Below are 144,179 nucleotides of genomic sequence, written 5' to 3' on the forward strand. Positions count from 1 at the left end.
AGGTAATAAAGTCACTCCTAAAGTCATTCCATTGCAAAATGGAATTCTGATTATCAAACAGAATTCATTTCCCCTGCATGTCAAATGGTTTTGGATAGTTTAGATCTCTGAACATCCAAGTGGCATTCTGGATTTCTGTCAAACTAGTTCTTAACTGGCTTTATTTTTATTTTAAATACCATTCATATGTAATGATATTTTAATGTTTATTTCTAGGTTTTAAATTTTATTGCATTGCTTTTTCTGTAAGCAGCTTTGAGTCTCTTTCGTAGAGAGAAAAGCAGGGTATAAATAAACATAAACATTGTAATAAATCCGTCGAATATTAGCAATTATCGCATGAAACTTAAAAAGATTCATTATCCTGCTTACCTGAAGAGGCAGTGACTGCTTTCTGTTGTCATGGTTTTTTTTAAGCAAAGCAACATATACCAGTAACTCAGGAACATTGATATGGTTTATTGTAAAGGCTAATGAATACACAATATTCAAAACCCATAGATACTTCAGACCAACCAAGTAATATATATTCCTCCTTGTTTGAGAAATATGTCTTGTGCACAAGCAACGTATTTTAAAAAGGAGATGTTAATAACTATGCAATCTTAGTTATGGCAACTAAAACAGCTAGCAATGCTGTACGAATTAGCTCCCAATAATAAGCTTTCTTTCTTTGCATTATTTACTTTGCAATATTTATAAAAAGCTGTTTATGGCCTAAAATGATACACAACGGTTAAGATTTGTATACTTTCACAAATCTAATGACGTGATATTTGAATCATAGTCATTGTAAATTTTAATCTTGATCATGGGAACATCCTCACCAAACTTCCAATCTGCATTTTAAACTACCCAGAAGTTAAGTGATGCGATACTTAAAAGGGATGGGGGGTTTTTGTGTGTAAAACCAAAGTAAAACTGAATTATATGCAATCTGTTTTCACACACAGTGAGTCACCTCTTTCGTTTACTATGAATTTGGCTTACTATGAGTGCCTCAGTTTGGGGCCACAAACCTGAGTTTGCAAACATAACTTTCATAATTCTGACTCCATTTGTGAGGCACAAAGTGTAGGCATCTGAAGAGGAAACAGCGTCAAGTGTGCGTGACAGAGAGAAAAGGCAACTCCATGAATGCCATGTTTTTATTGAAAACATGTTGGCAAACCTTGAAATTCTCTGTATGAACTTGGGTTTTAGTTATACTCAGCTGCTGAAATGGAAAGAATACAAATCTGCAAAATGAAAATAAATATCTGACCAAAAATATTGAATATCCTTTTAATCTCACATGCAACTTGAACCCAGAACTACTATCTTCTGCACTTTGCAATATGAAAGGGGGAGGGGGGGAATCTGAATTAAGTATCTTCCACCTTGTTAAATTATTTACATCCTTATTTTTAGTCTATAAAACTAACACATTGCTGTTGAACTATGTTTTGCTCACTTTCCCATGCTTGCTCACTTGTTCACATACATTTAAGGTTTAATAGTTATCTCTTGAGAACCAATGCCCTGCTTTAAAAAGTATTTGGGGGGGGGGGGGGAGAGATGAATTGTGGGAAAATATGCTTTGCATGCACACTTGACATGTATTCACAGGGATTACAGCCTGTAAGTAAATCCATAGAAAATTTTAAATCTGGTTCATATTCATTTAATCATTTTTCAGAGCTTAATTATGGACTTGATTCATCAGGTCAATTTGGAGTATGTAAGGGAACAACACATTGCTTTTGTTTTCTAATGCTAACAAGCTCAAGCTAATAAGCTAATTCTGTTTTTCACTTTGGGAATTATTGTGAGTCTGCAGTAATAAAAATCTATAAAGAAATTCTAGGTTGTTCTCTGTTTGAATGTCCTTTGGATAATGAAATCTCTGTTATTTTGCTTTGGATAGTTGTGTGTGTTTTCACTGACTGAGGGCCTAGAGATTAGGCATATTTTAGCTGCTGAGACATTCGCAACAGTCAAGTGAAGATTTTCATCATACCCTATTATTTTCATCATTTCACTATGAAATGTACTACAAGATACACTCCATTAATGTTTGACTAACATTACATCTTTCATAATAATGTAGTAAGTGCACTTGTAACAGCACTTTGGTTTATACTATTATATAGTAGAAGCCAAGATCAATGCACCATTCCTTTGACATAGTAAGACAGCACTTTTATGACAACTGTTTCCAATTATTAATAGAAGTTATATCTAGGGTACACTTTGATTTCCACTCAGGAAAAAAATCTTTATTTTATAGGCCACTTAAAAGGCATCAGATATAATTGCCACAATGACCACAGTTAAATAAAAGGTTTTGCTACAAAGACATTGGTGAATATTTTGCTTTATTTTACGGAAAAGGTTCTATTTTAGATTTTGGTCTAGTTTTATATAGTAAAACACTAAGCTAATGGTAGAAACCCTTTTCTGTTCAAGTGCTAAATTTGCTCTCACTAGGGTAAGAAACCGAAACAAATCCGAATGAATTATCATAATTATTACTTTAACTGGAAGTAAGTCCAGAAAAAAAGACAGGCAGTACTTCTGCACTTTGCAAAGGCTGGAATATCATCCTCTTTTATGAGGCAATGCAATCATGAAGGAGTGGAATATATAACAAAAACAAGGCTGCCAGTAACTGTAGATGTTAAAAGATGAATTATAGCATTATGTCTGCAGTTCTTTGTATGATGTCTATGGCTGTTTGTTCTAGGGTACTCCATCTCTTTCAGCCAGCAGCTGATGCCTCTTCTTCATCTTTGCAGCCAAGCACTGTGTAATGCCCAGTGCCCCCCCTTTCAAAAAGCGTACAAAATTGTCTCCAACCAGTGGACCTAATGCAAAAAGGTTAGGTTCCTTTGTGCACTCATAAGTATATGGGTCAATTTCAATGGGATTACCTTTGCAAGTAATCGGTTCATTTGCTTTATGGCCTATGCCATGGCCTTGGTCCTTTAGGAAGCATAAGTTAGGATCTGAACCTATTAATACTACAGCTACAGAAAACCTTAAGATCTTCTTCAATCCAGAGGCACTCTGAAGGACACACTTCATATCTGGCTGAAATGAAAGTACTCGATGTTCAGGAAAACTGGTATAGGCGGAGTGCAAATTATAGTCTGTAGTAACTGTCTGAGTACACATCATATGATATACCTTATGGTACTCTGGGTAAGTCTTTTTAGGCAACTGCTTGAAAATTAAACTTGGGTCAGTGACCCTCCTACGGAATACGTGTACTACAGGGATGCTGTTATTATAAGCACACAGAACTGCATCGGCTGCTGAAAGTCCACCGCCAATTATTAAAACGGGGTCAGTTTTACCACGTAATATTCCTTTGTTGATGGTCGCTGCAAACTCGGATATTGAATGGAGCACAACGGGGGAGTCTTCTCCTTCAATCTTGAGCCGCCCAGGAGCATCAAAGGTCCCAGTGGCAAGAGCCACGTTCTCAGCAAACAAGCAGAATGGCACATGAGAGCCATCTGCTGCCCTCTGATACCCTCTGACTTCCCAGTTTCTTTTGACGGGTGTAGTCTGCCCACCTTGCTCTTCCAGCAGCAAATGTTGTGGCAAAGCATCTTTGGTCACTTGGCTTTCATCTTCTGGATCCTGTTCCCGGTAGAGTCTTGATACAGATGTTATGTAGGTGTTCTCTCTAAAGTTCTTTTGTAGGCCCATGACTTTAACATAGTGCTTGTAATAGCTGGCAATTTCTTCGGGCAGAACTCTGTCACACTTTATATTTCTGAAAGAAGATCAGATATCTGGTTATTATACTCAAAATAGAAACACTTCCCTAAGATCTAATGTGACTGTACTATCACTTGCAAACTGGAAGGGCAAAGTTTTTGAATTTGGAAGAAAAGGCTTTCAACATTTCTTAATTTCTTGAAATGTTTCCACTGTTCATACTGGGTTAGAAGCAACACCCCAAATTTGCAAGTGCTAAGTCTCCCCAAAAATAGTACTCCAGCTGATATTTTTGTAACAGGGATAATCTACTACCAAATGTAGTTGCTGGATACTGTTTTATACATTAGACAGCAACTTTCAAGGCATGAAGGGGACAGGGAGGGAAAGCATAGGCAATTTCAAAAGGCAGTGACACTATTTTATAAACTTTCAATGTATAAATGTGTCCACTCACCCCTCCCATAATTTAATTTACAAAAGGTATTTATCATCACCCCTCACAATGAACGTTAATGTTTGGCATCATTTGGGATGGGGATGAAGCAGGCTGCAACTTGAGAATGCCACCCCCTCTCCCTAGTCCTGTTTTAGCAATCCAAAACAGAGTTGGTTAATAATTCTAATGAGAGTGACTTTGCTTAGCCAGGATTAAAACACAAATCTTAAAACCACTGTCAACACCCTAAAGAGCAATTCAATCCCATTACCAACAGGGCTATCTAATAGGAACAATAAAGCAAGATAATATTCCTTGCTTAAAGCAATTATGGCCAAGGGCTTTCTTTTTAAAATGAATAAACAAAGGCAGCATATAGAATGTCCTGAAATAAAACAAAGCAACTAAATTTGTTGACTTGTGGTTCATTCTGAAATCATGAATGAATATTGTGGTAAAGTTTCCCCTTGACATTAAGTCTAGTCAATTCCAACTCTGGGGGTGGTGCTCATCTCCATTTCTAAGCCAAAGAGCCGGCGTTATTCGTATACACCTCCAAGGTCATATGGCCGGCATGACTGCATGGACTGCCATTACCTTCCCGCTGGAGCGGTACCTATTAATTTACTCCCATTTCAATGTTTTCAAACTGCTAGGTTGGCAGAAGCTGAGGCTTACGATGGGAGCTCACCCTGCTCCACAGATTCGAACTGCCGACCTTTCGGTCAGCAAGTTCCGCAGCTCGGCGGTTTAATCCACTGCACCACCATGGCCCCCGATTATTGTGGAGACACAAATATTTACCTAGTTCAACACCACTGTCTATTCAAAGCTATCCTCATAATTTCCAAATTAAAAGTTTCCATTTCGTTTAGAAATACATATTTCAATATGTATGCAATGGTGAAATTGAGCACCAACGACATGCTATTGTTAGTGCATAATGATATAGGTTCCCCTTTTTGGGTAGAAATACAAAACTGACATGTTGTTTACAATATTCACTCATTGCACTTTATCCAGTTCATTTTATCCCCTCGACTTGGGTGTCAAATCCATGTTTTTATTATGATTATTTTATATTTTTACGATGTTTAGAGTGTTAACTTAATTTCTGTGTCTGTATTTTGATGTTATTTTATTTTGGTTTGTGGTTTTATCCGGGCTTGGTCCCATGTAAGCTGCCCCGAGTCCCTTTGGGGAGATGGAGGCGGGGTATAAAAATAAAGTATTATTATTATTATTATTCATAAATCTAAAAAATGATCACAAAGAGGCCACCAGATATTGATGATTTCAACGAATAGGGCTCATTATTAACAAAATTTGAGGATGTTTTTAAGAATGACAAGTGAACTGGTATCGGTACATTTTCAAGTAACTGTTCCTGTAAAGCTCTCTTAAGAACAATGCTTCTTATGATAAAAGCAATTGTACTACCATCTGTACAAACACAAAATAGCAAAATAATGCTGTTCTGTGCAACTGAAATTTACAGAGAAAACATACTACGTACAATGATTTAAATTAGGACATTTCCTATATAGAATTTCCAAATAGGAACTTCTAGTATTTCATAAAAGAGAATAAACATGTAAGTGGACAACAGATAAACCGAAAAATGTACATCCTTCTGAGAAGCTTACAGGAATTAAGTTACTAGAAAAGATTTAGAAGTAGTAATCTTTAAAAAGGGATAAAGAACTCATAGTACTCTCCTTGTAAATGTAAACATTTCTGTTTTGCTTACATTTGACCAGAGAATGTATCCAAAACCTGAACATCAGATTTTGCTATCTTTCATAAATTAATTTTTAGAAGCAAAGTCACTAAAATGTAAACAGATCACTAAATTCTCCAAAACACTACTTGAGGAAAGGTAAGATTTTAAAAAATTAGGGAATGCTATGGGAAGAAGCTGATGGCTATTCCTCTTGTGCTCTCCTTCCTCCTTCAGCATTTTGACTTGCCAGACTTGAAAAAAAGCCAATTTGATCTAATTTATGAGCTTAAAAAAAATAATTTCTCAATTTAAGCAAGCTATGTCACTATGATGGCCAACTGTGTGTTGGTTTTCTACATTTGAGGGTTTTTTTTTTGCAAAATTGATTATTCATGGATTTGATTAATATCTAGTAATTTCTACATCCTCCAATGTGATTTTATGATCAACTTCCATCATAGAATTGCTCTGGATAACACATTCTAGACATTTATAGATTCTCCTTAGAGATTCTATGGTCAATTTCTATCATACCCCAGCCACCTTTGGTTTCTGAACCTAATTCAGAAATGAACTTTGACCAGGATGAAGCTTATTCTGAATTTGTGCCTAGTCCGCAGAGCTCCTTTCAGTTACAGCTGCCGGCTGTTGATAGTTCAGATATTTCCTTAATTGGGAGAGATACTGGAAATGGCTGAACCAGATGTCCAGAGTTCCCCAGAGAACGCGCCCTTCAACCGAAGGGAGTTTCTGCAGAGATCAGAAAAACGAGGGCTTTGAAGGAGTAACCGCTTGGCATCTTGAGGGGATTGTGGATAAGAAGATTCCCTTGGGAACCTTTGGGGAGTTTGGCTTCCCTTTGTTGGGATCTGATCTACGTTCCATAAAAGTGTCTTGCACTGCAAACACTTCGTGGTGTCAACGTAGCAAATACCTAAGAACAGTTCACCGACTCTAGCTCATGGTTTTTACCCAGCCAAGTTTCCTGTTCCTGGCGGCCAAGCTGAGCCGTGACTCCCGAGTAGACCCGGAGTAAATCCTCTTTCTTGCCTTGTTCCTGAATCAAGTTTGATCTCGTTCCTGCCTTGATATCCACGACCTCCTAGTGACTTTGGACTTTGTTATTCAGCCTTGTTTCCTTGTTGTTCCCCGCTCAAACTTTCCAACAGTTTGAGCGTGTTTCGGTTTTTGGACTTTGGACAATTATATTGGACATTTCTCTTGATCTTTTTGGACTTATTCATACCTTTTCATAAAGGACTATTTCCCACTCATCCTTTCCACTTATGCATTCCTGAATTTATATTTGTTTTAATAAAGATATTATATGATTATTGGTCTCTGTCTAGTTTCCAGTGCTCACGCTACCTTGGGGTGCAACAATTTCCACCAGAATTTCCACCATGACTATAGAGTTGTGATGAAAAACAAAGAGATTCCTAGAGAGGTGTTCCCTCAGGTAATATATAGTGGATTGTTTCATTCGGTCTTTCCACTTTTGCAGGGGTCTCAAATCCCTAACCCAAGCTAATATGAAGGATTGACTGCCGTTCAGCAAAATACAAACACTGAAACTTTTTTACTTTTCTGATCACTGAGAAAACAAATTATAGTAGAGTCTCTCTTATCCAAGATAAACGGGCTGGCAGAACATTGGATAAGCAAAAATCTTGGATAATCAGGAGGGATTAAGAAAAAAGCTTGTTAAACATAAAATTACATTATGATTTTACAAATTAAGCACCAAAACATCATGTTTTACAAGAAATTGACAGAAAAAGCAGTTCAATACACAGCAATGTTATGTAGTAATTACTGTATTTACAAATTTAGCACCAAAACATTGCAACATTTACTACAAAAACAATGACTACTAAAAGGCAGACTGCCTTGGATAATACAGAACCTTGGATAAGTGAAGCTTGGATAAGTGAGACTCTACTCTACTTCCTAAGCATATAAAGTAGAAGGTAGCCTGTGAAAGCCCATGCTATAATAAATATGTTGATCTGAGTTCCTTTCTGTTTTTGATACCCCCCCCCCCCCCCCGGGCACAGCCCCGGAAATCGTAGTATGAAATTATCTTCACCTTCGCTTATTAGACGCCCAATCTTTAAATGTGTATCCAGGTAATTCCATCCAGTCTCCAAAGCTGATGGTCAGCATAGAACCTTCCATTGACTGTAGAAAATTTTAAAAAAAGGATCATATGCATTCTAGAATTTGCCAAAGTAATATCATTTAACTTAGTAATAAAAATCTGAAGATTAATTTCAAAAGTACAAACTGAATACAAAAGATATCATACATTATGTGTTACATTTTCTCCCTGGCATGTAATGTCTGGACACAGTTTTCCAGTGTCTATGCAATATGCCAGCTTTTTCAAAATTGGATTTCAGACTTCCATTTTTGGTAAATGCTCTGTGCTATATCTCCTTTATTTTAACAAGTATTTTTATGCCTGTTCAGTCCCTCTTTCCTCCTGGTCCTCTATCTAGCTGCCATTTTTAAAGAAGTATCATGATGATGAAGGAAGTCTTTTGTTATCAGCTTGCAGCATTGTAATCAATACCCTTAAAGCTTGAGCTAAGAGAGAATGGGGTTCTTCTTAGACCAATCCTACTGTAGCTTGATGCACCTCCCTACAACAAGCAAAGGCAAAAGCATCTGCCTCCAGAATCCTTTACTGAGCAGATTTGAGCAGTGAAACAGAGAGAAAAGGGGAGACCAGGTTGCCTTTTTGGGAAAGCAAGCCCTGCCTATTAAAAAAGAATGGACCTGTGTGTCTGGTCACCCAAACAGAAATAATTTAAAAGATGGAAGCTGGTGAAAGCAAAAGTCATCCCTAAGTGCATTTTGGAAAAATCCTTCAGATGTTCTCAAGATTCAAAATGTTTTTGTTTACTTTACGGAGATTGCCCAATACGGACATTTCACTTCACATATGACTATTGCTCATATTGAATGAAGTTTGCTAAAACATGTTGAACTATTATTTTCCTGTAGTGACGTTGGAACCTATCCCTATTCTACCTTATTTCTGCCTCTAGTAACAAAATTTATTTTAAAGAACGAATGCCCAGGAACACATTTACTTCGTTAACTGAGGTATCCTTGTATTTTCCTACAGGAATCATAAGCAATCAGGAGCTCTGTATGGTGTATAGCAAGAATTACTGTGAATTAATTCAGGGCACACTGACCTCTCCTAATCTGGTAGTCTTTCACCCCTTGCCAGGCTGCTGAATGTCATTGTGATGGGTAAAAACACCTAATATTTATTTTTCAAACAAGGCATGGCGGGAGTGAATGCCCAGTTTTCAAGCTGATTAGCTTTCTCAGACGACTTGTGGAAGTGCTAATCAGCTTGCAATTAGGATGTACATTCCTAGCATGCTTTGTTTAAATGACAAATCCTAAAGGTAAGGATGCTGAAATTCATTGGCGGGGCATGAAGAGGCATGAAATCAGGCAGGATGTACATGTAGTTCTTTTGTTGCCCCCCAGCAAAAGATACATGCCATACAGAGCTCTAGATATGTATAGCCAATTAGCCACAGTGATAGATAAATCAACAGTCTTTAATAAAAAAAATTGATTCTAAATAGTAGGAATTAAATTTTTTCTCACATGCCAAGCCCCACCAGGCGGCCCTTTGCCAAGCACTATATGAGGGATATAGTGATGTGGTTCAAGTTTCCAGTGAAGAACAGATGGATAGTTAAACCCGAAGTCAGCATCAGGATGAAGCAGTGTGTCAAAGAGAACTGCAACGGGATTTGAAGAGCGTCCTTCTAGGCCTTCAGCGAAATACTCCAAATCCTAATTGGAAAATGCAGTTTTAAATAATCATGCCACCTATCTGCAGAATATGAACTGATGCAGAGCAAAACCTTTGCTTTATTCTGCTCATCAGTTTCTTCTGCTCCAAGACATATATATCTCACAAGTTCTCTGATTCACTTGTGTCCGTGTACTGCTTTCTGCATGTTTTAATACAATGACTGATTCATATCTTAGTTTTACTTCACATTCTTAATCTTGACTGGAAAGCTTTCTAAGAATGTAAGCTCTTTCTGCTCCTCAGCTTTGATGGTATTAATACAGATTTACCAGATGACGTCTCCAAATATCACTGATTGTTAACCATTTTACCTCCTGGGTGTCCTAATCCCGACAAGCACAAAACAACTTCATTAACAGTAGCCTTTTCTTCACTGGCTTCAAGTTTCTTAGATATATTTAATGGAAACAAGAATGAAGTGATGTTGCATGACTAATGAAAACAATACACTGAACAAAAATCCTTTAAACATAGTAATAAATAAAAGTATTCGAACTATGATATTAATCAAATGTGATTTCTATATTAATTATCAAGTTTGGTGAAATAAATACCAGGAAGATTTGTGGGTGGGTACTAGAGACAGTGCCAGACTAGACCACTTTGTTATAATGAATAATGCATATCATCAAAAATAACTGGTCGACTCCATTCCAGAATCTACGTCATACATAATGCAAATACAGTATGTGGAAAGCAGACTGTTTTTGTTCCACTAAGGCTGTCATAGGAATATGAATACATTTATTCTTTCTAGAATGAAACTGTAATTCATTTTACTCTCAAGTATTGACCTCAAACAGATATCTTTAAATAGATATTTTCATAACTTTAGGGACCAAATGCTTTGACTTTACTGAATGTTAGGAATATTGTAAAGACTTAAGACATGACTAGCAGGACTTACCTGATCAACAAGAGAGAGATGACTGGCTTCTTTTAATTTATTGTGCAAAATAAGATTTGGATGTTCTGCTTCAGGAGATAAATATGGTCTATATCCAGAGAGCATGTAAGAAAGGCAAATTCCTGAAGGTCCATTACCTGTTTGTTTTTTAATGGAAAGAAATAAATCATGAAAACTAACAAACTCCTACAATGACATCAAGAAAGAATGCTTTGTCTTTCAGCAGAATGATGCAAACTTAATGAATGAAATATACTTGGGGAAATAATACAATTTGGGGGGGAGGGAACACATACAATCAAGGTAATACAAAGACATGGGAAGACCTCTTAAAGGCTACATACCTCCTCACTGAAACAAGACATTTCTGTTTAATGATCTTAAGAAGCTGAATCTCTCAATTAGAGATATTTTTCTAGTTTCTAAATATGGAGCATTAGAAATTTGTATCCACCATCTGTTTCTCCTTTGCAAATTAGTCTCCCAAGTCACTTTTCCTAGTCTCACAAAGAAGCCTGAGTTGTCAGGGAATAGAAAAATGGCCAAGGAGTCAAAGACTTCTCCTCCTAAGATCTTTCTAAAACATATTGTGATAAAAGGGCTATTTGTAAGTGGTTTTTATATTGTGAGTAAAATGGACTATTAAATAAATAAATAAGCTTCAGATAAAACATGCACTTATCCATTTTATCACTTGCTGTGACCCAGATCACCTCAGTATTTATTCTCTACTTGTCAATTAAAACTATTTATTGTACAAGAGGCTGATTTGGAGGTTACACAATAAGTAAACATATGTCTAGAATCCCTCTAGGAACAGACTTGGGAGCAAAGGGTTAGATGAAATATTGGATAAGGAATTATATTTATTTTAAAATTGATTATAACATGTTTTAAAAGCAATTAAATAAGCTACTGTATTAAAGCATCAATATGTAAAACAATTTAAAGCCATTTAAAAACATGAAAACAACAAATAGACATTGCATTGAAGGGCATTTTGGTTGGCTGAACCGACATTATGAAAAGTCCTTACTAGAAAAGCTATTGACCACTAATAACCAATATAATCAAATGGATGTGTTGGTATCTTAATGTATTCATGATTAGGGTGGTATATTGATGACTTGGCTAGATCTAATCTTCTTTAGAATATCAGTTCTTCTATTACATGGAATAAACTAATACTGTTCCAAGTATTTTTTTTTCCAATGTGGCAACTGTCAGTCCCAATGAGAGTGGATCCACAAATGGAAATTCCATAAGCAGATTTACTAGTTTCTCACTGATTAGGTGAGTTTATTCTAGTTGAGACTGACAACTGGGGTTAAGCCAAAATCTAATCTACAGTGCACCAGGATATTCTAATCCTAGTATATCAGTACAACAGGATAATGAGTTAACAAAGGAATCAAAATGTAGTAAGCAAACTAACATAAAGGCAAGGTTGTCAAATGAATACTACTACATTGTACTGATCTTAATCTTGTGAGAACAACTTACCTATTACAACCATTGGCAGAGTCAGTGGTGGGTCCACGGGTAGAGTAGTTTCTTCTAACAAGGGCATTGTTTTAACATTTGTCCCAAGGTTGTCACCAAAATACTGCACTAATGAATTCAAAAAGTGCCCTTCAGGTTCAGAGCTACAGTAGTTTCTAATAAAGAAAAACAAATTACTTCAGCATTGTTGTGTGTGTGTGTGTGTGTGTGTGTGTGTGTGTGTGTGTGTGTGTATCCTTAATAAAATTAAGTGGATGTTAAATGATTGCCTTTATATGAAATAGGAAAAAAGAAAAAAAATCACTATTAAGTAAAAAGAACATACTAATTAGTTCATGCAAGCCTGCAAATCCACCATGGCTTTCCCTGAATAGATACAGCTATTTAATTGCCCCATAATATAAAAATAGCTTCTTTGGTCCATGGTAGTCTAGAAAACCATAGAGGACACATTTTCAGTCCAAGAAAGTTTTCTATTGTAATAAATTGCCTGAAATTATGTCACGATTAATGGTGCAAGTCGAGTGACCCTTGTCTGAAAATCTAAAATACACCTGAAACTTTTTGCGTCCAGCTACTCGTTTCTGTCTTTAGGGAAAGGGAGTAGTCATACACCCATCATCCACTGATGAGGAGACCTTATGGTAATGAGGAAGGGGGGACTCTGCTTATACAAAGGCCTTGTTAAAAAAGCAAACATCCCAGATGTTTCCATGCTTGCCTTCTGCCTGGCCAAAAGTGGTATGAGGTGAGGTGGATACCCTGAAAATACTTGTGAAGGTGAGAATGGAGTGACTTTATTTGCTTATTTGCCGACAAAAAACCATTTGATCCCAAACATTTCAAATAAGGGAACCTAACCTGTACATGTACCAGATTAAATGTTTAAAATGTAATACAGTATTATGGATCCTAGGATAGCAAGGTAGGCAAGATCCTTGATCTTAAATTTCCCCTCTTGGAGCCTATGGAAAGATCTTTGGCCCTTAGCCTTCCACAGACTCAGGGGAGAAAAAGAAAGGATATACTATTTTTCCTTTACCTTTGTCCTGCTGGCAAGAACCCAGCAAATTGTTCAATATGTCAGGATCTCCAATATTTTGATAAAACAGAATTTTTCTAATTTTTAAAGATATATTTCCTTTTCCTTTTTTGTGAATGGGAGTATTCATTTTGTTTCCAGAAAAGTTTTGGAGCCAATACAGGACATGACAATGGTGAGCAAGCTGCAGAAGTAAATTGTTAAAATCTGCCAACCTTCTTTCACCAGTGGAGGGCTCCACTACAATGAGAGCCCCACCATGAAAGCCCATTTACTGAGAAACGATAAATTCACTTCCCAGGAACAATGGAAAAATATTTTCAAAGGAGGAAGTATGAATTGGTTTCAAAAATATCTAGGAATTAATCTCTTAAAAGTATGACTTATTGCATCATCTAAAGTATCGTTTTTCAGGAACTTCTACAGTCCATGAATCTGACTGCTATGGATGCTGGTTGTGTAGTCAATCAATCCCCTAACACATTTTAAGTAGACATCTTGAAACTAGGACTTGCCTCTTAGTGTCAGCACATCAACCTCAAGCATTGTCCTTTCCTGGATAATAACTTAAACAACTGTCCTAAAATGAAGAAGCTTGCTTCCTTGACAGTCAAATTCACCCAGATGTTATTCATGCATGAAATATGCTTATCTGAAGCTAGACATAGATCCAATTTAGAGCAAACAATGGGCTGCATGGATATAAATACTGCCACAGATACATTCATGGTAAAAAAAGAAAAGAAAAGAAACCATGAATAATTTTACAATGCAATTGCTTCTGTACCTTCTATCAACTATTTGGGTCATGAGTGATTTCAGAAAATATGCTAATTCACTTCATTACAAAATACTTTCCAGTAAAGCTTCACAGGTCTGACTTTCTTTTCTTTTAGATACAACAAGATCAGATAGATTTGTGTATGTGTAAGGTTGTTGGCTTTAGCTATAGAGGAAGATGGCAAGAGCAGCTGTTCTCTACCAAACCAGGGATGCTTTTCTTATTGTTTATTTCTTACTTACATACTATTTAATTATTTTTAGAGAGGGAAGTACAACCATTTCTAGAAATTGTGCAGATTTATTATGGCGAATCTGAAACGGCTATTGCATATGTGAAAGTGACTTTATGACATCCACTACCATTTATCAAAATACTTTTTGGCAACTATACATACAAGTTGATTTTGAAATTATTAGGATTTTGTGGCACATAAAAGTATTGACATTTGTCAGAAAGCTTGGTCTGGACAACGGTAAAATAACCTATGTTATTATATTCCTTAAGAATCCTTGTTGAGTAATCTTTCCCTGAAAGTTTCTGCTCCTATCCCTTTTCACAATAAATAAGAGAAACACATGTTTTTTTCATTACCATTACAATACAATAGTCTCGCTTATTCAACATAAACGGGCCAGCAGAATGTTGAATAAGTAAAAATGTTGGATAATAAGGATGGATTAAAGAAAAGCCTATTAAACGTCAAATTACAGTATGATTTTACAAATTAAGAACCAAAACATCATGTTTTACATCAAGTCTGCCACTTGTTTGGGAGTGTGGCTGCACTTGTATTGTTGTTGGGGGTGTTGGCCTGCTGTGTTTTGCTGCCTAGAGAAACAGCTGTGGATCCGGGCGGGAGGCAGACTGAATTGGATAATATAGAACGTTGGATAAGTGAAGACTGAATAAGTGAGGATTGGATAAGTGAGACTCTACTGTATATATTTATATGTATATGAAGAAATTGGAATAAAGTAGATATGCAACATATAACATTATACATATACATAATAATAATAATAATAAAAACTTTATTTATACCCCGCCACCATCTCCCCGTGGGGACTCGGGGCGGCTCACAATGTTACAAAAGTAACAGCGCAAATACATTAACAATATACACAGTTTAAAACACAAGAAGATGATAAAACAGAAGTTAAAACAAAGGTTTATACAACAGTAATACTATCAAACAACCACCAATGCAATTCAGTCAACTTCAAAGGTAGGGGGGGGAACTATAGCACCAATATAAGATAAAATCATTAGATTAAAATACCCCAATGAAAGGAACCTAATAACATTCAGAATAGAATTATAATGAGGCTGGTCATCCAATAGCTGTTTCTCCAAAGGCCAGCCCAAACATCCAAGTTTTCAATTGTTTCTTAAAGGATGGTAGGGAGGGCGCCAACCTAATCTCCATAGGGAAGGAGTTCCAGAGCCGGGGGGCCACAGCCGGGAAGGCCCTCTCTCATGTCCCCAACAAACGTAACTGTGAGGAAGGCGGAAGCGAGAGGAGGGCCTCCCCGGAAGATCTCAGAAAGCGCGTAGGTTCATAGGGGATGACACGGTCACGAAGATAGGCAGGTCCTGAACCGTTTAGAGCTGTTTCAAATATTTATGTTTTAATCTGTTGTTTTAACTTTGTATTGTATGTTTTTATTATGTTGTAACCGCCTTGGGCTTGTGCTCAGAGAAAGCCGGGATATACATTCCTCAAATAAACAGGGCAAGGTGATGCAGGAGAGGCTGTCAGTAGTTTTGGAGTGATGTGTGTTTGGAGCACCTGATAATGCAGCGGCCCTGAAAGTCTTTGCTTCAGTATTCAATTACTTTGCTGCCTCAGTATTTTATCAGCCGTTCTGTATTTTAAGTGATTCGCTACATCTTAAAATACAGACTTGAATGAAGATATTTGGAAAGCATCTCTGCCCCCCCTCCACACAGCTGAATAAAATCCCACATTATCTGTTTTGAACTGGAATATATGGCAGTGTGGACTCATATATTCCAGTTCAAAGCATTGATGTATTTTATGAAATTTTATTCTGTGGTTTTAATTGCTTTTAATTTTATTTTGTTTTATACCTTGTATACTTGTTAGGCTTGGTTCCCATGTAAGCCATCCCGAGTCCCTTCAGGGAGATGGAGGCAGGTTATTAAAAAAAGTTATTAAAGCAAATATTGTGGGTTATTCTGCCTTGATATGCTGGGTTATATGGCTGTGTGGAAGCCCCCCCCCCCCTCTCTCTTTATCGCTAGGCCATTCAGAAAACACTATACTGCAGCCCCTTCTAAGGGCTGTTCCACACAGCCATATAACTCAGCATATCAAGGCAGACTAACCCACAATATCTGCTTTGAACTGGGTTGTCTGAGTCTACACTGCCATATATGCCAGTTCAAGTCAGAAAATGGGGGATTTTAATCAGCGGTGTAGAAAGGCCCTCAGAGGAGATGTGCGCAAGCCACACTTCCTTTCATCCATCCCAGGGCCCTTCCACATAGCTATAAGACCCAGAATATCAAGGCAGGAAATCCCACAATATCTGCTTTGAACTGGAATATATGGCAGTGTGGACTCAGATAACCCAGTTCAAAGCAGATATTGTGGGTTATCCTGGCTTGATATCCTGTGTTATACGGCTGTGTGGATGGGCCCCAATCACCCAACACAGAAGACACTGTCATGCTTTCATGCCCTATTCTGCTCAAAAATTTTCCGCCCGCCCACGCAGGTCCCGCGCTCACCCTTCAAGGGTCTTCCCAACAACTCACGTTCTTGCTGTCCTCGCCCGCCCGCATTCCTTTCCCTCAACATCTCTCTGAGATGAAGGAGCCGGAAGGGGAAAGGAGGGAGAAAGGCTGGCGCTGTTCTTTAGATACATCTATATGACATGTATAAGGACAGAGCCAGGAACCCATTGTTTCTCCCTCTCAGTCACACACACGCAGAGACACGGCCCTCCTCACCTGAAGTGGCTGCCAAGGGAGCACCGGCAGCACCAAACCGTCATGAGGGGGCTGAGGAAGAACGGCAGCGGCTCCTCAGCAGGCGGCGGCCGGCGAGGGATGGAGGAGAGGATGCTGCTGGGAGCCTGCTTCCGCCGCCGCCGCCGCCTTCCCTTTCGCCGCTTCGCACGCGGCGCGAGGCCAGGAGGGAGGAGCCGACGCCGACGCCGCTTGGCAGCCGGCGAAGGGAGGGGGACGGGGTGGAGGGAGGGAGCGGGCTCGCGCTCGGCGGGACGGCGGGCCTCACGCGCCGCCGCCGCCGCGGTCATTGCCCTCAGCGCCGAAGGGAGGGGGCGGGGGAGGAGGAGGAGGGCGGAGGGAGGCGGGGCGCGCGCCCAACGGTCGCCGGCTGGATGGAGGGGCGCCGGCTGACGCCAGCGGAAGACCCCAGGTGACAGACAAAATGGGTTCTGTCAGTCTGTTCTAACTCAGTGGCACCGCTGAGCTGCTGAACTTGCTGACCGAAAGGTTGGCGGTTCGAATCCAGGAAGCGGGGTGAGCTCCCGCTGTTAGCCCCAGCTTCTGCCAACCTAGCAGTTCGAAAACATGTTTCCCCTTGACATTAAGTCTAGTCGAGTCCAACTGGGTGGTGGTGCTCATCTCAGTTTCTAAGCCAAGGAGTTGGTGTTGTCCGTAGACACCTCTAAGGTCATGTAGCCGGCCGGCATGACTGCATGGAGCGCCATTACCTTCCCGCTGGAGTGATAATAACAACAACAACTAATAATAATAACAACACTGGGTGCCGTGCCAAAAGATCTCAGCCGACATTTGGAAACAATAGGCATTGACAAAATTACTATCTGTCAACTTCAAAAGGCCACCCTACTGGGATCTGCGCGCATCATCCGAAACTACATCACACAGTCCTAGACACATGGGAAGTGTTCGACTTGTGATTTTGTGAAATGAAATCCAGCATATCTATCTTGTTTGCTGTGTCATACAATAAAATAATAATACAGTAGAGTCTCACTTATCCAACATAAACAGGCCGGCAGAACGTTGGATAAGCGAATATGTTGGATAGTAAGGAGATTAAGGAGAAGCCTATTAAACATCAAATTAGGTTATGATTTTACAAATTAAGCACCAAAACATCATGCTTAACAACAAATTTGGCAGAAAAAGTAGTTCAATATGCAGTAATGCTACGTAGTAATTACTGTATTTAACGATTTAGGACCAAAATATCACGATGTATTGAAAACTTTGACTACAGAAATGCGTTGGATAATCCAGAACATTGGATAAGAGAATGGTGGATAAGTGTGACTCTATACAGATAATCCCCAGGTTACAGACAAGATAAGTTTGTTTTTCAGTTGAACTTTTATGAACGTTGGAACACTATATAGATCTTATTAGATAATAATAATAAATCTTTATATGCCGTTTTTCCCCACAATAGGGACCCAAAATGTCTTCCAACATGTTAAAATATAGTACTAAGTCAAACAACAGTCAAGATATAAAAATAAAACACTATAACAGTCGAGGAAAACAAACAATTAACAAATATACATTATATAGATATTAGATGGATGGATAGATACATACATATATATACAGGCAGTCCCTAGGTTACAGACAAGATAGGCTCTGTTGGTTTGTTCTTAAGCTGAATTTGTATGTAAGTACAAATGAACAGCTCCATTTTAAAGTATAACTCCAGCTATATATGTATATGTGTGTGTGCACGCGTGCGCACTTTGAATAGCATAGGGAAGGACTAACACCCCTGTGGTGTTTGTTTATATATATTTGGCAATATATATTTGATATGTTGTTGTTTATTCGTTCAGTCACTTCCAACTCTTTGTGACCTCGTGGAAAAGCCCATGCTAGAGCTCTCTGTCAGACAAATTTGGATTTTGGAGTCGGCTTTCTGTATCCATGGATTTAGCCCTTCACAATTTGAAAATATTCCAAGATAACCAAATTTGCTTTTCCAGATAAGAGATGCTCAACCTGTATTGAAATCGTTCCTGCTGGGATTCATACTTGCTGTGTTCTCGTTCCCTTTGTAATGTATTTGCCCTTTTTCTTTGGATGCTGAAATTTTCTTTCTAAATAATAATAATAATAATAAACAGAAGTTTCAAATTACTGCAATGCTAGAAATCTGAACCCGAAAGGAAGATTTTCTTAAAAGGCTGAAATCCTCCAAGAAGTATAAAGTACTTTAGTATAAAACTTTGTGTGCCACCAACATGAAATATTTGGAAAGCTCTGCCAAAGCAATGCCTTTATTTTGCCACTCCAGCAGCACCGCAAGGAAAGTCCTTTTAAGACAGAAAAAGAACATGCTAAAATAAATCCACCACAAAGATTTTTCTAGATTATTTCCTCATATCACTTTTTATCTCCTGCCCAATACTGAATCAAACACTTCAGAGATAAACCTTCAAATAAAGTTTTCTTTGAAATCTTTATTCAAAAGTCTATCTTGTTCAAGTTTGAATTAGAGATAACCGGGAAGAAGAGCAGAAACCTTGAAAGTTGCCAGCTATCTTAACACTTGAATACAAGACCTGCCAGGCACACCTTATTTATTATTATTTATTTATTTGCGACATTTATATACCGCCCTTCTCACCCCGAAGGGGACTCAGGGCGGTTTACAAGTATATAAACATACAATATATTATATTATACAACTATATCGCAATATTATTAGTAATATTGCATGTAATATAAATATACAATTATAATAGTGAATTATAATTATTACATTGTATTACATCATAATATTATTATTAATATTACATGTATATACAATGTATTATAATATTAGTATAGTATAATATTATTATATATCATTATGTCATTAAATTGATACAGGAGACATGGTGGAAAGATGTCTTCCCGGCCCCGCCTTCTTCATTCTGCTCCAGATATAAAACTAGCATAGCATGTTATTGCGGATAGGGGCCTCTAGCTCATGTAAAAAGACAAGATGGAACTGTCTTCATGGCTCCCTCTTAGCTCTGGCACCCGAGCGTCAGTTGGAGATGGTGGGAGGGGCCTCAGCTGATGTAAAAAGACAAGATGTCACCTTGTCACCATATTGTGTACTTGGGTGAGATGTATTGCAATTCTGTTTAATCTTTAAATACCAATTCTGATTTTACATTTATTTATTTATTTATGGCATTTCTACCTAGCCTTTCTCAACCCCGGAGGGGACCCAAGGTGACTTTACACACGCAACTATTTGATGCCTTAAAGCTGTACAATTAAACAATTTAAAATAGAATTATAAAATACATTAAAACATTTAAACAATTCATCTGTACATATGCATTATCAAATGCAATTTAATATAAATTGGTGTCCTCTTGGGGGGGGGACTAGTTTAAATAGTTACAGCAGTTTGCTATCCAGCTGTATTTATTAATCACTGCCAGTGTTTTGTGTGGGCTTTATTTCCCAATACAGGTGGAAGGTTTTGTTCCATATGGTTTTAGTTTGTGACAGTTTCCATATTGTTTGTTCCAGCATAACCCAGGAAAGAGCCCTGTGGCTTCTTAAAACATATAAATGTATTTGGTTGGATGTCAAAGAAGATATTGATTATAAGTTTTAAACATGCTTCTTTTCGGTACAGTATTCTCTTTGGACTAAACCATAACATTCAGATCTGTGAAAGATGAACAGATGATTTATATGCCATGTATATGAGAGGTGATAAGGATTAAATAGTTTTCTTTTGAAGCATACACACCTTCAATTAAAATTCTTTTTAAATTCATTTTTATTGAGAAATAAAATTATTTGAAAAAACAAAGACAATAAAAACCCTAGATTTTCATGATACATAACACTAAAGCTACCACAGCTAACAAAAATAAATATAAAACAAGCACACTAACATAAGGCATAACTATATACACAACTTCTAAAAATATTCTACAAATCCGCTCTCATTGGTTTTTACTCCATATCCTGCTCTTTTTAGGTAACACTGTATAACCACACTTCTGCTTTTAATAACATTGAAATTTGCCCTTACCGTTGCTGTGAAAAAATGATAAATAAGTCCCAACCTGCAATGAAAATTCAACTTTATCATCTCCCATTGCTGCTCTCTGAAAGTGGACCGTGTTCATAGTGCTACAACTGCCCTTCCCTCTGGGTCTCCTTATATGTTGTCTTCCTGGTACCCTGCTTCATATTTATAACTAAATGTTGCAACAATTAAAATAAAAGAAAGGCATATTCGAAATTGACTAATGTGTATTTAGAAATTATTTTTTGTGTGTTCTTTGGTGCTTAAGATGGATTTTCACTCCTACCGGTCAAGGACTCTGTGAAGCTCCCCCACCATTTCTTTGCCAACAGTGGAAAAAACTCAGGAGGATTAAAGTAGAAGGCTTCAGAATTCACTCAAGGTAGGAGAGCTGTAGAATAATAAAGCCTTGTTTGATTTAGCACCCCCTAAATCCCAATGGTGTGGGAGGAATCATAAGTGAGATGGTGCAGCTTCTGCCCAGAGTACAGCATAATTCAGCACTGTTATAAATAACAGATGAATGCATACATGTAGATTATTAAATCTACAGGGAACAACAAAATGAGGTAGGCAATTAATATCTTATAATAGAAGTGGTCAATTTTCTTGTGTTGGGGGACATATTGCCCTCTGAGGAACTTAATGGGATTATACCCTCCCACCACAAAAAAATGTTATATCACCTGTACAAAATATCCCAGTAATTTTAGTGGAAATATGCATCTTGTTTTCTAGGATGCACCTCATTTTCCATGAAAATGCACTCCCCAAAGCCCCCTATGATCCTAATTCTTTCAGATCTGATCTTAGTGGTCACTGTATTAAGGATGCATGTAACAGCACTTCTGCTTTAGAGGATGGAAACAGGATTTGAGATTATTTTAACAGAATAGAGAACTGGACCAAAATTATGCAAGATAAATTACCACGGATATAAACATAAAAGTTCTGTTTTTAGTTAGGAGAAATAAGTTGTGCAAATAAAGGATGGGTTACACACAACTTGACAGCAGTGCACGTATACAGGAACTCTAGTAAACCACAAGCTAGACGAGTAAAGAGTATAATGTCATCACTTAAAAGCAGGGCTGGTTCTACCATTAGACAGAGTGAAACCAATGTATCAGGTAGTAGATTTAGGGTATCATGAAAGCATGCTGTTTTTGAAATAATTAATTTTTGTGATTGTATATTTCCCATCTGAAAAGATGAAAAGTATTTGTGGTATCTTCTGGATCATGCGCAAAAGAACTTTCTGGCACATGTGCCAAAAGTGCTCTGCATATTTGCTCCAATGAATTTGGGGGAACCATTTGCTGCCCCTACTTCAGGCAGCCAAGTATCAGGAGGATCAGCCCAGTCTCTATCATTTAAAAATAATACCATTGTTCTGTTTTGATAAGACATTTTGTTAGGAATACTCTATCCAATTCTAAGGAAGGATATTGACAAACTAGGAGATGTCCAAGAGAACAACCATGAAGACGAGGGGCCTGGAGACTGGTTGCTGAAACATATCTTAGTAAACCTAGTTTACTTCAATGTTGTAATGAAATGCCTAGTTATAAAGTAGATTTTAAATATGTTTGTTGATGTTGGGACTTGACCTACCTTATAGGGCTGGTGTGTGAGCAGCCATTTTGTGGTTCTTATGGAGCAGAAGCACCAGGAGAGGAGCTATTTTGCATAGGAGCGACCTGATTGGTCATATGCAAATGAGTGGGTGCCAAGATTTGAAAGATGAGAGAACCAAGGATGACAGTTAAAGAAAAAAAGGAAAAACCAACTGAACATTCTATGGGAGTTGAAGTCAGTTAGTAAGTGAGAGAGTTAGCTGGAGGGTCAGGATAATTTGTTAGTCAGTAAGTAAGAGTCAGGGAGGACGTAAATGAAAGATAGTTGGAGAAGTAATCAGAAGAATAAGTTAAAGATAATCGAAAATCTGTTTTTACGTAGTAATATCGCATTCCTTTTTATGAAAAAGAAAAAGATTGAAGGAGAGCTGTATGGAAACGTTTCTTAACTACTAAGCATTTATACCTTTGTAACCATTATGCTTTTGCCACAAGAATGCTATAAATAAACTAAGTTTATTTATTATTTATTTACAGTATTTATATTCCACCCTTCTCACCCCGAAGAGGACTCAGGGCAGATCACATTATATACATATAGGCCAAACATTCAATGCCCATATACACATAGAACCGAGACAGAGACAGGTGCAGAGGCAATTTAACCTTCTCCTGAGGGGATGGCACTTCCTCATTCCAACGTCGTAAATTAGTTAAATTTGCCTCCCCATTTTATAAGTGGTACCTTATTTCCTACTTGATAGATGCAACTATCTTTCGGGTTGCTAGGTCAGCAACGAGCAGGGGCTTTTTTATTTTTTAATTGATGGGTGCTCACCCCACCACGGGCTGGCCTCGAACTCATGACCTCATGGTCAGTGATTTATTGCAGCAGGCTGCTCACCAGCCTGAGCCACAGCCCGGCCCCTCTGTTACTGTTTCTCTTTAAATAAAAACTCTTTCTCAGTATCCTGAATATAATTCAAGAAGTCACAAAAGGTGGAAGAAGGATTAAACAGTCATTTATTTCTTTGGTGGTATATTTGCGTAGGTGGATAGCCTGACCTCTTCCTGACTGTTTTATATTTTTGATAAGATAAATAAGTAAAGGGACTCTTATACTACGCAGCAAATTGGAAGTACGTCATATATTTAAATGTTGGTAGCGGAGGGATAACCAACAAAAGACTCCCTTGCCTGAAGGTCTCTGCAGTCATCACTAAGGAGCGGGTCTGCGTCCCAAATGTGCTCTGCATGGAACTGAATTTAAAACATTACAAAAACTTGACTTGATCCAGAATGAATCAACAAGAACTAATATATTATAGAAGCCTATTACCATTTGCATTGACTGACAGTTCGTTTTCAGGAACATTGCCCTTAATAACTTTAGTGACTTAAATCCAGGATACCTACCTCTTCCATTGTCTTTGTTCACTGCCCAAGATATGGCAGAGACACCTATCTGTATCATCTACAGTTTCTTTCATGACAAGTGTAGTTGCCACTGGATAGAGGGAGGGGGGGGGTATGCAAATTGTAGAGTACTTTATTAGTTAGTGATGACCGTTCACTTCCAGTTGTTTTTAACCTGATTATATTTGACTCATGCTGTTGTTTTATTGTTAGCTTGCTCAAGAAAAAGAATTTCAGATTATATTTGTTGACATAAGCAGGCATAATGTTGAACAATAACCAGGGATGACAAAGACTCAATCTGACCATATTAAAACTTGTTATGATATGCCATATTAAAGATATTGAGATTATTTTTCCAAAATGTGTCTGTGATAATTAAATAAGTCTCATTTTTCACATTTCAGAGCAGAAGCAACCAGTACACCTGACTTCCTTCTTGGCATTATCTGTTATTCCAAAAACAAAGTGTGCAGATTATACTGACTATCATAATAGGGCAGCAGGCTGAATCACTATAGCATGGTGAGAACTATAACTCATTTTATTTAAAAAATAAAGAATGATGTAATTAAATGGGATGGAATTAAAACTAATATTTAGAAAGCTATATTCCAGATTATAAAATGTAAAAAGTCATGGGAATATCAGAGCTTCCTGGTGAGAAATATTTCCATTCTACTACTCTCTGGGTACAGTTTATCCTTTTTTTCTAAAAAAATCTCCCAGTGTTTGATTTCCTGGCACATGTGCCAGAGGATTATTAGTTTCAATGTCTGATTGTTCCATTTCTAATGGTGTGAACGGAATGACAACATTTTAGTTTGCCATGCAAGTTCCTATCAGATATGCTGTGATCAGTAAATTCCTCTGGGTTTGTTCATCTTTATATCATGCTGAATATAACAGACAAAGGAGGAGTACTTGGTCATAAGATTTGGATAACATTTTAAATATATGAAGTATTTTGAAAGGGTTCCACTGTAAGCCTTTGATTTACTACTACTACTACTTTTACCTCAGGGCCACTAAACATTACAATATTCATTACAGGTGGGATGAGTCCTATAATTGGAATGTAACAATGGAGGGGTATAACCTATTTCAGAGAAAAAGACCAAACAGGAGAAGGGATGGAGTAGCATTACGTGTCAAAAATATTTACACCTGCAAAGAAATGCAAGACTTCAATCCCGGAAGCCAGGTTGAGAGCATCTGGATAAGAATTAAGGGAACACTTTATTTATTTATTTCCAGCATTTATATCCCACCCTTCTCACCTGGAGGGACTCAGGGCGGCTTACACAATTGGCAACAATTCAATGCCGACAACATAGTTAAAATCATAACAATATATAACATCCATTAACAATTAAATACAATCTATATATATAAAAGAGTGATGGCATCACAGCAATTCACAAAACAACAAAAGTACACGCCCCCCAACCTCAAAATTTGACAACACAACCCATCATCCACGCCTCAAGGTTGATACAACAAAAAGAAAAGAAAAATAAAGTCCTAATTAGAGGGAGAGCAATAATTTTTTTTATCCAATTGCTGCCAGTTTAGAGGGCTAATCTCTGCCCACTTGGTTGCCTAGCAACCAAGAGACAGCCAGCTTTCAGTTAGGGGACAGGCCGATTTAGGCCTCACTTAGACTTCTTCCACAGATTATCTAATTTTCACTGGATTATATGGCAGTGTAGACTCAAGGCCCTTCCACACAGCTATATAACCCATTTATAATCTTATATTATCTGCTTTGCACTGGATTATCTTGACTCCACACTACCATATAATCCACTTCAGTGTGCATTTTATACAGCTGTGAAGAAGGAGCCTCATATAATCCAGTTCTAAGCAGATAATTTAAGATTAGAAATATACAGTAGAGTCTCACTTATCCAACGTAAACAGGCCGGCAGGATAAGTGAATATGTTGGATAATAAGAAGGGATTCAGGAAAAGCCAATTAAACATCAAATTAGGTAATCGTTATACAAATTAAGCACCAAAACATCATATTATACAACAAATTTGACAGAAAAAGTAGTTCCATGCGCAGTAATGCTATGTAGTATTTACAGTAGAGTCTCACTTATCCAACACTTGCTTATCCAACGTTCTGGATTATCCAACGCATTTTTGTAGTCAATGCTTTCAATATATCATGATATTTTGGTGCTTAAATTCGTAAATACAGTAATTACAACATAACATTACTGCCTATTGGACTACTTTTTCTGCAAGGCCATTACATCCTAATCATTTTTCCTAATTGCAGCATTCATACTTGCCTCCAACAAACAAAAATAAACCAATCAGAAATATTGTATATTCACAACCTTTAGGAAATAATATCCCCTGATGGCGCAGCGTGTTAAAGTGCTGAGCTGCTGAACTTCTGGACCGAAAGGCCACAGGTTTGAATTGGGGGAGCGGAGAGAGCCCCCACTGTTAGCCCCAGCTTCTGCCAACCCAGAAGTTTGAAAACATGCAAATGTGAGTGCATCAATAGGTACTGCTCCGGCGGGAAGGTAACGCCGCTCCATGTAGTCATCCCACATGACCTTGGAGGAGTCTGCGGACAACGCCGGCTCTTCGGCTTAGAAATGGAGATGAGCACCAACCTCCAGAGTCAGACACGACTGGACTTAATGTCTGGGGAAAACCTTTACCCTTGACCTTAACTACCACCAATTCCTCAATACTTTATTTCTCATACCACCATACTTCGCCACAGCAACGCGTGGCCGGGCACAGCTAGTATAAAATATAAGACATATGGTTAAATCCGTTCATCCAAGATCCTCATGCTTTATCCATAAATCAGTCCAGGTCGTCTGAAAAAGATGTAGTTTTGGGGTCTACTACAGACCTCCAAAACAGATGGAAGAACTGGATGAAGCCTTCCTTGACCAGATGACCAAACATGCAGAAAGATGAGATATAGTAGGATTTCAACTACTCTGATATTTGTTGGGGGGACAGGGATGACTTTGCAAGAGTACAAAGTCCAACAAATTCCTCACTTGCCTTGCAGACAATTGCAGAAGGTAGAAGAGGCAACAAGGGGATCAGCTATTCTGGATCTGATCCTAACCAACAGAGAGGATCTGGTCAATGGAGTGGAAATGGTGGGATCCTTAGGTGGGAGTGACCAAGTGCTCCTGAAGTTTTTGATACAAAGGAAGGGTGAAACTAAGAGAAGTCAAACATGCATTCTAGACTTTAGGAGAGGTGACTTGAGGAAATTTAAAGAAACATTGAGTGTGATTCCATGGGCAAGAATACTAAAAGAGAAAGTAGTTAATGATTGATGGGAATTTCTTAAAAGTGATCTCACAATTGCAAGGCACAATTGCAAACAGTGCCAGCAATGAGGAAAAAATAGGAGAAATGTAAAATAACCAGAATGGATGCCCAAATAACTTTTAACTGAGGTGAGATTTAAGAAAGAATGCACAAGAAATGGAAAAAGGGGGAAATCATCAAAGAGGAATTAAAAGAAATAACCATATGTAGGAAAAAGATTATAGAGGCTAAGCTGCAAAATGAACTCAGACTCTTTTCTCTCTTTTCTGCTTTGGTTTGACCTTACCTGGAATACTGTGTCCAATTCTGGGCACCAGAGTTTAAAAGAGATATTGACAAGCTGGAAGGTGTTCAGAGGAGGGTGACTAAAATGATCAAAGGTCTAGACACTGTGCCCTATGAGGAGTGTCTTAAAGAACTGGGTATGTGAGAATGTTTAGAGGAGCCATGATAGCCATGTATAAATACATGAAAGGGTGTCATAAGGAACAGGGAGCAGGCTTGTTTTCTGCTGCCCTGGGAACTAGGGGCCCTTCCAGGCAGGTCCTATATCCCAGGATCTGGTACCAAGTTTTCTGCATTAAACTGGATTATGTGAGTCCCCACTTCCAGGTAATCTGGGATAAACAGAAAACCTGGGATAAAATTCTGAGTTATAGTGCCTGTCTAGAAGGATCCACAGACTTGGAGCAATGGGTTCAAATTACAGGAGAGGAGATTCCACCTGAGCATTAGGAAGAACGTCCTGACTGTAAGAGCTGTTCAGCAGTGGAACTCTCTGTCTCTGAGTGTGGCGGAAACTCCTTCCTTGGAAACTTAAACAGAGGCTGGATGGTGCTTTGGTCGTGCTTTTCCTGCATGGCAGGAGGTTGGACTCGATGGCCCATGTGGCCTCTTTCAACTCTATGATTCTATTCTTTGTAATCCTATACATACTTTTGGAAGAGTAGGTCCAACAACATAAGATGTGTGAATCTACACTTTAGCATATTGAGGAGAATGAGGTTTTCCTGGTTAGAGCAAAATAGACTGTACTGGATGAAAACACAAAGGATTTCTCTGAGAAGAAGCTCAATTTCCAAACGCAATATTTAGAGAAATGTGATACATAGAAGTAAAAAGACCAGGAAGGAAGAGAGGAAAAATGAAGGAGAACTGATGCTGCAGATAGTGCCACAAGGAACAATTTGGCTTGTTGGACTATGGTTTGCAGTTTCATGAAGATGGACTTCTATCAAGTGATTGATTGTATTTCAAAGCAATTGGCAGGAATTTCTACTTGCACCCTTGATCACAAGAACTTTAAACTGGGTTATGTGGGAGAAGACAGTATTCCTGAGGGCAGAAGTCCATCAAGTGCTGTAGATGATCGCCTATAACTGGATGAATAGTACATGAATCCAGCAGCAGAAAGGGTGCTTTGATTGTGTATTCCTGCATGATGGTTCTTGCAGTCTCTTCCAACTCTACGATTCTAAAATTATCTGTAACTGTATAGTTTCACAATACAGATTTAGAACAAATTGTACCAGGAATGGTCATTCAGCCTGACATGCCAGGGACTTTGGTTCTAGCCTTTAATTTGTTTACTTGTAAACTCCACTTGTATTCAGAGAGTGTGTTTCTTAATTGAGAATTTGAGAAAATAAGACTAACAATCTTATTGTGGAGTCTGATGTTCGGGTCCAAATATAAAAAGGATGTTCTTCAAAGCACAGAGTTCAGCCTAATTGTCACAAAAGGTTGGTCTGTAGAGTGCTCTCATTTCAACTAACAGTTCAGCCAGAATACTTTATGCTGTTTACCACCCCCAGTTTTCAAAGATTTATTCAAAAACTTCAATTCCCCTTTCCACTCTTCAGGTGTTAATTTAAATTACTCAGAGGGGTGTGTGTGTGTGTGTGTGTGTGTGTGTGTGTGTGTGTGAGAGAGAGAGAGAGAGAGAGAGACTCTTAAGGTTGAAGTAACAGTGATCAACCTATACATACATATAGTTTTTATATAGTCAAATTCCATGCAGCACAATAGTTTCAGAGTGGAGACTGCACTTTTCCAGGAATATTTCATCATGATTTTGAACTGGGAGTAGAAGAAGTCATTTAAACTTTTCATTAGATAGAAGTGATATATTTATTGTATGTTAAACTGGCTACATGGAAAGGCTCTCTATTTAAAAATTAGAACAATTAACTCCCACTCCTCAAGCATTTGAATGAATTGGGCTTTAGTTACATAAAAACAACCCTGCCTGTCTAAAAATAGAAATGAACACTGTCTGTCATTCCATAAACAAATCCCTTCCACTACAGATGAGACAATATTCAAGCTCAAACAATAGATGCCTTTATTTACAATTCAGTAACAATAGAAAGGTCAAAGCAGTTGCTTTCTCTGCATAGACACTTCTTTTAGTTGGTAAGTACTTTTGGATTAAAAAAAATGATAATTTTCAATTGTGTCAATTAATGCAACATATATTATTTAATCTCATAAGACCAAAAAATCAATGGATTTTTCATCTGGCAGCCACCATAGAATTTATGCAACTAAACATACTAATTAGAAAGTTAAGTCCTATGAACATGGTAGAATTTACTTTTTGAATAAACATTTATAAGATTGTACTTGTAGGTATGAGAGAAAAATTCCTTCCAAACATTTAAAAGTCAATACTGCTGAAATGGGTGTACACAATTGATTTGTAACTAATGGATCTTTCAGTGCTGAAGAGATCTCACAACCATACTTTAAGAGGCCTCAACAAAACATTTGAAGAAGATACAGATAAAAGAGAAAGATAAATCTTAGGAAAGTGTCCTAACATATTACTCCAATGGACAAGGGAAGTCATAGTCCAGATACTGTGTGTGAACAATTTGTTCATCAGCTGCTTTGGAAATTGCCAACTGGCAAGTAAGCATACTACTTACATAGCAGTTACTATGGAGAAAAATTGTTATCCCCCCCCCCCCCAATATCTACCTGACAAGTATTAAAATATTGCTGTACTGTTCCAATCTGAAGCAAATCTGTTGGCAGGACAGCAGACTACAGTGGCTTAGCATTCAAGGAACTGCAAATCTAAATTTATGTCTGGTACAGTTGCTCTGGTTAAGGATAGTGGGAGTCACAGAGGATAGGGAATAAGAATCTCGCCCAGGTTTGCCTTCAACTTCTCAAATTGACACGATTGTCTTGTCATCTCTACAACCCAAGGGTTTCAAACTATTATGCTCTAAACTTGTTGAAGGAGAGGGCTAGCCAAGATTTGTATCTTCTTGCCTGCATATACAAAGGCAGCTGAATGACACTCACCTGTACCTTCGTGGCTAGTCAGTGAGTGCTCAAGAGGCTGTTGTGTGTTTTAGAGCTATTCTGCTGTTCTAAGACTTTCCCTTGGGGACTAGACAGCTACACTGATAAAGATTTATCCTCTATCACCAACCTGACAGAAACTGGACATTGATTTGAAAACAGTTATATTAATGTCTGATATCCAAGCAAGTTAAAGACAAAACTACAGTTTACATCTTCATGACTTTATTGGTTGTCTGAATCCTACCGTTAACTATCAAATTCTCTCCAAATCACCGTTTAGCTATTGCAGGTCCCTTCTTTCCAATATAGCTATTTACTAGCTGGTGCAAAGAAGGGAGGGCAGCTGTATTCCTAGAGGTGAGGGCAACTATGGGAAAGCTCTAGGTTATCCACAGGACCTGTAGGAGGTCGTTGCTGTTCCAGAAACAGCTAGATGTTTAAAACTGCTTTTGCTCTCCATCAGCCAGTAAATGTCTGTGTTTGGGGGCCTGTAGTGAGCTAGAAGGAGATGTGGCCCAGCTCTGTTTGAAGAATTATACAGCACTTTTCTAATGGAAGGTCTTTTAGCATATTCTAGATGTTGACATAAGTGTCCACACTACCATTGAAAAAGATGATACAAACCAATACTGATGGCCAAGCTATGTGAAACAGAAACAATAATTTTATTTGACATGTCTAGTTTTTGTTTCTGTCAATATAGAAGACAAGTGAACTGAAGTTTGCTATCTCAAAGGAGAATATGCCTGTTCTGATTTTTTTTCTGAATGTGCTTAACCTGCTAATTTTACTTGTACCATACCAAGCATATTTTAATATATTAATGCTATGTAAAGAGGATGGCTGGATGAAAAATTAGGAGAGGGAATAAACACTTTCTGGAGTTTTGTGAAGAACGGATTTTAGCAGATTTACTATGTCATGCCACACTATAGGTAAATATAAATCACCATTGTAGGGAAATACTTTCTGAATACTCTGTTTTGCAACAGAATGGTCTAGCAGTTCCACCCCATAATGTCACAAAGGGTAATTTATTATTACAGCGCTACCCTGAATTTTGTTGTGGCCGTATTTGGACATTTCCTATTTCTCTTCTGCCAAGATTTCTTTTTAATCTGTTCCCACAAGTCTACTTACCCTGTAGAGGAAAGGAAATGTTCAGTTGTCTTGCCAACATTTTGACGGAGGCCTTTCTCTAGAATTACTCAAAGTGCCCTGTTCCCATACCCTGGGATTACTTCTATTAAGAACAACTAAAATAAATGTCAGCAGCCTTATTGTACTCACACTTCTGTAAAATTGTTGGCATTTTCTAAAATAGAACAACAATGTTAATTTTATCTAAGTTCAACACATTCCCTGACCGTATGAAGCAGGACATTTCTGGTTTTCAAAACAGACGGTATAGAAAATGAGCTCATGTCTGCTCCTATGTCTTTCATATATCTTTGGAAAAGGAAGAGAATTCCACAACTATGCTTCTTCAGAATGTGTGGTTGTTATTTCCAGTAATTGTACCTAGGTTAGCTCAAATAAGCAGTGAGAAAAACATGGCCCTCCAGATATGGTTAAATTGCAACTCCCATTAGACTCACCCAATATAGCCAGTGGTGAGGAAGAATGGGAGATGCAGTCTCCAGCCTTGGGAGGGATTATACATTTCCATTCTGGATTCAAGTGAAGGCCATAATATTATGCAAATAGAAACTTTAAGGGGAAAATGGGAACTCCAGGGAGTTTTACTGCAGAAAAACCACATTTGCCTTGCACATCCAATAGTCCTGATATGGAACATATCCCAGATGTCTCAATGATAATGGCAATAATGATTAAAAAAAAGAGAAAGAGGTGTCCCTGTGCTGGATTCTTCTTGGTTAGTTCTATATAGAGTAGACCCACTCAATCATTTGCTGTATGGTAAATCAACATATGATTTTCATTGATCTAATGAGTCTAATCAAGACTAACAGTTGAATCCAAGCCAAAATGTAGTTTGGCCTGATGCATACTGATTAATCCTGCTGATTTGGAATAACATTGTTTAGGCATATTATTTGCACATGGCTGCACATCTGCATCCCTTAAAAAGAAAGCCAGTGTAGTATAGCAGTATAGTATGACACATCTACATCCCTTAAAGAAAGCCAGCATAGTATAGCAGTATAGTACAACAGTCACAGTGTTGCATGGAGTTAGAGAGATCCCAATCCCAGACCTAATCGAATCTTGAAATTCAGAGGATGACCATGGGCCCATTATTCTCTCAGACTGGCCTATTTCAGGGAGTTGTTGTGAGGATGTAGTGAGATGAAGGAGAAGTTATATCTGCTATGTTGAATGTATTGGAGTAATGGTGGGATGCAACTTGTTAGATGAAATATACAAATAAAAGAATGAGAAAAACAATCTAGTCAAAATGAAACACTTTCATATCAGCGATAGAGGGCTTGCATGATTGGATGTTCAAATGCTTTCGCCAATTAAACTAATTGGTTTGAAAAAGATCAAATTCTGATTAGACCATATCCTGATTTTTATATATTACTAATAACAGGCTAAACATTCATTTCAGGATTTTTTTTCACTACTGTAATCTAAATGCATAGTGAATCAGCTGTAGCCTCTACATTTATTTTGCCTACTCCTGTATTCTCCCTGAGAATGAACAGAAGGAATAGCTTGTTTATGGAGGAGTACTCTTAGGACACCGAGGAGAAAATATGTTGAGGGAAAGGTTGACTACTGGCTGAGAAAAACATTTAGCATAATACCAGTTTTGATCCAGAGATGAGTCAAAAAGGCATATTCTACTAAGTCCTATACAGATGTTCAAGATGCTGCTTTCATTCCATGAAAGTCAATATGGAAAATATGATAACCTGGCTTCCTACCACAGCTTTAGATCATAAAACTACCTTCTTAAAAGGCTTAGGGTTTTAGAAATAAAGGGCAAATATAGCTTCTCAAGTGATTACAGATCTTGGAAAAGGTCCATTTTGAATTATATCTCTTGAGACACACATGCAGTGGCCATGCTGGTTGAGAAAGACTAAGAATTGTAACCTAAAAAGTAATTTTATCAAGCTCTGGGAGATCTATATTTCAGTGATTATTTTGTATTGGTTTCATTTCTGGATTTGGGATTGCATATTCTCTATCCCACTGACTTTTTTCAGCTACTGGTTGGGAGATAATGGAAATTCAACATGCTTTAAATCGCTTCACATTACATAAAAGATCTCTCTAATCTTTTCAAATATCTAATCTAATTTATTAAATTAGATATAATAGTTCCTTTCTAGTTTAGCAATGGAAAAATTGGGGCTACAAACTAGTCAAATACCTCAGGATATTGTCAAATATAAAATATTGCATAAGCATGCATTCAGGAAACATTTACCAACATATTTGTACAAGAAGACTTTTTATAAATTTTATTTTAGCTATATATAACAACAACAAAAGAGAGTGGATGCAGTCCTTGTTCTTTTTATGCATTGGTTTGGTGGTTTTTAGGAAAAACCCAAATGAAAAATCAATATATTTTAAACCTATGTTTATTCAAAATATATGTATAGATCATCATTCTATACAATAATACAACATTCATTTGCTTGTAATATAAAATACTGTGACTAGAACAAAAAGAATGTTGATTGTGTTATGCTTTGTGTCCTTTATACAAGCAGTGGCGCATTCAGAAGAAAAACTGGGAGTAACATGTCATGTATAGTTATTTTTAATTGTCTCATAAACTCCTTTATCTTTGGTAAAACAGAATTATAGCCCAATATAAGAGTAATCTTAAATTTGCCATGTTGAGTGTCAAGCTCTTTTTTGTAATATAAAATGTTAAAAATCCTAAGGACAATATTATGTACAATTGGCTCAAATGTATTTTTTTTTTTTGGGGGGGGGGGGGGGGAAGGAGAGGTCAGTTCAAAAATACTTGGGAAAATAGTTCCAAAAAGCAGACCTTGATTTTTCCATGCATTGAGCACTAACTACAATGATGTGTAGCCATACCCTTATGTAGCCTCCTGCTATTTCACAGGTCCTCAGTCTTATTTGAGTTGTCATTTTGCATGAGGGACATCATTTTACTATGCTGTTTGTTAAGAATAGGACTTGAACATTCATGGATTTTGGTAATCTACATGGAGTCTTAGAACCAAACCCCAGTGGATATGGAAGGTCAAATGTTTATAATAGAAATCTGGTGTTGCTTCAGTGTCCCCTAGTGTCTTGCAGAAGAAGTTGCTATCAGCTCAACTTTCTGCCCCATATGATCCTCTTGGTAGCATGGTGGTAAATTGAAAAAGAGTAAGCAAAGCTTCCTGAAGTGAATGACAAGACAATGTTCCCTTGTACTGTTCAGTTATAGATGTGGCCATGCCAGTAAGTTAAGCCAAGGCTGATTTCGATTAACCAAGTTTTCTTACATGTTTCCTTGCTGTATAATAATTAGTATCTTTCCATCGATTCTATTATACATTGTCACAATACTGTATCCCAAAGATTCAGAACTAAAGATTACTGTTATCTAAATGAATAAAATCAATCTACTCCTATTTCTATGAAAAATATAAAGTCCTTTGCATGTTGACTCAGAAGTGAGTCCTAAGAGTTTAGTGGGGTTTACTCTGAGATAACAGAGTATAAAATTGTTGCGATAGCACCCTAGAATTAACATTTATACTATATGTTCATATACCTTGTGGGGTAGAAGGGATGTTTTTAATTTCTCCTCTTGACATGATTTTACATTTCCCAGACATTTGTCTCCAACAGGTAACTGAGTTACCTTTATAATTAACCTAAAAAAAGAGAAACCCCTCAGCACTTATTAAGTGCTTGTTTTTGTATAATGCAATTATCCCCCCCCCCCCAAAAAAAAAAAACCTCCCCAAACAGTTTAATTACCAGCAATTGAATCAGCAAAAAGACTTCACAAACTGGTAATCAGACCAAGAAAAAGCTAATAATGTAGCACAGATTAAGAAACATCAAAATGATGCACAGTACAGTTGTGGAGTCCACTGGTGCAGCCCAAGAGTACAAAGCATTTCCAGCCTCATAGATGTTTCAAGTGTGGAAACTGCCAACCTTATTCTACTTGGCTTTGGTTTCTGGCATCTGAGTTTCAAGGTCCAGCTCTGTCAGACAGCAGTAGAATAGCATCTGAACATACTTTGTGGTTGTGGCTACAAGATAAAAGATAGTAAGACAAAACTGATGAAATTATAGGACTGGTAAATACCTTGTTAATTATGGCAATCATTTCTACATTATGTTTCATTATAAACATGGTGGTCCTTTTGTTCATTTGAATGGTTTCACTATAGAGAGTTTTGGACTACAACTCCTGTTTACAATCGATAAACTAGTAGGGCTACAGGTCAAGTGAGTTGGGTATTCCAAAAGCTATGGTGTTTTTTTAAATAACTTTTCCAGGCATGGCTCATCCCCATCTTTCCACTGCTGCTCTCCTTCCTTGCTGATCATGCAGGTACTTCATTCTGAATTCAGCAGATGAGATAGGCCATAGAGAGCCAGGTGCCTGTCATCTGTCACATTGCTAGAGGGGAGTGTTGTTGGTGGCAAGGGAATTGGCGAACTCAGGATGCAAGCCTCGGATTCAGCAGGTACATGCTGGATCCAGGGCAGTTCCTGGGCAGAATTATGCTGACTTATTAACACCTGGAGGTCTGCTGGCTTTCCCTAAAATCAGATAAGAGTGGATGTATTCCAGGACAGAATAGGGGTCACCATACCACATAAACACATTATAGTACATTGTTTAATTTTGGTGTATGCATATGGGAGTATTCTGGTGAACTGAGAATTGAGTGGATAGGGCTTATACATTTTTAGATAAATAAAATTGTTTCTTACCAGAAAGCCACTGAAGAAATCGAGGTCTCTTTTCATCTGGCAGATAGACTCCCAAGAAGTATGCAGGAATTCCAGAGAGTGCAATGCCAATTCCAATAATGGAATTGATTGTATCACTGTAGAGAGGAACAATGACTAGGAAAAGGCTGCATATGCAGTACACAATGGGGAAGAAAAGGCTGAGCTGAAAATTAAAAACAAGAATGCTCTTTAAAGGAAATCTTGCAGAAAAATTGCAGCATGATATCACATACCAAACCTCATAACTTAATATGAATATTATTGCATTGGAGTGACTTGACTTTCAGCAGACGTAAGGTTTTAGTGTCAGTTCACTACATTCTCATCTCAATCAGTGGCTGATAGCAATGATGACTAAACATAGCACAAAATAGGCTCAAAATAAGCTTGATCACCAAATGTTGAAGCTACTCATGTATATGTATATGTGGAAAGGGGGGGGGGGGCGCGTTGGCCCAAAATTGCATAAACCTAAAGACCACTATACACCTCATAGGAAGACAAAAGACTAACCCTGAAGACATTTTTAAGGATGTAGCATCTCAACGCCTTAAAGGTCTGCATTGAAAATATTTAGACAATGAAGTATAACTGGCAGATCAGAAATCAGCCCACTTCTGTTTAGAGTACAAGAAATCTGTTTCCATCCCATCTATTGTTAGTTGTTCACTCCTTATTTCTGCCAGACTGGGCAAGCCAAGATCAAACTCCTCCCCAACATATTTAAATTCTGGGAAAGGAAACAAACAATCCATTCAGTTCTTAGTTTGCTAGCAAATCACTGATGCATTTCCAACTGTGTCAGAACAGTGATGGCTGAAGCAGAAATTTCTGAGCAAAGATTAATATGCATGTCGCTATGATTCAGAGCATTTGTAGAGCATGATCCCAGCCTCTTATCCAAGTCTTAAACTGTGTGTTGTTGGCCTAAGATGGATATCAGAAACAACAACTTGGGGCACTTTAGAATTTTTTAAGCAAAGAAAATGCAACTGTACAATTTCAATAGCAAGACTATGAACACACACTAATTTTAAAACAACAGTTCTACTTTTTACTTACTTTGATAGGCCTTGGCCTGTCGGGTTGGGTGTATCTTAAATATATTAATCCTGCAATGGACAACCCAACAAAGAACCAATAGCTGAAACAATAATAATTGATCAAGAGAAAGATGTCTTCCACAAGGAGATAAACCAGAGTCATTAAACCCTAAAGAGATATAAAACATAATGTAAAGGCTAGAGAAATAGACTGTAAGTCAAGGGTTGGCAACTGTGACTCTCCCAAATATTTGTCTACAACTGTCGTTAACTCTACTCAGTTTAATGAATATTATAGGATCTGCAGTCCAGTAACATCTAGACCAATGTTTCTCAACCTGTGGGTCCCCAAATGTTTTGACCTTCAACTCCCAGAAATCCTAACAACTAGTAAACTGGCTGGGATTTCTAGGAGTTGTAGGTTAAAACACTTGGGGACCCATAGGTCAGGAACCACTGATCTAGATGGAAACAAAGTGTCAGTACAAATCCAGCGTACTTGTCCGAACGTGTCTCCTGCTACGATCCACCTCAAAATTTAAGATCTTCGGGCGAGGCCCTGCTGGCGGTCCCGCCAGCCTCACAGGTACGGCTGGTGGGGTCGAGAGACAGGGCCTTTTCAGTAGTGGCTCCCCGCCTATGGAACGCCCTCCCAAATGATGTCAAGCAGGCTCCCTCCCTTCTATCTTTCTGCAGGAAAGTTAAGACCTGGTTGTGGGACCAGGCCTTCGATCAGTATTATTACCACCCTAGAATTCAATGACAGACTAGTTATCAGACTCAAAATGTGCCAATTGTGTATTTATATGTATATTTTTATCAATGTTTAACGTATTTAATTTTAATTGATTGAATTGTCTGTAATATTTTTATATTGTGTTTTATTGTAAGCCGACCTGAGTCCAATATGGATGAGAAGGGCAATATATAAGTATTGTAATAAAAAAAAACGAAGCACATATTCTACATCAGATGTGAGAAACTTTTAGTTCTCCTGGCTATCTCTCATGATTCCTTGCCATTAGGTTATACTTTTTATGATGGGGCATATGTGAACCTTACTCTAAATTTCACATTCAGTTTGGTCAATGATGACAGATGGAAGACAGTTGGAATCCCACATCTGGAGGCCTACAAGTTCACAACTCTTGCTAGATCCACTTATCTGGGAGTACGTTGTATTAAACTCAACGTGCCTATTTTCAAGCATATACTCACATGATTTTATTGCAATAAATCACATATAAATAAATACATAAATAAATGTTAGGCTATTGTAATTCTTACTTACATTAAAAAGAAGAGCAGGAACAGGTGTGAAACATTTTACATGAATCAAACTCAGGCTGTCATGGAGGTGTCCTTCTCTGGCCCCAACATAAAAAAGCCTGTCATAAGGTGAAGAAAGTCTATCAGCACACAACCCTACTGAATGAAATTCCAGAGACCACATTGATCCATGTACATAAAAAGGATACAGAACATAAAATTTAACTAACTATAGACATACTTGTTTACTTGACATTTGAAAAATATATGCTGGATATTTACTATTTAGTTTCGAAGATTTGGTTGTTGTAATATGTCCATATGGATTAGACAAGCCAGCTTTTTAGCTGCAATATTGTTTTTTTTAAAATATCAACATGCCTGTGCAAGAGTATTTTATTAATTGCTATTTGAACAGCAAAAACATGAAAAAGTCTTAAGACTTAAACACCTGAGGGAAATGAAGGTACCTTCAACCAAAATTATAAATACTATAATGTTTAGATGCCAGGCAGGTCTCTTTGTCCAGGGTTTTCGACAACTGTTGTGTCATCACCAAAACCACCTCTAGTATTATCTAGTATCATTGTCACACCATTTACTTAGGTATGGACATCTTGATATTATATTAAGATCTTGGTAGATAAAATAACCTTTAAGGTTGCCTGCCCCCAAGTGATTTAGGGCTTTCAAGGTTAATACCAATGCTTTCATTTTGACCCAAAAATGAACATACAGTCACTATACACAGAGTAGTTCAAGGGTAATATGCTACTCATGTTATTTATGTATACATTCAGAGCAGTTACTGTCTCGAAAAGACAGTTGTTCTTCCATAACCTTGATCTAAATACAAGCTGGTGTATGATTTGATTGTACCAATGTTCCATGGGTAAAATGCAGAAATAAGGTCAAACCTTTATGGATTTCTATAGAAACTTCAGTGGAGAAGCATTACAATAATGTGAAGCAGCTAGGGCAGAGCTTTCCAAACTATGTTTTGCAACACATTCGTGCATTGGCTGCAGTGAGTAAGGGTGTCATACAAATGTAATGAGAAACTTTGGAGTCTATGTGAAATCATATTTTTAAAAATACAAATTAAAAGTTTGCATGAGATATGTTGTATCCCCATACGTTTTGTTATTACAATTTATGTATGTGTCCATATCTCTTATAAGGGATTGGTTTAACCTCCAGTTTGCTAGTAAAACTGAATTACTATGTCACAAAATGATGCATGTCGAAAAAGCATGTCACCAACATGACATGTTTGGAAACCTCTGAATTGGGGAGAACATTTCTTTTCATCCCACAAGTTATTAGAAGCAGCAGAACAAACCATCACTATATTTCTCCTCTCCCTCCTGGTTAATGAAGTCCTTGGGCAAAAATTAAAAGCTTGTGCCACCAGTTCTTATAGTGGACAGCACTGTTTCCAATGGTCTGAAGCAAATCAGGATGAGAAATGTTTTCAGATGTTTTCAGACTTCAGATCCCATCAGCCCTACTCAACATAGCCAATGATGAAGGATAGTGGGAGCTGAATCCCAACAATATTTGGAGGGGCACACATTGACATTATTAGTTTACTATACTCTCCCAGCCTTGTTGTAAGTGTATGTTTGATTATAAAGGACTTTAGCTAAAGATGGATTTTTAAAATGGACCACAAGGTGGCGGTGTGCTTTCAAGAACATTCCAACACGCCTTGAGTCTGCCAAGCTGATCTGCTGCTTCTTCAGGAGGAAATGTATTGCATTTATTTGAAGCATTTAAGTGCTGCCTTCCATGGTGAAACTTGCTGACTGACTACCTGGCTATCTAACTGGCTTAATAATGCTGCTCTATCTTCTACACCAGTTACTTAGGTAATACAATGATGCAAAGAGATCTTTTAGCACCTTAAGGAGACTAACAGAAAGAACAAAGTTGGTATCATAAGCTTCTGTAAATGAAGTCTACTGGCTTGGGTGCAGAAGCAGACTAGAGTATGAAAATCACTACCAACTTCATTCACTAAGTGTGGATATTGAAAAATCTATTGAAATGAAAGACTTGTTAGAATCATAGAATTAAATAAGATCAGAAGGGCATCCAGTTTGATCCCCGCCTGCAAGAATACAATACATAGCATTCCTGACAGACAGCCATCCAACCTCGGTTTGAAATTTTCAGCGACTTTACCACATTCCAACCCAGAAACTCCACAGTTGAACAACTCTTATCATCAGTAAATTCTTTCATATGTTTAGGTGGAATCTTGTAGTTTGAATCCATTGTACCATGTCTTAGGGTGCATCTACACCAGTGGTTCTCAACCTGTGGGTCCACAGATATTTTGGCCTTCAACTCCCAGAAATCCTAACAACTGTTAAACTAGCTGGGATTTCTAGGAGTTGTAGGCCAAAACACCTGGGGACTCACAGGTTGAGAACCACTGATCTACACTGTAATACTAATGCTGTTTGCTGTCACTTTAACTGTTATGTTTTAATGTCATGGAATCCTGGGAGTTGTAGTTTGGTGAGGCACCAATGTTCTTTGGCAGAGAATTCTAAAGGCCTTATAAAACCACAACTTCTATGATTCCATGGCATTGTACCTTAGCAAATAAAGTGGTGTCAAACTGTATTAATTCTACAGTGTAGATGCACCTACAATCACTCTCAGGAATCTCCCCTGGGAGAGCAAAAAACAAGCTTGTCCCGCCCCTTCCACAATGTGACATCCTTTCTGATATTGAAACATGGCTATCATGTTTCCAAGGAGCCCCGGTGGTGAAGTGTGTTAAAGCACTGAGCTGGAGACCGAAAGGCGCTCCATGCAGTCATGCCGGCCACATGACCTTGGAGGTGTCAACGGACAACGCCAGCTCTTTGGCTTAGAAATGTAAATGAGCACCAACCCCCAGAGTCAGACATGACTGGACTTAACGACAGGGGAAAACCTTTAACCTTTTAACCTATCATGTTTCCTCACAGCCTTCTCTTCTCCAAGCTAACCATACCCAGTTCCGCAAGCTGTTCCTAAAAGGGCTTGGCTTTCAGACCTTTGATTATTTGGTCACCCTTTCTTGGATACATTCCAGCGTGTCAATGTTCTTGGGACATCTGGCCACAAATACCACAGAGTTGTGCTGAAGACTCATAAAGGTCATATTTTGTTGGTCATGGATGAATGAAATTGCAGATAACAGTCCCAGGAAAGGATCATGAATGGCAGTACAATCCATTATTCATTGAAATCACATACTATAAAACCGGTTTCATCTGTACAGCATTAGTTGATGTCTCATACCTGGAAGCTGCAATTATTGATGAGTTTAATCCTCCGTAACAAGACATAGCCACTGCAATTGGGATAATCCACTTTGCATAGCTAAGGGTTTCATTTCCAAAAGTCTACAAATGAGGTTGGGGGAAAGGTAGGGAGAGGGAGAAACAGATTTGTTCAACTAGTTTCAGTGTTAGCCAGCTGTCATTTACAATCTTAAACCACAAAATCAGGTCACACCATTATTGACCACTGTGATTGCCATCACCTTGGGGGGACTGGGCACATTTATAACACCAACATGCTGATATTTCTATTCTCAGTCACATTTATCTAAAAGGCCAATGAATGGGTAATTAAGAAGCGAGAGAAAGTGAAATCAAGATCTGTAAAAAGAAAAATTGTGATTCAAAAGTGGGATTAAATCCAACCTGGAAATAATGTGGAATGCCAAATGTTGCTGGATTATCATTTCCATAAACTCTAGCCAGTATAACCAGGGAATATTCTGGGAGATGAAGTCAAAAATATCTGGAAAGCTGTATGGTTTCTACCCCCATTTCATTACTGAAGTGGGAGAGTTCGATAGACAGCAAAAGGGACCATTATGTGCTTTGTACAATCAGTTGAGGAACACATGGCCCTCTAAGTGTTGAATGACTTCAATTTCCTTAGTCCCTCGATAATGAACAATATGGCTGTGGTTTATAGGAACAGAAGTGCCACAATATCAGGAGGACCAGCCTGGCTTAGTGCTATGGCAGAAGCATTGTTGTTCACTAGGCAGTTTGTTATTGGTTTAGGACATTGGCTTGTTCAAATCCTGGTTTCACCCAAATCTGCAATAATTGCTTCTTCCTAGTACCCTTTCCTAGCAGTCTACTATAAAATAGGAAATGATAAAATGGGTGGGAAAGAAATGGACCAGAAATGGATTTATGTAATCATCTATGGAAAAATTGTGGCTACGGAGCATTTAACATAAACCATGATATAAACATGTATGATGTATAAATGTAGACATCGTGTCCCACCAGATGCCACTAACTGTTCAGGAGTTGCAACATACCACAGCCACAGCATCACTTGCTAGCAGAGCAGGCATGTCTAGCACGACATAGTAGGCCACATTAGTTAGCAGGTAAATGATTGTCACTATAGGCATGGAAATTGCGATGGAAAGTGGCAGGTTCCTGTAGATGGGAAATTTTAAAAAGTATGGCACATTATTTGCAAAAGGATTGAAGGACAAGAGTATAATCACTTGTACATACATTTTTCCATTTGAAAATATTGTCTACAGATGTCCACATAAACTGTAAGCAAGGATTTAATGTAAGAATAGTTCTTTGAGAACCCTTCTACACTGCTATATAAAATCCAAATTATCTGCTTTGAACTGGATTATATGGTAGTTCCCGTTCAAAACAGATTATCTGATTTGATAATCTGGATTATATAGCAGTGTAGAAGGTGCCTGAGACTTTTGTATACCTTTCTGGGTTTTTCATTTCTTCTGTGACAAAATTCAACGTATCCCATCCAGAATAGGAAAACAGCGCTGAATACAGAGCAAGTGCAATTAATCCTGCATCAGCAGTTGAACCTTCAAATGGTTCCTTGAGATTATCTGTTTCTCCTGTGAAAACATTGAAAATCTGTGGTCATTTACATCTGTACATGTGCTTAATTTGTAGCTTACATAAAATAGGTACGGTTGGGCATTTCATTTTCAGAAAACAATGGATAAAATAGTTTTTATATTTGAGAATCCTAAAAAGGACCACAGGGGCCATCTAGTCAAATCCTCTGTGGTGCATGAATATAGAACAGTTCATTGCTGCTCTTACATGCTTCACTGTTCTGACAAATTATCCATTTGTAGTCATTTCCTAACATCAAAAAAAGAAAAGAAAAAAAAAGAAAAGAAAAGTCACAGAAGATCACAGGTCGACTTCTATGGCCAGATATCTTTAAAATTAACCTGCTATCTTTTCTGAGTCTCCTATAGTTGAAGTTACAAAGTTCATACAAAATAGACCATCCCCACTAGTAGTTAACAATACAAGTGATCCAACATGAACTCACTCCATGCATAATACATGAGCACCAAAGCTAGAATGGATGTAGATTATCCAGGATCATTACTGATCACTAATCTAGTTCATTAGAAAACATTAATAGATCATTATTAGCCATTCATCTTGTTAAAAGGCACTTAGGAAAGGTGCTTTAGGAAAAAGCAATGGCTAAATATTTGATATATTATTTGGACCTTAAATCTTAGGAAGAATTGGATGCTAATATAGTCAATCCACAACCTACTCCCTGCCAGATACATTTGACTACAACTCCCATCACCCTCATATAGGTGGGCCAATAATAGCACTGATGAGGGATGATGGCAAATGAGGTCCACTAGTGCTTCAGATTAGGGAATGTTTTTTCTGCAATATAATGTGTTCCTCAACAGAATCATTTGGGAAGAAGTGTTTTGTAGAATTCACATTATCATATTAGTTACTACAGTAGAGTTCCAGTTATCCGACATAAAGGGGAGGACCCAATGTCAGATAACCGAAACTGTTGGATAATAGGGAGGCCCTATTATCCAAACTGGGGGCTTGGCAAGGAGGGAAGGGAAAAGTTCTCCTCCCTCTCCTTCTCTTGAGCTCCCTCTGGCTCAGCAGCGCTCCCTTCCTGGAAGATGCCCCAGGAAGATGTGAAGGAGGAGGCGGTGGCGGAGGGGAAGGCAGAGGCAGTGGCAGAGGCAGCCATGAGTGTGGTGGCGACAGCAGCTTCCTCCCATGCCTCGCAGCTCTGCACCCTCTTCCACATGGAGCCCGCCTCGCCATCCACTGCCTTGGATTAGCTGGTGGGAGCCTCTGAGCTCCTCAAAGCAAGGCACGGGGAGAAGAAAACTTCCATTACAACTTCCTTTGGAACCAGCCTCCCTCGAGGCACCTTCCATCGGCCTCAGTTCCAAAAGTTGCTGAAAGGGCTCCTCCCGAGTTTGGCCTTCCCTTTTGCACCCCCTGGAGGGGCTCCTCCATGCTCTTCCATGCATGGTGTGCAAAAGTCCCCTCCTTGCCAAGCCCCCAGTGGTGCCTCGGATAATACGGTGTGTTGGAAAAGCGGAAGTCGGATAACTGGAACCCTACTGTATTTGTACTTTATGTGATTGTCCAAGAGGTTCATTCACAAGACCATCTTCACTTGGATAACCATATGATGAGAATGGGCTATATGAATGTAACATGCAAACATATATAAATTGTAGCAATGCCCACACCATGGTTCATGTTATAACTTCCCACTTGGTCACAGCCTCAAGGATGGTTTATGTGGAGGACTAGAGAAATCATTCGAACATCTTGACTTGAGCTGTCTTATAACCACCTATATATGCTATTCCGTTTTGTAAGTATTTACACATAGGAAGTGTGCTCTTACCTTTGCTAATCTTATACAGACCCACAGCTATTATCATAATAAGGGCCATAACTTTAGCATATGTGAAAAGATCTTGTACTCTGGTTCCCCACTTCACATTGACACAGTTAATAAATGTCAAGGAGCCTAATAAGAAAACAGAATGCAAATAAGATAAACATTTGATAACTTTATATTAGCAGTTTCTGTGTTGTCGTTATGTGAAATCAAATGAATATAACAAAGATGTAAAACCACAGCAAGAGAAGGAAGCAAAGTTGCCCAAATGCATAACAAAAATGATTCTGCAAGAAAGGCCAAGTAATGGATGGCTGTTTCAAGTATAATGTGCTACCTCTTGGTGAGAATCAGGAACAAAGAGCCATGGAAACAAAAGTTATTCAGTACATAAATAATTGATTTTCATATTATCTGCTTTTGTATAGTACTGCATTTTCTAAGTATATTTGAACAGACCAGCAAAGGAAAGAATATTTACTGCCATTTATTTCCTGGCCTAAAATTGATATATCCTGACACTCAGGAAACTAGAACAGGAAGAAACAAAAAGAGGCAAGAATTTTGCAGTTTTCATCCAGTTTTCACACATCCAAAAATGTCTTTGGAAAATATTTGCAGGCAGAATATACATGGAGCATTTTTTTTTACATGAAACTGGTGTACATATATATGCAAAACCATTTTAGAATAAAATTAATGTTCCCTATGTAAAATAAACATGAAAAAACTCTAGAAATACTTTTTTGTTCAAAATTTGGAGTGAGTGCACAAAAACAATAATTTTTGCTCACAAACATTTTTGTCACATGTATTTCTGCACAGAATCATTTCCTCAAATACTTTGAATGTGTAAATACCACCTCAAATATGAGCAAAATATTTCTGTTACTCAGGAGAAGGAAGAAAGTCACAGGGATATTTGTCTTTACATACAATGATCAAATAGTAGATGTACTTAATAAACATATTCACCAATCTGAAGAGAAGGAAAGAACCCTTAAAGTTAAGACACATTGCTATTTACAGTGAAAGAGCACTTACAATGCCAAATGATGATAATGATGATGATAATAATAATGATGATGATTTATTTTATACCCACCTCTCCTCAAGACCCAAGGCAGGATACAACATAATTAAAATACATAGATAAAAACATAAAACCATTACACATATATTAAAAGACACAGGCATAAGATTAAAACACATTAAAATTATCCATGCTAATAAAATGCCAATTTAAAATTAAAAGTTTAAAATCAATCAGGTAAACCTGCCAGAGGAGATAGCACTTTAATCCTGTTTGATATTCAGTCAGCTCATCTAGCTGTCAAATCTCTTCTGGCAGGTCATTCCACAGTATAGATACTTCCAGTGAAAAAGACCTTTGGGTGATAGTTGCCAATAGAGTTCTAGCTGGTTGAAGTAAACTTCCTCCAGAAGAGCTAAGCATATGGGGTGAGGGAGAAGAAGATCCTGCAGATAATCTGGACCCAAACCATGTAGGACAGTGGTTCTCAACCCGTGGGTCCCCAGATGTTTTGGCCTACAACTCCCAAAAATCCCAGCCAGTTTACCAGCTGTTAAAATTTCTGGGAGTTGAAGGCCAAAACATCTGAGGACCCACAGGTTGAGAACTACTGATGTAGGGCTTTAAGGGAAATAACCAGCACTTTGCACTTTGCCCAATGGAGTGGATTTAGTATTGATGTAATATGCTCACTTCTAGATATTTTCGTAACCAATCTAGCTGCCAATCTGAACTAATTGGAGTTTCTGTACTTACTACAGAGATGCTCCAATGTACAGTGCATTACAAAAGTCCAGTCTTGAGGTTACCAGCGCATGTACTACTAGCTTTACATCTTCCAGTTCTAGGGGTATCAGGAACTGCCACCTTACCAGCCTCTTATCCTGCTGATTCTGCCAGACTTATAGTTATTGGCAAAGAGGACTGCTATCCACTGCTGAGCAACCTTGCAACATACGCCATCAATTTAATTGCACTGAATAGCCACAATGTACTCCTTGTTACAGAAAACTGTTACATTATTTCATGTAATATTTTATCAGACTGTGGGGAGATTTTCCAGGTACAGTAGAGTCTCGCTTATCCAAGCTTCTGGATTATCCAAGCCATTTTTGTAGTCAATGTTTTCAATATATCGTGATATTTTGGTGCTAAATTCGTAAATACAGTAATTACAACATTACATTACTGCATATTGAACTACTTTTTCTGTTAAATTTGTTGTATAACATGATGTTTTGGTGCTTAATTTGTAAAATCATAACCTAATTTGATGTTTAATAGGCTTTTCCTTAATCCCTCCTTATTATCCAAGATATTCCCTTATCCAAGCTTCTGCTGGGCTGTTTAGCTTGGATAAGTGAGACTCTACTGTACTAGATACCTTGAAGGCAAAATGAGGTAAGAGATGGGTTTACAATATACAACCAGTATGGCTACAAATCACAGAATACCGCTATTCCTGCTGGAACCACTGAAGGAAGCTTTGGCAAAGACAGAAAAAAGCATTTTTGCACCAGTTTTTTTATCATGTCAGAAGTGACTTGAGAACATATTGCAAGTTGCTTCTGGTGTGAGAGAATTGGCTGTCTACAGAGACGTTGCCCAGGGGACATCCATATGTGTTACCATCCTTCTCGGAGGCTTCTCTCATGTCCCTGCAAGCTAGAGCTGACAGACAGGAGCTCACCCCATCTTGCAGATTTGAACCGGCAACCTTCAGGTCAGCAACCTAACCTTCAGGTCAGCAGTCCAGCCTGCACATTGCACCACCACGACTCCCTATTTTGCACCAATTGAAACGAGCTCTGATTGGATTACGAAGTTGCCAATTATTGAAAAGACGCCTTGAAGCAAACTGAGGATCTGAAATGTATCCTAAACCACTAACAGGGCACTAAAAAGAAGTGACTACCAACTGACAACAGCTGAGAATGTATTACTAGACCTATCTTGGGCAAGATGTTTCAATTTGTGATGTTAAGAATAGAGTTTGTTATGTAGAGCTAATTCCAGCTATTTGATGACCTTAAACATATTATTTGATAGTTTTAGTTAGTAATACAGATTAGCACTTTTCCCAATGTTTCCCAATGTGAGATTTTTAATGTTACTATCAAGGAAGAATCTATTACCTAACTATATTGTGTCTTATCTTTCCAGGGCTTTCTTCCTTTCTGCTTCCCATTTGTAGTACCATAACTGCCAAATTATAAAACCGTTTGCCACCCCTTTAGATTTTGCTGAAATGACAGAAATCTGTGGTTATTATTTTTTCCTGCCCATTTTGCCCCCAGAATAAAACAGAGATTTAAGCCTCAAACCTGTGTAATGAAATTAAATGTGCACATTGCTTGATCACGATCATACTTACAGATGCAGGCAGCTGCAATTAACCGGACAGCTCCATAGGGTGGTTCACAGAATGGAAAGATTGGCTGTACAATGTAGTTAGCAAAAGTGATGGCTATGACTGCTTGAGTTGTTGGTTCAATAATAAGCAAAGAGGACCACAGTCTGATAAAGGCTATAAAGCCTCCAAAGGCTTCTAGAATATAGGCATAACTTGCTCCTGATTTAATTATGGATGTCCCCAGCTCAGCATAGCACAGTGCTCCAAACAATGAAAAGATCCCACCAAGGGCCCAGAGAAGGAGCGAGAGTCCATAGGAGCCACTGTACATCAGAACTCCTTTGGGTGATACAAATATCCCTGAGCCAATCATGTTCCCTACTATTAAAGAAATGCCATTCAACAAGGTGATTTCTTGTTTCATCTGCATTTTTTCCTTCTTGTTCTCTGCCACTGAGTCCAATTCCTGTAATCCATTTTTGGGTGTATTCTTTTTCTTGCAACACACTGTCCAAGGGCCTGTCATCTTCAGTTAATCATTACCTGGAAATGAGGAGAAGGTGAGAATATTTTTGTCTGTAATGCTTTTTTAAAAGAACGTCTAGTCTCAAAGGACAGAGTTGGAAAGGAACAACCTGAGTCTGTTGACTGTAACCATGTGAAGGCAAGCTCATCTTTGTTATCTCTGACTATGGAAAGAAGTCAAGATGGTAATGAAAGTTTTATCAGGAATCCGAAGGCTACCCGGCTGTAGCTGCCTCTTTTTTCATCAGGAACTTGGAAAACTGTTTTTTGAGCTGTATCTTCTAGAATCCCCTACCCGGTCAGGGAGCTGTATTCCCAAAATACAATTTTCCCAAGCTCAGCTATTCATGCAATCAATGTTTCTCAAAAATATGTTCCACTCAATTCAGCAGGGTTTATTTGTTGGTAAACATGCATCGGATTACAGTCAAATATAGCACAGTCCTATATATGTTTGACACAAAGCAAACAAGCAAAAGTAAATACTACTGGATTCAATGGGGCTTTCTCCAAAGAAATTAGATACAGGATGGCTGATCTGCTGTGTTTTCAACATGAAGGTGATAAGAATGAATGATGTTTATCTTTGTTCACAGCCAGTGACCATTTGCATGCCAAAAAGACCAAGTATGTGAACAATAGCAATTGTTGTTCTTAATACCCTAAATGCACCAACTTGCATCTGATCTTGGACATTAAGTAGAGTCAGTTAATAACAACATTGAGTGGGCTATGAAAAGGCAGAGGATGCTGGGAGAAAATTCCATTTCAGTCTTTCAAAACAGCTACCAGAGAAAAGATAAACCCAGAAAATAACACTGAAAAGCATATTGCTGCTACCACTACCTTCCTCAATTTTTGTTCAAACCAATGAAATTGAATTGCTTCCCAGAATTCCTGTTGTTTTGTTTACAATAAGAACTTTCTGTCTAGCTGTCTTAGGTATAGAATTGAGTGGGCAATGGCTGCCTCTTTGACAGGTATGGAGGTATCACATACAAGAGTTCTTCCATATAAACCCCCTCAGCTTTGCATGTATGAGTCCGTGGGTCCTTCAGTGGGCAGAGGCTGCAATACCACACCTACTATAAGCGCCTTAAAACTTCTGAGTCGCCCTAGCTAGCACAACCCCATGTTGTAAGTCCACAATATTAAAGAAATTACTCTTTCTTAACATAAATTCTGTCTGAAAGAATTGTGATAGAGTTTCTTTGTGGATGTCTGTAGTATGTGTGCTTTGAGAGAGTGCTTTGAAAGAGGAGCAGTCAAGTGGCCATGTATCTTGTTTTACAGAAGGCAGTAGTCTATTTGAATAGTTCTAAGATGACATTTCTGTTTTTGAAGACTTCCTTTATTTGAGAAGACATGCAATATTTTAAGGGCTATCCTAGTTAAAAAGTAAATAAGCTTAAGGCTGGATCTACAATGTCATATAATGCAGTTTCAGAATGCAGATTAACTGCATTGAACTGGATAATATTGCAGTGTAGATTCATATAATTCAGTTCAATGCAGTTAATCCAGATTCTGAAATTGCATTGTATGGTAGTGTAGACGGGGCCTAAACTTAGTGCCTGAACTAAAGAATGAGAGAAGGCATGCAGGACATTGGGCATAAGCTTTCTTACTGCAGAGAGCATATTGCTGTTCTCTAAAAATTACAGTGATTGCAGTATTACAAAATTAGCATCTACATATGTAGTTAGTGGGTGCAAATGTATGTGAATATGTGTTTGATTTCCCCTTTCTTTTAGGGATGAAGTAAGTGACCATAGTAGGTCATTGAATATTACCTTTCTCATAACCCAAGCAACAACTCAAAATAAATATTTCTAGTAAAAGTAAAGTATTTATTCAGGCAATATATAATAGAGAATAAGAAATGGTATGGAATAAATTTCATGAAAATGGGAATTATGATAAATACAAACTATAGCACATGGAAGAATATTGTAGCGTCTTTTCATTTCCTTGGTACTATGGGATTTGAGAAGAATGGATGTTACACAAATAGGAATTCTTGGAGGTTTGCTAAGGGCAATGAGGGCCTCCCTCCAACAACAAGTGATGCCTGAAGTTAAATAAGAGGAATGGAAATATGAAAAAATGAAAGGAAAAAGTGAAAAGTTGTTTATCTGATCAGAGATGATTAGAGAATCCATTTCCATCCATGGAATGAAGGACACTGGACACTGATATTGGATCAGTTTGACCCTATTGCTTCACCCATTTGGCTGTTCTCCAAAAACAAACTTGAGCGAATGAGTTTGTTCTGCCAACGATTTAGTTACTCATTTGAACTAGTCTTCTTTGGATTGTTTACATTCCTCCCAGAAGAAGTGATCTTGGAGGTTTTAAGTGCATACTTTCAGTGACAAAATGCCCTTTCATTCTTTTTTTCATGTCAGAAGTGTAAACTTGATTATAAAGGTCAACCAATGAATTCCAATCAGTTTCAAAGGGCTTCAAGTCAAGAGGGAGGACTAGAAGGTGAAACCAGAGATTATATCAATTTTATTTTAGCTTGCAGAGGTATTTACCACAAACAGAGGAGATATGTTTTCCTTAAGGGTTCAACCTTGAAGAAACTGGAAAGAAAAAGATGGCCACATGACCACCTGAACTTGCAACAGATCAAGTCTAACAACAAAATGAGGAAAGTTCCTATTTGCAAATATTGTGAGGATTACGCTCTTAAAGATTTTCCAATATATGCCTCCTGATCAGGAAGAGCCAGCATAGCATATTAGTTTGAGCATTGGACTACGACTCTGGAAAAAGGGTCATGGAAACCCACTGTTTGACCTTGGGCAAGTAACATATGCTTAGCCTCAGAAAATCTCATTATAGGTTTGCCTTGGGGTCACCTTATGTCTGAAGGTATTCAACAACAAGCCTCCTGATCTACAGTTTCATGTACACCTCTGTGAATATTCAGAACCATTTAATATGCTGACTTATTAATACCAGTGAAATGATAGATTCACATGCACCCCTTGCTCTCATTAATTGTCCATGCCATTAAAACAAATAAGTTAAAGGGTTGTAACCATGTCCAAATTAACACAGCTGAGGTTGTGCTGCACATTACCTTGACAGTGGGATAAACAGGCAGTTGTCATACTAGAAGCAGATTCCTGAGAAGGTGTGCACTATTTTTATATTGAGATAAATTGGGTATTTGTAATCTACAGTATCGCAGGTCATGAAGCTAGATAGCTCTTTGATAGATCATCACCTGGATATCCCATAGTTACCACCTTTAGTTCCATGATGGTAATAACATGGATACTAATCACTTACATTAAATAGAATGTAAGTTATTAGTAAGAAAGCTCCCTATATAATGTTAGATATGGAATTATCCATTCTAGTAGTGAAGATCATTATTAATGGGAATATTATCGAGACCTGAACACCAGTTTACCAGTGGAGTACTGATTGTCTAAATGCAGTAAGTTGATTAGTTTTCAGACATGCCCTGGAATATTGTAGACAATAAATGCCCAAATGTTATTAAATTGTGAATCCTAGTGGTTATAGCTAGTATGCTGAATCATGAGAAATATTTGGAAGTTCAGCCTGATAACATCTGGAAGGCTGCATGATTCTCATCCCTGCTATAAAAAATATCTAGCCTTAGGTTGAGGACAGATTTGTGGTCCCTTGAGTTTTTTTAGTTTAAAGAAATGCACATGCACAGATCCTAAATTACTATACCTTTGCAGCAGAAGTGGAATGAAGATACTTTTCTTAATGATATGCAGTAGACCAGGAAGGATTTCTGACTTATTTAATAACAAAAGTAACAAAATGACTCAAATTTCCAACACTCTGTTACAAAGCTGAAATGAGAATAACAGGATAAACAGGAGTTGGGGGTGGTGACTTACAGAATGATTGTAAACTAAATTCAGTTTTGATCCTCAGATCAAATCCCTGACCTCTGTTGTCTTAAAATTCAAAATATAGCTTACCCATTCTTTCTGTGTTTGAGAATAAGAACAAAATGTTGCTGATCCAGATTTGGGGTGTGGACTATGAATTCAGTGCAGGAATATCATGGGCACATGTGGTGCTAACAGAGTGAATCTGGGAAGGCTCTGAAGCTAATTAATCCGAATTGCAGATGGATTATTTTGGTGATGTCAGTAATCCCTGGACCATGCTAGGGCTAACACTAGAAACTGCCCAGACAACAAATATTGTCTTCATTTACTTGGCCTGGCCATTAAGCCTTCCTCATCCTGCACAATCACATGGCATTTCAGTCTCCAAACAGGTTTCTTACAGAGCTTCCATTGATGGAAGGAAACCAGAAATTCATCAGAATCAACTTCTTGATTGATATGAACAGGTGGCTAATCCAGGGCACTCCAACCAGAAATGATTATTGGCTCCCACAGATCACTCATTATGTGCTTGTTAGCATTTGGCACTGCCAGCTTTCAGAAGTTCAACTAAGGTAACCACTCCTCAAAGTGGCAACTTACTAAACAGAGGTGAATGATCTACTATGGCCCCCTTTCCTTTGGTTTGAATTGATCCAAATGGGCAAAATAAGTAGTGACCCTGCATACAAATTAGAAGGCAATACTCCAGAATAATTTATTTTGTAAAAGAATTGCCATCAATAGATGATACAATAATTGGTTGGTGAGAGAGTTGCTAGATCAAGACTATGTAGGGCCTATACATTCAAGACCAAGGAGGTCCCTTGTGATGTAATAGGGGTAGCCCCTTGGTGATGTCATTAAGCATGAAATATGAAGCACTGACCATGGTTGCACTAAGTTCACTTTTTTTTTTAAGCCAAGTCTAAAAAATAAAGAAAATGGATATATCCCTCCTTTCCTGAGGAACAGAGACTCTGGGCAAGATCCTGAAATCTGCAAATCCCACTGGTGAATGTCTATTGAAACAGCTTTGTCAAATCAAGCTTAGTATAGGTGCTAAATTTTCAGCTGATCTTGCTTGTATTAAAATGCAGAATACAGCTATTGACTATATTCAAATGCAAGCTGTAAGAGAAATGTTTTTCATTTGAATACGTATTAAATCAGATATAAGCCAAGTACACAAAAACAGGGCATGATATATTCACAAGATATCTTCCCTAAAGGCAAAGTAGCAAAACTATAGTTACTAACATAAGATCAGATCTTGGAAAAGTTGGATTACACTTTCCAAAATTCCACACTTAGCATGGGCAGGGGCAATGCGGCCGGACATATACTGTCTATTAAAATATTTTTGCAAGCTCTGTACATGATAATATATGCTTATTCACCAATAGAAAGAAATTGAAAACATTCTTCCCTTAAATGATAGAAATACATCTTGCCTGTTTCCGCTTGTCCACAGGGTTGAGAACATTCTTATGGTGGTTTAATTTTAAACAAACCAATACAAGCTTTGCCCTCCAAGTAACCCATTTCTGATGCAAATCATTTCAGAACATTATACTTATTTGGAGCTGGTAAAGAAAGCAATTGTTAGGGCTTACCCGGGTATCACCGACGTCCTGCTTCGTTTAGAAAGAAAGCCGCTGTTTAGTTCAGGATTGGAATAGTGACCTCATGCTCCAACTAAGTAAGTAGGCAAGCAAGCAAGCAAGCAAGCAAGCAGCTGCCTCGTGAGGAATGGTAAGTGATATGAATATGAATGACCCCATTCTCTGTCCCTCTGCTGCTGCAATAGCTATTTGTGTCCTTTATAACAGGGGCTCCCAAATCAGCAGCAGCAACATAGCAAATCGGTTTTCTCTAAACAGCTCAAATTTACAAATGAGCAGCAATTGCTGGAGCTACAGCCAAGCCCTTTCTTTCCAGGTTTTCTTAGAAATGCATAATGTTAGCTTTAAAAGAAAGGAAACTGTCTAGCCAGTTGTTTCTTACATTTCTTCCTAAATTCCTAGAATTTTCCATTATGACCTTTGATACTAAAGTCCTGAAGTGGTTGCAATGGGTTATTTTACACAGGATGTTGATTTAAACCAATCCATTTTTAAAGAAGAATGAGTGGAATTACTCTAAAGCTAAGCATGAGACCAAGCAGAAAAGCATCCACTCATGAGTCACTCATTCAGAGTCAACTCACCACGCCAGATGAAGAGGCAAGTTTCATGACATAGTGCGTTCACTTGGTATTATTGCATAGGAAGATGAATGGCCTGACTCCAATAGCATTGTATGCAAATTTCCTTAAGAGCAACGGGATTTAGAGTGCAATCATATATAAGTTGCCCCACATTTTTTCCTCCGAGGACCCATCTACACAGTCCTAAAGCCCGTGTGCTTTTCCAGATTACCTTGAGACTAATCAGAACCAACAAAATCTAATGCAAGGCTTTCCCACTGTATTCTTGGAGTATCCCATCAGTTCTGATATCATTTGTCAATGTTGCCTCTTCAGTTATATATGAAGGGTACCAATAAATGTATAGCTACAATGAGTCTGTCATGGTACACAGAAATGTCTCTCAGGCTGGATCTACAAAGCCATATAATCCAGTTTCAGAATGCAGATTAACAGCATTCAACTGGATAATGTGAGTCTACACTGCCATATAATGCAGTTCAATGCAATGAATCTGTATTGTGAAACTGGATTACATGGAAGTACAGATTCAGCCTCAGGTGCAAGAAACTATACAGGTTTTTATAGAGGTAAAAATGCCCCATGTGAAGAGGTCCCTAGTCAAACAAATCATCTTTATCAAACAGTTAACTCATTTATGAATGCCAAAGGTTCCTCTTCCCTGTTTGTGTAAGACTGATTGACATTTCCTCGTTATATTTCTAGCTCTTCTTCTTCCTTTTCTCCACTTATACTCTCTAGTTGACATATTTCAAGAAGTGCAGCTTTGCAAAGGGATCTTGTAGCACCTTTTAGACTGGAGCCCCATAACTGATCATATAATGGAACTGCATTATATGGAAGTGTAGACTCTAATAATGTAGTCCAACTGCATTAAACTACATTACACATTACACTGAAATGAGTTTCAAACTGCTGGAATATGTCACTCTAAATGGGGCCAGAGAGAAAGAAGTCGGTATGATGATGCCTCTGATGAAGTAAACCAAAGTCTATGAAAGCTTATGCTACCAACTTTGTTCTCTCATTTAGCCTCAAGGGTGCTGTAAGATAGTTTTGTGTATTAATATTCCAGGCCGATACAGCTATGCCTTTTAAAACTGCCAGGTTTATTAACACAATATCTACAATTAAGTGGGACATTAATTTTCTGGATCCTCCTCAATTTGCTAGGACAAAAAACAACCTTCATGTGGTGGCATGTAATTATGTGCAATACTCACTGTACTTCATTCCTAGGGTTGCATTGCATTACGGAAATCATAGATAGAAAACATGAGAATAAAAGGGATTAATACATTTAGAGGTAGCAATCCAATTTGTTATCAGTCCACACACAGGTCAGAGTTCAATTCTTATTGTCCAAAATTGATGGTTCTTTCCTCTCCTCATTGATGTTCTATCTGCCTTCACTTCTTCTCCAAGGTCCAGAGGTGGTTCCAACATCCCCTAGCATGAGCCAGATACCAGGAGAGGAGGCCTAACTATCTGGTTGTGTCTAACTTTTTTAAAAGGTCTCATGAAATAAATTTAAAAAAAGACTTACCGAGGCTCACTGATTAGGTGTCCTCTGCGGTTTAAGAGTGTGTCGAAGGACTGGAGTGAAGCAAAGTACAGGCAGCCCAAAAACCTGAAAACAGCCTCGTCAGTTGTGGGCAGCAGCTTAAGAAGTTAATGAGTGTAAGAGAACTGTGAGGCAGACAAAACAAGGAGGCCAGGGTCAAGGAATGAATTTGTATTCCTAAAGTTAAAGCACAGCTGGAAGGAGCTTACTGAGCACAGTGAAGCCATGGGGATGTGATCCAAGCCGGTCAGGACTGCCTTGTTGTTTTTTCCTCCATCCGTCTGCCAGGTTTTTTTCCTCCTCTGGAGTGCTTGTTATTACCTTTTCTCCAACCACAACTATCTTGTATCTTGTACATGAATTCCAGCAGCTTGGTCTGTCATGAACCAGAGTCAGGAAGAATAAGAGAGACGGGTAGATACTTTTAGACACCTTTGTATAATTTCAGTATTTCCTGTTGCTGCAAGTCAAGATAAGGGTACAGATGCCCTGAAACATATGGTGTTTATATACATTGTAGAATTAATGCAGTTTAACACCACTTTCACTGCCAGGGCTCAATGCTATGGAATCTTGGGAGTTGTTGTTTGGTGAAACACCAGCACTTTGACAGAGAAGGCTAGAGACCTCACCAAACTACAATTCTCACAATTCTAGCATTCATACCTGTGGAATAAGTGAGACATCTGGAAAAAAACCCAAATGAAAATAAATGTTTTAGCATGGTGTGAAGATCTCAGATAATTTTGAATTTTAGCATTTTGAGGGAATTTGCTCAAGTTTATAATCAGGTTTATAATTTTTATCCTTGTATTGTAAGTATTTGGGACAAATGCTAATTTCAGTAAACTTTCCCAGACAATAGAATGTAATCAAAAATATTAGTCCACATTTGCTCTTTTTATTTATCAATTGCAAAATAACAATTTGAGAGGGTTTGTTATTGAAGCTATATCCAACTCGCTTCCTCCAGAATTGCAGCAATAGCAGTGTTATTTTAGGCCAGAAATACATGTGGGAATGACAGTCACGGGATACTATGCTTTGGTCCTGCCTATATTGGAATGGAGATTTTGTGCTTAAAAATCCGGTTCCACGGAACTCTTCTAATCCTATGAACACAAAGGGGAAAAGAAATCATATGTTCAGAGCTGTACAACACCAAGGTGGAAGTGGAGGTGCAGATGGTGCCACACTCCTCTCTGTTGCTAAGTCCAAAGCCAGCCAAGCTTCTTGGGCAGGAGGCAAAAAAATTGCACAAGCAACCTCTCCCTCATCTTTGGCTGTCAAACAACAAATTAAAGAAGTAACAATTTGTTGCCCTTTCAGCACACTCCAAATTTGCTGCCTGTGGCAACTGTTACAGCCAACTCCTTCCCCGCATATCTATTCATAGCTGTTATGCAATCTTGCTCAAAGAAGAAAAACAAAAATAAATGGTTCCAGGAGCGGTCACTTGCTAGCTGAAGAGCTATGCTTAGGACTATCCCTGTATCCCATTTTGTAAGTTAGGCTCCACCCTTAGGGTTTCCAGTACCTGCCCCTGAGCATCAGTATCTGGTCCACTTAGTTTCAGAGCCAGGGGAGCAATCTCTGCCACTCCCCCACCCCTTGTATTTATTCATTTTTTAGACTTTATAGTTATCGTTGAATGGCACACTCTATGCTGCGGTAGTTAATGCTTAAGGTATCTGCTTAATGATATCATCAGGTGCCGCCCCACATCTGTAACAATACTGAAGTTACTTTCACACCACGGACTTATATTATGATTCTACTTTGGTTGACATAATCTTGCAGTGTGGCGTTTGGTAAAGCACTAGAGTTCTCTTGAGATAGTTAAATATTCTTAAAGTACAAATTACAGGATGTTTCCCTGGCAGTTAAAGTGGACTCATAGCACTCTGTGCAATTTGAAAGGACCCTAGGACCATTTCCTGTGATATCTGCAGGACTCAGAATTTGTCCCTAAACTCTTAGGAGTAGCCCTGACTTGTTGACCCTTAGCCATGCTTGAAATTTCTGGAAGCTGTAGTCCAAAAAAGCAATTTTTCAAAGTTCAGGGAGAAAGGTAGCATACACTGATTTTGCCAGCACTGATTGTGTCTCAGATCCACCTCTGGCCAGTCCTCTTTTGTGTTTATTACATTTGTGTACGTGCTTTTGCAAATAATCTGTCTCTCATTACCATCCTGCCATCACAATGGCACATTTGTCTCTGATGCCATATTGTTGACTAATATTCCAGTGTAGTCATATTAACCAAGGACATTTTGGCCAGTTATTCTTCTCTTTGAAGTAGATAATCAGCAATTTAGCTGACATCTCTATACAATGGCCCTGTATCCATGAGTCCAGTACCTATGATTTCATTTATCTATGTCTAACAATATATGACCTCTTCAGGAATTTTCTAGATCCTCCAGTTCCATTCTAAGGTATTTTTTAGGCCAGAAATCCTTCATTTTGATAGAGTTTACAAAAAAGTCTGGGAATGTATCCCTCAAAGATACAAGGAATGGATTGTACTCTATTATATTTGTACCACAAGTGGTTCCATGGATGTATATTTATAGTACAAACACAGGCAACTGTGAGTAAGTCCATTTGTATGTAACAATTTACAGAAAACAATTCAGCATAATAAAAGTAATATATATTTAAGGAAAGCAGTTTTATTATTGAAAACAATTTGAATGCAAGTGCTTATGCTGCTTTCAAACACTATTCCCAGATTAATCTCAGTCTGTAATTTTGCATTTGACACATCTGGCTAGACTGTTCCTCTATAGTGCAGTGAGTATTTCACAATATTTATACATTCTGATTTTTCAGTATTTAGAGAAGTGCTGGTGTGAACTGTTTCAGAGAATTATGATGTTCCTTGGAAGCTCATCAGAACCCTTCAATGAGCAGATTCATATTAATGACCTACTGTAATGTCCAGTTACAGGTGAGTGCTAGCCATAGCTGTGTTCGAAGAGCCTCTTGAAATGCTTCATTTTTGGCAGAGACTGGGAATGAATTTCTTCAGGATATGGAAACATTTTCCAGCAGTTTTGCAGTTTCAACTCATGCCTATAGTGTGATGTTGCTGTGTGCCTTCAAGTCATTTCCAACATAAGGCAAGCCAAAGGCAAATCTATCATGTGGTTTTCTTGGCAAGATTTGTTGTCTTCTTCAGAGACTGAGAAAGGGAAAGACAGCCCCCCCCCACCTTAGAGTTGCTAGAAGTCAAAAATGTCTCGAAGGTACACCACAATCACCACCACCACAACATCACATCATCATCATCATGATTCTTTTGGCATTACCTTGCAATATTTAACAGATAAAACTGGGACAGTTTTGACGTTTTATGTGGTCTCTGGATGTGCTAGCAGGAAATACTGCCTCTATCAAATCCATATCGGTTGCTAATGCATTGCTCTACTTAGTGTTGTTCTGGGGAAAGCTTGTAAAAATGGTGGGGAAAGTTTGTAAACTGGTGTTCTGTTTTTGGTGAAGAAAGAAAAAGCAAAATCTAATAAAGTTTCTCAAAAAATTATCTCCTAGGAAATTCTGGCACTACACTTACTTTTTCATTCTTTTGATTCAGCGTTTTTTTCAAGGTTTTCCAAATATTAGTTAGGAAGGGTCACTGCATATACTTTTCTCCAATGGAAGATGCTTGTAATTACAGCTTTCTCGTTGTAAATTCAGTGGCAACAATGCATGAAGGGACCGTTGTGATGTGCTCCAGAACAAAGCAGGAGAATGTGCTATCCTAAAATCTGTCCTAGTTTCTGAAACATTTTGATTTTTCATGAAATAAAATTCTTATTTTCTAAAGGCCCTTTAGATTATTTTTCTTCTTCATAACAGTTTGGAGTTGATCATGAAATCAACTCCAAAAAGTGGCTGAGGATGTTAAATGTGTTTCTTCTTTTCCTATTACACATCTCATTTATTATCCTGCCTTTTTCAAAAGTTGAATTTAGAAAACATTAACAGAAACACACAGTTTTACACACAATAGATAGCATGCACTTGATTCTGTTGTTCATCCTCACTGGAGTAGACTTATTTAATCTATGGGACTTATCTATGTGTTGATTCACAATTCAGCAATTGAATGAATGGATTTATTCTCATTGAGTTAACCAACAGTATATCAGCCTATATACATATAAACACAAACACAAAATACATATAAAAATCTTTTTTTCTACACATTCTACATGTTTCCTGGTTAGTCAAATTGCTGGAGAAGAGATTCAACATTAAAAAATTAGGAACTTCCTAATGGTAAGGGGAATACACTGCCTCAGAGTGTGGGGGACCCTCCTTTTCTTGAGGTTTTTAAGCAGATTGGATGGCCATCTGTCTTCAGTGTTTAGATTGTGAGTTTCTGCATGGCAGATTGGGTGGTCCTTGTGATCTCTTCCAACCTAATCATTCTATTTCAGTTGACAGTTATCTTCAGCACTTTGAAGTTCCCTTTAGGGATTACAGCTCCCATTTTCTCAACTGATTTGGCCACTGAATGTGTGATCTGACAAATTCTGGGAGCAATAACAACAACAACAACAACAACAACAACAACAACAACAACAACAACAGGAGTTTCCTCCGAATTCAGAAAGGATTCTGTGTGGTGATGTTGTTCTTTCTGAATGAATAAATTTTGAGTAGAGTCCCAGAAACTGCTGATAGTAGATTCACAAGCAATACAATTGGTAATCCCACATCTTAACAACAGTGTATTTTGTGTGTACAATCCATGCTGTGTGCCAACAGTTCCAAGAATCCATTGATACAATTAGGTTTGCTCAACAAAATTAAAGCAAAACACACAAACAAAACAAACAAGTCTTCCTGACATGCAAGCACCACTGTTCAGTCCTCATTAGGTGAAAGAAGGCAGCCATAATTGGCTTAACTCGGTTCAGATCAGTTGATATTGACTTTTCTGCTCCAGAAGATTTTCTATATGAGACATTTCAGGTTCTAGGAGGTCATGAAAAACCACATTGTCTCTACTTTGTCTCTAAGTCAGCTAATGATTTTGATTTGTTTAGTGATAAAGCAGTTTACTGTAGGTCATAAAAAGCATAATAAATCATGTAGATCTCTTTTCCTCTGCTCCACTGATAAGACTTGATCAGGTTGACTAAGAGCTATCTATCCTTCACAGAAACATAGGCACTTTCTTTATTGCACATGAGACTGTTTTGTCAATTTATTCCAGTATTATTTACTCTGATGCTTAGTGGCTCTCTAAAGTCATTATTCAGAAAATGAATTACCCCGGTAGTCTCTCCTGTTATCCAGAAATTAAGTCCTGCATTATTTCTACACATTGCAAATGTGTAGTCAGGTTTTTGTCTTTCCACACAGAGGAGTGTGTTGCTTGAGTAATGGACAGATAGAGAATTCAGACTTCTCCTTCTGTCCTCTTTGTGACATGACTTTTTCTTCTTTTGATGATAAACACAATACTGCAAAGGAATGCAAGGCAACCCTGCTCTATTAATATTTTCATGTGATGCCAAAATTTATTTATGGAATTAATATTTATACATCAACAGATTTCCATTTTGATTTCTCTTAGCATTTTTGACTTTGAAATGCTCACCTGCTAATTTGAATCCTCTCCCCGCCCTCCGATTTAGGATTTGCACTCAAGCTTGAATGTAACAGTACACCCTTTTCTTTGAGCAACTATGTTAAAGAAGTTACTGAATCATAGCTTGTCTGACTGTCCTTTTTCGAAAGATCAGCACTGTGGTTTCCCCCTAGAAAGAAATGCAAGCAACTTGCACAATTTCAAACCTTTTCTTGTTTTGTAAAAAGTAAAATTAGTAGTGGTTTTAAAACCATGGAGTTTATTAATGACAGGCAGAGCTCTTAGAAACACACTTTGCCCACCTTTTCTGATCTTCTACTCTACTTTCCAGCTAGAAATCATTATAAGATGTATTCTAAAATGTGAGTTTATTAGATCTGGTCAGTCCTCTCCACTATAAAGTGGTTTCTTGGTATATGCTGGGGATTGGTACCAGCTCCCCACCTCCTCCAATGTAGGTACAAAATCCCTGGACACTCAAGTCCCATTATAAACAACAGTGGAGCCAAATGGTGTGTCCCTAATATAAAATGGAAAAATCAAGGTTTGGGAATGAGGGGGAGGGGGGAGAATATTTTCAAACTATGTTTAGCTGAATCTGTGGATACAGAATCCATGGCTATGGAGTGCTGACAGTATATCAAACCCAAACACACTGTGAAACACAGTTTTTGTTCCTGGATTATAAATGTCATTTCCTAATTGGTTCTATCATAAAAACATGGAAGAAATGCCTGCAGCATTTTCTGCTGTAGTTTTTCAATGCATATATCATGGAGTATCCACCAATTCAACATAGTTTGTGGCAGCTGCAAAAACGAAGGTTCTGGAGTATAACAACAACTTTCAAAATAAATACCACATAATTAAACAGGAAATAACACTTTCATACCAGGAACAGAATTTTTTTCAAATTTTGCTACATAGTGTTAATTTGTAACACAAAGCTCTGCTAGAACTGATAGGCAGTGTTCCCCCATGGCAGAAAATGCTGTTTATTAAAAATCCCACCAATATATGAAACCAGAGGTTGGAATACATGTTGGAACCAGAGTCCCCAGAATCCCACAGGAGCCAAGTTCGCTAGGGGATTCTGGAAGTTGCCCAAAATAGAAAATGAAGTGGTGTCACTGTGCAAATAGTGTGGATTCCACTGGGTGACGTTTTAGCTACAATACTGTGATATAGTCTGGTACGGAGGAAGCCCATGGGGTTGACACCATGAGTTATTTCACTGGGTGACACAACCCTAGAGACACCACTGACTAACTGTTTCAGGAATGGCACTAAACCAATACCGTTGTTCTTCTAAAAGATAATTTTAACTGTTGAGAAAATGTGCACAATCACAGTAAAGCTATGCAGAGTTTCCATTAAGTTTTGTATTTTTCCTGAATTCACAATATTAACAAAATACATCTGCATAAGGTAATGAAACTTCAAGTGTGTGGCCGAAAAATGTTTATGTGTGTGTGTGTTTAAAAAATAATTACAAAGTCAAATAATACTTTCACTTACCAGGCCCCATTTCCCCTGAACACTTTAGTCGAGAATGCTGCAGCAGTAACATAGTGATATTTCAGAATCAGGAACCCCACTTTTAAGGGGAAAAAATGCAAGTATTATCAATTCAAAGATGTAGGCCTATACGAGGCAGGTATATTTGGATAAGGTTGGAGTCCCAGCTGTCTATTGTCTTTCAGTTTCTGCACTATGATTCTGGCAACCTCTTCTCCTTGGCTGTCAGTAGTATCAAGCAGCTGTCTGACTTTTGAGGTCCTTGTAGGCTTGGTGCTGATAAGTTCGTAATCTTCTCTCATGATTAAATCCCTTGCAAGGAGGGCATCCAAAGACTGGTTGAGGCACGCTTCAGTCATCTGGTTGACTATTTCCTCCCGTTTATTTTGGATCCACTGGTGAGCGATGGCAAAGTCCTTCATTTGCACCATCCTTAGTGTGAAATCTAAGAAACATAATTAAAAAACACAATTTTGAAAGTATATATAAAGAGAAAAAGAAAACTGTCCTATATTTCTGAATTTTAAACTACTATAATTGTTTTCACCAGATCAATCTATCTGCTTTATAGATTAGAGTAACCATATCCATACTTCTATACTATATTCTCACTGGGCTTATTTTTTAGCAATAGTTTAATTTATGATGCTTATTTGCAGTAACATCAACATAAAGGGTGCTATAAAATGAATCCTAAAATGCATGTATATGTAATGCAAGAGAAATTACAATCAACATCTATGACTGCCTTTTTATGCTTAGATTAATACCATTTCCATCCTAATAGTTCATAGGTGGCAGATTCTCCAAGACATGCACCACAAATCTTACATATCACTTTGTTGGCTGGGTATTTCTCCTCTCTCACCTCCTTTGTTTTCTAATTTAAAAGCTTTCACATTTTGTAGTGTCTTTTTTTTTGGATATAACAAGTTGAATTGATGGTTTGTGGTATGAGCAGGGAGATGTTTTTCACCATGCCAATGGGAGTGAGCATCACCACCAAAACTATCATCTTAAAAGGCTCACAAATTGTCCTTTTAATCTTGTCCTCCCTACATTGACTCATTGTGCTCCCATTATGTTCACTGAGAACTGGGCCTTCTCTTGGATGTTCAATGCTTTCAGGAAGTATTTGGGCATTTTCTTCTGGGATTTCAATCCCTTGCAATTGTTGTTTCTATTTCCACATCTAGACATCACTTATATAAATTACATCCCCAGTATCCACAAGAGATACTCTGCTAGACTTTGCATGGATACGTGAAACTGCAGAAAACAGTGATCCTAAAATTTCCAATGGAACAAAAGACAGAGATACCAAGAAGATGGTATAACTTGTACCAAAGGCCCTAAGTGAACATTAAACCATGGAGAAGTGAATCTACGTTTATCGATTCTGCAGCTCATATCACACAATATTTCTATTTCTTTTGTGTTTGTTTTAGTTTTTTGTATAGCCGCAGTGCTAAAGTGATACAAAGCAATATTGACTTTCATACCAGAATGTGAAAAGGAAAGGAGGAAGGAAATACTATATTTGGTAAGCAGAAATGTAATGATAAACCTCATGTATCTGTTCTAAACATTATCAATAGGGAACATTAAAATACAATGGCAATTAAGACCGTAGGTGCAAATGTGTGACATTTAGTCTAGTCTGTATCTAAAACTTCTGGGATAAAATGCTCCGCCCAACAGTGGTGATAAATAATTGTGGTTAGTACTGGAAATTTAATACAAAAACACCAAGACAGGAAGATTGTTGCATGGATGTCAGAAAAGCAAAACAAAAAAACAAACAGAAAGTATGAATCCTGCGAAATTGAAAATAAATCCTGTTTTTATGTTGAATGTTTTTATATTGTGGAATGATATTTTAAATTGTAAGTTGCTCGGAGCACTCTGGTGGAGAGCGACTAAATAAGAAATAAAGTGAAGACATCCGTAACCTTTTGGTCTGTCTAGACCAGTGACTCTCAACCTGGGGTCCCCAGATGTTTTTGGCCTACAACTCCCAGAAATCCCAGCCAGTTTACCAGCTGTTATGATTTCTGGGAGTTGAAGGCCAAAAATATTTGGGGACCCCAGGTTGAGAACCACTGGTCTAGAAGTTCCTGTTCAAACCATCTTTTTTTCCAGTGTATGGTACAAGGTATTGTATGGTATATAGAGATACCTTGCTAACGAAAAATTACAGTTTGCCATAAATTATTACACAAATCCATCCATTTTGAAAAATGCAAAATAGGCAAAGGCACACAAATTTGTATATGTTTCCCCATTACTTATAAATTTCTGAATTCAATTGGAAACATAGGACAGTATGCCGTATTACAATACCCTGTCAATAAACACCCAAACTGATCACGATGAAATGATCCCACCTGCGTACCTGAATTGTTTCCTTGTGACTGCTGCAGGTGTGGCATGGAATTGGATGAATCTGAGCTGCTTGTATTGGAAGAAGAAGAGCTCTGTAAGGATATGTTGGGAGGAGCGTTCTGGCACAGTGGGAAGAGGCTCAGAAGCGTGTGTGGTTCGCCTGAAGCATCGTTACTGCCTTTGATGAAGAAGAAAATGTGTTTTTAATTTGATTTTACACTCAGCGAAAAACAAGCACAGAACCAACTCCAAATCAATTCGTCATTTTGCATATATCTCCATGGATCCAAAGAACTATTTTGGTTGTACAGTCAGCTTTCGACATTTGTGAGTTTCAGTTTTGCAAATTTGATTATTTGTAGATTTGATTAAAATGTTGTTTCTAGATCCACCTAGGTAGTGCTCCAGATGCCGCTGAACTGTAACTGTCAGGTTTCTTCACTATGGGCTTGCTGTCTGGGAGCTGCTGGGAGTTGCAATCCAACACCTTTTGGAGGACTGCATGTTTCTCATTGTTGCAGCATGAGATGATAGGAAAAACCAAGTTCAGATGCTATGCAATATCTGAATAGGAAAATAATGGGAAAAGCCTCCTGTTCAAAATAATTATTAGTGCTTCTGTGAAGGTTGTAACATGAAATGATAAAGTTAGAAGAGACCATAAGGGCCATCCAGTCCAACCCCTCCCATCATAGCACACAGAGATTGGTCCTGTTTAGGTGTTTTATAGGCCAAAGATATCAAATGGCTGGAAATTAATTTCTTATTCAAAGTATGTTCATCCTTGAGAAAAGGGTGAAAATGTAAAGGATTCTCAGTGCTTCAAAATATCCAGCCATGACAGGAATGGAAAATGTATGGAGGGGTAGAAGGCAACCTTCCCCTCCCTTCCCATGTTTCCCTGGTGAGTAGTAGAGATGGCATTTGAAAATGTTGGGATCGTAAGAAGGCAAACTGCCATGCCTATACACAGCTGGGGTAGAAAATCACATGAAAAGACCTTTTTTTCTTTCTTTAAAAAAAAAAAACCCCAATTCACAGAACTACAAAAGTGAGGCTCATTTAAACAAAGTAACATTTTAGAGCTTTAGTGTTGCAAAAAAATAACCATTTCTTGCTCCTTTTAAATACTATTACTCAAGGACAGTCTAGATATTTTTAGAAGTAATTTGACAAGAATTTAAACTTTATATCTTTGTCCTGCCATTTTTAAAAACCCCTTTAAAGCACTGAAAAATACCAAAAAGCCAGGAAATAATACACATTACTTTTTAATGTTGCAATGAATTATGACAGTGAATTGCTTTACAAGCTCTGCAACACTAAGAAGTGTTTCAGGGGAGAAGAGGTTGCTATGCCTGGTTTTCTGTGCTATTTCACTAGTACGTGTACAAATATTAGCCCAGGCTCTGTGGCGAATATAACCCCTGATTTTCTCTCTACTTCACTGAGTAGAATAGAAAAAGAGTTAAGTAACATTAACATATAGAACAAATTCCAAACTTATTTGTTCAGAGGTGGAAAGACAGGATAAACCTGCTGTATTATCACAAGCCCTAAAGCTTTCCGCTTATAACTCCTACTCCTCGTTCAACCAGTCTGAGTCCCTTTGGTTTGTGCTTGCATACATCTCTGCAGAATAATGACATAATATTCTGATCTGCTATACTTGGCCCACTGTAGGCAGATACACAAACCTATTAATCACTGAGTGAATCATCTGCACCAAGTATTGTTGAATGTCTGCTTTCATAGTTTGAACAGCCAACCCAATATATTCTTCTTATTCATGTTGGTTCAAACCCTATTAACATTTATTTAAAAGGAAAGTACCACCTACGTATGGCCTTTCCAAACAGCCACATAACCCAGAACATCAAGGCAAATAATCCACAATATCTTTTTTGACTTGGGTTATCTGAGTCCACACTGCCATATAATCCAATTTTATACAGCTCTGTAGAAGGGGCCATAGTTTCATGGATGAGGAACAAGTGACCCTCCACATGTTCATGGAGTGCAATTCCAGTCCTCGCCATTGGCTATGCTGTTTAGGATGATAGGAGTTGGAACCCAACAACACCTGGAAAGCCCACCCACATATATACTTGCGATCAACCTGGTCTATGTTTATTCATACCAGTTATTACTCAAATCTGTACTAGTTCTGAAATGCATACCATCTGAGAGGACATTGCACTGTTTGGATGTATCCGAGAGAACACTTGGTTGATGAAATCTGTTGCTCTGGGATCTCAAGTCACAGGCTTCCTGGGACAAAATACAGTCACATAGGGAACACAGATGGAATTAATGACATTTTCATCGCTTGGCCCCTTCCCCACAAAACTTTACCTCTGAGCATAGAAACAAGTTACGAGAACTCTCAATGGGGCATGGATACAGAGGAGAATGGGGTATGAGCCCCTTGTTAAGCAAAAAATCTCCATTTTAAATTGTACTTTTGGAAGCAACAGTCAAAATTCAGAACTAGAGAGGGCTTCTGCCTAAAGTTCCAATGCAGTACTGCTCATTAGTGTAAGCTAGATGGGTCTCATTTATACCTTTCTATATTCCTACTCATGCTAATTTCTTTTATCTGTTCTCTACAAATGTCTTTTAAGGTACCACTGGGAATATAGTAAGAAGATATACAGTATATGTTTTGATCAAAACTAGAACAAAGTGCCTTTCATATAGTAATTTCCTTCTACAAATATTCTTCCTTTTTAAAAAAACTGACACTCAGTCAGGTACTCTTGGTACTCAAAACACTATTCCTTAACACATCTGCCCATATCTTAAGTCACAGTTTTCAGTGTACTTACATATTGTCAAGTAAGTACACTGGAAATGACAATGCAGGTAATTTACATTAGTCTGTGGAACACAGTACTTAAAATATTTCTGTATGAAACTAACTGCTTTCTCCCAACTAGAGTTGACCCACTGAATGAAGTGTTTTATTTACTTAAAAGTTGATCAGTTGATATAATGGGTCTACTCTAGATCAAAATCCGTATTGCAATATTAGAATACCTTGCAGTAAATGAAATTTAAGAGAGTAGGGTTAACCTCTAAATTGGCATGCTCTGATTTAAACTGTGACCCTCTCTCTCTCTCTCTCTCTCTATATATATATACTAGCTGTGCCCGGCCACGCGTTGCTGTGGCTTTTTTTTAGTGATGTTGGTCAATCTACATTGGGTTTTATTTTTGTTGTGACCGTCAACAAAAATTATACAGTATTATTTATTCATTTATTACATTAAAGACATATGATAGGATATTACGCTATAACATATACGACTATTTCACAATATTAGTAGTAATATATATATATATATATATATATATTGTTTTGTTTTGTTATTAGTATTATATTGTAGTGTATTATAATATTATTAGCAGTATTATATGTATATACAATGTATTGTATTATATATGTATTGTATTATTATATATATTAATATATTGCAAATTGGCCCCAGAGTACGGAATGGCCTTGTAGTTTCAAAGCTTGGGTGGTTCCGTGTGTTAGAGGGGGGGAATGCTTTGTTGGGAGGTGCTAGGTGGTCCTGATTGTTTCCTGGATGGAATTTGTGTGTTTTCAGACTGTTGTTGTTTATTAACTGTGCTGAGATGAGAGAGTGATGAGTACGGAATGGCCTTGTAGGTTCAAAGTGTGGGTGGTTTCCTGTGTGAAGGGGGGAATCCTTTGGTGGGAGGTGTTAGATGGCCCTGATTGTTTCCTGGATGGAATAGCTGTGTTTTTAGAGTGTTGATCTTTATTTACTGTCCTGAGATGATATTGTTGTGTATTATTGTACCACAGTAATTATTTCATATTACAGTAGAATCTCACCCAACATTCGTTTATGCAATGTTCTGGATTATGCAATGGAGTCTGCCTTTTAATAGTCAATGTTTTTGGAGTGAGTGTTTTTAATGTATTGTGATATTTTGGTGATAAATTTGCAAATACAGTAATTACTACATAGCATTACTGCGCATGGAACTACTTTTTGTGTCAAATTTGTTGTATAACATGATGTTTTGGTGTTTAATTTGTATAATGATGACCTAATTCGATGTGTAATTGGTTTTCCTGAATCCCTTCTTATTATCCAACATATTTATTTATGCAACGTTCTGCCGGCTTGTTTATGTTGGATAAGTGAGATTCTAGTGTATATTTATAATGTGATATTATTTGTTTAGAAGTGGATTATATGAGGCGCCTTCTGTTATAACAATAATAATTATTATAGTCTTGAATGATTATCATTGTGATAAAAATAATAACTACTTATTATTAGTTGTTATTATATTGTTGAATGATTATCAATGTTATAATAATAATTATTAATTTGTGAATGATTATTACTATAATAGTAATAATAATTTTCTATTATTACGATTTGTTAATACATTGTTGAATGATTGTCAGTGTTATAATAATAAGAACTGACTATTATTATGAATTATTATGTTCTCGAATGATTATCAGTATTATACTAATAATAAATTAGTATTATTATTGGTGATTATTACATTCTTAACTGATGATCAGTTATTATATTAATAATTATTACAGGGAAGGGAAAGGTGAGGGCGATAGGGTTTGAGAGGGGAAAAAGGGGGGCTTCTGAGGCATTGGAGGGGTTGTAATTTGTGGGTGAGAACAACAACAACAATAACAACAACAGAAAAGGGGGAAGCTCAGCCTGGGCCAACTTGGGCCTTCCCTTGACTTGTTTTGGGCGCCAACTTCCACCCTTCCTGGCCTGAGGCTCTTTCCTTTTCCCCATCAGCCGTTTAACCGGGTGAGGGGGAAAAGGAAGGGCCCTGAGGCCGGGAAGGGCGGGGGTTGGCGCCCCAAACAACTCGAGGGGAGGTCCAGGCCTGCTCGAGGGCCGTTCCCTCCTCTTCCCCCCTCACCTTGAAGAGCTTGAAGACCTCCGAGAAGAACCGAGAAGGGAGGAGGAGAGAGGGTGAGGCGGGGGGGGGGGCTCCGCGGGGCCTTCCTCGCATTGGGGGGAGGGGAGAGGGGCGGGAGGAGGGGGCCTGAACGGCAACCGGGGCCCTCCATGGGCCCTGAGGGGGGAGGACATTGAGGGGGAGAGGGCAGAGAGCGACGTGAGGCCCGCACGCCTCCCAGCGCGGCCTCCTCCATCCCGCGCCCAGCAAGGAATCGGCCTTCCTGCCTTCCTTCCTTCAGCTCTGAGGCGAGGTGTGTGTGTGCGCGCGCGGGAAGGGATGGGGGGGTGCGCGCAGGCGCACATCGCCTGTTGCAGTTTTTGGCCGTTTGTGGCCCTGTGATTGTGTTTGTCATATAAATCTTACTGGAGCCGCGCGAGCGCCATAAAGGTTTGAAGCATGGTGTTTTTGCGCATGCGTACTTAGTTTTGGCATTTTTTGGTGTTGTGATAGTGTTTTATGTGTAAATTTGTTGTATCTTACTGGAGGCGGGGATGATGGATTGCGTTGCCAATTTTCGAGTTTGGGGGGGCTGTAGATTTGTTGTTTTGTCCATCGCCGTGATGCCATCACTCTTTTATATATATATATATATATATATATATATATATATATATATCAATATTGTTGGTGTAACTTGTTTACACTTCATTTTAGACCTATGTGTGGCAAGTACTAATTATTCCACAGGGACAAAAATCAATGTACTCTCAACCTTTGGGTATCTAACCTTCACCTGGACAGCATGTATGAAATCACATCTTTCTACTCCACCCAAATGACTCACAGTGTCACAAGTACTTGTATATGATTTATTGCCCCCCCCCCCCCAAATCTAACTTCCTTACATGACTTCCTTACATCACAGGCAGAAGGTATACCATAATTCCCAAGCAAGACTTAAAGATCCTAAAGATAGCTACTCTCTCCAGAAGGCAAGATGTTTTTGCACAAAAAACGATTTTTAGCAATTTTCTCATTTCCCTTGTAGTCCTAATGCCCTCCAGGGACATTCCAGGACAGATCTGCATTCTCTCTGCACCCATAATTATAAACTGTATGAAACAAGACAATGTGTCCATCTAGTTTAGTGCTCTCCCATTGATTGGCAGAGGCTTTCCAGGTGGGTTCTTTCATGTTACCTGGAGATGGAACTGATTCTGAAACTTTCAGTGCATAAAACATCAGGTCAACCTGAATTATAGGAGTTCAATGTAATAGGATAACTGAAGGATAGCTATTCTCTTTTATGTGACTTTGATAATATTTGACCTTTAATATTTCAAAATAATGGAAAGGTGGACACTTAAGTATCCATTTGAAGTAATTTAGAGTTTTCAAGGAGGTATTATAAAATCTAAGGAAAAGCAAATGATGATATTGTTGGTGATCACAGTAACAACAAGAACAGAAACAGAATTTATTACCTCTTGTAGACTAGAATCCAATGGTATATTTAGAGATACCGATTGATTGTTAGATGTGCTGCTCGGGAAGTGAAGGCACCGCCATTCGTATTCAGACTGAAAGAGATATTTGCAAGATTGTATCAATCAGCATGGAACTATGGTAATAGGGGGACATCCCTGCTACACTATTTCTAGCTTCAGTTACTTTGTGAGCATGTTTCATTTTACGGGCAGATAATTCCCATCTGTGTATTTTAAATTAGGTTATAATGAATACTTACTTTGGCTTTCTTTAACTGTATCACAGCTTGAAGCGTAGGTATCTCATCAAAGGTTCTCACGACAGGTTCAAGCTCTATTAAGCATTCTAAACAAATAAAATAGTACATACAATTCTATAGCATGAGATCTCCAACAGTAAAATTGCTGATTTATGTAACTACATTTATGAAAAGGACTTAAGCACATGCACAGTAAAGAGCATGGCAAGCACCTCTAAATCAGATAATCCCTGGTAAACACTACACTTATTTATTTAAATTTATGAGTTGTCTTTCACCCACATGGGATCCCATGGCAGTGTGAACAAAGCTATAAATGAACAAACTGCAATACAAACACTGGGGATTTACAAACTAAGATGACTGAATACTGTTCAACCAGCAAACTAGCAACAACAACCAACAATTAAACAGAACACGAGATTTAAGAAAGAAAGAGATGCATCTGTATTTCCTGTCATCATTTTGTGAGGGCCCAGAGGAAAATTGAGTGTGCTTGTGGGACTGGTGGCGGCCTGTATATATGGAGATTGGTCACTGGTTCCCATATATTTGCCCACCTCTAATCTAGCCTAATGTTCTGTTTACATAGTAGCCAACCAGTTGCCTATGGGAAGCCCTCCAGAAGGACATGAATACTACTCAAAGTGCAAATTACAGAAGCCTTCCCAAACTATTTTTGATTTTTTCCCCTTCAATTGGAGTTAATGGGAGCTCTGCTACAATATCCAATAGCCTCAGATTGGAGTTGGCTGCCTGTCCTTTACAAAAAGCTATATAGCACTTCCTCATACCGGAAAATGGTTTTGAGACTCATGTTCCAAATCCATGGTTGCACCTTTAGCACTGAATTCCCAACATGCTAGATCTCCATCTCAGAACCACTAGATCCTGGCAGGGAATAAGTTATATAGATAAAAATATTCTGACGTATGTCATGATATCTCTAGGAAAAATATCTAAAGACTAGAAGTCATTCAGAAGTATGTCCCCTTGAAACCAAAGAAAAGTATTGTAAGTGTAGACTAAATTGCACCCTCACTGTTGTATTATCTTTTCATTTCATAAACAAAAATGGTGACACTGGTAAGATCAAAATCTATGTAAAAACAATAACAGCAACAAAACAAACAATTGAGCCATAGCTAGCATGAGCAAATTGCTTTGCAAAGGTAGTGGGGAGGTATTTCCCCCAAGTTTTCCCATTAATGTCAACATCATGTTGCAAAAACTTGGAAAACAAGTTGTTGAAGAAAAACCAAAGATAACTCACAGAAAATACTACAATTTTGGTAAGTACAAGTTTAAGTTTTAAAACTTTATTGCAAAAATGGAGGAAGCAGAAGTGTAGTCTAGAGAATTTCCACATTTCATAGGTGACAGTAAACCAATTTTTACTTATGATTCAAAATGTGAATAGGTTGATCACCTCATGGGGAGGGTAGAAGAAGAAAACTTGAAATCGAATAGTATTAACTAATATTAGTAAAATAAAGTACTTAATATTAGATATGCATTAAATAGAACAATGAAATAAAAGCATAGGGGGCAGTGAACTAAATTAAGAAATTTGAAAGGTTAGTAGGGCAATGACTTAACTGTCTCAATCTTGTACAAGATATAACTGCGTTAAATCCCCTTATGCCCTATACATAACCTAGAGCAGTGGCAGTGAACCTAGGGCACACACACCCCTCACTCGCTTGTCTGCTTTTCCCCTCTCCACTCAGTCACTCATCTTACAGCTGGATTTGGATTACAGTTTCGGCCCTTGTTTCCTAAAAGGTTTACCACCACTGATCTAGAGTAAGGATTTTACAATAGTGTTTACACTGCAGAACTCATATAACTGGATGCTGCCCAATGTGTATGCTTTAGCAATAAAGGCAAACAATTGTAGCCATATAGGTAGTAATACATACTTAACTATTGCATCCTTTAGCTGTCTACTTTGTGATGGCAAAAGAAAAACTCACTTGAAAAAGAAGGCCTTTCATCTGGATTTTGTGCCCAGCCAGATTCGATTAACGACAACATCAGCCCTCGATGAGGAATGTCAAATGGCAGATACTCTTCACTAGTGTCTGGACGCCTTCCTTGTGACACACTATACATAATCTGCAAGGGGTTTATAACATCTGTCAAAGTAGATATTATTAACTTATTAGAAATCCAGTAGATTTCTTATCCAGTACAGAAAATACAAGTGAATACTAAGAAAGTACTTGATATTTTAGATTATACTACAGGCAGTCCCCAAGTTACAAACAAGATAGAATCTGTAGGTTTGCTCTTTAGATGAATTTGTATGTAAGTTACAACAGACACACACACACACATGTATGTGTATGTGTATAGGATAGCATAGGAAAAGATTAACACTCCTGTGTTTATTTTGCTGTCTGTGCCCCTGTTCAGAAGATTTCACTTCACTTCGCTTTCTGTCCCTGTGATCACTGGATTTTGAAAAAAATGGCTTGTTGTGGAAACAAAGATTGGTGATAAAGCTTCAATGGAGACACTTTCCCCCATGAAAACTCCTTCAGGAGTAAATTTCCCTTTCTAGGGGACGAATTCTCTCATTTGCTGTTGTCTGACAACCTGTTCTTAGCTATGAGCCCTTTTTAAGTTGGATGTTTGTAACTTGGGAGACTGCCTGTATATCACCACCAAAGCTCTTCTTGAAAAAGAACATGATCTTTCCCCTACCCCCAGGTTTCCTGAAAAAGACTAAATGGCATTTTTTTAAAAAAAAGCTGTATCATGAATGAAAATAAAGAAAAGAATTTGACCTTCAAATGGCTGTTTTCTTGACATCACTTCCCACATGATAATGGCATAACTGTTCAAGGCAAAAAACAAAACAAAACATACATATTAAGTAAACTAGTTCCATATTATTTGCCAAGACAAAAATAACCACCATAAATTACAATTTTTAAATGAATTCTATCTCATTTATTTAGAAAGGAGAATAATACCTAATATTCAATGACAGCTCAAAAACCAGTTGGCTCAACAGAGCAATCCTATACAGTGTTCCCTCACTACTTCGCGGTTCACTTTTCGTGGTTTTTCAATAAACTCCAAAAGACTATTATAATTCATAAAAAATTACAATTTACAGCCTAAGGAAGGGAGGAAGGAGAAGCTAAAGGGAGAGAAAAGGAGCCCAAGCGGCAACAGGAGAAGGAGGCGATTTATCAACACACGATTTTCACTTACTGCGGGTGATCCTGGAACCTAATCCCAGCGATAAGTGAGGGAACACTGTAGCCATCTGAATCATCTTATCCAGTGTGATATTGAAATAGGGTGCATCTACACCAGACATGGGCAAACATTGGTCCTCCAGCCGGTAGGCTGTTAGGAATTGTGGGAGTTGAAGTCCAAAACACCTGGACGGCTGAGGTTTGCCCATGACTGATCTACACTGTACACTGTAAAATTAATGTAGTATGACATCAGTTTAATTGCCATGGTGCTATGCTAAGAAATCATAAGCTTTGTAGTTTTGTGAGGCAGAGTACTCTTTGGCAAGAAGGCTACAGACTGCAAATGCACTGACTCATAGTAGTTAAAGTGGTGTCAAACTGCATTAATTCTATATTGTAGATTCAGCCTCTGTGGAGAATTTTGAAAACATATAGATATGTATTGTATACCACTATACTAAATTAGTCCTGTTGAAATCATGATGTTGGATTTCAGACAGGAGACTAAAATAACCCCAGATTTGAGACTTCGATATCTTCAAATATCTTCAAATCCCACTCTGTTGAAAATATTGTACTTTACATCTTGCATGTGCATAATTTCTGAAATAAAATATAAATACCTGTATATATCATGTTTTACACTGGCACGTGTTTTTTGTCTGCCATCATAATCTTCAGGTGGCATGTAGACGATAGTCCCTCCCTCAGGCATTGACTTCTCACTTCGTGACAATGACATGGAGACCATGCGCCATTTCGACAAACCAAAATCCGCAATCTGGAAAAAAGGTGGGAGAGGTAAACAAATCAAAATAAGACTAAACAAAGAGTGATTATATGCACTGAATTTGATCCAAGATTTTATTCCCATTAACAAAAGAAAGTCTGTTTATACTGAATGTGTCATTCTACTAAAAGGAACATGACATTTGGAGATAGGTCATTATTTCAAAACAGGACAGGAATAAAAAGGTAGGAAGAGATGAGCAAATTAAAGCTGGATCTACATTGCCCTATAATCTAGTTTCAGAATGTGGACTAACTGCGTTGAACTGGATTATATTCATCTACACTGCCCTATAATCCAGATCAATGCAGTTAATCCACATTCTGAAACTGGATTATAGGGTAGTGTAGATTCAGCCTCAGTATTTAGTTAAAAATAAATATTTGTTAAAAAGAGGGAGAGGGGATCAAAGCCTGAATGTTCACATATAACAAAACCACAGTGTGATCAATGTCAAAAGTACACTACAATGTGTAGATACACACAGAAATGCCCTCAAATATAAACCTTTATATTTATTATATGTATTTATGCCCCATTTTCTCTGACAAAGGAGACTCAAAGTGGTTGAATGTGTTTTTCATGTTGTAAGGCCAGCACATTTTCTATTTGTGAAAGTCCTGTACAGCTAGAGTAGTAGAGGAAAATGCTAGAAGGTCTACTTTTTTGTCACTTTTGTATAAGTACTTGCAGCTGACCAAGTCTAAATAGTGGCTGTATGCTGTATGTTGCAGGGAAGGAAGGACATTCTTTTTGAACTAAAGGATTCTAAGAATTAAAGTGCTTTCTTCGGTAGGGAATTAATGAACAGCTCAGCAAACTGTTTAATATCAGGACCACTTTTCACAAATAAATCTACAGTTGATTTGCCCCTAAACCTTCCCAATTTCAACAGGCTGATTTAAGGACAAACATTCTTTCCTGCTGCAATTCTTCAAGGGAGCAATAATCCATTTCCTGTAAATCAGCCAGATATCTATCATGAAAATCCAACCTAACATCTACCAATTTATGTTTCAGAGACAGACACATAGTGTTACGCTTTCTTTGGTACATACGGAATGAATACAGAAAGGAACAGTCCAAAGCAAATCTTTATTATGCTTTCCTAAAGCATGAGACAGATTAATAGAGTAAACTAAGTCCTATGTATACAATGAACTATATCCTGTTTAGTCCTTACTAGAATAGATCTGTTCAATCAATGGGATTTAACTCTGTTGACACATCATTCAACAGTTGAGTGAATAAGTCAACTTATTCATTTATTGGCTACATGGGACTAGCCAATAGGATGTCAACCTACATGTACTAAAGCACATGCATTTGGTGTCTTTTAAGCACATATGTAAAGCAAAACTGTTCTTCTGATTCAACTCACCTACAATAACAAGTTCTTGCCATCAATCATTTCCTCATACCCCCTACAACCCCAATCCAGACTGTAACCGGGTTGCTATCTGGAGCCAATGTGCTTTTGTACAACTAGTTCAAGCATGAATTTCATGTTTAGACTTGGGTCCCATTTCCAAGATATCTCATTATTTATACACACACACATATATATACAAATACAGGTATTCCAAAATCAAAGAAATCTGAAATACTTCTGATCCTATGCATTTTGGATAACGAATACTCAGCCTGTTCTGATTTATTGCATCATTCACCATTATAAAAAATACGTTCCTCTCCTATCTTAGTAGCCTCATACTGTTGAGGCTACTACTTATTAATAACCTACTTATTATTTACTGACAATGTTCTGAAAACTCTGTGTGATCACTTATACAGAGAAAGAATAGATCTGTTCAATCAATGGGATTGAACTCTGTGTTGTGTTAATTCAGGAGTTAAGTGAATAAGTCTGCACAACATGGGACTAGCCAATAGGATGTCAACCTACGTGTACTAAGCAAAATTATTTTCTGCACACTGCTCAAATTTTAACACAAACCTAAGTTGCACCCAAATTCAAAATTTAAGAGGACAAACCAGTAGCACAATTTAAAACTGGTGCATTTCCCACAAAGACTGGGTTGTTGTGCATTTTGTAGCACTGTATGCCGGTGCTTGATATATAGCCAGATTAAGTGACCCTTACATTTAAAAATGGACTGTGGACAAGTTTTTCATTCATTGCTGTTCTTCCTTTTTGCCTAGAAAACAAAAATGGGTTCTTACCCCTTAGTGGCAGAAATCATCTCAGCAGAATCTAGCCAAGGATGATGAAATCTCAGATGGCTATCTCAGGTCAGGCTTAGCAGTGCAATGAAAGATAGGGCTTCACTTCCTTTTCAGGTTTTGCCCCTGTGGCTTTGAGCAGTTTCATTTCTCTCAGATGGAAAACCCTTTTTAATGCAAAATCCTACCCTCAAGGTACACACACTCCTAGAACTGTAGAAAAGCACAGAATAGGAAGACACTCCTACCTTAACATGATAGTCACTGTCAAGTAAAATATTTTGGGTCTTCAAATCATGGTGCAAAAGTGGAGGTGTCATATTGTGAAGGTAATTCACTCCCAAGGCAATTTCATAAAGTATGCGAAACCTTAGTGACCAAGCAATGTCAGGATACACATTTTTCTATATAAATATAAAAGGAAGATTAAACAAAAACATAGACAATTGTTTCATTTGAATTTAGAATAAATGCAATGCAAGGCTATGCTAACCCCAATATATCATCCTATATTCATATCTCGCTATAAGTACTTGCCCAAAATTCAACATCCTCGGAGGAGGAAGTTACCTCAGTTCCACCAGTCATAGGAAAAAAAAAACAACCATAAAAGGTCCTTTTAGATAGCTGCTCTACATTTATCTTAATTCCATATATTCTATAATTGTTTTAGATTAGTATTTTTGAATAAGATTGCATATTTTGTACTACAAACAATTTCAGTTGTATTTTAACATATCTATAAGCCACTTTGGATCCCATATTGGATGAAAAGCAAGACATTAAGTAAGTTAGCATTATATTATTATTATTATTATTTACTTAACTTGCATATAGCTTTTCTCACCTTGGATGGGGCACTCAAAGCAGTTTCCAAACATATGACAAAATGCAATGTTTACACAACAATAATAAAATACAACTATCAACTGAATCATAAAAATACAATAACATTAACATTAAAACATAGTTTAAACATATTAATTTAAACATTAAAATCACATAATCCAAAAATCAAAGTATCCCTAACAACTGATAAAATCTTTTTGAAACAAAGAAGTTTTGCATCTACCATAAACCCTTGGTGTCCACTGAAGTTTGGTTCCAACCCCCATGGATGCAAAATTCAATGGATTTCAAGTCCCAATATATGAAACAAGGCAGTAAAATGCCCCCTTACGTAATACAGTGACATAAAAATTTGCTTTTTTGTATTTATTGTAAAAAGAAATTCAAGCCATGGATGGTTGAATCAGTGGATTCAGAATCCATGGATAATGAAGGCCAATTGAATTCTGTAAAGTTACCAGATAGTCAACAGCCATTTGCAATAAGGATAGAAAACAACATGTATGATATAATCTTCATGGTCAATGACAAAAGATTGTAGTTCAAAACTTCTAAATGGCTAAAGGTATCCTTCCCCAATATAAGAGGTCAACAACAGATCATACACTTCACCAATATAAGTGGATCCTTCCCTTAATAGCATGTTTTCAGCATTTGGTCCTTTCAAGCTAACTGGCTGGTAGAAAAGCATGGCCAGCAGATGTAGCCTACTTCAGGGTGTCTTATCTTGGCAACCAGTAAAAGGAACTTCCTCCTAAACTCCCTAAATGAATAGGAACTCAATAACAATGCTGTTTACATGGCTCATACTTACCCCATGCAAAAGTTGGTTCAGTGACCCATTTGGCATGTATTCCGTGATGATGCCCAGAAATTCGGGTTCATTGCAAATTCCCAAAATTGGTAGAATGTAACTGAACCTTGCCTGGTGTAAAATTTCAGCTTCCTTTAAGAGATTGGCTTTCTCGCTATGAGGAAAAAACACAAAACGGTTTTGCAATCACATTAGAGTTTGTGTGGGGACCTGCTCTGAGGTCCTAGGGGGGTTTTTTGCCCCTCTTTTTAATCCCGTGTTTGGTGCTGTCTGAATGCACCCTTAGAGTAAAGGAATGGGTTGCCTGAAAACCAACATATTAAAAAGCCACAAGCAAGTTCACTTCAGCCCAAGGACCCAAAGAAGCCACCATGGCCATCCAGTCCAACCCAATCATGCCATGCAGAAATATACAATCAAATTACTCCTGATAGATTGCCTTCCAGTCTGTTTAAATACCTTTAAAGGAGGTTCCACCATTTATGAGGGAGAAATTTAGTTTCACCATGAAGTTGTTGTGGGGTCTTCATAGTGAAGCTAAGTTTCTCCCTCACAAAGAGGGAAATACCCTTCAAAGGAGAATAAGATGACAGATGCAACCAGAGACAGTGATAATGATAAAAGGAGAAGCAAGATTCATGTGGCTCAGTATGAACTAAAACACGTGTCTCTGAAATACTAAGGCAAGGTTCATTCTACAGGGAGGGAAAAGCATCACCTCAGGGGTGAGCTGCATTGGCTGCCACCATTTCCCTCGCCTGGGCATTCAAAGGGCCTGAAGCAGCACCATGGCACGGAGAGCAGAGTAGAGTGAGAAGTTTTCCAGAACAGACTAAGCTCTTGCCTTTTGCCAATCTTTTCAGAAGCAACAACTTTTTAGTAAGAGTGAAGACAGAGTTCTCACATTGACCCAGTTTTTGGAGTCAATTTTTTAAACTAAAATGTCTAGACATATGCATGAATATATGCATTAGAGGTCTGACCACATCAGGTGCCCACAGATTCCTATGTACAGGAAGCGCCCAGAGTTCCCCTTTTCAAAAAGCAGATGCACGAATCATTCACGTTGCTCCTGTCACTGCCACTTCTTCAAAATGACTGAACTGTTCTCGGAATTCAAATCCACCATTTGCCATTCAATTAACAGTCCTACTACATAACCCTGAGGATTGTCAGGCCTTTTAAAAACTTGCCAAGACTTGCCATTGTTTGTTTTTCTTTGTTAAACTATTGGGGGGTGGGGGGTTTGCTACCACAATGACACTGGTTTTACTTAGTTTTAAAAATATTTACATCCTAACCTTCAGCTAAAGATTTTAGGAAGGCTCAGAATAAAATCAATTTAAAATCATCAATAATTACCAAAGTTTTAAAAGATTAAATTGTAGTAATTAGTTTCGCAATTTAAACAGACTATATAAAACCAGTTAAAGTCATATTTAATTATATGTTTCTGTATGGCAAGGAGTTGGACCGAATGGCCTTTGTGGTCTCTTCCCATGCTATGATTAAACAATATAACCACAAAACATGCACAGATTTGAAGGAACTGTAATGGCTGTAAATAAAGTTCTGGTCTGAATTCAAGGGGCTGATGATCATGTTTGGAGCCAGTGTGGTCTAGTGGTTTTAGTTACAAGACTATGACTCTGGGTGACCAAAGTGCAAATCCTTGCTCAGCCATTGAAACCCACTGGGTGATCTTGGACAAGTTACACTCTCTTATTCTAAAAGAAAGGCAATAATAAATACAGATCACCGAAGAAAGCTGGTCAAGAAACTCATGTGAGAAAATCATCATAAGTCAGACATAACTTGAAGTCATGCAACAGCAACACAAAATGATGATTTAAAGGTTCTAAATGGCTTGAGACCTCATTATCTGAAGGAACATCTCTGCCCAAGGATTAACGTCTGTAGGAGGGGTCTGGAAGTAAGACATCATGAAAGAATGGGGAAAATGACCATCTTCAGAGTGACACAATACATGAGGAATGCCCTTCCCTTGGAAGCAAGGGCCACTGGCATTTGCTTCATTCATATATCAATTTAAAACATGTCTTTCTATTGAAGGCCAAATGTGTGTGTAACGATTTTACTCAATTTATACATGTGCTAGGTTATCAACTGCTTTTATACCAAAATTATTCATAAATGCAAAAAAAAGCAAACATTATGCTCCCAACATTGTTCACTTTCTTTCCTCTCTGTCAGCTCATTAGATTCTTGAGCTTTTCCTACAGCACCTGCAAAGTTTATAATCTTTCCCTGTGCTGCTTAGCAACTCTTAGCAATTACCTCTCTGTAGATTTTGGCACTATTCCATCCCAAGAAACAGAATAGCTTTGATGGCAGACTGCCACAATTGTGTTGTTATACTGAACAATCAACATGACATCACCACTGTGATTTATTCACACAGAATGGATTCAGATTTTTCACAGGGTATACCACATATTCACCAAAGTCACACATAATTCCAGTTCTTGTACTCAATTAAATTCAATCCAGATAAGTAACCAAAACTTTGTTATAAGTGTTGTATTGACTTAAAACAGTGTGCTCCAACCCGCGGCCCACCAATTCATTTTTGTTGGCCCTTGCCCTTCTTACTGGAAAAATATTTTAATTTAACATTTGGGAAAAATTGTTTACTCTTCTTACTGCTTTAAGTTTTTAAGAAAAGTTTTCTTTCTGAAATGTCTCTGTCCCTCACATTCCTATACTAAATTTTGGTTGGCCCTCGGATAACTTAAAAGTTGGACCACACTCACTTAAAATATTAGCTGAACCATCTACATAACAGAACCATGTAACTTTGGAAATACTATCATAGTACTGCTCTTGAAACATTTGGGTTTTTTCCCCCACTGCATGATTACAGAACTACGATACCATATTAGCTGTCTATTGCCTAATTCCAGTTACCTCCATTATACATGGTGCCACCTCAAAGCTGAGTCATGCATAGCAAACTTATAGTCACTACATTTACCTGGATTACAAGTAATTATCCATACAACAAGCCTGAAGACTTTCTGATCCTCCAGAAATTTTGGCTCACAGAGCAATTACAACTCTTTAAGTAACCAATTGTGATCTGATAGTGTTTCCATATTTGGTCATTTGTTAATCAAAATATCATGGAAGACCTGTCCAAGTGCTTTGCTGAAATCTACATAAATGACATCTGCAGCTTTCCTACTCTCTACTAAAGCACTGAACCAATAAAAAAAGACAAGGTTAGTTTGGCAACATTTGGTAAACCCATGCTGAGTCCAACTAATCAGAGCACTGGCATCAAGACATTTATATTTGAAAGAAGCTTTCCAAAAAGCTCCCATTTTTTCTTCTTTATGCAAGGTTAACATCACTAGCTATTTTATTGAATTGTTACTTCTGGATAAAATAGTCTGCACCAACACGTTGAAATGTTCTTCTTTATTGTGGAACAAGAACTTATCCCTATTCTTTCTATGTTATTTTTCTCGGTTAAAGAAATCAAGTCTAGGGACACAATGATTTTGTTAACTGAATCACGATACAGTGACTATTTGGCACATGATGTATTTTTTCTTATCTTTGCATCACAAGAATTCCCTCCTGCATATAATTAGTAAAGCAAAGGTTTCCGCCTTCTGTTGCATCTGCCCTCACTAGCCAGAAGTTGAATTATGGGTACATTTCCTAAAAATATTTTTAGCATGTACTTGCAGATGCCATGGAGGCATCATCCTGTAGTTTCAAAGTTAAAGTATTGTGTTATATGTACAGTATTAATAATTAAAGGAGGCTCTAGCAGAACCAAGAATGGAATTCTGTCAGAAGCCCTCTTACAAAAATGGCAACAAACTCTAGGTTAGGAGACATCCTTTTCATGTTTATGCAAGATGAATGCATATTTCAAAGCAAAGGTGTAAAGTAAGGATATTCCTGTAGATATATTTTTACCAATGGTTAAGCTATTTGGCTAGAAATGGAAAAGAAAAGCACAGGATCATATATTTTGGCAAATGGTAGATTTCTGTTAAGTCCAAAAGAGTGGATCAATGACAAATCAGATAGGATGGGATATTTGTACCTATGTACATGCAAGCATAGATAACAAATTATATGATTGTCTAAAATGCCTTGAATCTGATGTTCCAATCAATACTCAATGATCACATATTAAAATCACTCTACTTGCTGCCAATGATTTTATGGGCAAAGTAGAAAGTGCTGCCTGTTAGCTATAAAGGTTTAAATGGTTTGGGGCCAGGCCAACTATGGGATTGTCTCCTCTTGTATTATCTGCCCCATACACTTAGGTTCTCTAGTGGAAATTTACCCCAGTCAGCCAGGACTCGGTTGGCAATGGTCATCTGGATAGACATTTTCTTCAGCCACCCCTAGATTGTGGAACAACCTGCTAGAAGAGATTCAACAGCTGAATATAGTGTGTGAATTTAAAACAGCACTGAAAACTATTTATTTCCAGCAAACCTATCATAGAAATCATATGACTTACTAGTTTCATCCACTGAACTAAATCACTTGAGATGATTAAGGCAAAATCAGATAAATATTCTCTGTTTCTTTCAGGCATTGATACAATTGACACTGAATATGCTGATACAGTAGAGTCTCACTTATCCAACATAAACGGGCTGGCAGAATGTTGGATAAGCGAATATGTTGGATAATAAGGAGGCATTAAGGAAAAGCCTATTAAACATCAAATTAGGTTATGATTTTACAAATGAAGCACCAAAACATCATGTTAGACAACAAATTTGGCAGAAAAAGTAGTTCTATACGCAGTAATGCTATGTAGTAATTACTGTATTTATGAATTTAGCACCAAAATATCACGATATATTGAAAACATTGACTCCAAAAATGTGTTGGATAATCCAGAATGTTGGATAAGCGAGTGTTGGATAAGTGAGACTCTACTGTATATGTCTTCTTGGCTCTGTAACAGCTAGTTCATTTAAACAGCTTCTGTCCGGAAGACTCCAGTTCAGATTAGTTACATAGATTTCCTTGTTTTCTCTCTCTCGTATAATTTTGTTTAGAAAATCTCCAAGTGGTTAAGAATAATTTCATCCAAAGCTCAGATGTGTCTCCTCTAACGTCTTATGTTCAGTTCTCAAACATTTGTCTTCTAACATATTTTAGACTTCATCTCCCAGATCTAGCCAGGATTCTGTCCAAGCATTCTGGGAGCTGAAGTTCAAAACACCTTGAGGAACAAAGACTGAGAACCACTGCTCTAGATCTAGGACAAAAATCATTTGACCCTGAAGATATTATTGGACTCCAATTCCTAGAAGCTTCAGCTAACACAGCTGATGATGAAGAGTTCTGGTATTTTTAGCCCAAGAACACCTACAGATGATGATTCTTGGTGGATGGGAGATTCTGAGAGTTGTAATCTAAAAACACTGGCTAGAATAGATTGGGGCACTGGCTTCATTCTTTTTTTACTTTCCCTTTTCTCTGCTACTCTTTACCAAATGTAATGGCACTTCCTATTCCTGGCAAACCACAAAGAGCAGAAACGAAAGAAGCTGTTTCATTCTTTAAAAATCTGCACACAGCTAAAACTCACTATTTAATTTTAGCAGTTAAAGATTCAGTATACAAGAAGGCAAACCTTAAATACATCTGGATTTTAATCCAAGATTACCTTTACTGAATCATAAGTTTGTAAATTGCAATTACATTCCATTGAAATCCATAACTCAACAAGTCCTTCCTCCATTCTCAATAGGATTTTATCTAATCTTTTAATTTGACTTTGATTTGGGCCTTTGTACTTTCTCAGCTCTGTCAGAATTATTTGTATTATTATTTGCATGTGTGCTCTGCAATTACGGAATCTCTCTGGATCAATTACTAAAAATACAAGTACAGTGCAACCCTCAATATGTTCCCAGACGTTGACTGAATAAGTGAAATAGTGAACTCTATTGATAGTTGGATAAATAAAACTGTAGGTCACTTTCTGTGGATTTTGTGAGCAAGATCCACTAAGCCAAAAATAGCATTTACCACCAGAATGCATACAAAAACTACTGAAGTAAAGAACTGAGGCAATGCTTAGAAATGCTACTTTTTGTACTATGACCAACAGTTAACTCTACAACTCAGCTACTGTATAGCCCTCCAGCAAGTATGGCTAATGGCACATTCTCTGTCATGTTTCCTACCAATTTAACAAAAAGATGTATAATCCTCAAACTATCATGAATTAAAAATACATAAATATGACATTTGTTTTGCCGTCCCATTTCCCATTTATGGTGACCTGGAAGTGGACCCATCACATGGTTTCCTGGCAAGATATGTATGTGGGATATTTGGTGTACCAGAGCATTTCCATGAAGCTGACAGAGGTTGACCTGGTCAAGATTTGAGGGGTTTGAACTCTGGCTGCCCAGAGTCCTATGTAGTCTAATGCTCAAGTCATTCTAGTGCTTCCCAGGGAATTTTTAATCTCAGCTAGAGTAGCTTGTATTAACTCACATGTATCAAATTCAAGGTCTGTAGGCCAAATCCAACCCACCATGTCATTTTATGTGGCCTTCCAGATGCTGGATTATAACACCTATAATACTCATCATTAGACATCATGACTGGAGCTGATGGAAGTTGGCATACAGTAACACCTAGATGGCTGCAGTTTCTTCTTTTTAGTCAGGATAGTGGGATTGGAATTTATATACAAGGCTTGCAGATATGATGTCTGACTTGAAAATGTCCTTTAATCATTACTCAACCTCAGAGCCACACATGCTGTTGGATTACAATTCCTATTATTCCCAATCTGCACGGAGGTTAATCAAAAGTGATTGGAGTTGTTGCTCAATAACACCAAATTGGGTAATAACTAAAGACCCCTGACCACTTTGTAAAAAAAAAAAAAAAGATAGTTGGCCATCTGTATCCTCGGTTTCTCCATCTATGGATTCAACTATCCTTTGAAGTCAGCCATAACGCTGTTGTGGCTCTCAATAAAACTAAGTTTGACACTATTGTATTAATTGATTCAACAGAAGGCATGTAAGCAATGAGTTCACCACCTTCCCATTGATTATGTGGATCTGTTCTAGTTGAGACTGATGATTGAGATAATCGATTACACATTACAATTGCTGAATATATAACATTACTGAAACCACAGAAAAAATTCAGTGATGTCAGACAAGAGTCAATTCTATTGAATAACATGATCATCAGCATCTATTGAAATAAATGCAATCTTTTTGTGATCATACTCTGACTCAGTTGGTTTTGGCTTAGCTGGTACTGTTGACCTCGTTGGCATTATTAATTGCATAATATTGTAATAATTATTTTAAATGAATGTTATTGTTGTCTATATAATTTATGTCTAATATCAGTTATGTTATATTATTTTTGGGGACATGGTGGTTTGTTTTATGTTTCTTATTTATGAATTGGATCTGAAATTGAATGTTTGCCATCTTTTGTTGTAAATCCGCCCTAAGTCCCCATGGGGGGCGAGAGGGCAGAATATAAATAAAGCATGATTATTGTTGTTGCTGTTATTATTACTGTTTGTTCTACAAACACAAAGACACATACTACATATAACAATATCCCTTCTCACCATAAAAATCTTGGGGGAAGGGGATGAGGACCAAAAACTTTTGAACACAATTTAATATATACTAAAACATTTAAAATTCAGTTCCTTCTAAATCAAAGAGATAATTTGACAAAAAGTAAACTCTAATTACATCATGGCCAGAGACAATATTTCCAAGTGTTGTCATGGGAAGAGAACTTTTGTTTTGTTTTGTTTTATTGAAAGGAGTGACAGGAGGTTTAAAGGTTCAAGAGTAGAGACCTCCCCAATTTTCTTCTATATGATTTTAATTGTAGAAATTATCTACATTGTTTAATTTTTTAAAATTTAAATATTTATATTTAAGTGTATCCATACTGTTCCAATGAGCATTGCTTCATATTTTTTGTTCGCTGCCTTGAATTCCTATGTTGGGAAAAAGGTGGGATAAAAATAAAGCAAATAAATAAGCAAATGCCCTTCTCTGTGAGGGATACATCTCCAGACTTTGCATTGGTATGAGAAAACAGGGACAATTAGGGACATTTGGCCCAAATTTAAGGCATTTGGCTTTAGTAGCCATACAGCAGTGGTTCTCAACCTGTGGATCCCCAGATGTTTTTGGCCTACAACTCCCAGAGATCCCAGCCAGTTTACCAGCTGTTAGGACTTCTGGGAGTTGAAGGCCAAAACATCTGGGGACCCACAGGTTGAGAACCACTGCCATAGTCATACTGGATGACCTAATAAATGTCTAGAGAGGATATATTTTGTCGCACATGGAGAAATGAAATGATGGATATTGATCTCGCAGATACAGGTATTTTACTATCCAACACAAAAGAGGATCAGCTTAGAAATGGAGATGAGCACTGATCCCCAGAGTCAGACACGACTAGACCTAATATCAGGGGAAAACATTTACTTTTATCTTAAATTTGGGGGTAGGCTGTTTTTTATGACTCCTAGGCATAAAAACATGCTCCAAGGGAGGGCATTTCCTTCATGTTTAGAGATTATCTAGGGCCTAGATTCTAGGCCCATGTTTTAAAGCTGGGGGGGGGGCAACTGCACAAGACAAAAGCTGTGTTAGATAGCCTCATAGCTTTGGCCAGTGGCTCATTCCTGACTTAAAGGCTTGGGATGGATTAGGAAAGTCCTCATTCAAATCCTTCCGAAGTCAAGGCCCCACAAGGTTGTTCTTAGGAGGTTTGGGGACAGAACTCTGTTCTTTCCCCCTTGCAGACTCACCTTTCCAGGAGTGATCCCTGAAGGCCCTTGACAGCCACCGGCACCCGCCAGTCTGCATGGCGGGCTGAGGACACAGTGCCATAGGCTCCCCGGCCGAGGAAACGCAGGTCCGGCAGTTTGTTGGAAGAGATGGTTGGGAGTGCGTAACTGAGGGCACAAGGGGCACAGGTGCCCGGGGCCCCACCGTTGGTCCACATGCTGCCACTGCCGCCCCCAGCAGCCATCAAGGCGGGGCGGCCCTCCTCCGGCTTGGCCTTCGTGGTGTGCTGAGCTCTCCCGGGGTCACCCAGGAGGACCTTGGCTCCCTCTGCTATCTCCCCACAACTTCCTTTCTTGGGAGTAGAGACTGAGGTCTCCCTCAAAATGAGAAACAGAGACTGGGCTCTCCCTCCAATAGAGTCTGGGGTTTTACTCCTAAAGTACTGAAGCCTCTCTGAAATAGGGGCTGGGCTCTCTCTCAGAGACAGACTGAGGTTTTCCTTCAAAGGAGACTGAGGCTCCAAAAGAGTCTGAGGCCTCTTTCAAAAAGAGAACGGGATCTCACTGGGGAAAAGAAGAATGAAGGACTTTCTGAAAGAGGAGACTTGGGTCCTCCTCAAAAAGAGAACAAGGTCTCCATTAAAATGTCCTCTGATGTCCTGCTGGCAAATTTCTCTCTGCCTCACATCCTCCAAGCAGGTCTGGCCCTCCGCAGTTGCTGTCTTTTTTTGGACCTTCAGAACCCTGCCTTGGCCTCCCAAATTCTGTAGAAGCCACTAGCTTTTGGCATCTTCCAAAAACACAGGTGGGCAACGCGGCCACTCCTGTGTAAACTTCTCCAACTCTTCTCTGCCAAGGAGAAGGCAAACCTCACCCCTTCCAACACACACAAAAATGGTTCAGACAGTGGTGCGTGGATCCTGGTGCGTGGATCAGTCTTCCCCTGATCTAAGTCAAGGGGCCCAATGTTTTCTGCGTCACAGTTCCCGGGCAAAGTTCTCCTTATTCGTCGTCCTCCTCCTCCTCCTTCTCAAGCCCACCGGCCACCCAGCGCTCCTCCAACTCTTCTGCCTTTCCTCACCGAGGGCAGACCTCTCCCTCTCCCAAAACAAGTGTTCAGGCACTCAGGCATTCCGCTCCCGATCACAGAGGCAAGGGACGTGTCTCCTCTTCGCCAATCCCGCAGGAACAATCCAAAAGAAGGCGCGGCGAGCGGGGAAAGCGCCCCGAGCCTCCGAAGGGGCCAAGAGGGCGAACGGGTGGGGCATTCGAGGCTCGTCAACCCCAAAGGTCGGGACCGTCGCCTCGGGTCCCAATGGCGACCGACGGCGGGACGGGGACGAGCCAGAAGGCGGACGATCCGGCCCAACCGCTGGCCTCTTGGCCCGCCTGCTGCTGCTGCTGCCGGAGCGAGGCGGAGGCTCCGTGGCGCGGCTCCAGGGGACGCCTCCCCTTTCTCCTCCTCATTCCGGGAAACGAAGGCGCTGGCCGCCCGGAAAGTCCGGCTCGGGCTCTGGAGCAGCGAGGAGAGGCTGCGGGCGGAGAGAAGGCGAGACAGCCCACCCGAGCACGGATACGGAGGGAGGGAGAGAAGAAGGAGAGAGACCCTCCTTTGGTGCTATGGAATCCTCTGAGTTGGCCTTTGGTCGCCCAAGACGTCTGCCAGGGAAGTTAAAGTGGTGCCGAACTGCATTAATCATACAGTGTTGCTCATGGGTTGCTGTGAGTTTTCCGGGCCTTATGGCCATGTTCCAGAAGTATTCTCTCCTGACGTTTCTATAGCAGACATCCTCAAAAGTTGTGAGGTATACAGGAAACTGGGCAAGTGGTTTATATATCTGTGGAATGTCTGTTTGAAGTTAAGTGTGAACCCAACAAAGATCCCTCCTGGCAGGAAGCAGCCAGGCTTTGAAGCTGCAAGGCCATCAAATGCTAATCAAATGCTAAGGCCGGGCTGTGGTGCAGGCTGGAAAACAAGCCAGCTGCAACAAATCACTCTGACCAAGAGGTCATGAGTTCGAAGCTAGCCCGTGCCTGCATCTTGTCTCTGTCTCTGTTCTATGTTATGGCATTGAATGTTTGCCTTTCTGTGTGCAATGTGATCCGCCCTGAGTCCCCTTCAGGGAGAGAAAGGCGGAATATAAATGCTGTAATAAATAAATAAATAATCAAGCTGGCCAATTGCAACATTGACAACACTTGCCTCAAACAGACAAAGAGTTCTTTCTCCCATCTGAACATTTCACAGATATATAAACCCCACTTGCCTAGTTTCCAACAGACCTCACAATCTCTGAGGATACCGGCCACAGATATGGGTGAAACATCAGGAGAGAATGCTTCTGGAACATGGCCATAGAGCCCAGAAAAATCAAGCAACCCAGTGATTCCTGCCATGAAAGCCTTCAACAACACTGTTGATCATGCCCATGCTTTGTGCAGATGCATCCTTAGAGGATGACAATGACAATGGCAAAACTCGGAACAAACCTTGTCAAGGGCACCATAAACTAGGCTCTCTGTTTCAACATGCAAAGAAACGTTAAGTTTGTTGTGACTTAAATGAAATGTGCTTAACTGAGTCTCAAGATCTGTAAAGTTTCAAAACAAAACACCACCACCCGGTGAACTAACAGTCCTACTTCTTGGGTAAGCAAGCACCCAAATGCGGCCCCATTTTTGTCAACAGCTGTTTACAGCTGCGGAAAGAGTTTCCACTCCTCTGCAGTGTCTGGTTTTGATCACATGTCCATAGTGTCACACCCCGCTCAGAGTCAGCTTTCTGAAGGAAGTTGTTATGCACCTTCCAGTCTCTTGAAAGCAAGCCAAAAGTAGGATTAAAGGCAGCCTCTGACAAAGAAGCTCCAACTGGATTTATACTGCCCTATATCCCAGGATCTGATCCCAAGTTATCTGTTTATCCCAGATTATCTGGTAGTGTAGACTCATATACTCCAGTTCAAAGCAGATAATCTGGGATCAGATCCCAGGATATAGGGCAGTGTAGATACAGCCTCATTCTTACAAAACACTTTATCGCATGAAGCTATTATTCCAAGGCAGTTGCAGCATTATACCAACATGAGCACCCTTACTATTTCACATCTCTACATTCACATTGCACATCTCTGCATTTAAGGATGGTTCATGGACCATGAGACAGCCTTGGGAGTTAAATGCAACCCTGCCTTGCCTTTTCTGGCTAGCTCTTCGTATCAGGTATTTATGAAACATAAAGTTATTATTTGTTTAAACTTGGGTCCCATCTCCAAGGTATCTCATTATGTTCATATATGCAAATACAGATATTCGAAATCCAAAAAGCCTTCTGAAATCCTGAACTCTTCTGGTTCCAAGAGGTTTTGAGAGCTGGAAGTCCAAAACACCCAGAGAAGTCAAGGTCAAGGACCACTGTTTTATAGAACAAGGCTTGTTTTCCAGACTTCTCAGCATCCTAGTTGTCAAAGGTATTCTAAAAACATGAAATATACACAATGCTCCAAATATGATCTGATGAGTACAGATATATTCGTAGCTTCTCATGATCCAGATGTTTTAGTGCAGCCTACAACTGCATTGCTAGGGTAATGCTAGCCTTTTGATTTCATTAAGCAATTTCATGGTAATGTGGCTTTCAATATCAATTGTTAGCCACACTGTTGTCAAAAGCAAACCACCTAAATTGCCTAAATGGGGATCCAACCGTAATTTGCTTAACATTCTGTCAACAGGGTGACCTCAATCAGCAGGGCAGATTTCTACGGCTTTCAACTTTAGTTGGCTTTTGCGGTGCAAAGCATAGATCAAACCTCAGTACTTTCCGATTACAGGAACATTCCTATAAACTGAATGAAATGTGATTCAGTTTGAGAGCCACAAACCAAAGTGGCTCTAACTTCTCTTATATTTTACCACGCAAATGTAATAGAATTGTGCTTTGGACAGGAAAAAAAAAATTGAAGACATTTCTTCTTGAGTCCTTGGTTCCTTATAGTCCAGCCTCATCTGTTTTGGGCCACATTCAATATGGTTTGAGGGTTGGTCTCCTCAAGGAAATCGATTCCTCCCAGCTTAATGATTCACTTATTCTTCCCGCATGAGCTCAATGTTACAAATAAATCTTGATAATCCTTGAAAATACCCCTTAGCAATGGAACCAAACATGATCCAGAAGCACTTTCTCTCAATTCTAAGACTAGACAATAGAGTAAAGGAAGTGGATTTTGGTTGGTCTTCTGGTGCTGGATAAAAACGAGTAGAGGTTGTGACCTTTTATGCAAAAAACCACCCTATTAATATTGTTTCATATTAACTCTGCTTTCTCAAGCAGTGGAGACTGCTGTGTAACCTTTATTACTGTTTGTTATGCTAGCAACAGAGCATAATTTAACCCCCATATTCATATACATGAATTCCTAATAGTCCCTAATATAACTGCAGGGTAGAGCCATTTTATATGTTACTAACTTTGTTAAGGTATATACACTTAGAATGTAATGAATAAGATGAATGTCATATTAAAAAAAATTATTGTTAGGGTTTAAGAAGACCACATTTTGTTAGGCAGATGGCCTGCTCATCGTTCAGAATAATGAATAAATGGTTCATCATGGAAAGTTAATTACAGGGTATTCTCCTGGTAACTAGCCATATCCTTCTACCTTTTGGCATTCGATACAGCCACCAAATAGTTGCTGTAAGAACTAGAGAGGAGCATAATGGAGCATTTTCAAGTTAGAATTTGATAAGAAATTGGAAGTCTCTTCAAATTAGTTGTAGGATTATATTTGGAGAAAGAGAAATAAGGGGTGAATAGAAGAGAGGACATGAGCCCTAGGGGACGCAGTGGGTTAAACTGCTGAGCTGCTGAACTTGCTGACGGAAAGGTTGGTGTTTCAAATCCGGGGAGCGGGGTGATTTTCTGCTGTTAGCACTAGCTTCTGCCAACCTAGCAGTTTGAAAACATGCAAATGTGAGTAGCTCAATAGATACCGCTCCAATGGGAAGGTAACGGTGCTTCATGCAGTCATGCCAGCCACATGACCTTGGAGGTGTCTACGGACAACGCTGGCTCTTCAGCTTAGAAATTTTGATGAGCACCACACCCCAGAGTTGGACATGACTAGACTTAATGTCAGGGGAAAGCCTTTACCTTTACTAAAAGAGAGAAAGGAAAAAGGGGATTTTTCTGCCTGCACTTTTCTTAGTGAAGAAAGAAGTCTTTTTTTAACTTTGCTGATTGTCACCTGCTTCTTTTCCAGACACATGCCTATTCTGTTCACTCTTCTCTAACTGACTGACTTCCAGAATAAACCCCTCAAAGCACATATTTTGATTTGTTCAGAGGAGGTGTTCTATGGCCTTCTTCTGAGGCTGAGAGATTGTGACTTTCTCAATGTGACCCTTTGGTTTTCATGGCTGAGCAGTAATTCAAAACTACGACTTCTAACGTTATAGTCAGACACAGGGCCATAGCCAGAAAATTTTTTTGGAGGGGGGGTTGAACCCCTAAACCACCACCCCACGGCTACAGACCTGTCAATATCTGCTTGAGATAGTGCCTGGAGGGACTCTTAATTTTTTGCGTCTCATAGACTTAGCATGGGGATTTGGTTAACCAGTTAAAATTCATGAGTAAACCAGGTTGTTTTTTTTTAACCTGAAAAATTTCGGGGGTGGTTTGAACCCCTAAACACCCCCCCCCCCAAGCTACAGGCTTGGTCAGACATACAAAGCGATTACCTCAAAATGTGCTCTCCTAAAAGCAGATACTTGCACTACAATGGATCCAACAGGGTTATAGTAATAAGAGGATGGCGGCTGGCAATTGCCCTCCTCCTTACAGTCTTGCTAGTCCTCAGTGGAAATATGATGGTCTGTCTTCCAGCCTTTCACTTGTTGTGTGTACAGGGACTAGGAGCACCCCAAGATATTTTGTTGCCTGAGGCAAAGGACAAAATGATGTCCCTGACATCCATGTACCTACTACTCATTGTAGCTGAGCAAAATGGCTATGGTTATGCTGTATGGTGAATTGTATTCCCAAATAGTTATCTTCTCCAAGCTTTGCATACACATATATGGCTGGAGGCATGTGTTTTCCCATTCTGTATCCAAAACAGGAACACATGAAGAAGGCAGCTGCAGTAGCAATAGTACGAGAGAAATCACAATTTTCTTCCTATATATGCCAGCCTTCCTCTTTCTGTTTCTTTCCAGATGTTTTATGCTCCAATTCTCATAATCTCCAGCTGGAAAGATGCTCCTACTATATTCTGTACTCAGCAGATAAATAAAGCATCAAAAGTGCTTAAGTTACAGGGTCTTACCTTCATTTATAATTGTCAGGAGCAGGTGTAATTCTTTACTAACTTTGTTCCCAAAGGAAGCAACAGTTAATTTCACTAGTTTTTCCATTGTAAGAAAATATTCAAATACTCGCATTTTCATAGACTATCTGTAGCTGGGGACTTATTCCTTACAAAATGTCCATGCTGTGTGTGCAAAAACAAACTGTGTAGAAAATAATATTGATTTTTAACACATTTTTAATTGTTAACATTTTTAATATTCACAGCCTAACTATAGGGAGACCATTGAGCAGTGGTCAAAATGGTGGGCAGGAATTTACAAAATCCAGGCTCAACTCCCCAAACCCTTCATGATCTTTTTCCCCACTCTTACCTTGCAGATAGATATCCAGGGCAGCTAGAGAACCAGGCTACAATCTATGGAATATTTTTAGAAAAGTGTTTTACTTATTTATTTATTTGAAACATTTATGTACTGCCTCCCTGCTCATCTGAGTCCTCAAGGTAATGCATAACAGGTGGAATAAAGATACAAATGTTAAAAAGATAGTAAGATACTATTTACCAGCTTCCAAACACAACTGTAAAATAGTCCTTGAAATAATGTTAAAACAAACAATCACAACAGACAGGACAGTTTTGAGAAAGCGTAGTACTCTTTGAAGACACCCCAAATGCTAAATTTTGCAGTGGAGTCAAGGTAAGATGTAAAAATAGAGAATGAATTTTTAAAAAACCCCAAATCTCCAACTGTTGCAAAACATTCTGTATGCAATTTCTATATTACTAATGAAATCCCAGTCAAGAACCTTTCCTTTCGGTTTCTACTTCCTTTCAACTTGTGGGCGAGCAAACCTTGGATAATTTTCAAAAGAGTTGTTTGTATTACTGTTTATAACTGAGGAAAGTATCAGGCTGGTTGCCTTTCTAGTTACTTGGCAGAATACCAAATCATATGCCAACAGGGGCTTTCCCAAATTACTCCAGGAACTATTCTGAAATTTCCCTGTGTAAAAAAAACTAACAGTTAATGGCTTCGGAATTTCCACTTTTCAGCTAACCCCTTTATCTTTTGAGCAATTTGCTTTTCTGTATATGTGAAGTTGAAGTACTTCACACATACATGTAACAGAATGTATTAATACTAAGAGTAAATTTAGTTTTCCCAATGTTGATCCCCACACATGCAAAAGGGAATATTTATGCAAAAATACTTAAAGAAAAATGGTCAAAGAGAGCAAACACCAAACAACCCAGTGTGGACTAAGCTTTCTCCACTATCCACAGAACAATTGCTGACTGTTGGAGTTGAACGAGATGAGAATAAAATGAGGCATCTTAAAATAGAACAGACTGGCTGCCAATACTGAACAGAATGAGTTCACAAAGCAACTCTTTTGTTAAGTTTCTTACCACACACTTTTCAGCTATCTTAATTTCTGGGCACAGTTCCTGTAGCTATCACCAACTAAGAAGTATTGTATACCTTTCCCTATTTTCCTGCTTAGGACTGTATTACATCAGCCTGTAGTGTCATGGCAATTGTATTGTTTAAGCAAATGAAAACATACTGTTATAGTGTAACCACTTTCACACGCATAATGTATTTTTTTCTGATTTGTCTCACAGTGTTGGCATTCTCATGAGGCCTTCCTCTAGTTTGCAACATGAGGATTTTAATGGGAGGAAACGATAACATAAGAAATAGCAGCAGAATAACAACAATACAACAACAACAACAACAACAACTTTATTTTGGGTAATATTAGATTCATCGAGAGTTTTCCCCTCAGTGAAAAGAGACCAGCTAATCATGGTTCAATGCAACTATAGGACATACATGTTACCTGTGGGATCTCCTTCTCTCATACAGTCCGGACTTAGGTCCTCTGGCGGTGGCTACTCCAGCTAGCTTGAACCCGACTGGCGATTGTTACCCAGAGAACTTTTTCATTGGCCACCTCAAGACTGTGGAATGACTTGCCAGAAGAGCTCTAACAGCTGAAGGAGCTGTTAAACATATTTGAAGACCTATCTCTTCCAGCAGGCCTACCCAGCCAGTTTTAATTACACGTTTTAAACTTGCATCTTGTGTTTAATGTGTTCTGTGTGTTTTAATACGTATTTTGTAGAAAAATGTTTTAGTATGTGTATTTTATAGAAAGTTTTAGATGATGGTGTATTTTAGTGATGCTGTAACCCGCCTCGAGCCATGAGGAGAGGTGGGTAAGAAATAAAATAATAATGATAATAAGAGCCCCAACCAAGGGCGCTTTTATTCTGCTGTAATTGTGCATTATCAACCTCACATGGGACAATTCTTAGTAGGTTTTTTATGGTAAGAAAAAGGAAGAAGTGATGGTAGAACATAGGAAAATTACCAAGAAAGATTGCATACCGGTAATAGATATGAATTTTTGGGGCTGGATAACATGCCCACAGAACGGTAGAAGAGGGCCTTATTTGGAAGCACATTAAGTGAGAGGAAAAAGGAAATTGTATATGAAGAAATTGAACCTCCTTCAATGCATTCTTAGATTGCCTACATCCAGCAATATTTTGTGCATGGTAACTGAGGTCCCTTCCACACAGCTGAACAAAATTCTATATTTTCTGTGTTGAACTGGAATATATGGCAGTGGACTCAGACAACCTAGTTCAAAGCAGATATTGTGAGATTTTCTTCTGGGTTATATAGCTGTGTGGAAGGGCCTGAGTAGATTTTCCTTTGGGTGGTAGCTTGGTTATGTTTACAGACCATGAAGAAAGATAGGGAAGTCCCCTGCTTCCCTCCAGTTTAGAAATTTTTCAACAAGAAGGAAGAAATGGTTTAGCAAGCATAGAAATACTGTACACAAATAATCTAGGATTTATTGCTTCAGACAGAAAGGATGAAAAGAGCTCTAGGCATGCATGGTGGAAATGCTTATAAGTTATCAGAGGCATTCTTTTGACATACTGCATATACGGTGAACCCTTGAGTAGCCTAAATGGAACCACTGTGGGCCCTTGGAGTTTGATTCCTGGGCCTCCCATGGCTACCAAAATACATGGATGTTCAAATCCCATTACATATGGTGGTGTTCTAAAACAGTGTCCCTTATATAAAATCTTGGGCAGCTGATGGAAAGGTCTTCTGGGTGATATTTGCCAGTTGGGTTTTGGATAGTTGGAGTACCCCCCCCCCCCCCAGCATCCAGAGTAGATCATATGGGAGAAGGCAATCCTGTAGGTAACCTGGACCCTAACCATGTAAGGCTTTAAAAGTCAAAACCAACACTTCGTACTTTGCCCGGAAACTAATTGGCAACCAGCAGAGTGATTTTAGTGTTGGAATGATATGCTCACTCCTAGGTATTCCTATCACTCATCTAGCTGCCATGTTTTGAACTAATTGGAGTTTCCAAACTTGGTACAAAGGTAGCCCAAAGTAAAGCACATTGCAGAAGTCCAACTTTGAGGTTACCAGAGCATGCACTTCCATTTTTAGGTCCTCCAAATATAGGAAGGGGCACAGCTGGCATATCAGTCGAAACTAAGCACTCCTGTCTGTCGCATCTACCTGGGCTGACACTTGGAGGGATGGAAGCAGGAGCACTCCCAAGCTACCGACACAGTCTTTCCGGGGGAGTGTAACCCCACCCAGAACTGGTTGATACACCTTTATCACTGGATTTTTTTTCTGTGTCAAAAGCATTGCATAACAAATAAGTTTAAAAGTGATAAAATAAAGGAATCACAAACAGCTAAATAGTTTTGGACCAAAAGTAGGCAACAGCAATCACATTGTCCGTAGCTTTAAACAACTCCTCCTCCGTGCATGAGGCAGGACATTGTGGGCAAGCATACATATGAGGAGTTGTTTGTTCAGCTCCACAGTCACACAAGGTGGAGAATTCCTCCAGGTAGTGCCATCTTGCCAGGTTGTCTTTTGATTTGCCCACTCTGCTTCTCAGTCTGTTTAGGGACTTCCATGTTGCCCATTCTTGGTTTGCCCCTGGAGGCAGATCTTCATGGGGGGCTATCCAGTTGGGATTGCCTGGTTTAGCTGCCCAGAGGGACACCCTTGCTGTTGCTGGGGGAGCATCAAGAGGAGTGGTGGTTCTCATGAAGCCCTTCCTTGATTTGAGTCTGGTGGGAGGAGGCTGATAGTCATGCAGTGGGTGGTTTTCACAATGTTTGACCTTATTTCTCTCACTGGATTTGGACCCTTGATAGCAAGCACCTCTGTTATGTCTGGATTCAGTTTGATTTTTCTTCATCCAGCCCATTACCTCCTCAGGCATTCATTCAGAGGAGGCACGCAATCCTTAGCTAAAGCTGTTTTGAAGGCATGGATAAATATATTTGGGCATCATCAGCATACTGATAACACTCCACCTCATGCCTCCAGATGATATCTTCTAGCAGTTTCATGTAAATATTAAAAAGCATTGGGGATAGAATGGCACCTTGTGGGATGTCATATAACAACTCCTTATAAAAACCTTTTTAAAAGTTCAATAAAGTTAATCTGCATTCTGAAAATAAGTGATATGGCAGTGTCAGTCCAGCTTCAGTTTCCGCCAGATTCATTTAAACTAATCTTGCCAAGACAACCAGAGCATATGATCTCCGTAAGGCAGAAATGACTGGAAGATACACAGCAACACAAGAAAGGAACAAGAACACTTTTGATTATGTATTCTTATCTTTAGAGTCATCCCCCAACAGACAGATGGTTCTCCAATGGGTAGTTTTACTAATCTAAGTTTTGGAATTTTTCTGTTGTGCATTTCCAAAGAAAAATAATGTCTTGTGGGTGCTAGCAACTCTTACACTAGTGAAAGATGACTTCTAAAAGGAGCAATAGATCAGTAGTGCCTGAGTGTAGCAGGTTTTCTTTTCCCTGCAAAGCTCTTATGCATGATGCTGACAACTGCTGCGCTTTGGGTGACAAATAGAAGCTACTTATGAAGGCCATCTGCTTGGCTTTCTGAAAAGACAGCCTTAATTGCAATGCTGCTTATAGTATCATTTAGCGTCTTCTTGAGGAATAATGGAAATACACTTTCTCAGCTTCACGTACACTGAACAGCTCAATGAATGCTATTAGGGTGGCACCTAATTTATCCAGAGACAAATGTTTTTCATGGGAAAATGCTGTTTGGGCTTCTAACTTCCTGCTCTTACTGTATGTTATTGTTGATGTGGGCTCTTAGCCCATGTGGTCATGTAGTGAAGCTCAGTAGGGCTCTCACACCTTTTACAAATATATAAGAAATGGAAATGTCAGCAAGTGGAGTGTATATGATAAGCTATCTCTTTAGCATGACTAACTATTTACATTTATATGAATCCAGAGTAGATAATACCAGGCTAAGGTTCTATTGCTTAAACATGCTATTGTCAATATGACAATGATAAAGTACAGTCGTCCTTCTACATTTGAGGTTTTGATTATTCATGAATTTGACTGAATCTCTCTTGGAATATCTAGGTCCTTTAATGCAACTCTAGGGCCAACTTTCTCTGTTCATGCTGGAGGACCAAGATATTTTTTAAAATAACACCTCTTTAGGAATCTCTATGTCCTCCAATGGGATCTTATGGTCTGCTTCCATAGAGTCATGCTGCAAGGCCTAGAAATTCCTAGAGAGAGGTTCTCTCAGGTAAAAAGAAATAGTAATTTCTTTTTTCATGGTTTGTCACTTTCATGGGGGTCCTGTGCCCCTAACCCTAGTGAACACGGAGAGCTGACTGCAGTATCATAGGTGTTTTACCACAACTGGTGTCCTTACAGAAGAAGGATCAGAAAACTAAAGTCGTCTTTTGTCCTCACAGAGAATTAGTTTAGAAACTGTGGGTTAATTACGTTAGAGGTACATACACCCATATTGATTTCTGTGATGACATTTTCCATTAAAAGAGTTAAATTGGGTATATATCTTTGTAATACTAATTAAAGTGGCACAGAAAAAAATTCTAATGGAGACCAGAAGCACTATTTAGTGCATAATTAAGATATTCTTAGTCGGCAACTATTAGCAGAAGAAAATCATGACCCACTTTGGCAAAGGCCATTTGAAATGGAGTTCCACTTTTGTCTTTTCTCCCAATCTTTCCGAATGTTATTAACAAAGAAGAAAGTGAAAAGGAAGGCATTTCAGAAAAATCAGTTGCACTTTTTGTCTGACATACATTAAAAATATTTGTTACATTTGCAAGAAAATCCAATAAAACCCCTACTTTTGTACAGCATGCAAAAGAGAAACACACATGTGTGTTTCATCCATGTGCATAGTTCATTTGTTAAAAAATAGTACCTGTGGGTTTAATGCTTTTTAGCCAGAGGAATGAGATCACAGCTTGCCTATTACACAACATTTGTGTATGATTTGATTGCCATCTTGTGGTAAAGGTCTGGTACAACCTTTTAGAAATTGAAGTGAGATTTCCAATCAGGAAAATTGAATTATATTGCATTTGTATTGTATTGTAACATGTGAAACATGTTGTGTTTGATTTGAAAAGGGAAATTTTTAAAATTGATTTCTGAAGATATTTCTCCAGAACATGCTGATAAGTTTTTTGTATTTATGACAAGTCTGGCCAAAGTAGCTGTTCTTAAGGTTAAAAAAAATGGGAAGAAGATCAGCTCAAAAAACAATATCAAGAGAGATGGTTGAATTAAGCAATCACAATTTTTCATGCCTATTAAGATCAAAGAGTCAGCTAACTAATTATAACCAGCCCAAAGAGTCAGTCAACAAATGGCACCAAATATGAAAACTCAGGGTGCATCTACACTATAGTATCAACACAGCTTGACACCACCTTAACTGTCATGGTTCTTGCTATGGAATCATGGGAATTGTAGCTTTCTGAGGTACCACCACCCTTTGACAGAGAAGGCTAAAGACCTTGTAAAACTACCACAATCCCATAACATTGAGCCATTGCTGTTAAAGTGATGTCAATCTGCATTAATGCTACAGTGTAGACTGACCCACTGCTTAAAAGGTTTGAGAAGGAATCTTCAAACTTTTTAAGCAAAGGGTCACTTCATAGTCCCTCAGACTGTTGGGAGGTGGACTATAGTTCGAAAAAACATGAATGAATTCCTATGCACACTGCACATATCTTATTTGTAATGCAAAAAAATGAAATAATACAATATTTAAAACTGAAGATAATTTTAATTGACAAACTTATGGGAAGTGTGAGCTTGTTTTGGCTGATGAGATAGTCAAGTTAATTAGGATTGTTGTTGTTGTGTGCCTTCAAGTCGTTTCAAACTTAGAGCCACCTTAAGTCTAAGGTTTAGGGTGGGGGCCAGGTAAATGACATTGGAGGGCCGCATCTGGCCTGCGGATCTTAACTTGGGGATCCCTAGTGTAGACTCACCTCTAGATGAAGGCAAAACATGTCCATCAAAATGTAGTTGATTTGTATGTATTCAAGTCATTTCCAATATATGCTAACCCCGAAGTGACCCAGTATTGGGGGGTTGTCTTGGCAAGATTTGTTCACAGGGAGTTTGCCTTTGCCTTCTTTTAAGGCCGAGAGAGAGTGACGTGCCTATGGCCATCCAATGTGTTTCCATGACTGAGGGAACCCATAGTCCAATGCTCAAGCCACTATATCAAGCTGGGGAACTGCAGATGTGGGCTGAAATCATATTAGATAGTACCCACTAAAGTAGACACATTTAATATATTATTAAATGATGAGTCAATGCATAGGTAAACCCAATGAATTCAATAACCTTACTCTAACTGGACTAAAAATAGGATTTAGGCCATTAAAAGATTCCAAGTCTCATTAGCCTTATCCAGCATAGCCTTTGGTGAGGAATGCTGAAAGGTACAGTCCCATCATACCCTGAGGGCTACACTTCATATATACTACAGGTTCCCCCATTATACTCTTACTTAATCAAAAAGATTCTTCACATTGATCTAGTATTTGTATCTCTACAGTGCTTGTAACATTAAAAAAACAAATAAAGCTTTTAGTTTTATAAAAGGCTTTGCATCATTACTGATTATTTGAAAAGAGCCCCCATTTACATCATGACAATTGACTTCTCTGTTATTTATCTGTCCACCATGTGTATATAATACTATTGCATTTGAAAAATACAATAGTTACAAAAGCAAAATTGTACATTATGTTCATATTCACTGATGGCCTCAATAAATTTATGGAGAATCTGTAAATTACAGATATTTGTTGTCAGAATGATGCTTAGCCACTTGGTGTCACTATAGCTACAAATTCTCTGATCTTGTATTTGAAATAAAGAAGTAAGGAAGAGATTTATCTCCAATTTATGATGACTCTGTATTAATAAGAACTTGAATGCCACATTTTCAGTTCGACTTATCTCTGTTCATAACCATTTTAAGAATAAATTGGCTCTGTTTAAAGCAATTCTCATCACATCTTCACTTTTGAAAATGGTTCAAGTGCTTGTTGAACCTAACACTTCACGGATGCTGTTTTTAATTTGTTCATCTGCCTTGACTACTTTTTCTGAAACACCAATTATTTCTACCATTCTGAGGAGTGTTCTTAGTCATAGATCTGCTCCAAGTGTTTATTTGAGGGCGAATGGGACAATCTTGGTCAAGCGCTAAGGTTCCAGTCAAGGCTGTAGAATGAGTCATAGTTCAGTGACAGAGCTTCTGCTTTATATCCAGTAGACTGAATTTTATGAGATCTCTACTCATGGAAGTTAATGACCAATGTCTAACACATGGACATAAGAACACATGAGGAATCATGTTGGATTAGAACAATGGTTTACCTGGTCCAATCTTCTCTTCATCCAGAAGCATCCCCCTATGAGGATCTCACCCATAGTGCAACAGCACAATGTTCTAGCACAACTAATGCACAGAAGTTTACTGCTTCTGATGTTGGAGAGTATATGTGGGTATCAGACCAAGAATATTTATGATGTATTTGGATTGCAGTTCCTACCAATTCTAGCTTGAAAACCAATGAAAGTTTATGGAAATTCTAGGCTAGTCACATCTTGAAGGCCATAGTTGTTGTTCTGTGCCTTCAAGTCCTTTATGGCTCAGGCAACCCTATATTGGAGGCTTTTTGGTGTTGAGAGTATGTGACTTCCCCAAAGTTACCCAATGGGTGTCCATGGCCAAGCACAGAATCAAAACATAATCTCAAAAGCCGTAGTCTAATGCTTAAACCAGGAGTTCTCAAACTTTTTCAGCTGTGGAGCTGGAGGGGGGGAGGGGGAGGGAAGCGTGGGACCTGACTGTGCTTCGTGGAGCCCTAAGGGGTCCGTGGAGCACAGTTAGAGAACCATTGGCTTAAACTACTACACTATAGTTAACCATTCCTATTTTAGTCTCGATTTGCCATAGACCAATTTCCACATCAAAAGTGTGCCTGAATAAAACTGTCATTGCCCGCAGGCAGGAAAACAACAAAGGATGAGCAAAGGTAGGAAAGGACATAGAGAGCATATCTTTAGATTGGTCATGCCATTATTCTTCACGCTTTGGAGTAGAGTACACTTTTATGTAGTTGTTCCACTCCTACATATCTGATAGATGACAGAGCCTAGTGCTGTGGGATTACATAACATTTTTCCTGTGAAGTGCTGCAAAGCTCCATCTCATCGCCCTGCTGACTGTTGACTAAGGTAATATAAAGATGTGGAAATCATCACTCAATATCAATATGCAGAATATTTTTGAAATGGCAATCTATGGAGGCATGGATAGACTTATCAGTGAACATGGGTAAAATGATATTGATGCAAACTAGACTGGTACATAGTACATTGCTTTGGGCAAGACATCAATTAATAAACAACTTTTTATTGCTGAAGAGGCAAACCCATTAAAAGCAATGCTTTCAGAAAATGCAGGCTTAAATCCACTCTCTGAAGTGGAAATATGCTTGCAGTCTATTGTATCATATGCAGTGTTTGTTGTGAACTTTTGAGGATTTGGTGGTTCTATAATTATAGTTCAGCAATTTTGCTATGAACCTTCAGGCGCAAAGTGGTTACAGTAATTGAGTTTCACTTTCAATTCTGTTTGTCAATAGCTGTTCTTCCCACATAGAAACTAGAGAAAGCTTTGCTTATCTAGATTGTAATTAAGTTTTATATTGGATATTTGTGGGATGAGTACACAAACTACAGCCAAAATCCTATTACTACACCTAACTAGAATAGACCCACTCAATCAATGGAAATTATGTAAGTGTTGACACATCCATCATTCAGTAATTGATTCAATGGATCTACTCTACTTCTGAATAACAACCACTGGTGGTTTCTCCAGCTCAGAGCACTGAATATTAATATTCCATTGAATATGCACTGTGTGCAGTTAACACGTTAATTAAAATAAGTGTTAATTAGGAATGTAAATCCTTAGTCCATTCTTATGCGGTAAATGAGAAAAGGTCACAGTGATTTTGCTTTGTACAAGCAACCATGAGACCTTTATTTTTGTTGGCCATCCCAGGGGAAAATTTCTGCATTTACCCAACTGGTTTTCATACATTTCTGTAAAATGCTCAGTTTGGGAAAAATTTAATAACTGTGGCCTTACTGTATGGACTAGTAAGAAAAGGGTTGGTTGCTTATGCCTTTGCTTGCTCTCTCTGTATCTTAATTTCATGAAAGAAAATGAAGTTAGATTTTGTGCAATTTGTAAAGATCATAATAAGAAAACCTTGACATCTAGGTATCAAGATAGAGAGACTATAGAATTATAGTGTTGGAAGAGACCACAAAAGCCATCCAGTCCAACTTCATTCTGCCCTGTAGGAATACACAATCAAAGCATGCCTGAGAGACTGCCACCCATCTTCTGTTAAAAATGTCTTAAGGGAATGGTTGTGGTTGAGCCTCCTTGTGTTGGGAAGATTAGATTTGTGAAAATCTCAGGAGCAGTAACATTTTTTCACATCCTTAATGTTAAAGTTGTGTGTAAAGCCTTACTAACTTTGGTTTGCTTAGTAGTTTTGGTTATCACTGATGATGCAGGCAGCACATGCACCATAGTCCATGCTTTTCAGATGAGCTTGTAGTCGTTACATTACTGACATAATGTTCATGCAAGCAACTTTGTATAAGCCAGGTTCTCTGTTTGATTTATTATGGCATTACACTTTCAGCTGTGAGACAGATATTTTATGTGTGTTTTAACATTCAGTTTAAATTATGTAACAGTTTCATTCCCTGTGCACCAAATTCTCTATCGTTTGAAGGCGCTTTTAACCCAAGATTTGTAGGAATTTTTGCTTCCTGCCCCATCACCACTTCCTCCTCCAAGGTTTAGATAAAAAAGAGTGCTTCCAAACATAATGATACATTTGTTATTATTATTCTAAATTAATAATAAGGCTCCCTTCCTTCCTTCCTTCCTTCCTTCCTTCCTTCCTTCCTTCCTTCCTTCCTTCCTTCCTTCCTTCCTTCCTTCCTTCCGCCGGCCCGCCCACCCGTCCGTCTGCTATGCAAAATATTAAAACCATCTTCTAACCCACTGCATTATATCTGTGTGCAGAAGTTTGAAATCATACCTACACAGTGCAGAAATGGCGATGGTAATCTAGAGTGCCTACTCCAGCTAAACATTGCCATGGTCTGCACAGCCAGGTGCTGAGCCATCTTAGGAGCTGGTGAGTGATTGCATTGCACACCCCTGAACTGGTTCAGCAAGTAAATGGTATCAGAATGGCTCAGCAGTGCTGGAACTGGTTTGGCAAGTCCAGACGATCACCTTTATCTGGCCCTCATTGTTCTGTCCTTTGCAGAGTCTGCCAGAGATGACAATTGTGCTATTCATTGTGTGACAATGAGTGACGATAGCCAAAGCAAAATAGCCACGAGAGAGAATACCGCGGTGTTCTGGTTAGTGTCACTCAAGATACCAAGTTGCAAACATTGCCATTTTCATGCCTGGTAAGAACAAGAGGAGCAAGACAAATGCCATTCCTGTCAATAGGCTTCTAATCTCAGGGAAAGTGGAATGGCAGTGTAAACACCTCAGCCACTTCCAAAAAGTGAAGTGAATCAATTGTTTACATTTGTCCAAAATGTGGATGAGCTCTGGAGAATCCCTTGACTTTTTGGAATGCAGGACAAGGCCACAATAAGCAGTTTTATCCTGCATTCTGGCAAATATGAATGCCACAGAATCCATTCACTCCTGAACCAACTTAGATGGACCCTTAGAAATGGAAGCAAACTGACTCTCTCTTTGCATAATTTTTAACAGGTGGGAGAACATTATGCTGATCCCAATGAAGGGTGAGTAGACATGTGTTCACAGGATGGGTCCTGAGGTATCACTTTCAACAGCCCCATCCTTCAAGGAAATGTCACAAAGAAGGGATACCTTCCAGAGTATTTAATCCAGGAGATATAGATAGATAGATAGATAGATAGATAGATAGATAGATAGATAGATAGATAGATCTGCTATAGCTGGAAAAGAGGACTTTCCTTGCACTATAATCATATGAGCAAAACAGTTTGCTGACTGGATCGTTAAAATTAGCAACATATGGATGTTTATATTCATTAAGTTTGTCAGGTTACTTCTTTTGCCATACCCCTCTCTTCCACCCTCATTTCTAATCGTAGAATTATAGAATAATAGAGTTGGAAGAGACCACATGAGACATTTAGTCCAATCCCCTGTCATTTAGGAAAAGCACACTTAAAAGTATGCCTGACAGATGGCGATCCAACCTCTGTTTAAAAACCTCCAAGAAAGGAGCTTCCACCTCACTCCAAGGCAGAAAAATTCTACTATTGATCAGCATGTATGGTCAGGAAGTTCTTCCTATTGTTCAGGTGAAATCTCCTTTCCTGTAATTTAAGCTCATTGCTCCGAGTCCTAATTTTCAGGGCAGCAAAAAACAAGCCTGTTCCCTCTTCCTTATGACATCCTTTCACCTATTTATACATAGCTATTAGGCTTGCTCAAATAATTCGATTTCCCCGTTACCCGTTATTAATTCGTTATTTTCGTTTGTTTTGAAGCAATATACGGCCTTGATTGTCCACACGTCTGGATATCGTGGTTTCGAATCGCGAGAGGCCGTTTTTTCTTATTTCGTCGTTTTTTTCGTTAGGAAAAAAAAGCTTTTGCAAATCACCCAAACTCCCACCATTCAGGCCCTTTCCTTTTGCCCCTCAGCAAAAGGGGCGTCACGGGCTCAGCCAATGGGAGGGGGCGAGGGGGAAGGAGGCCGAGGAGGAGGAGGAAGACGGAGGGGGGAAATGGCCGCCGCCACCGCCGCCTCGCCTCAGCTCAGGCCTGGTGTCTCTCTGTGAGGCGGGAAGGCGGCGGATGGAGCCGGGAATGGAGAGACCGAGAGAGACAGAGAGGGGCCCGGCGGTGAGGAGGAAGAGGGCCGGGATGCGAGGGGGTGTGGGCCAGGCCCGTCCTCGGCTGCTCCCGGGGAGGGAGGGAGGGAGGGAGGGAGGACTACGACTCCCAGGGGCCCAGATTCGCACCCTCCCTCCCCCCAATACAGGTCTCCATACCACGCTACATGAACTTGAATGGATACTGTGGTTGTGTTGTCGAAAGCTTTCATGGCCGGGATCACACTGTTGTGGTATGTATTTCGGGCTCTATGGCCATGTGCCAGAAGCATTCTCTCCTGATGTTTCACCCACATCTGTGGCAGACATACTCAGAGGTTTTGACGTCTGTGCGAAGCTAGGCAAGTGGGGTTTATATATCTGTGGAAGGTCCAGGGTGGGAGAAAGAACTCTTGTCTGTGGGAGGCAAGTGTGAATGTTGCAATTGGTCACCTTGATTAGCATTGAATAGCCTTGCAGCTTCAAAGCCTGGCTGCTTCCTACCTGGGGGAATCCTTTGTTGGGAGGTATTAGCTGGCCCTGATTGTTTCCTAACTGGAATTCCCATTTTCTGGGTGTTGTTCTTTTACTGTCCTGATTTTAGCTTTTCTGTAGCTAAAAATGCATATAAAATTGATTCTATAGGGAGGATAAATGATTGGATTTCAACTCCTACAGCTTGGCTTTCTCTGCCAATAATGGTACCATACCAAACTAAACCTCCCAAGATTCTGTAGCAGTGAGCCATCTTGGATATTGTAAGGGATTTTTTAAATTATTATTATTATTATTGACACAACGACGTTGTATGACACAGCAAACAAGATAGATATGCTGGGTTTCGTTTCACAAAATCAAAAGTCGAACACTTCCCAAGTGTCTAGGACTGTGTGATGTATTTTCGGATGATGCGTGCAGATCCCAGCAGGGTGGTTTTTTGCAGTTGGCAGATCGTGATTTTGTCAATGTCTATTGTTTCCAAATGCCGGCTGAGATCTTTCGGCACGGCACCCAGTGTGCCCATCACCACCGGGACCACCTGCACTGGTTTCTGCCAGAGTCTTTGCAGTTCAATCTTGAGGTCCTGATAGCGGCTGAGTTTTTCCTGTTGTTTTTCGTCAATGCGACTGTCACCTGGGATGGCAACATCAATGATCCAAACCTTGTTCTTTTCCACAACTGTGATGTCTGGTGTATTGTGTTCCAGAACTTTGTCAGTCTGGATTCGGAAGTCCCACAGTATCTTTGCGTGCTCATTTTCCAATACTTTTGCAGGTTTGTGATCCCACCAGTTCTTTGCTGCTGGCAGGTGGTACTTGAGGCATAAGTTCCAATGAATCATTTGGGCCACATAGTTGTGCCTCTGTTTGTAGTCTGTCTGTGCAATTTTCTTACAGCAGCTGAGGATATGATCAATGGTTTCATCTGTTTCCTTGCACAGTCTGCATTTTGGGTCATCAGCTGATTTTTCGATCTTGGCCTTAATTGCATTTGTCCTGATGGCTTGCTCCTGGGCTGCAAGGATCAGGCCTTCTGTCTCCTTCTTCAGGGTCCCATTTGTGAGCCAGAGCCAGGTCTTCTCCTTATCAGCTTTTCCTTCAATTTTGTCAAGGAACTTTCCATGCAATGTTTTGTTGTGCCAGTTGTCAGCTCTAGTTTGTAGTGTGGTTTTCTTGTACTGGTTTTTTGTCTGCTGTGCTTTGAGGAGTTTCTGATTTTTGACTTCAATCAAAGCAGGTTCTTCACTTTGCTTTACATATTCTGCCAGGGCATGTTCTTCTTCTTTGACTGCTTGTTTTACTTGTAGGAGTCCTCTGCCCCCTGATCTTCTAGGCAGATATAGCCGGTCAACATCACTGCGAGGGTGCAGTGAATGATGAATGGTCATGAGTTTTCTTGTTTTTCTGTCCAAATTGTCCAGTTCTATCTGTGTCCAGTTTATGATGCCAGCAGTATATCTTATGACAGGTATGGCCCAGGTGTTTATGGCCTTGATGGTGTTGCCTCCATTGAGCTTGCTTTTGAGAATTTTTCTGACCCTTTGTGTGTATTCTTTGCTGACCACAGTTTTCACATGTTCATGCTTGATGTTGTCCAGCTGTAATATGCCCAGATATTTATAGGCCTCTGGCTGGTGACACTTTATTGTTTGGCCATTGGGCATATTTATGCCCTCACTTTCAATGATTTTTCCCTTCTTCAATGCCACTGTCGAACATTTGTCCAAACCAAACTCCATGTTGATATCAGTGCTAAAAATTCGGACAGTGTTGGTCAGAGACTGAATTTCAGTTTCTGTTTTCCCATATAGCTTCTGGTCATCCATGTACATCAAATGTGAAATTTTGTGAGAATTCTTAGATGTTTGGTAGCCGAGATTTGTTTTTTGTAAGGTTGTTGACAGAGGGATCATGGCAATAATGAAAAGCAGAGGGGACAATGAATCTCCCTGGAAAATTCCTCTTCTGATGTTGACAAGTCCATAGCTTTCATTTCCAACAAACAGTTCAGTTTTCCAGTGCTCCATCATGTTTTCAATGAAGGTGCCAACGTTTTTACAAATCCCGATGGCGTCCAGGCACTTGATGATCCAGCTGTGTGGGAGTGAGTCAAAGGCCTTTTTGTAGTCAATCCACGTCATGTGAAGATTAGCTTTTCGGCTCTTACAGTTCTCCAGAATCATTTTGTCAATCAATAACTGGTCTTTTGTGCCCCTGCTTTTCCGTTTGTTGCCTTTCTGTTCATCTGGCAAGATGTTTTTTTCTTCAAGATAGTCTTGAATTCTGTCAGCTATGATGCCAGTCAGTAGTTTAAACATAGTGGGCAGACACGTTATTGGCCTGTAGTTTCCTGGTGCTGCTCCTTTTGTTGGATCCTTTTGTATCAGGTATGTTCTTCCAGTTGTTATTATTATTATTATTATTATTATTATTATTATTATTATTATTATTAGACCTTGCTCCCAGGAAGGTGCCTTCGCTGTGGCTCCCAACTTATCTATCTATCTACCTTTCCACATATTCTCCACATTGTGTGTATGTGTATGTATATTATATACATGAGCCCCGATGGCGAAGTGTGTTAAAGCACTGAGCTGCTGAACTTGCAGACCGAAAGGTCCCAGGTTCAAATCCCGGGAGCAGAGTGAGTGCCCGCTGTTAGCTCCAGCTTCTGCCAACCTAGCAGCTTGAAAACATGCCAATGTGAGTGTATGTGGCAATGTGAGTTACCTTCCTCTGGCGGGAAGGTAATGGCACTCCATGTAGTCATGCCGGCCACATGACCTTGGAGGTGTCTATGGACAACACTGGCTCTTGGGCTTAGAAATGGAGATGAGCACCAACCCCCAGAGTCAGACATGACTGAACTTAACGTCAAGGGATACCTTTACCTTTACCTATATATACACACACACAAACACACACACACATATGCAGGGACTATATATATACACACAGTATATATCACACACACACCAATTTAACAAAGTTTCAGCCACAAAAACAAAGTTTCTGAAGTAGAACAATGACTTTCACAGTAAAGACAACCCAATTTAACAGGAAATAAGACTTTCAAACCAGGAACAGATTTCTGCAATTATTAAAAAATGGTTTATTATAAAAGCTATGAAAATTCGCCAAAAATCAGAGGATAAGGGAAACGTTCCAAATTTTGGTGAGCTATCAGTGTTAAATGTGTTCTACCACTGTACCAAGTTTGAAGAAGATCACTCAAAAAATGAGGGTGGGAGAGTCCTGTAAAATCCTCTCCCTCTGTGCTGTTTTTGGGAATTGCGCATGCGCGTCCGCCATTAACGAATTAATTTTGAAGATAACGAATTTTCGTTAATTTCGAATTTTTTTGGGGGCAAAATTCGGAAATACCTTCAGAAACGAAACGCTGCCCCCCTCTAGTTTTGAAACGAGTTTAGAATCAAATTTTTCGTGGATCGATCAAGCCTAATAGCTATCATGTATCCTCTCAACCCTCTCTTTTGCAGGCTAAACCTACTCAGTTCTTTAAGACGTTCCTCATAGGGCATGGTCTCCAGACCTTTGATCATTCTAATCACCCTCATCTGGACACCTTCCAGCTTATCAATGTCTCTTTTGAACTTCAGTGCCCAGAATTGGACACAGTATTCCAGGTCTAAACAAAACAGAATAGAGGGGGGCACCATGACTTCCCTTTTGATGCAGCCCAAAATTCCATTGGCTTTTTAGCTGCTGTATCTCACTGTTGGCTCATGTTCAATTTGTTGTCCACAAAGACACCAAGATCTTTCTCACATGAACTGTTGTTGAGCCTGACGTCACCTGCTATTTTCTCCTGCCCATGGTCTTTTAGCTATTTTCCAAGGTTGCATGGAGATTCAAACTCTGGTCTCAAAGTCTAAAACACAAATCCTTATAGGTTACTGGCTCTCTAGTTTACTGTACTAGTACTGCTGTCCTTTCTTTTTTGTGGAGGTTAGAGGACAGTTAATTTGATAACTTTTTTTGGATATGTTAAATTTGTAATGGATGAAAGAAATTTTTTATTAGTTGACTAAGTCACATGTAAAAACATGGTGCCAATAATGCCAAAACTATGGAATCTAGACCCATATATAAGTTTGTCAAATATCTAAGGATTTTGCTTCAATCAATCATTAATATATTACTATCAAAGATTAATGTAAAAGAAGATAATAAGGGACATAAGACAAAATGATATGCTGCTGCTGCTCAATCGTATAGTCATTTCCGACTCTTTGTGACCTCATGGACCAGTTCATGCCAGAGCTCCCTGTCGGCCGTCGCCACCCCCAGTTCCTTCAAGGTCAAGCCAGTCACTTCAAGGATACTGTCCATCCATCTCACCCTTGGTCGGCCTCTCTTCCTTTTTCCTTCCATTTTCCCCAGCATCGTGATCTTTTCCAAGCTTTCCTGTCTTATAAAATACAATAAATACACAACATTAACATGATGATGATGATGATGATGATGATGATGATGATAACAATAATAACAACAATAATAAGGCAAGGAAACATGGCTGCATAAATCAGAGCAGGAAATTATGCTTCTTTCTCAAGTACAGTATAAGGCTAAATATTCTTTTAAACTAAGTAAGAACCTCTTTTTCTCCCTGGGAGAAAATAAAATAATACAATAATAATAAATTGAAGAACAATTTGATTTCCTTTCCTGATATTTGAAATCTATGTTTTGGGGTAGCTAAGCAGTGTTAACCCTGGTTCATACTTAATAGATTCCAGATGATGTAGGTTATATTTAAGAGGAAGGAACCATTTCAAAACCATTTCTGAGTATTCATTGCCTAAGAAAACCCCATGAAATTCATGGAATCATCAAATATTGACAGGTGACTTGAAGGTACACACAAAGGCACACACACTATCTAAGGCAGTGGCCTTACCCTCTGTAAATGTAAGAATGGAAAATTGCATTGGCCGCTTGAACGATTTGTACTTGCAAAAACATACAAACTGCCATGCTTTGAGTATCAAATGTCGGATGAAGTCCAGACATATTTATTGAAGCCCTCAGTACACCGAAAATTACCATGGCAGCAGTTCTGTCCCCAAGGAGCTGAAAATTATGTAGATTATAAATAGTTCATGGAGTAAGATTGTCTGCTCAGAAACCAAAATGCCTGCAGAAGCAGGTCAGTCCAATTTGAACAGATGCTATTCTGACAGTGAATGTAGCTCAAGACATTGGTAAATCAGTCATAGATCATACATACTTCTAAATCACAATTTGACAGGCCTTATTTCTCACTTTGAAACATATCTCTAAAACAAAGCCAATTCTCTTTCCTTTAATATGTTTAAGGATCAGAGTGAGTTGTAAACTTGATATTGCAAATTATGTCATCAAATAACATAGTGTGATCTATTGCAGGGAATCTGTGTTCAGTGTTGGGTCTGTTGCAATATCTAGACTTTAAAAGAGCTATCCAAGGTACTGAATCTAATGCCAAATAGATACATTACATATACTCATGTGTGTTGACCTTATATGTAAGTCAAAGGCAGGTCTGGGGTTCAGAATTATGGATTTCAAGATGACCCATGAATAAGTTGAGAGTAAAACTTTGAGTTTCAGCATGGAGTTCTTTGGATTCTGTAGAGAGGCAAAAGCATTAAGTCCTGGGGGCTGCCATCACCTAAGCATTCAAAAAGGACTTTTGCCACTCTACCACTCTAAATAAAATCACCACTCTCTCTGCTCCAATCCTCTACTCACTATTGTCATTTGCTAACTATAATATAGCTTTAAAGACTTTGGGATGTGGCCTTATCCATTGCTGATATTAGTTTTTTGGCATACTAGTGTTTTTAAGAGCCCAGTCTTCAATTGTTAAAGTGATCCAGTATTCAACTAATAGAGTGGTTGGCTAGCTCTGCATTTTGGACATTTTATTTGTTCTTGATGTCCCCTCATTACAATGCTTTTCTATTGTCTCACATTATCCCTTTTTAAAAAATGCCATTCTGCAATGTCTTTGCTATGCTATATATGAAACTTAAAAAAAAAACATAAATTAAGAAGACTATAACAAGAGGCACTCTCTACCATAAGACTGGTTCATTGGCTATATTATTCCCCAAAACAACAATATGATTTGGAAAAAATAGAAGGTTTCTTCTTCTTGTGTTGTCATATTTTCAATGTAGCTCTTTGCTGCAGTGATATTACATTTCCTTGCACAGTGATTTACAATACTAACATCTCCTGTATTGACATAAGATATTGACTAAGGTTTACATGGCACATATTACTCCGGAGCTGGCTATAAAATGTGTATTCCATCATCAATGTCGTTCCCTTTGGCTTTACAGATTGTAATTAGTTTGCAGCTTGGATAATACGTCACATTTTAGGATTTCAGCATTAGCCCCCGTAGATCCTCCTTAGTTCTTAAAATGCTACAATGTGTTGCAAAAATCTATTAGAGCTCTGCAAAGCACCTCTGATTTATGACCTGTGAGGTAGCTGTGTGCCATTACATTTGACTTATCTCTTTCCATTGTTTCTTGGAAGTCTGGCTAAATTGATGGTAGGAGGTCATACTTGCTTTCATAATTTCAGTGCTCCCCTCACATTTTTGTGCTTGTGTTTTAAATCTATTAGTTTCTTATTATTTTGTCAGAGGTGCAGTTTTCATTTGCAGCTACAACACTTCATCTGACAAAGGTCAGCTCTTGTGGAGAACATCAGACCTCCATTTCAGTTGTTCATGTGGCTCGGCTCCGATATTAAGTGAAATGAGACAGTGGGCTGTGGTAGAGAAGGTTTTGCAATGAGATTGCTTAAATGTGAGTTTCCTGAGGGGAAACTAAAAAAAAAATAGGCGGATTTCGGTGTCAGAAGTGAAAAATCAAACTGTGCTTGGACAAACCAACATGTGCTTACTGGAAAGAATAGAGAAAGAATGAGGGTGTTTCCAGATGAGAATGAAGCATATATAAGAAAATGACCCAATGATTCTATGCAAAATGATAAGTGGTCCTGGGAAACAAATGAAAATCCTGATCCACATATCATATAGCTCCAAAAGGCATTTCTTTAGTTTGCTATTTTGACCTATATAATTGCAGTATCTTACTAAACTACCAAGCTGAATGGAGATTCCCAGAGACCTAGTCACAAACTCAAACCATTAGACCATGCTGGCTCTCTTGCTATTATGGTGAAATAACATCCTTTCTTCTGGTGTTGCAAGTTTACAGTTTCTGACATGTTTCACTATTGGTTGTGTGGCTAGGGCTGAAGGGTAAAGCTAACAATGTCTTGAGGGATGTGATGCAGAATCCTATACAGGCAGTCCCTAAGTTACAAACAAGATAGGTTCTGTACGTTTGTTCTTAAGTCAGAACAGGTACTTTTAAAAGTGTAACTCCAACGATAGATAGATAGATAGATAGATAGATAGATGATAGATAGATAGACGAGTTTTTGATAGTATCGGGAAGGGATAACACCTCTGTGACATTTATTTTGCTCTCTGTTTTCCTGTTCAGAAGATTTCACCTCACTTTCTATCCCTGTGATAATTGAATTTTGAAGAATGTGGCTTGTTTTGGAAACAAGGATTGGTGATAAAACTTCAGTGGAGACACCTTTTCTCCATGATAACTCTTTCAGGAGTGAATTTCCTTTTCAAGAGGTAGCTTTCTCTCACTTCCTGTTGTCTCATCCCCATTTGTAACTGTGAGTCATATGTAAGTCTGATGTTTGTAACTCAGGAATTGCCTGTACTTCTTTCATATATTTGTTCTTATCCTGAGATTTTGGAGAGCAAAAGTCTTGGTTTCAGATCATCATTAATAATAGAATACAATGGGGCTGCTTAACTAATTTGCCCTCCAGACATTTTGAAGTAACGCTCATAAACCTTAACCTTTGACAATATTGGCTGGGGCTTCCTGGAGATGAGATCCTATATACCTGGAAGATCAGACACCAATAATAATACACGTTATATTAATATATTTTAAATGTATTTTATTCATGTTACATTCTTGAATTGTATGGTTTTTCTTTACTTGTAAACTGACCAGAGAACTTTTGTTACTTAGATATCTCCACTGTAAATGTACAAGCAGGAAATGCTCAGGAATGGCCCTCTTGTAGCTAAAGCTTATACTCTACTACTAAGCTCCGGTCTGTCGATAAGAGCTTGAAATAGTTACTTTATGTTACTACAGCTTCCATAACTCTTAGCTAACATTGCCAGTAGCCTTGTTGGCTGGAGGATTTTGGAAAGTGAAGTCCAAAAAGGCAGCTCCCTGGCTCTGTGCTCTTTTCAGAATATTGAAATACTGGGAACTTCAGTACGATACTCATGTAGCCACTATTCTGCTTCAAGATAAACATTGTATTTCAAAGCAAAGTATATTAATTAAAATATTAATACATGTACTGACTGAAAATCTTGTTCCTTGGGTTCCTGATTACAGCCTTCCCCAATTCATTTGGTGTGTGGAGGGAGGAGGGAGTTTCATTATGTAATATTTTCCATGAGCTTCACTTCTTCCATAGCTTTTCTTCAGCTATTATTTCTGTTTTGTCTTCTTTCCAATGTTCTTAGTCTTACTATGTCTACCCACAAATATTTTTCTTTCCCTCTCATTGTCTTCCTTTCCTGCAATTGCTGGACTTTGCAATCTGCTGCTTGTTCAGCTGCTCTGGTTCAAAATTATTTCTCATTTATCTTTGTGCTTAAAGTCAACATTTGGGATACTTCTGATCCCCTTTCTATGACTCATACTTCATTTTGTTCCCACTCATCTGCAATTGTCTGCAAGCGTCCCTGTTGACTGTTGGTTGATTTGGGAGGTTATGACATGGTCATTTTATTAATGTTGTGTTGTCTTATCTTAATTGGCAGGCATACGACTATGTGCAGTTTATTACACAGTGCTATTTTCTGTTTCAGGCTAATATGGATAGGCTACTTTCTATCTTTCTTTCTATTGAGCTAATATCAATTTGTGGGATGTAAATATGCAAGTTAGACTCTACCACTAGACTGGGCGATATGACTGCCTCAGACCACAACTGTGATGTCTTGTGATAGGATAATAACTTACTAGTTATTTAACTTGTTATTTTATTTTTACTATCAAAGACGGAAGGAACTGGAATATTCAGTCATATGTGAATACTATGAATCTTGACATGAATAGTTGGGGGGAACCTCAGGCAACACAATGGCTTGAGACGGCCCTGATAACACTATTTGATGTGATGTATTGGGGATAGTAGAAAGTAACAAACTACCAATAACTTGGCACTTTTAATCAATTCACTTTGTCAACAACTAAGGCATAACTAAACTAAGTTACAGTTGCAATCTGATGTGGGATAGCATCGTAACTATAACTTTTAAAAGTTTCTTTAATTATGGGGTGTTATGGAGGAATATCACATGGTTCAGCTGCTGGATTCTGCAGCTTATTCTCTGCTGTGAGTGTTGAGGCTCACAAGAAACCAAGTGATATTCCACCCCAGTGCTCCATAAATATAGTGGCTATAAATTTTGTTATCATCTAAATTATTTAAGATTGGAGATCACATATACTCTAGCATTTCACAGATGAAAACTAATACACATGTGGCCAAGCAACATCAGAGTGGCAAAAGTTATAAATGAGGAAGAATATGCAGATGAGGAGATGTTGTAGCAATTTACTTTTGCCTGACTCTGTTGGAGAGCCCAAGAGTCTCCTCTTCCCCCTACTGAACTTAATTCAGGTCAAATTACTTTTAGAGCAAGCTGATGGAAAAGTGGAAGAGAAAAACTTGGACTTTTAAGAGCAGCTGAAAAAGTAGGGTGTCAGTGGGACTGTTCTTGCCAAATCAGGACAGTTGGGAAGGTATAAGACCACTATGCAAGTCATGGAGAATCTGTACAAGGAAGTTAGAATGCTTTTCACTGTTTTTTATGCACTCTAATTTCTAACATCTGTCTTGTGTGTCCATTCACTCCCTTAGTTATGAACTATTTGACCATTGCAATTCACCAAAGGACATTGCAGATAATTGCATCCATCAGTAGATGTGTTAATGATTGAAGTCTTGATAATGTTGTTAAAACTAGTAATAACATTGAGAAAGAGGGCACAGCTGGTGCTCTGTTAATTCTCAGTAGTTGTTCTTCATTATTGCCTGTTATTGCTTCTAGCAAGTAGGCATTTAAAACTTAGGATCAAGACAAAAATCCCAAGCAAACTTGTATTTTTGTTGGCTTACCATTTCCCCTCACTTCTAATGAGTGCTTGGGGGGGGGGGGGTGCAGCCTGCCAGGTGTTTCTGAAGTGCAGGTCCCATCATCCCTAGTCATACAGCCAACAACAGCTGGAGGGCCATTGACCTTCTAGCCCAGTTCCTGAACTGGTAAGTGGAGTAAAAAGTAAACTTTTTTAGACATGTGATTTTAGACATGTGAATATTAACATTATTTATTATTTGTATCCCCCTTTCTTCTAAAGTTGGAAGTCAAAGCAACTTACAGTTTAAAAGAATATATATATAGTAGAGTCTCACTTATCCAACACTCGCTTATCCAATGTTCTGGATTATCCAACATATTTTGTAGTCAATGTTTTCAATAGATCGTGATATTTTGGTGCTAAATTCATAAATACAGTAATTACTACATAGCATTACTGTGTATTGAACTACTTTTTCTGTCAAATTTGTTGTATAACATGATGTTTTGGTGCTTAATTTGTAAAATCATAACCTAATTTAATGTTTAATAGGCTTTTCCTTAATCTCTCCTTATTATCCAACATATTCACTTATCTAACGTTCTGCCGGCCCGTTTATGTTGGATAAGCGAGACTCTACTGTATATAGTGGACATTAAAATATATTTTAACTACACTATTTAAAACAATTCAAAGCTCCAGGTAAAAGGATAAAATGCAATTCTGAAAGAGTTAAAAAGCTATTAAAACAATTCAGTTTAAAGCCATACAGCATTTCCTACCCACCTTTTGCAAGGAGGGAATCATTCTGGCCTCTTTGGGAAGGAAGTTTAAGAATCTAGGAGCTGTCACAAGAAAGACCCTCTCCTGTCTTCTCACCAACTGTACTTGTGACAGTGGTGGGTTTCTCTTGATGATCTCAGGAACTAGGCAGGCTCATACAGAGACATATGTTCTGACAGAAAGCTTGCACCTGAGCGATTTAGGGCTTTATAGGTCATAACCAGCACTTAGAATTGTGTCCAGAAACAAACTGGCAGCCAGTGGAGCTGTTTTAACAGGGACGTAGTATGGTTTCTGTAACCTGTCCCAGTTTTTATTCTGACTGCAGCTCTTTGAACCAGTTGAAATTCCTGAACACTCTTCAAAGGCAGTCCCAAGTAGACTGCATTGCAATAGTTCAAGTGGGATGTAACTAAGGTATGTACCAGATTCAACATCTGAAGGAACATGCACAGTTGTTGCACAAACTTGATATATGCATAAACATTCCTGTTTGCTGCAGAAACCTGGGCTTCCAGGTTCAAAGCCAGGTCCAGGAGTAACTCCAGGCTGTGAATCTTTATCCTCAGGGATGAATCGCTATTCTTATATTTATCTTTTGACTGACCAGGGGGACTTCCGTCTTATTTGAATAAAATTTCATTTCTTTTTTCTCATCCAACCCACTTTTGATGGCAATCAGTACTGATGACAATTTATAGAATACTGTGTCCAATTCTGGGCATTATAATTTAAGCAGAATATTGACAAGCTGGAATCTGCCCAGAGAAGGGTGAACTAAATAGTAGAAGGACTGGAAACTATGCCCTATGAGAAATGGCTTAGGAGCTGAGTATGTTTAGTCTGGAGGAGATTAAGAGGGGCTATGGTAACCATGTTTAAATATTTGAGAGAATGTCACATTGAAGATGGAGCAGCTTGGTTACTGCTGTTCTAGAGAGCAAAGGATTCAAATTGCATGAAAAGAGATTCCACCTAAACATGAAGAACAACTTCCTGATTGTAAGGATTGTTGAATATGCTTCCTTGGGGCATGGTGAAATCTCTCTTTTTTTTGGTGAAATCTCTTTTTAAACCGAGCCTGGATTGCCATCTCTTGGGAGAGCTTTGCTTGTTTATTGCTGCATGGTAGGGATCTGGACTGGATAGCCCATATGGTATTTTCCAGTTCTATGATGCTATATCCCATCTTTCATCTATTTGAGATAACAGATGACCAAATGGTTTCACAATAACAAGCAATACCTATGCATTTCAGAACATTTCTGCTCATTCTACTCTAGACAGCCTGCTCTAGACATCCCTTCTCCAAATATCATTCTACTGCTCCAAATATCATGTGTATTCTGGATCTCTTTACTTATTTTGCCCAGAGATCTGGTAAGGCTTGGATAGCCTTTCCTAACACAATGTTGCTCTGTTGGCACCATTCAGAGGAACAAGGATGTTCAGGTCAACCTAGATGTTTGGGAACTTGTCCTCCAGGAGCTAGGCATTTATATTTGGTGTCTCTGAGAAATGAAGAATATGGAAAGGGCTACGAATCCAAAAGACAGAGCGAGGATGGTACTGAATTAATCATGCTGATGCAGCCCTATTACTCTCTGTGCCTTAGGGCTCTTCTCCAAAAAAGATCCCTTGATGTTGCGTTCCTCATAGAAGCTGCCAAGCCTTTGAGACATCAGCACATTCAGTACTGATTTTGCTAATGCTTCATACACCATTAACCTCCGATGTCTGTGCAGTGGTCTGTTGAGAAACTTCATTTTGATAAACCTTACTAATTGTACATTTTGCCAAGCAAGCTGTATAAAAAAAGAACCGAGGAAAAGTTTCACTTCTTAACTAGAGAGTACTACTAAAGTGAAGCACAAATAACAGATTTTAGTAGGGCACGTAGGGCAAGGTCAAATTAATGCTAATCCAAACTCTGGTTTAATATAGAGTTTATATGACTATTGCAGTTCCATTTAAAAAGGATATTTATTAAAGTACTTTGATTGCCCAAATTTGCTAATGGGATAAAATTAAACATTACAAAAGGATCCATGCAACCTTACCATGAAAGGTATTTTTTTTTAACAAAATCTATCTACTTTATAGGACTGATCCAAAGTGAAGGAGCTGCCTCACACTGATATTTGGTTCAAAACTCCTTGGAATTTGATGGTAGCTGTAACTACACTATTTTTTTTAAGTCCAAAGGATATATTACTAGTCTTGATTCATCAGGGTGAATTATCAGGACCAGGCGTGACTTTTTGAACCCAGGTTAGGAGAACCTTTTTAAAAAATCTTGGAAAATTCTATTTAAGGTTGTGCATTAATTCTGCACCGCTCAGGGCCCTTCCAGACAGGCCCTATATCCTAGAAGCTGATCTCAGGTTTTCTGTTAGGGTAGATTATTGGGCAGTGCAGACTCATATAACCCAGTTTAAATCAGAAAAACTGAGATCAGATCTTGGGATATAGGGCCTGACTGGAAGGGCCCTCAGATTTTAAGTCTGTTACCTTACATAAGCAATTCAGTATTAAATACCCCAAATTATTCAATTAGTTGATGAGTGTGCCTTTGAGTCATTTATGGTTTATGGTGAACTTAAGAGAAATCCAGCATAGGGTTTTCATGACATGTTCAGGGATTTTTTTTGTTTGTTTTGTCATTCCCATCCTCTGAGGCTGAGAGAATGTGGCTTGCCAATTTATCCAGTGGGTTTTCCATGGCTGAATGGGAATTAGAACCCTGGTCCCATCTCCCAACTCCAGTTTGAGGGTTAATCCAACCCTCAAACTCCTACACCAAAGTGCCTCTTTAAAATGTGCAAAGCAGCTCTGAGTTCATACTGTATTCTGGCTTCCTTCCCATTCTGGAAATTGCTTCAGTCGCTGAAGCATACATTGGTGGTTCAGATGTTAATCCATTAGGACATGCAGGGGTCATCAGAATAATATATGTCTGTTCTTGTGCTGTTTCTCAACATCTCCCAGATAGCCATACACATCAATGAAGTCATCGAGGGATATGCAATAAAAGAAAATGGAGTGATGTCATAAAATGGCTTTTTCATGATTTTTGCCTAGAGGATCACTGGAAAATGTCTTGTCAACACATGCCTTCTCAGGGGTAGCAAAACTGCCCAGGAATTAAGACCCGTAACCTTAGACCTGATGCCATTGGATTCAATTGCATCAATATTTAGAAAAAAGGACAACAATACTAACGCCCTTGGTTATGTTATAGTCACTATGACAAATTCAACCAAATCAGAGTTTAAAAAAACCTCTGTGGTAAACAGACTTTTGCGAGACATCTTTTGCCTCTGAGTTTGTCAGTTTTGAGACTTTCTCTGTTGTAAATATAGGCACTTGACTCCACTTTCACACTACACAGTTAGAGCATAATGATTCTACTTTAATGGCCATGTGAAATCCTGGGATTTGTAGTTTGATGAAGCACTAGAACTCTCTGAGTGTGAATTCTAAATATCCCTTCCTAAACTATATATCCCAGGAATCTATAGGATGGAAACCTAGGAGTTAAAATTGAATCCTAGTGCTGTAATCATGTGCATTATGAAACAAGTAGGCCAGCCTCCCTTTCTGCCCAGCTGGACATAATAGAGTGTTATTCCTAAGAACAAACCACAAGGAGCTCTTTAACGTGGAAATCAAGCATTGTGGTACTTTTCATTATATTCTGCTCTTGTTCTCCTTGATTGCATGCTTGAATGGCAGAGGGAATAGGGACTTTTGTTTGGACATGAGGTACACGAGAAGTTCAACAGACTCAGCTGGCTTCCTTCTCTAACCTTTCCTAGTAGGAACATAAACGTATCATTGGCATGTCTGCTAGAGAGCTAGCCAGGCATTCCCCCCAAGCTGAAATGGTTTTCCGTCTTTTTCAAATTACTTCTGACATTAAACTTTGCCCTTGTTCAAGCTCAGCCTAACAACACATCCATCTTACTGAAGTCTAACAGTACAGTTTGGAAGGGAATGTTGCACCAAGAATCGCACTTCAGATATGGCAAAGGAGTTGTGTGTTTGTGTGAGGGTCTGCATGTGGAAAAAAAACAAAACAGAAAAGATTTTTTGAGGCATCAAACTGCACATCAGAGACAAATGTGTTTTAGATCCTGGAAGGATGCAATTAATCACTTAAGAGAATATTTTCATTACAATGTCTAACAAAGCAAAAATACTTGAGAGTTGTAACAAGACTTTGGGGAGAGGAGTCTGCCTTCTTCAACTACACTGAATCATCAAGATAGCAGTAGTAAAATTTTCAGAAGAAGAGGAGAATTTGAATGGGTGACAATTAGTTTAGCTTGTAGGTGAAACCAGAAGCCCTTTGATGTTGCAAACTTATAACACTGTGATTCCACTTTAGCTGTCATGGTGACATACTAGGGAATCCTGGATTTAGGTAGAATTAGCATTCATATCCAGAGAGCTTTACTGTTGCCTCAAACTATAAATCCCAGGATGTTATTGTGGAAGTTAACATGGAATCATAGCACTATAATTGTGCAGTGTGAAAGGGACCCATTGGCACTAGTTCTTGCTATCCTTGAGCAGTTGCCATGGACTCATCTCTCCTCTCTTCAGCATGATAAGAGTGTGTCTAAATAAAAACAAGTACCGGTATTAGAAATAAAATAAAATGTAATAGTCAGAGCTTGCAAAGTTACTTTTAGTTTGTTGGATAATGGCAGTTCTAAGAATGAGAGATTAATGGATATGAAATAAAAGAGGATGCTCTTTAACCTCACCTACATTAATGGAAAGCAGAGAATAAGCTCATATTGGCAAAGGGTGGGACAGCCATTAATCTTTCCTATTTGTTTGCTGTCATTCTGAATATGTAGGACTGTGTTTCAATTTATATTCATATCACTCAGGGAGATGGGTTTTCAGCAGGAGCTGAAAATGTTTCTCAGTCTTGAATAGTACCCTATGTGGTGAATGAACCCTTCTTTCAAATTCAAGGTCACAACAAAGGGGAGATTATGACAGTTATGGCCTTGGCTGAACAAAACAACTTTAAAATGTTTCTCAAGGCAAGGAATCTATGTCTGTGCATTTTACAAATCTGGCTGGGGAATCTGAGTCCCAGGCTCAATCTGCACTGCCATATAATACAGTGTAGATGAGGCTCCAGCTGAGGAGACATTGGCCAGCTGGGAGTTTTAGTCCCCTGAAGTAACTTTCCCAAGCTCTGCTTCAAGCCATTTGGTGAGAAATCTGACATCGTTCTATTTATTAAATGCTGTAAGTGTCTTGTGTTTTACCTAGTACTGAGATTTAGGACTCCATCAGATGCATTGTAAGAAGCAGGGTGGCGGGGGGGGGGGCGCAGAGGGGGCCTAGTCTTAGCAAACTGTATCATCCCCTTCCATTTTCAAATACATCATTTCATTTAACAAATCCCATCTGCTGCTTTATGTTCTCTGGCTTTCTCTCATTCTGTCCAGCGTTCTGAACCATCACACCAGTGAGTGCAGTCACCACCTGCTCCGCATTGTTTTGTTTTTCAATCAAGGAAAACTTCAATATCAAAAGCCAATATGACTATGGACCTCATCCCATTTGGGGCGGGGGGAGCAAGGGAATTGTAAACCCCTTCGCCATCCTCTATCTTTCCCCTGCCTTTTTACCCTGCATTAGACCAGTGTTATTATAAATCACTTTGCCACAGTTCCCTCCTCCCAGACTTGCCTTCTCTCCAGTAGACCAGTGCCATTATAAACCACTTTGCCAGGATCCCCTCCTCCCAGCTTTGCCTTCCCTCCATTAGACTAGTGCTGTTAAAAAGTTAGCAAGAGCACAATTTTGAAAGCCTAGGTTACTATTAAGGAGAAAATGCAGCAATCACCTCCTGCCCCCCCTTCTCTACATTTCAGGGACGAAATGCAATGGATGACAACCAGAAATAATTTTACTTCATTTGATGCACTCAGTGGCATCTCAACTATGAAATATCTTAGAAGTGTGTGCCAACGGGTGAGGACTTGCATCTGATATATAATACTGTACATAGAACATGGCCAGTGGCCATTGTGGCTAGGGATTCTAGCAATTGTAGTTTAATGTGTTGTCGAAGGCTTTCATGGCTGGGATCACAGGGTTGTTGTATGTCTTTCGGGCTGTGTGGCCATGTTCCAGAAGTTTAGTAGTTTAGTTTTTGAGAGTTAAGTCCACCAAAACAAATTTTCTAAGCTTTGCTTTCAAGTCACATATTTGGCCAGAAATTTGACACCATCCTATTTATTAGATCCTGCAAGTATCTTGTATTTAACTTGGTACTGAGATTTGTGGTACTGTACTCAGATCTTGGCTAGTTATGGCTAGAAGATTGTGGAAGCTGTAGGCCAAAAAAGCAACTTTTGCAAACTACTTGGTGGTTTGCAATCTAGCAAAAACATGAACTTGACATCACAAAAAATATTGTTCAGTAATCGGGGTACAAGAGTTCAACGTCTCTGAACGTCCAGTAATTCACATTAAAGTTCTCAGTCTTTGATAAAGAGATGCCAAAGTAAGAACCTGATATAAGACTACTGAATTAATGTATATTAAAATGTTCACTCTATTAGCATTATTATGAATAAATATTATGTTAAAAAAGTAGCAACGCCACATGTGTGAATTAATCCACCAATGTTAAAATGCTTATCCATGCTAGTTTGTAAATGACTTTTATAATTATTTCACATGTATTAAGCTTTACAATAATGATTGTCCCTTCTATTTTCATCTCCTTAGACCTCATTGTGGGTCTCTTTGATTGAGTGCATATTTTAAGGCACCCATAAGGAAATGCCAGAAAAATGTCAGTGATTTGATCCAGGAGGAAGTTTACAAACATACCCTTCAGCAGGGAGATGGAGCAAAAGCACTCCCCATGGTCGGAACCAAGCACAAGCCTCCAAGATGCCGAAGATGGGAAAAGCATATATATATACAGTAGAGTCTCACTTATCCAACATAAACGGGCTGGCAGATGTTGGATAAGCGAATATGTTGGATAATAAGGAGGGATTAAGGAAAAGCCTATTAAACATCAAATTACATTATGATTTTACAAATTAAGCACCAAAACATCATGTTTTACAATAAATTTGACAGAAAAAGCAGTTCAATACACAGCAATGTTATGTAGTAATTACCGTATTTATGAATTTTGCACCAAAACATCACAATGTATTGAAAAGATTGACTACAAAAACATTGACTACTAAAAGACAGACTGCGTTGGATAAGCGAGAATGTTGGATAAGCGAGACTCCACTGTACCTCTATTTATGTACATGGAACTGGATGTTTGCCTCAAATGTATGTTCTGTGATCTTCTTTGAGTCCCCTTTGGGGTGAGAAGGGCAGAATATAAATACTGCAAATAAATAAATAAATAAATAAATAAATAAATAAATAATATAATATAATAATAAAACTTTATTTATACCCCGCCACCATCTCCCCTATGGGAGCCCTGGTCTACCACGGTCCTATTCCAACACACAGTATTGCACCAACTCTTGTGTCTACTATGAAGAATGATTCATAAGCACCCTGATTTATTTTTTAAGTAACTGTTATACATCCTTTATCCTCTAGTAAACTCAAGGCTCAAAACAACTTTAAGATGTAAGTCAGGCTGAAGGCCCTTTCCTACTACTCAATTATAATCTTCAGATACAATAAAGAGCGATTTCGGCATGTTGCTCTCCTAATAACTCATCCTTGCAGAAGACCCCCAAATCTCTTTAGTCCTTTCTTTGCCTCTCCAATCGCTTTTCTGCACAAATCTCACTCTGTAGAAGTGGTGCTTTTTCAAGAAAGAGACATGCTCTGTGTACTTTAGCTTCTTCCTTTTCACTGTCTTGAGTCCTTGTTTTTTTGTTTCCCCCCCTTCTAAGTAATCTCAGCAGTTGAGAGAGCAGTGCAGTAGAACTGAGTATTTTCTATTCTGTCTCCTCTAGAAACATTTGAAACTGACAACTTGTTAAGTGGCTTCTGTGCTTGTTGAGAAACAATTCCTTTTGTATAAATTGGTTCACCAGATAGCACTCTTTCACTTTGTGTAGCTTAATGTAAGGAGAATACGGCAAAGAGTCCTCTTCCGAAACAATGAGCATGTATCTATGTAGCGGTTGTTTGGGGGGGGGGGGGGGGAGGAAACAGAAACTGAAACTTCAGCCTCCTTGGAGGAAAGAACTTTTTCATCTGACTCAAGTTGTGTTCAATAGACCTTCTTGGGGGCCAAGAATGTGTCAAGCTGGGAGATAATTCTTCGTAGGCATCTGCTCCTTTTCTCTTGTCTTGGATCAGGAGTGGGGAATCTGTTGCTCTCCAGCCCATAAAAGTTAATTTTGGACTGCATTTTCCAAAATCCCCTAACTGGCTGATTAGGGAATTCTTTATCTTGAAGTTCAGAGTCCACATACTGTTCCAATCTATTTGGAATTGGAATTCATCAGCATCTGCATTGTCACAAGTTTCTTGGCCCTATTGCTGACTTTTGGTAGGTGGGCAACTCAGTCCTAAATATGCTAGCTTATAACTAACTCCACTGTATTTGTGGTGTTTTTCCCCAACAGGAAAGTAAAGAACTGAAGCAGCAGCATCTTAGATTTCTTATGACCCATGGCCCTACTACAACTATTAATGCTGTAGCTAAGTGATACTTGTATTTTTACTCTGATAGCTGGATAAGCGCAGGTGGCACAAATGTATGGAAATTGTTGCTGTCATCATTTCTGTTTTATTAATTAAAATAGCCTTCCTTTTCCCACAAATCCAGGACTCATGACTGTTTATAAATTAAAATACATGTTGTCTCAACATATTTAAAACATAATTATGAAAATGTCATTAAAGTATCCATAACAGGGATCATAGCACCCAATGAACAATTCTTCTTTTGAAACACTGAATTCTCTGAAACGTATTGGAATAAAATAAAATGAAAGTTTGGGTTTCAAATGGAAGGATAGCAATGAACGGGTTGCCACCTAAGGGCCCTGCCTCATGTGCCCACAGAGTGCGATTGCGAATGTGGTTGGATTGAGAGAAAGATCTTTTTACAGGATCCCAGACCAGGGGAGGCTCAGGCTCATATGGGGAAACAGGATGTGTCAGGAAGCCTGAACTCAGGACATATAAGTCTTTCTGGACCATGATCAATATTTTGAATTATGCCCAGAAGTAGAACAGTAGCCAGCGGAGCTGTTGCAGCCAGCGAATTATATATGTGCCATAATCAGTAGCTTGATTGTAGCTCTTTGTGCCAACCGATGCTTCTGGACACTTTTCAAAAGCTATTGTTGTTGTTGCTGCTGATGTTGCTGATGCTGCTGTTTGTCTTCAAGCCATTTTTGACGTATAGCACTCCTAAGGTAAACCTATTATAAGGCTCTTCTTGGCAAGATTTATTCAAGAAGGGGAGAAGGAGGAGAATTTTGATCCTGACATCACTTTATTGCATGTCAGCACATGAAAGTAGAAGGGATTCATCACACCAAAGTAGATGACAGGAACATTTTGGGATTGGGACCTATAGATGAGTTTCACCCAGTAATATCTAGGTGCCAGGAGAACTACAGGAAAGAGGCAGATCAGCAGCGTGATACACATGGTGACAGTACAGCTGCAATGCTGTTTTCCCTGCCTTGTGTAATAAAGTCATAAGAGAGTTCTATAATTTGGGATCAGCCACTGAGAAGGTTTTCTCTCATGTTTCCACCCATGCGGAGTGAACAAAGTGCCTCCTTTATAGATCTTAGACTTCTGCCAGTTTATATGGCAAAACACAGCAGACTTCTATACTCCTTACAACCTTATCACATGGCCAGCGAGAACGTTGAGTGTTGTCTGGGGCCTGAGGAACCTGGTGTCTCACGCCCCACATTGCCCGGCTCCAGCAGAGGGCAATCCCATAGGGGGAAGTGTGGAGCATGCGACTTCCCCCCATTGATTCTATGGCAACATGGAAAGCCTCCACCCACTGCCGTGGGAGCTGAAAGTGCCCTTCGTGATGAGGTTGTTCATGTGGTGTAGACATTTACCTTGATCTATGGGCTCTTTACTTGCTGGTTTGTGCCATATGACTGAGCCTTGAAGCATGAGTCTTTGGGATAGCTTAAGGCCTAGCCATGTGAGGCTGTATCAATATTTTGAATTGTATTTGGAAATGACAGGCCCCTCCACATAGTCATATAACCCAGAATATCAAGCCAGATAATCCACAATATCTGCTTTGAACTGGATTATCTGAGTCCACACTGCCATATAATCCAATGTGGATTTTATATAGCTGTCTGGAAGAGGCCAGACTGACAAGCAGCAGAGCCTTTACAACTTATAGTTACAGGGAACTATTATAGTCCATGTAACGATGCCCTGTTAAAATCTGAATGAAACTGTTTGGACCAATTGATACTTCTGAACACTCTTCAAAGGTGACCTATATATAAAGCACTAGCTGTGCCCGGCCACGCGTTGCTGTGGCAAAATATGGTGGTATGGGAAATAAAGTATTGAGGAACTGGTGGTAGTTAAGGTAAAGGGTAAACGTTTTCCCCTGACATTAAGTCCAGTTATGTCTGACTCGGAGTGTTGGTGCCCATCCCCATTTCTAAGCCGAAGAGCCAGCGTTGTCCATAGACTCCTCCAAGGTCATGTGGGATGACTGCATAGAGCGGCGTTACCTTCCCGCCAGAGCAGTACCTATTGATGCACTCACATTTGCATGTTTTTGAACTTCTGGGTTGGCAGAAGCTGGGGCTAACAGTGGGGGCTCTCTCCGCTCCCCCAATTCAAACCTGTGGCCTTTCGGTCCAGAAGTTCAGCAGCTCAGCGCTTTAACACGCTGCACCATCAGGGGATATTATTTCCTAAAGGTTGTGAATATACAATATTTCTGATTGGTTTTTTTTGTCTGTTGGAGGCAAGTATGAATGCTGAAATTAGGAAAAATGATTAGGATGTAATGGCCTTGCAGCTTTAAAGCCTGGCTGCTTCCTCCCTGAGTGATTTTTTTGTTGGGAGGTGTTAGCTGGCCCTGATTCTTTCCTGTCTGGAATTCCCTTGTTTTCAGAGTGGTGTTGTTTGTAATATTTTATGTGCATCTACTGTCTGTGGCCCTGAGAAAACAGAGGATTTGCCAGACTTTGATGATGGGAATACTTTGTTGGGAGGTGTTAGCTGGCCCTGATTGTTTCCTGTGTGGAATTCCCCTGTTTATTTACTGTCCTGGTTTTAGAGATTATATTGTTCTGCATTATTCTATCCCAGTAATTATTTCATATTAAAGTAGAATCTCACTTATCCAACATTCACTTATATAATGTTCTGGATTATCCAACGCAGTCTGCCTTTTCATAATCAATGTTTTTGTAGTCAGTGTTTTAAATTCATTGTGATATTGTAGTGGTAAATTTGTAAATACAGTACAGTAGAGTCTCACTTATCCAACATAAACAGGCTGGCAGAATATTGGATAAGCGAATATGTTGGATAATAAGGAGGCATTAAGGATAAGCCTATTAAACATCAAATTAGGTTATGATTTTACAAATGAAGCACCAAAATATCATCTTAGACAACAGATTTGGCAGAAAAAGTAGTTCAATACACAGTAATGCTATGTAGTAATTACTGTATTTATGAATTTAGCACCAAAATATCACAATATATTGAAAACATTGACTACAAAAATGCATTGGATAATCCAGAACATTGGATAAGCGAGTGTTGGATAAGTGAGACTCTACTGTAATTACTACATAGCATTACTGCGCATGGAACTACTTTTTCTGTCAAATTTGTTGTATAACATGATGTTTTGGTGCTTAATTTGTATAACGATGACCTAATTTGATGTTTAATCGGCTTTTCCTGAATCCCTTCTTATTATCCAACATATTCACTTATCCTGCCGGCCTGTTTATGTTGGATAAGTGAGACTCTACTGTATATTGATAATCTTCTATTATCTGCTTAGAACTGGATTATATGAGGCCCCTTCTTCACAGCTGGATAAAATGCACACTGAAGTGGATTATATGGCAGTGTGGAGTCAAGATAATCCAGTGCAAAGCAGATAATGTAAGATTATAAATGGGTTATAGAGCTGTGTAGAAGGGCCTTGAGTCTACACTGCCATATAATCCAGTTAAAATCAGATAATCTGTGGAAGAAGCCTAAGTGAGGCCTAAATCAGCCTGTCCCCTAACTGAAGCCTGGCTGTCCCTTGGCTGGTTGCTAGGCAACCAAGTGGGCAGAGATTAGCCCTCTAAACTGGCAGCAATTGGATAAAAAAATTATTGCTCTCCCTCTAATTAGGACTTTATTTTTCTTTTCTTTTTGTTGTATCAACCTGGAGGCATGGATGATGGGTTGTGTTGTCAAATTTCGAGGTTGCGGGGCCTGTACTTTTGTTGTTTTGTCCACTGCCCTGATGCCATCACTCTTTTATATATATAGATTACAGTAATCTAAAGGGGTGCATTTCTGTGGTGCTGCCGGAACCAAACAATTCTCATTCTCATTGTGAGATTTCACAGATATGCCTTGATTTTGTATACATTGTTGTGATTCATTTGAAACTGAAAACAAACAGACCAATGACTAAATAAATAAGCAAATAAGTGCTATCCAGAAGGACACTATACCTGAAAGGTTGACTGTATCAGCTGCTGAGATCTATAATAACACTTCAAAGAAATGTCCTGCCACTCCACTTCCTCTTGCATTGATACCAGCAAGTTAGCCTTTTGTGTTAAACTTGCCAACATAGCAGTATCTTATTATTGTATTTTTCAACATTTCTTTTTGCAGCCTACTTAATAGATAGGCATCAAGAGACTGAAAAGGCTCAATTTGGTTCCTTGAGCAAGGTGTAACAGCTACTAAGGAAAAAAGATTTCTGTGTATATTATTTTCATTACAGTATTGATTGCATTGTCTTTTAGAGAGACTTGGAATCTGACTGAAGTTCTTTCCATTTAGTGCTAAAAGACCTGCACATTTTTAAAACCTTCATCTGATGCTTGTTGAAAAAACCATTGCATTAAAATCTGAAAATGAAAAATCAGGTAGGGTTAATTTATGCCTTGTTTTTTTAGGATATTTCACAATGAGTGGTGGTTCTTTCTCACTACCCTGCATAGGGGCTGGGGTGCATTTTACATATGATATATATTGTTTCTGGCCGATTGCAAATTAAAAGAATATTGCCTACAACCACCAATAATTTTATTTCATTATTTGGAAAATGAATTAGTTCCCTGATGGTATGCCAATTTTCTGATTTTGCTGTGGACTAGTTGGCTTGTTGGTGAAACATAATTTCTATCCTGTTATATAGTTGGAGAGGCCTATAGAACACCTTGAATGGGTCCAGGGTATATCTATCAGTATCTGTATAAACCTGTTAGAGTGCTAAGATCTGCAGGAGAAGTCCTTGTCTCTGTTTCACTGCCTTTTCAATCCTTTATGTTGCACCCAGACTCCCTCTTTGCTCTCCTTCTGCCATCAAGTCAAAACATCAAGTCAACACATGTTTCTATCAGATTTCAATAAAACTAGAGAGGATGGTCTCTTAATAGTGCGCAGTGCTGTTTTGTTTTCACCAATCAAATGAGTGTGGAACATTAAAAGAAGGTAAAGATTTCCCCTTGACATTAAATCTAGTCATGTCCGACTCTGAGGGTTGGTGCTCATCTCCATTACTAAGCCATAGAGCCAACGTTGTGTGTAGATACCTCCAAGGCATGACTACATGGAGCTCTGTTACTTTCCCACCAGAGTGGTACCTATTGATCTACTCACATTTGCATGTTTTTGAACTGCTAGGTTGGCAGAAGCTGGGGCTAACAGCGAGAGCTCACCCCGCTCCCTGGATTTGAACCACTGACCTTTCAGTCAGCAAGTTCAGCAGCTCAGTGGTTTAACCCACTGCGCCATTGGGGGCTCCGTGTAAATTTTATTGATTTTTATAGTACAGATTGTTCTTAAAATAAGTAAATATTGATATAGTTTGTATTGGTATTTTTGTATACTTCTTTAATCTGTACTGTTTTAAATATCCTGCTGTAGACTGCTTGAGGGAAAAATGAATATAAATATTAATATTTACCCATGTAAACAAATAAGCCTCTGCCATCAGGTTTACAGTCTAAAGCAGAAATGGGCCCCTTCCTGGGAGGCAGTGGCCAATTTTCATCCTAATAACACTAGATCAGTGGTTTTCAACCTGTGGGTTCCCAGATGTTTTGTCTTACAACTCCCAGAAATCCCAGCCAGATTACCAGCTGTTAGGATTTCTGGGAGTTAAAGGCCAAAACATCTGGGTATCCACAGGTTGAGAACCACTGCTCTAGAACATCGTGCTGCTCTGGAAATGGTATGGGATCACTTTCTCTTGTCATTTTTGGGCACTTTTCAAAACTAATATGATGTCAGGGAAAGTATTTTTTTGGGGGGGATAGAAAGTAAAACAGTGATATTTGTGAATGATCTTCTTTTGCTTGATTCTGTTTGTGGATGACAAGTCACTCCTAAAAGAGTCAACATAACAAAAACTGACATTCTTGAAAGTTTATGGCCACTACCAGAGAAACTTTGAAATCACAATATTGGGTTTTGGGACTTCTCTCTGTGGCTTCTAGGTTGCACTTTCCCTGTGGCTATATGTGCTTTCAAGCCCCTTGATGACTTATTTTCATAGGGTTTCCTTCGGTTAGGAATTTCATAGGGTTTTCGTTTGCTAGGAATATGCAGAAGTGATTTTGCCAGTTCCTTCATTTGAAATACAGGCTACAGCACCATTATCTAAAAAGGCAAAAACAAAATGGGTGGGAGGAAAAGAAGAAAACTCAGCCACAAGTTCCAAATGTACCAAGAATCACAGGGACAAAATGTGTACTTCCTTTATCATTTTAATAGAGCAACAAAAGAACATTATGTGCACCTTTAGTATATAATTTAATTTTAATTGGCATTCCTTTTCACCGTGGGGAAACCTGTTTGGTTGCATTCATCCAGTTGCTCTTTTTTAATTGGTGAAAAGCAGCTAATGTATTTGCTATTTTACCCCAGTACAGTAGTCTATTTTCTTTTTATAAACCTTTTCTTATTTAATAGGCTTTTGAGGCCACTCTCTGTCTCTTGTACCACCCAACTGGGAGAAACAAATGCATATATATGTGCAAGCATTTCCAAATGATAATCTGTGTGTATGAAGTACTCTTCTCTCTACTTAATTACCGTATTAAGCTGCTCTTCTGCAGGCAACAGATATCTAATTTCAGAAAGTGAACTGCTGTAGAAGTGGATACTGGAAACTTGATGGCCACTTTCTTCAGCATCAGCAAGCAAAGTAAGTGTTGAAAACTAAGAAGAGGATGTTCACTTCCATGCTCTCAGGTGAATGAGAACATTCCTGTCCTTGATATCAGGAATCCAGACTTCAATGCCATCCACTTAAGTAAGGATAGATGGAGCTTCCATGAAGAAGTAGTATAAGCTTAGAGCCAGTCTGAGCATTTAAACAACTTTCTCTATTTATTATGCTTTAGCAAGTGAGGGATGCCTGTGCCTCTGAAGTCCGTTTTTCAAATTATTGTGAGCTTTTCTCCTGCTGTTTGTAATAAACCCCAACATGGACATTTCAAAGAAATGCTAACAATGATTAGTGTAGAATTCCAGGAATGGTTTTAAACACAACATATTTGTTAACAGCTGTTTCTGTAGTCACAGGCTGCTATTTCCTAACATTGATGTATTACTCAGTCTGGTTGCTAGGTGCCTATCAACCTGCAGGAAAGCTATATTCATTTCAGTCAGTGAGTGAGTTTAAATTTCTAAAATATCAGCTTGTTAGGGAGGAAAAATAGTCTGGACTTTTGTTGTATTTCTTTTCCATTAAGATGGCAGGGCTGTATTCAGCTGTTTTGAACAAAGTCATGATAGAAAGATATACAGAGTGGATTGGGCTGTGTATAGAAAATTGATCAATGAGTGCTCTTTGTCTTGAACCACAGGAACTTTTTGGTTGATGGGGATATTTAAACATTCTTTTTGTGTTACATACTAGCCTTGACAAGACCTCACAGTGCAACTTGAAGCTATAAGTTAACTGCGATGCACCTAGTCTAGCAAGTACCTTTGTTGTTTATGTAGACATTTTGCTCATTGTTGCTGGAAGATATATGACCAGCTTCCTGGACTTTTAGACATTTGACTTGTATAGATTTTCTCCCCTAAACAAAATCAGTAAAGACAAATTTACTGATTTTTTGCCACTGGAGAAGTGTGACAAAAAACGGTCCCACGCTCTTTCAGTACAGTTGGACATTTTTATCCATGAATTCTGCACCCATGGATTCCAACATCCATAGCATATATATTCCAAAAGCAAAGCTCTGTTTTTTCCCATTTTCTATAAGGGACATCATTATATATGTATAATGGAACTTGAGCATTCATGGATATTGGTTTCAAATGGAAGGTCCTGGAGCCAAACCCCAGTTGGGGTTTGAAGCCACTGATTTCATTCAGATTGAAACTGGAATTCTCATTGGGGTTAGAAAGTACAAGTAGTGTACATAACAGCCTACCCTGTCCTGACTCCCTAACCTAGTTAACTGTGATGCAGTAACCCACTCAGTTCAATTTTGATAGTTGCAGGGACAGAAACTTGTTTCAAATTCCATTTTAAACATGATTTGCTGTAGCAATGAAATTTATTTAAGCATTGGATCATCAGTAAAAATTCATTCAATGAACCTATTCCGGTTTGGACTACCAATAGGATATAGGGTGTTGTCTGTCTTATAAGAAATAATAATAATAATAATAATAATAATAATAATAATAATAATAATAATAATACAACTTTATTTGTATTCCACCCTATCTCCCCAAGGGGACTTCCAGAGGGCTGATAATTACAAATACTACACAATCAGTCAGGACTACAAAATACACTTTCTAGTAATACAATGGTGCAATTACAGCTTCCACTGAAGGAATGAAGTCTTGAATGACTGAAATTTGCAATGGCAGCCCTGACTCACCAGATGTTGAACTGCCAATCCTGTCAATCCTCTCTATCATCCCCAATGGTGAGGAACATTGGGAGTTACTATCCAAAAGCACCTGGAGGCCTTCTTGATTGCCACCCATGTATTAGTCTTGCAATACAATTAGGGGGAAAGAGAATGGCAATAGTAATTTTAGATTATCAAAACTGCTGCCACCTTACAGATATGCATGGGCTTTCTCTCCCCTTACCTATATTGAAAGATGGTAATATCTGAAATGCTAATTACACATGGGTGTTGCAATTGTGTGCATCACCTTTAACTGTTTAGATTGGAACAACTCCAGTGTTCTACTCCAAGAGAAGAATCTGGTTCTTAACATCAATAAGACCAAGGAGCTTATAGTGGACTACAGACAAAACAGATAAAAAATCCAGCCCTTGGTCATAACTGGAGCTCAAATAGAGTGGGTGACCAATTTCAAGTTCTTGGGTGTCACTGTTAAGAAGGATCTGACCTGAGGCAGCCATATGGCAGTGTTGGTGAAGAGGGCCCAGCAGAAACTGCACTATCTGAAATTTTTAAAGAACTAACAACTGAATGAAAAACTGCTGGTGACTTTCTACCGCTGTGCTATAGAGAGTGTCCTAACCTACTGCATCTGTGCATGGTTTGGTAACTGCATTTCAAAGTGTCACCATTTCTGCACAGAGAATCATTGGTTGCCCTCTCCCCTCTTTGAAAGAACGTTATAAATCCTGCAGTCTTAAGAAATCTCAGAGCATTCTTGGGGATCCATCTCACCCAGCATATTCTTTTTTTGAACTATCACCATCTGGCAGATGATACAGGCTGACAACGGCAAGAACAAACAGACTGGGATACAGCTTTTATCCTAGAGCTGTGGCTATTTTGAACTCCATGGTTTTGCATTGATGTGCCATTGGGGGCTGTGCAGTGGTGGTGGGAGTGTGGAGGGATGGTTGTGTTGTTTTTATGGTGTGTGTTGGGGAAAACTTTCAATTTAATTGTGAAATGTACAATGACAACAAAGTTATTCCATTCCATTCCATTCCATTCCATTCCATTCCATTCCATTCCATTCCATTCCATTCCATTCCATTCTATTCTATTCTATTCTATTCTATTCTATTCTAGTCTATTCCAGTTGCCAAAACCATCCAAGCATAGCACTTGGATGAGTATGAGACTCTTCTGAATTGTTGGCATGTGGAAACTAGTACAAGACCATACACCATGCATATCTTACTTGTTTTGATGCCACAATGACTCTGGTAACAGTATATGTCTATGTTCCATCATGCCAAGAGCATAGGCAATAGATGGGGAATGAAACGTATTAATCATTACAGATGTCCTAGTTTTATAGTTTTAAATAAACCAAACAATAAACCAAACAACTCCACTCTTTTTGAACTTCTCAATTACCTTTTGATATTTATGTTACTCAAGTATACCTCACAAAAGAATTTTAACAAGCCATTTATTTTAATTAGTGGAATAGGAAAGGTTTCATAGAATCTCTCATTGCCCTCTCTAGACAATTGGAAAACTCCAAGAATGGTTTGTTAGCAGGGACATTATTCAACTAAAATTAACTGACAGATACAGGAAATCTTGTTTTCTCTTTCTGATGAGAGACAGAAACCTTTCAAATTGTGCAGGTTGTCATGACTCCCCAGAAATCCTTGATTACGATAAGCAGGAACACATAATTGTTCAAGCTGTCCCATGTGGTTTTGTTAGATATTGCAGACACTGGATGCTCTTGACATTCAGTATATTTCATAGGAATATCACATTCATTACTATGGGGTTCATACCAGCAGAGAGCCTGGAATATTGAAGTCAATAGACTCTTGTTTGCACACTGTTTTAGAAAAGTTAAATCAAAGTCTTTAGGCTTACTTGAGAACCAAAGGCAAATAACAATTATGCAAGTGTGGTATCATATCCTTAATTTTGAATAATGTCAATGAACATTTGGTAGCCTCCATTTGCTCAGATAAGTGCTAAAAGAAGAGTAAAAGGAAGATGTTACTAGTTTTAGAGGTCTATAGCACTCTTACATCTTTTTAAGTCAATGTAACTTACGATGGGTATATACACGCTACAATTATACTTCTTGGATACTTGTATTTGGAAGTAGGCTTGGGTCCCGCTCTGAGAGAAAGACAGCATAAAAATAAAGTATATGTGTGAAAAAGATCTCGGAATCCTCATGGACAACAAGTTAAACACGAGCCAACAATGTGATGTGGCAGCTAAAAAAGTCAGTGGGATTTTGGCCTGCATCAATAGGAGTATAGTATCTAGATATACGGAAGTCATGCTACCCCTCTATTCTGTCTTGGTCAGACCACACGTGGAATACTGTGTCCAATTCTGGGTATTGCAATTTAAGGAAGATGTTGACAAGCTGGAATGTGTCCAGAGGAGGGCAACTAAAATTATCAAGGGTCTGGAGAACAAGCCCTATGAGAAGCGGCTTAAAGAACTGGGCATGTTTAGCCTGCAGAAGAGAAGGCTGAGAGGAGACATAATGAGGGCCATGCATAAATATGTGAGAAGTCATAGGGAGGAGGGAGTAAGCTTGTTTTCTGCTGCCCTGGAGACTAGGACATGGAACAATGGCTTTAAACTACAAGAAAGGAGATTCCAACATTAGGAAGAACTTCCTAACTGTGAGAGCTGTTAGTGCCGCAGAGGCTGGATGGACATCTGTCAGATGGATGGACATCTGTCAGGGATGCTTTGAATTCCTTTTCCTGCTTCTTGGTAGGGGCTTGGACTGGATGGCCTATGAGGTCTCTTCCACCCCCATGATTATATGATTCCAAAGCCAAATGAAATGAAATGAAATATTACTTCAGCTGCCATAGCTCAGTCCTATCGCATCTTGCGATTGCAGTTTTGGTCATCTCTGTTGGGGATCACCAGTGCTGTAGTTTGTAAGAGTGGACTCAAGAGTTATCTAACAGAGGATTCCCAGCCAAACTACAATTTCCGTTATTCCATAGGATTGAACCATAGCAATTAAACTGTTATCAAACTGCTATAACTGGGCGATGCGAATACACCCAACCAATGTATAATTTCTTCTTTTCCTTCCACTTTGAACCCTTCATCAGATGAATGCCACTCACCATATTAAGTGCAACTGTAGATTGATATTAAATAGCTACCCACCCCCTCCCTGCACACTTCTCTTATCTATATACACATCTGCACCACACAACTCTCCCAATAACTTCTCTCCAACAAATAAGTCACTGTACTTGGATATAGGATGTTGGGTGATTCTGGAATTTGTTCTTAAAAATGGAAACCTTTCAAAGTTCTGCACACTGTTCCTATTGCCAGCACAGTGGTAGTTGATCATAGTGCAACATAAGGCACTTCAAGCATCTAACCAGTCATATGGTATTATAGCTTTTGTGTAGAGTAAGAAAAGAGCACAGCAAGCAACTAGGATGTTCTGATTTAATTTAGGAAACTTGCAGCTTTGTTGACACTATAATAAAATAACACACACACATCCATATATATGTTTTGGAGTTCTGGTGCTCTCCTGCAGTTTATAGCTACCATTTGCTATTTGGAAACAGCATGTTTGAAGGAAGAAAGCACCTCAAGCCTACTTCTGAAGATGGATTTGTGCTGTGAGTAGCAGCCTGCTAGATGTAGGAGAAGGCATAACTCTTCACCAGCAGGGGTGAACCAAGTTTTCCAGAAGAAAACCTGCTTAATCATTCTGTGTTTTCCCTTCCTTGCAATCAGCTTCATAAAAAGATAGATGCCAAGGACCAATATGCTCAAAACTCAACTACAAGACTTATTGTATTAAAAATCATTTTATATATACTGTCATATTTTATATGTCCAACTTTGGATGAGCCTAGGTGAAAATATGATAATTCTTATAAACACAGTGTGTGGATTTTCTGCATGCAGCACCTGCAAACAGAGGGAAAAGGAAGAAATGAGGCGTTCCTTTAAAAATACTGTGGATTTCAGATGGGAGTCCCATTAGCATCAGTGCAGCAAACAAGTTAATCACTGACTGTATTATTAGACACGATGTCTTCCAGAAAAGTGAAAAATGTTCTCTTATCTTCTTAGGTTGAAATTGATGTGTTGTGCCAGTGGCTATCTCCATAATCATTCCTGACATAAGACTCACTGAAAGATCTGACAGATTCTTAGCTGCTCTATTAGCTAAATAAAACCCAAGGTCTGTATTTTACCACTACACTGGTTAACTGTTACCACTGCATGCAGTCCTGAATATAAAACAATTTATCAGACATGCTTGCATGCTGAGAACACACCAGCTATACAATCCATTTTAATGTTTTAAAATGACAAGAAGGAAAAGAAAGCTAAGGTGAAATATTTCAGAACACATTTACTGATTCTAGCTTCTGGCTCATTGCTTAAATCTGGCCAGATTCCACATTTCCACCATATATTGTTTGTCTCAATTGGGATATATAATTCAATACCTTAACAGCCACTTCTTCATCAAACACTAGAAATACACATTAGAGCTGTCCCTCCACATTTGTAGTTTTGACATTTGCATATTTGATTATATTGAGGGCTAATTTTCAAAAAGGAAAAATATTAAAAATATAAAACAGCAACAATAGCAGTAGCAGAAGTTCAGCAGATCAGAAGCTTCTGGTGCCAGCAGAAGAGCAATTGAGCTTAAGCAACACAGGAGCAGAGACAAGCTTTAAAAGTTATTACAGACTTTATTCAGAGAACTACATTATTAGATTGGAAAGCTAATAGGGCCCAGCTAACTAACTAACTAACTCACAGCAAACATCTTGTTTCTCCATGTTCAAAGAAGAACCGATGGACAACACAACAGAGGACTGTGATGTATTAGTCTAATTAGCAAGGTGATAGGAGGAGAGAAAGGAAGACAGTCAGGTATAGAAGCCAGAAGGGAAGGGCTTTTCCTTGCCAACTAGTGCATCTGCTTATGCAAGTCCTTGATGAGGACTACAACTTTGTGCATTATGTGGTTGAGTTCCAACAAAATATTGTTCCTAGAAATCTCCACTGCTCATTGAGACTTTATGGTCAGCTTCCAGTGGAGAAACCTAGATATTCCTAGAAAGTTGTTCTCTCAGGTTAAAAAAGGCCAATTTTTATTTATGTTTTTTCACTTTCATACAGGTCTTCTGTCTCTAACCCTAATGAACATGCAGGGTTGACTGTATTATGCCTGGAAACAAATAGAAGTGAATATCCTGCCCTTCTCTTCTCTCTAGGATTCTAGTCAGAAGTTTTCTCCAGCCTTGCTTCCCAAGGTTTCCAAGTAGGCAGCACATTTTGTCTTGACTCTTTCTTATACCTACCTGATCACTATCTGTTTCTGATTATGGGCACATTTCTCACACTCTCTGTGCACTGGCTTGAGGAAATGTCTCCAAACGGCATTGAGAACATATATTCCTCCTAGGCTTCCTACTGCCAAGATGTCAGATTGCTGTATTCTAAATGACGACATATTGTTTTTAAAAACTAGCACTTAAAGTGGTGAGAAACAGTAAGCTTAGAAAATAACTTTGATGTTGCCATAATATGGGGGCAATGGGCATAAGAGTGTTTAACTCCAAACTCCTATATATTTCAAACAATTGCTGTAGCATTTGTGTGCAGGTACGATTTATAGTCCATCTATTCATGGTCTGATGTACTTGCAAAAGTAATATTCTTATAGTCTGTTCTGACTTCCAAATTAAGAATACAAAAGGAACATTTCAAGCTCAAAGCACATTACATATTCCATAATGGGCTCTAATATTGGGTTGCTGTGAGTTTTCCGGGCTGTATGGCCATGTTCCAGAAGCATTCTCTCCTGATGTGAATATGGCCACACAGCCCAGAAAACTCACAGCAACCCAATGATTCCAGCCATGAAAGCATTCAACAACACATAGCTC

At 38.7% G+C, this 144,179-nt stretch overlaps 3 protein-coding genes and 1 long non-coding RNA gene across 6 annotated transcripts; 1 reads left to right on the top strand and 3 right to left on the bottom strand.

Annotated features, from left to right (window-relative positions):
- Positions 1-439: 439 nt before the first annotated feature.
- osgin2 (oxidative stress induced growth inhibitor family member 2) lies at positions 440-17,234 on the bottom strand. The gene is made up of 6 exons (XM_003219533.4): positions 16,930-17,234; positions 12,128-12,282; positions 10,625-10,761; positions 9,504-9,695; positions 7,960-8,051; positions 440-3,763 (listed from the first exon to the last, which is right to left on the bottom strand). The coding sequence occupies exons 1-6, from the start codon at positions 16,971-16,973 to the stop codon at positions 2,722-2,724; spliced, it is 1,662 nt and encodes a 553-aa protein (XP_003219581.1). The 5' UTR covers positions 16,974-17,234; the 3' UTR covers positions 440-2,721.
- A 64-nt stretch (positions 17,235-17,298) lies between these two features.
- On the top strand, positions 17,299-25,353 carry LOC134298829 (uncharacterized). Its single transcript, XR_010005920.1, has 3 exons — positions 17,299-17,359; positions 21,249-21,362; positions 24,381-25,353. It is a non-coding gene; the product is annotated as an uncharacterized LOC134298829 (long non-coding RNA).
- A 4,261-nt stretch (positions 25,354-29,614) lies between these two features.
- On the bottom strand, positions 29,615-57,797 carry LOC100557356 (Y+L amino acid transporter 2). 3 transcript variants are annotated; one of them, XM_008108414.3, is made up of 11 exons: positions 54,987-57,101; positions 53,201-53,325; positions 48,977-49,498; positions 45,573-45,698; positions 43,614-43,758; positions 43,189-43,312; positions 42,144-42,247; positions 38,866-38,962; positions 37,594-37,743; positions 36,511-36,694; positions 29,615-35,819 (listed from the first exon to the last, which is right to left on the bottom strand). In XM_008108414.3, exons 3-11 carry the CDS (start codon positions 49,479-49,481, stop codon positions 35,728-35,730), a joined length of 1,527 nt encoding a protein of 508 aa, XP_008106621.1. In that variant the 5' UTR covers positions 49,482-49,498; positions 53,201-53,325; positions 54,987-57,101; the 3' UTR covers positions 29,615-35,727. The 3 variants fall into 3 exon arrangements, with proteins under 3 accessions (XP_008106621.1, XP_008106620.1, XP_003219610.1); XM_008108413.3 differs by lacking the exons at positions 53,201-53,325; positions 54,987-57,101 and adding an exon at positions 57,126-57,797; XM_003219562.4 differs by lacking the exon at positions 53,201-53,325.
- A 3,456-nt stretch (positions 57,798-61,253) lies between these two features.
- On the bottom strand, positions 61,254-90,335 carry ripk2 (receptor interacting serine/threonine kinase 2). The gene is made up of 11 exons (XM_008108415.2): positions 90,007-90,335; positions 81,177-81,330; positions 79,762-79,917; positions 77,163-77,320; positions 76,117-76,166; positions 75,301-75,462; positions 73,325-73,410; positions 73,062-73,157; positions 68,835-68,925; positions 66,665-66,832; positions 61,254-64,714 (listed from the first exon to the last, which is right to left on the bottom strand). Exons 1-11 carry the CDS (start codon positions 90,228-90,230, stop codon positions 64,377-64,379), a joined length of 1,683 nt encoding a protein of 560 aa, XP_008106622.1. The 5' UTR covers positions 90,231-90,335; the 3' UTR covers positions 61,254-64,376.
- Positions 90,336-144,179: the final 53,844 nt, after the last annotated feature.

This window comes from Anolis carolinensis, chromosome 4, assembly GCF_035594765.1.
Source record: "Anolis carolinensis isolate JA03-04 chromosome 4, rAnoCar3.1.pri, whole genome shotgun sequence".
In the NCBI taxonomy this organism is placed as follows: domain Eukaryota; kingdom Metazoa; phylum Chordata; class Lepidosauria; order Squamata; family Dactyloidae; genus Anolis; species Anolis carolinensis.

Coding starts and splice junctions, on each gene's coding strand:
- osgin2 (XM_003219533.4), bottom strand. CDS start 16,973: ATGACGGTTTGGTGCTGCCGGTGCTCCCTTGGCAGCCACTTCAG. Junction 10,762..12,127: donor TCTGCCAATGGTTGTAATAG/GTAAGTTGTTCT, acceptor AAAAACAAACAG/GTAATGGACCTTCAGGAATT. Junction 9,696..10,624: donor ATCTCTCTCTTGTTGATCAG/GTAAGTCCTGCT, acceptor TTTTCCAATTAG/GATTTGGAGTATTTCGCTGA.
- LOC100557356 (XM_008108413.3), bottom strand. CDS start 49,481: ATGACAGGCCCTTGGACAGTGTGTTGCAAGAAAAAGAATACACCCAAA. Junction 43,759..45,572: donor TCTGTATAAGATTAGCAAAG/GTAAGAGCACAC, acceptor ATGTTTTCACAG/GAGAAACAGATAATCTCAAG. Junction 35,820..36,510: donor ATTTCTTCAGTGGCTTTCTG/GTAAGAAACAAT, acceptor TTTATCTTGTAG/CCACAACCACAAAGTATGTT.
- ripk2 (XM_008108415.2), bottom strand. CDS start 90,230: ATGGCTGCTGGGGGCGGCAGTGGCAGCATGTGGACCAACGGTGGGGCC. Junction 79,918..81,176: donor TGAACCAACTTTTGCATGGG/GTAAGTATGAGC, acceptor ATATTTATATAG/AAAAATGTGTATCCTGACAT. Junction 76,167..77,162: donor GTAAAACATGATATATACAG/GTATTTATATTT, acceptor TGCCTTGAACAG/TTATGCCATTATCATGTGGG.